This window comes from Dasypus novemcinctus, chromosome 24, assembly GCF_030445035.2.
Source record: "Dasypus novemcinctus isolate mDasNov1 chromosome 24, mDasNov1.1.hap2, whole genome shotgun sequence".
In the NCBI taxonomy this organism is placed as follows: Eukaryota; Metazoa; Chordata; class Mammalia; order Cingulata; family Dasypodidae; genus Dasypus; species Dasypus novemcinctus.
In genome coordinates this window covers 62,790,174-62,924,879 of record NC_080696.1, presented here as the reverse complement: position 1 = coordinate 62,924,879, position 134,706 = coordinate 62,790,174, and the positions used below count along the sequence as shown (strand labels likewise).

General features: G+C 47.0%; 1 protein-coding gene across 1 annotated transcript; it reads right to left on the bottom strand.

Moving 5' to 3' along the window:
- Positions 1-42,009: 42,009 nt before the first annotated feature.
- ZNF831 (zinc finger protein 831) lies at positions 42,010-116,337 on the bottom strand. Its single transcript, XM_004460165.4, has 5 exons — positions 112,852-116,337; positions 111,536-111,675; positions 92,601-92,746; positions 47,813-47,973; positions 42,010-47,116 (listed from the first exon to the last, which is right to left on the bottom strand). The coding sequence occupies exons 1-5, from the start codon at positions 116,335-116,337 to the stop codon at positions 46,295-46,297; spliced, it is 4,755 nt and encodes a 1,584-aa protein (XP_004460222.1). The 3' UTR covers positions 42,010-46,294.
- Positions 116,338-134,706: the final 18,369 nt, after the last annotated feature.

Genomic DNA, 134,706 nt, shown 5'->3' with positions numbered 1-134,706 from the left:
CAGAGTGACGGGCGTTTTTCACAATTGATTTTGGGTGATTTGTTACAGAGCCACAGGAACCAGGATTAGCACCCAAGGCCCCAGAAGTGAGGTGGATGGTCCAGTTTCCCTCTCAGCCTCACCCCCTTCCATCCTGCACAGCCCTTGACCTTGAGTCGAAATCAAGGAGCAGGAAGGAACAGGGGAGTGAAGGATGTTGTCTCTTAGGGTCATTTGCTGCCAGGCAGGCCAAATGCCCTATAGGGGGCTTCTCCTTCACTTTTTGGGGCCCATGATTTGAAAATTAGAAAAACCCTAGGCTAGGAATATCTTCTGTCCCTGCCAGGCAAGAATTTAGATCCTTTCACTGTGATTGCTTTCCTTGTAATTAAAATATCCATCGTCTACATAATAAAAAATTTCCTGTATTTGGGGATGAGTGGGGAAACAAAACATAATAAGCTGCTCAAAAGAGCAAAGAGGTAGGGCAGTTTCCTGATTTCCTGGTTTGCTCAGAACTGGAGATGTCAGAGCTTCTCAGAGCAGCTCACTGACTCTACAGCCTTCGGTACCTGGAGCTGAGAGTGGGTATCTTCACCTGGACTAAAATCAGCAACCCCTGGCTGAGCCTGTCAGGAGGTACAGACAGAGCTAGCCCTACCCTGAGGGTCGTCTTATCTGGTTGAGATAGGAAGGTCCAGGGATAAAGAACCAGGAGTACAGAGTTAGAGAAGAGGAGAGGGTGCCCCCTGCCCGAGTGATTGGAGCAGGCAAGATTTCAGTTTGATCCTTCCAGGAATCTGTGCCCCAGGATTTGAGGGGTTCCAAGCCACATCAGTCGCCCACATCGGCTCACATGGGAGAAAGTGCTCCCCTTTTCTCCTCTCCTTCAACCTTCTGACTGTGGCCTGAGAAGGTCCCAGCTGGGCAGGCCCTCACCCTAACATTCTCTAATGTCCCCTTTTGCAGAGAGGAACAGCTGCCGTGGGCTCAGAGCTGTGGGCAGGCAGAACCCAGACAGAATTTTCTAACATGGTTTTGTTTTCATTGCATTTAATTTTATATTTATCTTATTTGCAGCAAGTGAACATTGATTTTCCATGTGTGGTAGTGACATACAGTTCCATTCTAAATTAAATTACTAAAGTCAAAAAAGGAAACTGAGTTAAGCAGGAATCTGAAAGCATTAAGTGTAAAGGTATTTGGAGATCTGGCACAACCACAAAGCTGGTTTGCCAGTGACTTGAGTTTGGAAAGCACTAGCTGAAAGGGTGGCTGGGAAGATTGAGGGAGAGGTGAGAGTGTGAAGAAGGAGCTGGAGGAGACAAAGGAGGAAGAGAAGCGCGTTTCCATTGCCAGGTCCCTAAGGCAGGAGGCCGTGGGCACCAGCAGACAGCTCTCCCTTGCATTGCAAAGGGTAGCCCCATCATTCTTGAAAACAGCTTTTTGAAACAATCTGTGGAAATTAGTAAAATACGTACCATGTATTTTGGCAAACTGACGGTACAGAAGGAACTTTAAAAATCCAAGTCAGTGATCCATTTCTTTTTTTTTAAGATTTATTTTATTTCTTTCTTCCCACCCTGTTGTGGTTTTTCATTTGCTGAGTCTATTTGTCTTATATGTTTCTTTAGGAGGCACCGGAAGCCAAATCTGGGACGCTGATGCAGGAGGGAGGTGCTTAATGGCTTGAGTCACCTCCACTCCCTGCTTTGCTGTGTCTCATTCTGTTTTTCCTCCCCACGGCTCTTGCTGCATAAGGTCCCTGCATCTGCGCATTGTGTCAGGCCGCTGTCTTCTTTAAGAGGCACCGGGAATCAAACCTGTGACCGCTCATGTGGTAGTCGGGAGCCCAGGCCCCTGAGCCACATCCACTTCCCTCAGTGATCCACTTCTGATGAGACTTTTACTGTTCCGGGGGGGAAGGTCAGAAGGAAACGAGGTTGTTCCTCTCTGCATTAGAATCCTTGGGGATTTGGCGACCCTGACCCTCCTGCAGCTTGAGCCATCTTGGCCTGCTTGGAAGGGGCAGGAAGGAGGACCTGGGAAAAACCAGGAGTGAGCTGAAAACCAGGGGCTCGTCAGCTCCCTCCGGCTTCTGTGGGAGTACTGTGGTCTCCTCTTACTGCTGCCTTCATTGAACTGTTGCTATGACTTTGAAGGCCGCTGTGGTGAGCACAGGTCGTTTTGCCCAGCTGGCATCCATTCCCAGCCTCATGACTGCAGCACGAGGTTCTTCTTTGGGGCCCACTTACCGTCCACGTGGTCCAAGTAGGACCAGGTAGCCCAAGGTAGGCAGAGACCAACATCTGGCCAATCAAGAGCTTCCATCCTCCTGGCCACATGATTGGTTCAGGGCTGGGCATGTAACCAGGCTGGACAAATCAGTCAGTCTCTGGCCTTGGGTTCGAATGCTTGAGAAAGAGAAGCTCTCTGTTCACTGGGATTGCTGAGAAGAGAGGGTAGATGCCTGGAGACACTGGTAGCCACCTTGCCACCCCGAGGATGGTCTTAGCACAGTGGAAAGTGGAGTCAGCGATGGGGAGGCTGGGCAGCAGCCTGGAGGCATCTGTACCACTCCTGGACTTTTTTCCTACCAGCTCATGACTCCTTTGTCATTCACGCTGCTTTGAGATGAGATGCTGTCTCTAGCAACTGAAAGCGTTTTTGCTGAAACACCACCAGTCCTCTCGGACTCCAGGCTCAGCAGTGTCTAGGGGAGACATGCAATTCACAGGATTCGGGGGCAAGCCAGTGCTGAGGCCCTTAACCATCGTTTTACCCCCATGGCAACTTGACAAAATTGATCCTACCATTATCCCCATTTTTAAAGATGAAAAACTGGAAACTCAGAAAGTTTAAAGTGACCTGTCCAAGGCCACACAGCTATTAAGTGGCAGAGTCAAAATTCAAATTCCATTCTATCCTATTCCAAGGCCAGAATTCTTTTTTTTTTTTTACTTTTTTTTATTTTTTATTTTTGAAGAAGCTTTAGATTACCTGTTAAATAAAGAATATATACAACCCCGGGTATTGGTTCTTCTGAGGGCTACAGAGACCCACATGTTCTAAGGTCATGGCAGATGGAGTTCAGTGCCATGTCAGTTGGCCCTTCTTTGGAGTTGGTGTTTCTGTGTGATGGAGCTGGACTCAGATGTGATCTTTGTTCACAAGCCTCTCCTGTTCCTTTTACCGAACCTGTAGTTGGTGCTGGGGTTTAATATATACCCAGGTGACATGAATCTCTGGACTGACCATGTGATAGCCAGGCCCTGAGCCTCAACAGACTCCTACACTCTGGCTTATTGGACTTACCCCACTCAGCTAACATGGAGTTTAAGAAGGTCAGCCACCACACCAGGGAGCCAAGAGTGCCTACAACTGAAAGCAGGAGAATTGCATCCAGCATCCAGGTGGAATCTAAGCTCCCTCTTGATATAGATGTGGAGTGGACACAGCCATTCCAAGGTCCACAGGATGGAGGAATAGAGTATGGATTAGAGTGGACTTACTGATATTCTATTCATGAACTATTGTGATTAATAATCGAAGAAAATGTGGCATTGGTATAGAGAAAGTGGCCATGGTGGCTGCTGGGGGTGGGGAGTGGGAGGAAGAGATGAGATGTGGCGGTGTTTTCGGGACTTGGAGTTGTCCTGGGTGGTGCTGCAGGGACAGTTACTGGACATTGTATGTCCTCCCATGGCCCACGGGGTGGACTGTGGGAGAGCATGGGCTATGGTGTGGACCATTGACCATGAGGTGCAGCGGTGCTCAGAGATGTATTCACCAAATGCAATGAATGTCTCATGATGATGGAGGAGAATGTTGCTATGGGGGGAGGAGTGAGGTGAGAGGAGTGGAAGGTATATGGGGACCTCATATTTTTTGAATGTAATATTAAAAAAATAAATAAAGACAAATAAATAAATGAATAAATAAGAAGAATATAGGGGATTCCCATACGCCCCCACACCCTCTGCCTCCCACACTTTTCCACATTAATACCCTTCATTAGTGTGCTGCATTTGCTGCAATTGATGAACACATTTTGAAGCATTGCTACTAACCATGGACTACGGTTTACATTATAGTTTACACTCTTTCCAGCAACATTTTATGAGTTATGACAAAATATATTGGCCTGTATCTGTCACTGCATTGTCATGCAAGACAATTCCAATGTCCTCAGAATTCTTGATCATTAGGCAACGCTGCCTCTCGAAATCACACCCGGGTTTGTAATTGTTCTCGTTTTCTTCGGGGCAGCATGGGGCCGAGTCATCTTCTCTCCGGCTGCGGCTCCCACGGCATCTGCTGGGAAGACCCATGGCCAAGGTCTCTGAAGTCCACCAGCATTCCTTGACCTTCCCTCGCTGTCTTCGTCTTGCAGTGTGCCCCCAGAGAAGCACGTATCTGGAGACTTCTGGGCTCGGCCGAGCGCACAGCTTTGCTCTTCTGTTTATTTTTCGCCGACCTCCTCCGCGGCGCAGCTGTGCGGCTGCCGCTTTGAGGCTGCACCTCGCGCTCACATCCTCCTTCAAAACTCAGCCGCTCAGAATCTGGCAATTTATCTCAGATAAGCATCCCCTCAAGCTGCCTCTTTAAGTTCCTTATGACTCTTTTGAAGATTGTTTTCCCTTGAATTTAGGGGGTTTAAGTGAGAGTAACATAATACAGTATGTATTTTTCCATTATCCCCATGTTTCTACGTCCCACCCACCGCAACTGGCGGACACTTGGAACTTGCTCAGATGCCGCGTACCTGAGTGCTTCCCCGAGCTGTTCAAGTATTAGCTACACATATCCTCCCCGCCATGGGGCTCCTTCCAAGAGATACTGGAAGAAGGGCTGGTCTCCCACTTCCTTGGTTTAAAAATGACATTAATTGTATATACAGTTCCCAGTGAAAGAAAATTATCACAATGCATCCTTAATGTCAGCCCTGCCAGTTATATGTGCTCAAAGGCTAAAAGAACTAGGGCCAATCTCCGGAAGAATCTAGAAGTGAGCCTAACAAAAACCATTCAAGGGCCCCATTCTCTGTTGCTGTCCACTTGGCATCCCATAGTTCCAGCTCTGGTGATGGACCGCACCTCCCCTGGGGAATGCCACTGCCCACCCTGGGCCACATGGTTTGGGTGGGCCCTCAGGGTTACCCCATCAGGCATCAGCTCACCTTTGTGGGTGGCAGAGCACCGGTCTTCTCGAAGATGCCCACATCCTCGGAACCCGTGACTATGTCAGGTTTCGTGGCCAAAGGGCTTTGCAGATGGGATTCCATGAAGGGTCTTGGGATGGGAGAGGATTATCTGGGTGGACCTGAAGCCATCACAAGGGTCCTGATAAGAGGGAAGCAGGAGGGTCGGGTTCAGAAGCAGAGACTGGAGTGATGAAAAGATGGGGCCGTGAGCCAAGGAAGGTGAGCAGCCTCTCAAAGCTGGAAAAGGCAAGGAACAGACTCTTCTCTAGAGCCTCCGGAAGGAACGCAGCTTTGCCGACCCATTTTAGACTCCTGACCTCCAGAACTGATGCTATTAAATGTGTGGTGGTTTTAGGTCACTAAGTTTGTGGGAATTTGTTACAGCAGGAGTAGAACCTAATTCAACCTTGAGCACAGTGATTGGTTCACAATAGGCCATCAGAGCCGATGAGATTTCTCCCTCGTTGAATGTAAGACTTCTGTTTTGGGAAGTGGACATCGCTCAACTGATAGAGCGTCTGCCTATCATATGGAGGGCTCAGGGGCCTCCTGATCCGTGGGGTGAGCTGGCCCATGCACGGTGCTGCCGCATGCGCAGAGTACTGTGCCACTCAGGGGCGTCCCCATCTAGGGGTGCCCCACACTCAAGGAGTGCACCCTGCAAGGAGAGCTGTCCCATGTGAAAAAAGCGCAGCCTGCCCAGGAGTGGCACCGCACACTGGGAAAGCTGACGCAGCAAGATGACGTGGCAAAAAAGAGACGCAGTTTCCCAGTGCTGCCGGATAATGCAAGCAGATGCAGAACACACAGCAAATGGACACAGAGAGCAGACAACAGCGGGGAAGGGGAGCGAAGTTAAAAAAAAAAAAAAAGACTTCTGTTTTTCCATAGTGGTGCTGAGAGGACAAGATGCAAACCTGAAGGGGCTGGCAGCCCTCTTGGTACCATGAGGGGAAAAGTCTCTCCAAGCGTGGAGGCTTCACAGAGAAAGCAGAGTCTATAAGTTAGAGAAATGAAACTATTAGTCTTGAGCCCCCGTATCCTACCTGCCACCTGTGCCGGGCTGAAGCGGGGCCTTTCGATTAGGTTATTTCAGTTAAGGTGTGGCCCAGCGTGGGCCTTAGTCCTCTTCCTGGGGTCCTTGTAGGAGAAAGAAATTCAGACAGAGAGAGAGAGAGGCACGGAAGAAGCTGAAAGCAACAAAACCCAGAAGATGAAGGAGAACCCAGCAGATGCCACCATGTGCCGTGCCATGCGACAGAGGAGGCCAGGATCGCTGGCGTTCGACCTTTAGGAAGAAGGTATCGTCTTGATAATGCCTGGCTTTGGACATTTTCATGGTCTTGGAACTGTAAGCGAATAAATTCCCTTTATAAAAGCCAACGCATTTCTGGGCTATTGCCCTTGGCAGCCTGGCAGTCTAGAACAGCACCTCTTCCCTTTTCACCTACAGAAGCCAAGAAATTCCCATCATCGCTTAAGCCAGTTCAAATCAGGTTTCTATCACTTGCAGTCAAAATATCCTGATATGTTTTGTACCAATTTATTGTGCTTTGGGGTAGACTGCCAGGAAGACCAGTATTGGGGTGAGCGGTCAAAGTGAACGGGCAGGCAGTCGAGGCCGCAGAGGGCAGCTGTCTCAGGAAACACTCACAAGTGGGCTGTGCTGGTTAACCTGGTCAGGAGGTGAACCTTGCTGCAAAAATTAATAATTTAAACTTTTCTATAAAATCTGAGGTTCAACTCTTATATCAGGCAAGACATGCATTCTCAAGCAAAACCCATCCCTTGTGGCAGTGGAAGCCACGCCGAGCTCGCTGAATCTGAAGCAGCGTCCTGTACGATCACTCAAGCGCAGGGTGACCAGCAGCCTCGGGGTTGCTTGGCACAAGTACATATCCGTAGATGGACAATTTCCTGATGGAAGGGCACAGAGCTTCCGTTTTTCAAGTGGCAGCCCTTAGGGAGAAGTTTGAGAGGAAGCAGACTTGTTTTCCAAGTGGACATTCTACCTCTCTGTACCTTCTGCCCTTCAGCAATGCCTCCAGCTTCAGCTCTTACCTTCCATCACCTCCGAGGACGTGCTCCCACCACCACACTCACACTCACGCCCCTCTCAACTTATCTCAAACAACGCACGTGCATTTTAACTCGCACCTTCAATGCCCCAGCAAAAGGCGGGAATTTCAGGCATCCTGGCGGGCTAGCAGGAGACTTTTGAGCAAGTTGAGTCAACATGCCGTGAACACACCTGCCTGTTTTACTCACCCTGAAGTAGCTTTGCCTTTTATCAGAAGAATTTTTCATCAACGGTGTCCTTCTAAAGCTAGTAGTCAGATCAGATGTCCACCAAACACAACCAATCGCTGTGTTTGGGAAACTTGATTCCAGCAGCTGTCTAATGCAGAATAAAAGTATTAAAATAGCATTCTTCTATTCTCTTCACCTCATTGCATGAACTCCTACTCAAGGCCACTTCAAAACCCAGCTCAAATGCTGTCTTCCAGAAAGGTCTACCTGATTACATTAAAAAAATACTTTGTCATTCTCTTTTAGCTGCTAAAACATTTAGACTTGCAGTAAAGCATAATGGGCCTTGAACTCAAACAAAACTGGATTAAAATCCTGCTGATCCTAACTTCCCGCCTCTTGCCTAGCTGTGAGACCTTAGGCAAGTCACTTCACCTCTCTGACTCTCAGTTGCCTCAGGTATGAAATGGAGATAATGGTAATTCCTAACTAGGAGCATTGCTGTGAGGATCGAATGAGCAAATGTAGGTAAAGCACTGAATATGGGCCTGGCCAAGAATAAATAAGCATGTGTTACCCAGCTGCAGTCACAGTTGGAGCAATTGTAATTGTGTGAACTTTTCTCTCCCACTAGATTGAAAGTCCCTTGAGGGTGGTGTATCAGTTATCTATTGCCACAATAATGTGCATAACAAACATCCCCCAAACCCTAAGGAGGGCCAACAAGGCATCTGTTGACTAGGCAGCTCTGTGGTCTTGGCTGGGCTCACTCACATTACCAGGGATCTGCTGGCTGCCAGAGGAACCAAGCTGGACAACAAGAATGATTCAGCTCTGCTCCACGTGGCAGCGGAAGGGGCTCCAGAGAGAAAAACCCAGAACGCAAATACTTTTCAAGCCTCTGTTGGTGCTGCATCTGTGAACATCTTTTTGGCCAGAACAAGTCCTGTGGCCAAGCCCTTGTGACTGAGGAGGGCCAAGCTTTCATGGCCAAGAGTGGGTAAGGGAGGGGTGAAGACTCGGGACCGTTTGAACAGATAATAATCAACCACAGGCAGGCGCGTCAGTCCTGCGACACGCCTGAAATGTGTCTTGATCCCTAAGATCCCGTTTGCAAACGTGGGCTGAGTTGAACGTGAATTGCCAATATTAAACATCAGTGGTAAACATCAGAATCAGTGATTAGAGGTAGAGGAGTTTCTAGAGTACAGGTGATTCGTGGTTGTTAGGGTTTGCTTGTCTTTTCCCAACAACTGGCTTTATTTCCTTACCTGGAACTTCTTCAACTTTTGTTTCCAGGGCCAGAGAAAAAAGATACTATGTTTGCCTAAATTTCCTAATATACCACCACTTTTTCTCCTCATCTAGGTCTCTCTGACACCTGGAAAACTATTCAAACTTGAAAGAGAAATAAGAAAATGAAGGGACGAGAGGGCAATGGAAGCAAAGGGGATGAGGAAGAAGAGATTGCGAGGGCTGGGGAGGTAGGGCAGAGTTCCGAGCTGGCGGCCCCATTCTGGAAGCCCTGGGGGTCACAGTTAGGACTGGGCACCGCAGAGCTTCTCCAGTAATGGCCAAGGCGCATTTTCTTCTGAAAGAAGGATTTCACAATTGAGTTTTTAATGGTCTGCACATTTTCTCGTGTAAAAACAATTTCCTTCTAAAAGACAAGAGAAACCTTCTCAGCAGGACACAAGTTAAACAAAACAGCCCTGCAAGCAAGTCTGGAAGTCATAACTTGAGTTCAGAAACCAGGGAGGGTGATGGATTTTGACCCACCACCTCCTCAGAGACGCAGAGCTCCGAGAGAGCAAAATCTCCTGCCTGGACGCAATGATGGATTGGGGGAGGAAATGGAAATAGTGTGGCCTTTAAAAAAAAAAAAACTTTTAGTATTAAAACCCTTAGTTTACAGAAATGTCAACTGGCATCACAGTGAAAACACAGTTAAAAGAGGTCTAAGTTTTTTCCTTTATTCATTCAACAACCATTTATTAAACACACCTACTGGAGCCAGATGCTTTCTAGGTCCAGAGATTATGGCTGGACAAGATGGACGTACGGGGACCCTATGTCAGGATGCCTCCATGCCTTTGGCGAGAAAGACAATAAACAGTAGAACAGATTACTAACATGATTTGGGGGCAGCATAAATGCTGCGAAGAAAAATACACCAACGGAATGGGCAGGCAGAGGTGCGTAGAACGGGGAAAGGGGTCCCGTTTTGAACAGAGGAGGGCCTCTCAGGGAACCTGCTGTTTGAGCTGAAACCCAACATAGGGAAGGAGAGAGCCGAGCCACGGAAACAGGGCGGGCTTTCCAGAAGCGGGGAGCTGCTCGACGGGCGTGTTCCGGTCAGACCCCACACCAAGGTCAGCTCCTTGGGGAAAGCGCCCCTGACTTCTCGGGCTAGTTGGGTCCTGGAAGAGCCAGGACATTTCCTGTCCCGAGTTGGGGTGAGGTGCTACTTCTGTGATGATGCAGTGAGTGACCGTCACCCTCCCTGTTCACTGCCGGGTCCCCAGCACCGAGACCAGGGCCTGGCGCGCAGTAGGTGCTCCCCCAACTCACTCGTGCCTCCCCCCCACGTCTCCTTTAATCCTCAGTGACGACTCCGAGAGGGGAGGGGGCTCACCCGAGGTCACCGCGCTGGGCAGGGGGGCATCAAGGTTTTAATCTGGGTCCATTTGATGTGGGACTGGCTCGGGGATGGCCACCTCCCCTGTCCGAGCTGGCGCCGCAGCAGGCACACGTGCTGGCTTCTGGGAAGGGGAAGCCAGCTATACCTTGGGGAATGGAGGGCGGAGAGCGACTCCATGGGGGACGGAGAGACTGGGAGACCCCGGAGGCTGGGACCGCGTTTGAAGCATGGATTGAGCCTCTCCTGAGCCGGGCGTGATCCGCACCCCAGCGTCGTCACCTGCAAGGCCAGTTTGCATCTGGTCCTTCACCCGTAACGTAGTTACTTTCTGGCAGATGCAATGTGTTGGCGATGGTCTTCACCAGCTCTGCCGGGGTTAGTGCTTTTGCAGACAGAACTTAAGACCTACGGCAGGCCAAACAGTTCACGCGTTTGCTTTACCGTCGAGTTTTCTAGAAGGGTTATTGGTGGCTCCATCCACCTCCCCTCCATGCTGCGACCACCAGCCCAAACCAGCCCAGAATGAAGGAGGTGCCTGGAGATGCTTGTGAGAAGAAAATTCTGAGCCTTGTCTGCCTGTTCTTCAATACCGTGAATAAATGATTAATTTATGCCAAATACTAAAGTAGAGGCGCCGTCACGTGACAGCCTTGCGCTTGCAAGAGATGAAGCTGTCAGTCCGCAGCCGCTCGGGAGCGCGATGCTGGGGGCTCAGGGGTTCTTGCTTTAAAAGCCTGGGATTTGCCGGGGAGACCCAAGGAAAAGGCTGGGAATTGTTAGGGAATGTGGCGAGGCGGCCGCAGTCAGAGGCTGCATGCTGCTCTGGGGTCGGCGGGGTGAAGGGCAATCAGAAGAAGCAAAGTCACTTTTCCCAGCCTCCGGGGACCTGCTGCAGAGAGGAGGCCTTCCAGCCACCACGGCTCCTGTCCCACTGCCGTGGGCTTTTCCATAGCTGGGTACTCCCTGTTCCGTGACTCCCACAATATTTTTCTTTAACTCGATTTTACCTTAAATTTTTTGCTTTAGCAAGAAACAGTTAGACCAATGGAAACCAGTTGCATGTGCCATAAATAATAGAAAGTCAATATAAGATAAAATAATGAAAGCACAAACACCATCATCAACCATCTAACATCCAAAATTGCTTGCGAAGGGCTCTGGGCTCCAGGCCGGCTCTCTCTTTATGGAGAAGAGTTAGGGAGGTGTTAAAGATAGACCGCCCCTGGGGCCATCAGAAGGGAAACAGAAGTGAAGGGAGTAGCCTCTTCAGTGGTTCAATGCCCATGTCCTGTCCACTCCCCAGATAGCATGAGCTCCTCCACCACGCTTTGGACAGGACCACAGGCAGCCGTGGGCAAGGGCTCCAGGACCCACGAGCTTGGCTTCCGGTGCCATTAGACTGGCGCGAGCACATTGTCGAGTGCTCCAAGTCTCAAGTGTCCTCCTAGGGAAAAGGGTGACAAATAACAGTACCTGGCTAGCTCACAGCGTAGCGGGGAGAGTTTCAAGTGCGATGACATGCGCGCAATGGTGCATATACATACAAGCTGTTATTCTTTTTACTACAGCAACGACGGTGATGGTGATGCTCTCTGGAGACCCACAGCCTCGCCTGCCTGGGTGAGCGCCCCCAAATTCACTCAACATACGCTCATCCAGCAAATGTGTGCGAGTGCCTTCCTGGTTCCAGACACTGTCCCTCCCGTCCAGGAGTTTACACGTTAGTGGGGAAGACCACAGTCATCTGACAAAAGTAAGATGATGGGGGTGACAGTGGCTGCAAGGGTAAGTCCAAGGTTTGGGAACAAGGTAAACCAGCCTTGCACGGCGGAGTCAGAGAAGGACTCCAGGAACAAGTGACCCTGGCACCAAGATCCAAAAGGACAGAGAGGACAGAGAAGACCTGCTCAGCTGGGGGGGGACAGCCCACCATGCAAATGAGCAGGTCTGGGCAGCCAATGGAAGAGCAGCTCCAAGCCCCTGGCCCTTCAAGCCCCGAGGCCGATCCCAATTTTGGTTCTGAGGATTGTCACCCTCCCAGGTGTCCCTCCTCTGCTCTAGACCAAGGCCAAAGCAGGCTCTGGCTGATGTGGGCTTGACCAGACAGACCCCCATCCACATGACTGCCTGGGTGTGCCTGGCCTTTGCCCAGGTGCAGTGCTGCCTCCCCTCCGTTCCATTGCCTCCTGAGCTTCGCTGAGCAAGAGCTCCTCGCATATGGCACAGGAGAACCTCAAGCGAGGGCACCCAGGAGCCAATTCAGAAGCAACCCTTTTCCAAAGGGTAGGAATTGCTTATAAGTTTAAAACATTGGTGTATTGTATCTGCTTCAAGGAGACCTTATAACACTCAATTCCAGAAGATGGACCATCTCAAAACCACCCCCAAAATGCATCTTAGGAGCAGCTTTCCCCACAGAGATGCTGGCTCTGAGGCAAGCACAGGAGAAGGCCGGGTGGGCAACCCAAAAGGTGGATTTCTGCAAAGCCATGGACAAATCTGAACTTGATTATTCTGATCAAACACTGTCCTTGATTGAGTTTCCACAAAGTGCCAGGTGCCATGTGCAGCTTGTTCCATCTATTGTCTCGTGTAACTCTCAGGTCAGTTATGAGAAGGTGCTCTTAGGATCCCTTTTACAAAGTCTGGGAAGCAGGCACAGTACAGTCAACTTGCCTTAGCTCATAAAGCTAAATTAATGGAAGTGCTGGTGTCTGAAATGTGACCTGTCTGAGGCCAAATCCAGGCTCTCCATCCCAGTCCTCATGCTCTGCCTTCATGGTTCTGTGTCCTTGCCCTGGCACCTCTTAACCTATATGTCTGCCCTGATGGAAGGCAAGCTTCCTGGGGGCCAGGCCAGTGTCCTTGTCACCACGTGTTCCCACCATCTTGCAAGGCACCCAATCGCAACTTTTCAGAGGAACATGCCAAACTGAGCTGATGCCTGCAAATCTGTAAACGATGGGTGGTTGGTGCCTGCTTGAGCTCTCACATCTGGGGTTGGACTTAGAGAGAGATGAATCCAGCTCCCCTCCAGAGGAGGAAGGGAGCACCCTGACCTTGGGGCCCCAAGAGCCTATTCCCACCTGCAGCTGACTCACCATGGCCTTCCTCTGGGGGCAGGGCAGGAGGATGCACAGTGGAACGCTATGGCAATGCCACCAGACAGCCAGTCGCCACTCGACCTCCACTGTCCCCAAGTCCATCTGCTCAGAAGGAGGGTGGCAACAAGCCCTGGCCGCCAGTGGGAACGGCTGAAACACCACTGGTCTCCAGCAGCTAGAAGGTGGGGGAAATGGGCTGAATTACGTTCCCCAAATGGCACATTCAAATCCTAACCCTTGACCTGTGAACGTGACCATGTTTGGGGAGGTCCAGGTGTAAAGATGTTATTAGTGAAGATCAGGAGGGACCCTAATCCATGTGACTGACTCCTTAGAAAGGAAAATCCGGACACAGACCCAGAGCGACGGTAAGGGGAGGGCCACGTGAGGATGGAGGAGGCAGCGTGGATAGCTGCGTGGCTGAGCCAAGGAACCCCCCCGAAGGCCAGCGACCCCAGCAGCCAGGAGGAGGAAGGAAAGGCTCTTCCCTACAGCGCCAGCGGGCGCACGGCCCTGCCGCACCTGGGCTCAGCCCCCAGCGGGTAAGACGAGACCTTCCTGCTGTGTTAAGCCATCCCGTGAATGGCACTTTGTTCCGCAGCCCTAGCAAACTAAGGCAGCGGGTGACTCGAGACCTTGGGCGATGACCTCTGCAAACAGCCGTGGTCTCTGGTGAGCCTGTGATGCCTTCACTCACTCCCGGGCCGCCTGGCACGGGTTCTTCCCAACAGAGCCTGGGAAGAAAGCCTCCCGGGTCTCCATGGATTTCCCAGACTGTCCCGGCTGCTCCGCCCGAGGGAGTCTTGACCTGCAGTGGAGGAGAGGAAGATCAAAGGGCAGAGGCCAGGAGGGGCAACGTGCAAGAGCTCACCAGACCCCCAGCAGAGCCCTGGGCTGCCGCAGGTGATGAAGGTACAGGGGAACCAGAGACCCTGCTGGGGGACCCCTGAAAAACAGTCTTCCACCATAGACGAAGAGCAGGACCAAGTGGGGGGTCAAGGCCCTGCAGCAGCCAGAGACCCCCGGGCAGTAAGCTGTGAGCTGTCACAAACTTGCTGATGGCCCTGTCCCTGGTTTCTTAGCTGTACACAACACTAAGAAGAGGCAAGTGCTCTTAGAGGGTATGAGCTCTGCAAAGGCAAGGACCTTCCCTGACTTACATTCATTCATTTGTTCATTCATTCATTCATTCAACAAACTGACTGAAGAACTACCAGCATCAATTCTAAATCCAAACCTCATCTGACTCTCATCAGCTCAAAAGTTCCAAATCGCATCATCTAAATCATCTAAATCAGTTATGGGTGAGATCTGGATATGATCCATCCTGGTGCAAAACTAGAAAACAAGTTATCTACTTCCAAAACAAGGGTAGGACAGGCACAGAATAGACATTCCCCCTTCAAAAGGGAGAAGTTAGAAGAAATAAAGGGATCATTGGTCCCAAGCAAGTGTTGGTCCTTCAGGCCAAACTCTTAGATTTCAAGACCTGGAAATGATCTTCCAGGGTTCTCAGCTCTGCCTTTTGATCCCTCTTGCTGAATATATGGTCTGCAGGTGTGATAGTGAATTCCATGGGTCAATTTGGCAAGGTTCTGTTGTCCAGTTGTTTGGCCAAGCACTGGCCTGCTTGTTCATGCCAGGGTATTTCGAGATGGGATTTGTATCTATCATCAGTTGATTGAATCTACCATCAACAAAGGAGATTGCCCTCATTGATGTGAGGAATCTCCTTATCCAATGAGTTGGAGGTCTTAAGGCCAGAACTGAGGATTTCAGAGGTCAGAAGAGGAATTGGGACTCAGCTTCAGCCTTGGCTCTTGCCAGTCTCTCTAGCCAGCCAGCGTGCCCTGCAAAGTACTCCGGACATCAGCATCCCCTTTCCTGGAGAGTCCCACTTGCAGCCTGCTCTACAGAGCCTGGACTTGCCAGTCCCCACGGCCGCATGAGGCAATTCCTTACCCTAAATCCCTTTCTATATATATGCAGACACACATATGTAGATCCTGCTAGTCCTAGTTCCCCAGGGAACCCAGCCTGACACTGTAGAGATCAGGACAGAAGCAAGGAAACCAATGCAGATGCTGGTGTAGACCAAACAGGAGATGCAGATTCTTGATTTGGGGTCATGGTGGTGGGAATAAAGAATCATGATCAGATTAATTCAGGGACTATTTTTGGAGTAGCGCCAACTAGATTTGGAGATGGAGTGGGGGGTAGAACAATGGCAAGGAATCAAATGCCTTCCAGGATTTTGGTCTCAGGAATGTGGTAGGAGGGAGTGGGTGTAGAGGTGTGTTGAAACATGTGATGACGGTCAGTCTGGATGAAGGGAAGTCATCATAACCTTCCTTTTACTGAAACTGGGGGTGGGGGAGTCCTTACACCCCAAGATTTGAAGTTAGGATCCCAAAGGCCTTATCTTGAGCACTCAACTAGTTTCCCTCTCTTATTCATGACCTACTTGAAACTCAAAGCACATTTTACATTGAAGAGTTCTGGAGGGTAAAAAGAGTTGTTCCTAGAAGCTGGGCTCACAGCCCAGCATGCAGAAAGGAGCCCTCCAGCTCTTGGGACCCTCTGCTTCCACTCCCTGGAGACATGACTCTTTGCTGCGCCACCCCAGCCCGCCTCCTTCAGCCCAGGTAGCTCCTAGGCATTTGGCGACACGACCCCCTCATTGCCACTAGTCGTCGTATCTCAGCACCAAAGTTACCTGGAGCTTGGAGTGATCTTGGCAGCTGTGAATATCATGGCTCTGAACTGGTTGAAGACCAATTGTATAGTCTAAAGTATGAACCATAATGTAAACCATATAAACCATAATATAAACCAATGGTACAGTCTAAAATATAAAATATAAACCATAATAAAATATAAACCAAATGGAACTATGTTTGAAAGCTATTGTTTCAATATCTGTATATCAGCTGCAGCAAATATAACATAAACATGTAAAAAGATCATTGCTGGAGAAGGGACAAAGGGTTTGATGTTGGATATGTGGGAGTATCATATATTGTATATGTGAATTACTGTGAACTAAAACTTTTATGAAGACAAACTTAATAATTAGGAAAATAAAATAAAATAAAATAAGAAAGGATGTAGACACTGAGGAAGAAAGGGAAGAAATTGCTTTGTCACTGTACATACAGGGCAACACCTATAACAGTGATGAAAGGCAAAACGTCAAAAACAAAGCTTTTTCATTTTTGCATTTTTTGATACCCCAATTTATTTTAACTTTATTTAATTTTTCTAAATTAGCATATATTCTATATCCAACCTTTAAACCCATCACTATATTCCATTTTACTATTAATGGAATGTGGCAATGTATTAGGCTTCATTTTTGAAGAAGTTTTGGACCACAGAGAGGTTCAACTATGGCAGGGGAGGAACACTGGTATGGGGTGTTATTGAAGGGGGACACATGGTTGGGGGGAAGTTCTCCAGGGCATGTATACAGGGTACATAAAAATGTTTGGGGGAAGCGCACATGACCCAAGGGATAGGGTGTCAGCCTACCAATGGGAGGTCCACAGTTCAAACCCCAGGCCTCCTTGACCCATGTGGAGCTGGCCCATGTGCAGTATTGATGCATGCAAGGAGTGCCCTGCCACACAGGGGTGTCCCCCACATAGGGGAGCCCCACGTGCAAGGAGTGCATCCTGTAAGGAGAGCCGCCCAGCGTGAAAGAAAGTGCAGCCTGCCCAAGAATGGTGCCGCACACACGGCGACTGGCACAACAAGATGACACAACAAAAAGAAACATAGATTCCCGGTGCCATTGATAAGGATAGACGCAGTGACAGAAGAACACACAGCGAATAGATACAGAAAGCAGACAACTGGGGTGGTGGAAGGGAAGGGAAGAGAAATAAATAAATAAATGTTTTTTTAAAAGTTTGGATATTTTCATAGTGGTTACAGTTAAAAACAACAACTGAGGGAGTCCTGAGTTCCTTTCCAGGGGAGTTCTATCACATTCCCCAATGGAACAGCAACATTCCCCCAAGTGCAATGGCAAAGACCAATAAAGAAGGATGGTCCAATGATGAGCCTTTGATACTGATGACTATGCTTATGAGCCTGTGTGCCTGAAATATGAACTAGGCCTAGAGCTGCAGGATGCCTAAGAGTTACCTCTTGAGAGTTTCCATGTTGCTCAAATGTGGCCACTCACTAAGCCAAACTCAGCATGTAAATGCATTACCTTCCCCCCGGTGTGGGACATGACTCCTGGGGACGAACCTCCCTGGCACCAAGGGATTACTATTAAGCACCAGCTGATGATGTAACTAGAAAAAGACCTTGAATAAAAGGGTCAACTCAGACCAGCAGAATATCTCACCCTACATGTAATCAGGTGTTAAAAACTGCTTTTGACCTTGGACAAAGGGGGAAATGGAAAGGACAAATGAATTTATATGGTTATGAGTCTCCAAAAAAGAGTCAGGAGGTCATCAGAGGGGTCACACTTACACACAACTCAGCAGGGTCCCAGAGACAGCCAAAGTAGAACAACCCCAGGTACTAGTTCTCCTGAGGGTTACAGAGACCCACGGGTTCTATGGTCATGGCAGATGGCTCTAAAGTTCAGTTCCATGTCAGTTGACCCTACTTTGGGGTTTGTGTTCCTCAGTGTGATGGGTTGGACTTAGATGTGACCTTTCTACACGTGCCTCTTCTGTTAGTTTTACCAGACCTGTGGTTGGTGCTGGGGTTGGTGTATACTCAGGAGACCTGAATCTCTGGACTTTCTATGTGACAAACAGGCCCTGAGCCTCAGTAGACTTGCAACTACTACCCTCTGGTTTATTGGACTTACCCTGGTCAGCTAACAGGGAGGTGAAGAAGGTCAACCACCACACCAAGGAGCCAAGAGTGTCTACAACAGCAAGCCGGAGAATTACATGCATCATCCATGTGGAATCTAAGGCCCCTCTTGATATAGAAGTGGAGTGAACATAACCATCCCAGGGTCCACAGGATGGACGAATAGAGTATGGATTAGAGTGGACTTACTGATATTCTCCTATGAAACTATTGTGACTAGTAATGGAAGAAATTGTAACATTGAATTGGAGAAAGTGGCTATGGTAGCTGCTGAGGGTAGGGAGAGGAAAGAAGAGATATGATGTAGGGGCATTTTCAGGACTTGGAGTTGTCCTGGGTGGTACTGCAGGGACAGATGTTGGACATTGTATGTCCTGCCATGGTTCACTGTGTGGACTGGGGAAGAGTGTATACTACAATGTAAACCACTGTCCATGTGGTGCAGCAGTGCTCTGAAATGTATTCACCAAATGCAATGAATGTCCTACAATGATGAAAGAGGTTGTTGATGTGGGAGGAGTGGGGTTAGGGGAGTGGGGGGTATATGGGGACCTCATTTTTTTTAATGTAACATTTAAAAATAAAATAAAGAGGGGGAAAAGAAAAGGAAGAGGCAAACAAAAACCCTTTGGAAATCTTCATCAATTGGAATGAATGTACTTCACTAATGATGGATGCTGTTAATTCAGGAAAATGTGGGAGGTGTGGGGAGCATATGGGAATCCCCTACATTTTTGTGTGACATTTGTATGATCTAAGTATCTTTAAAAAAATAAAAAATAAAAATTTTTTAAAAACCTTTGAAAAAACAGATAAACATGCAAAAGTCAAAATGGCAATAGTGCCCCACTTCACCTCTCTGCCCTGCATGCACATTTCAAGGACAACCAAGAGATGCAGAATCTACCATATTTTAAATCTTGCTTAATTCCCCACCCCCACATGTCCTTTAACTGGGTAACAATTGTTAAAATAAGTGGCCTTGAGGGGCTTCCTACTGCTGAACCTTAATAAGATCAGCTGAAAATACTCAGGACCAGGGCTTGGCACGCTGTATCTATAATCCACAGTGGCCAGGAAGGTAATTTTATTCCTGTGTTACAGAAAGGAAACTGAGGCTCAGAAAGGCTCAGAGACTTAACCACACCCTTAAGAGGGAGAGGTTGCGTCTGTAGATGTGACTGTGGGAGTTGCCAGCAGATGGATGGTATTACAAGCTTTGGGGATGAGCTGACCTTGGAAATAAACATGGGTCCGGAAGACATCTGAAGGCTGGGTTTGAAGAGGGAGACGATCTAGAAAAGGGGATGAAAAGGAGAACACAATTGTCATCAAACCTCAACAGGCTACATTGCCCCCAAATGAGAGAGGGGTGCAAATCCCAAACCAGTGGTTCCTCCGTATTTCCTACAGCCGTTTGTCTGCTGGCTCACCTCTTTGCTCAACAATTCTTACTGAAAAGTGATCAATGGACCGGGACACGCCACAGAGTTTACTGGCTAATGGAGAAAATGTCCTACAACATGCCGGCAGGGGTGGCTTTCAAGAGTGATGGATGTGGACACATCGGCCCCAACACTGAGATCAGTACTCAGCTGTCTGACAATATTGCTGGACTGATGCCAGAAAATAAGGAAAGAGAAAAGTCCCCAGGGAGGACCAGTGTGCAAAGGAATGAGAAAATCTGGACACTGTTCTCAAAAAGTTTATCATCTTGTGGAAGGTGGGAATGGAAGTCTCTGAGCCAAAGTGAAAACATGGCAAATTCTAATAATGCGCAAATGCAAAGTGGCCGACTTGTGAGCCTTTCAGAGCACTTGAGTCCAAAGCCAGAAGCACAGGGAGGGAAATCCTGTGCCTCTGAAAATGCAATTAAGGTAAACCATTCCTTTCCCCTCTCAGCTCTCCTGCAGAGCAGAAGTGGTCTGCAGTGACCCCCTCAAACTCGTTCTCTCCCAGCTCTTGGGAGGGGAGGGCAAGCCAAGCGTGTGACCCCGCAGAGGGTCCTGAAACAGGATCCTCGTCCCGCAGCCCCTTTAAGTTTGCCACGTGAGGCCAGCTCAGAGGGCAGCACTTGGAATGTGACCAGTGAGTGCCATGTGAGTGACCGGCAGGGGTCAGCCGCAGTTTTTCCCAAGATGATTTTAGGGAAGGTGGGGAGGGGCATGTGTAGAGATCAGAAAAGTTTCAAGTCACAGAAATGTTCTCAATCTCCTTATAAAGTGCAATCAGGAAAGGGAATAAAAGGCCACATGGTAAGGGGCTAGGACCCCAAGTCCAGGACAGGGTTGCTAGCAATCGGAGCTCACCAAGCGAGAAGCAGACCCCATCCCAGGTGGCTGGGGTCCAGGAAACCAAACGTACAACTGCTTTGTTAAAGAATAAACTTTCTCTCTCGGGGCAGAAGTTTGAAAATGTAGGTCACGTTGCTTCAACAGACGGGTGAGGTTGATTTCCTGGGGGAATGGTCTCTTTGCAGCGAAGCAAGAGGATGTATCGCTGTTCCATACCCTCAGAAGCGGAAAAAAGCTTCTATGCCGATTTGTTCACTGAGATTCCTGTAGCGCAGGGGGTCTTAAGCAGGGGTCCACAGACGCGAGGGGGGAAGATTTCAGGAGGTCCACGAGCTTGAATTGAAAATTCAAAAATACATAATTCTTGTGGGCACGTGTTGGTGTGGGTGTGTTGCATTTATTAAATAATACACAGTATAGTGTGGACTCAGTAAGGGGTCCGTGGTTTACATTTGACTGGCGAAGGGGTCCATGGAACAAAAAGGTTAAGAACCCCTGCTATAGCTGATTTGTCTTCCTTGCTGGGGACCCACTCAAATGACAAGTTTTAAACTTGCCTGGCCTTTGAACAGAATCAAGCTCTCTTTGACCAGTCTCTCTCTCTTGAGGGGAAATTTAATTTTAAATGCATATCAGTATACAAACAAAGGCCTCTGTACCAGTTTGGGTTTTGTCTGGAAGAAATGTGTTACTTAATGACTTTTTGTTAAATATTTCAGATTAAGCGGTCCTTTCGAAGTTTAGAAAAGTTAAATGGTGAATTGCTCCATGGAGTTATCAGTGACAGGAGAAAGGATTATTTTTTGCTTGCCTTAAATATTTATTTTCTACTGGTCCCTTACATTTCTTTGAAAACTCAGTTTTAAAATCCTGTTGACTTGGGTTCATTCATCCGATCAGGACCTGTGGATCAATCAATGATTATATCAAGTCAGTTTAAAACCTGGCAAATGGAGCAAATAAGTGGTCTTTTCTTGTTTTTGTTTTCCTACATTGGCCATATCTAAAGTCAATCTTTCATGTGCCATTGCATAGTGTATGATTCTTTCCTGTCACTACCTGACATTGTCCCTTGATCTTGACCGCTTCCTCATCAAAAGCTGGGGTGTCTGGGGTAGGGTGGAGGAGTGGGAGACCATGCAAATTTATCACGGGGGATAAGAAAAATTCTGGCAAAGCTGGGGCAATGAAGCCAGAGGCTCAACCGGGAACGAGCTCCCGGCCAGCTGGAAGGCTTTTAGATTTGACTCTGGCTATGGGGCTATTTCCACGACAGAGTCAAGAACTCTGGGAAGAGAAAAGCATTGTGGGGAGGCAGGTGAGGGCAGCACTGCTTTGGCACCTCCGACCAGGTTATGTCCACTCGGTGCTTTTTCTGCATCTCCGTAGAGTTATGAATAAAAGCTCATGGTCAGCAGTAGCCTTACACGCTCAGGAAGGCAAGGCACGGGTCTCATGAGAAAACACTTACAGAAACCAAAACGGAGGCCAGAGGTTGTCTAAATAAGCTCTGAGAAACAGTAACTCTGAAATAAGCTGAAGCCAGTCCGAGGGCATAATGAAAGCTCAAAGCTTTCCAGATTTCCAGATTCAGCAGTGCAATGACAGTAAAGTAGGGGAAAGTCCCCAAAAGGCAGGTCTCAGCCCCTTGGGCCAAAGTGACTGCAAGTTACAGCTCTGCAAGACCCTGTCTCTGATTTCTCACACCTGCAAGCCCAAGGAAAGGAATTGTCCTTCCAGGGACAGAATCCAATTAATTACCGCATCTGTTGTAAACCTTCAGCTCCATACCTTGGGCAGCAAGCAAATTTGTCAACTCTAGAGGAATTCGATGTTCTAAATAAACAAGGGCGATGAGGACGATAAGCAAACCTGTACCTACTCGAGAGCTCTTCATTATGAAGAGAGAGGAAGACAGAGACGGGGTACAAACTCGAGCAAGACCAGAAGTGTCAGCAAGAAATGAGTCCACACAGGCCAGCAGGTAAACGGGACTGGAGGCCTCAGGTGAATGAAACCAGTTTATCTCCCAGAAGCTCCTGGAATGCACATGGCTTGGATCAAGATTGGCCTCTGCGTTTGAAGATGGCAACCCGCTTCTAAACCCTAAGTTCCTTGGGGAGCAGATCTTGACTCTTGTTTTTATTTTCTTTTGTTATATGATTTTATTTCATTTCATTCTTTTGGCCTTCTCATCCAATTCATGTGGTACTTTTTATAGGAGACCTGCAATAAAGTCTTCAGAATGAGGTATTGCAAGTTTGTTTGCATCGGTGGTTCTCAGCCAGGGGTGATCTCGCCCCCTGCCCCCCCAGGGGGCATTTGTCAATACCTGGAGACATTTTTATTGTCACGACTGAGGCGGGTGCTCCTGGCATCTCATGGGTACTGGCCAGGGATGCTGCTCTCCATCCTACAATGTCCAGGACGACCCTCCCCGCCCCTTCAGCACGGCTGAGAAGCAGAGAGGCGGAGGCTTGCGTGCCAGGCTCTCTGTAATAATCCGAGAAGAGTCTTTAGAGTTCAAGGGACAGAAACTCAGAGAGGCCAAGTCAGATCAGGAAATTCATTGGCGCTCGGAACTAAAATTCAGGATGGCTACAATTATAACAACCGTTTTACATCAACTGCAACACAGGACCGCACGAATGCAGGGCGGTATGAGGGACTTTTATGAGTTAGGTTTACCTGGTACCCTGGTTTGGACTCCGCTCAGGAGGTCCAGCCTGACTGAAAACGAAAACGCAGGTGCTCCTCCGGTTCCTTGTTGCCTCCTCCTGAGGCTCTCTGCCTCACACGGGCAGAGGAACTTCTGTTTCTCATCAACAGAAGGGGGACAAAAGCAGCCTGGAGTTCTTTGATTTTTCCATTGTCTTGTAGATTTACTTTAGAACTGGTTACTATTCCTCTGGGGTTTGAACTTTTTCCCTGGAAAATCGTGGTGATAATAAATGCAATTTATACACAGCGTAAATTTAAAACGTCTGAGCTCCAGAATATACACTGGGCAGGTTCATGCTGTTTTGAGAGGTTTCCTGCTGAGTGGGTCACTGGTCAGCTTTGGAGCATTTTTTCCTAAGGAGTAGGGCCGAGCACAGTGCTAACGTATCATTCTCGTTCTCCCAAATAAAAAAAATAATTGGTTTTTCCTAGTATACATCTTTACCCAGGATCCTAAATGTGCTGTGAGCTTGCTAACAATTGGGGGAATGGAACTAACAATGTTCCAGTAATTGCAAAGAGCAAAATGCAGGTCACACATGTACTTATTGCCAGAAAATTAAAAAAAATTATTTTGAGTCTAATTGGACATTGAAGGAACTAAAGAACCCAAGACAAAAGTATCAGGAACTTCTGTGATATGCTTTTTAAAAAACCGTAAAGTTTACAGAATGGAAAGGAAGTTGCTGAGCTGTTTCTGAAAGAGATTTTCATCAAGGAAGAAATAAGGAAAGGGTGGATTTGAGTTGCAGGGGGAAATTAACCAAGAAGGTCTTAGTTGAAAGCTTGTCATTTAAAAAACCATGTATTTCTTGTAAAAGAAGGAGATTTTTCCTTAGTTCTGCATGGCAGACTTCCAAGAGACTGCAAATTTCCCCAGAAATGTTCCTCATGTCCAACGATGATGTTGACAAGGGTGTCATCGTCCTAGGGAGGAAAAAGCCAGTGTATTACCTTTGCATTGCATTTCCCATTTTAAAGGACTTTTTTAAGAGATGTATTTTGTACCTTTTAAGTCTCACAATAGTCTAAGACCATGAGCTCCCTGAAAGCTGGACTTTGACTTGTCCACCTATGTGGACCCAGTGGCTGTGGACCTCAACTGAGGTTGAAGAGAACCTACTGAGGAACTGGGGACAGACAAATATTGCTGTCCCCGTTTACCTTCAAGGAAGCCCAGAACTTACCATTTTGGAGGGATTTTTCGCTGGTGACATGGAAAGTTAATAAAAGAGCCACAGCGACCACTCCTCTTGGCTATGCTGCTCTTCTGAGAACTGTTACAAAGAGAATTATCTCGCTTCTTGTGTTTCACTCTCTCCACCACACGCTGACCCTGCCACACTGTAGGACTCTGTCCCTTTGTCTCCTGGACTAGTCATCTCTGGCCAGGTTTGCTCCATTGGCTCACATTCCAGTATCCCACCCGCTGCAGCTGTAGTCACAACTCCAGGCAGGGAGATGGTTGCTTGGAAGCAGCTGAACAAGGCAAAGGTAACCAAGTGTTACTGAATTGGCAGTGGAGTGCTATCTACACCCCAAAGGGCAGGTGCCTTGAGGGCAGGACTCATCTTCATCTTCCCAGCAACCCACAGGCTACTTAACAAACAAAAATACTCACTTGCTCATTCGATGAGTCCAAGCTTCGTGGACTCATGACATGCTCCTCTGAGCACCTTGCTCATGCCACATCACTGAATTCTTAAAATCATCCTGTAACCAAGGTTAGCGGTGGCACTGACACTGTGTCCCCTCGACAGGAGGTCTGTGGTCTTCTTCCCCAAATCCCGGAACCCCCGTCAAACCGTGGGAAAACCCACCCGAGGACAGGCTCCCACCTTCCTGCCCAGCATCCTAGAGACGGTCAAGGTCATGTACAAGGAAGGCCTGAGACACTGTCATGAGCCCGCGGCGCCTGGAGAGACGTGACGGCTAAGTGGACTGTGCTGACCTGGATGGGATCTTGGGGGCAGGAAAGGGACATTAGGGAAAAACTAGTGAAATCTGAAAAAAAAACTGTGGTTGTGACAATTGTACCTGGAAATATAACAGGATAACAGCAAGAGAAACTGCCGAAAGTGAATGGGGGCTCTGTACTCTCTCTGCAACTTTTCTGTACATTTAAAACCATTTTTTAAATTTAAAAATCACTACTACTAATATATATAACTCTCTAAGGGAGGAACTCTTATTTACCCCAAATGATGGGTGAAGGGACTTTTCAGAGGAGTTAAAAATCTTTACCTCCCAACCTGAAGATCATTCTACAACCTTTTTTTTTAAGATTTATTTTTATTTATTTCTCTCCCCTCCCTCCCCCAGCCCCAGTTGTCTGTTCTCTGTGTCCATTCACTGTATATTCTTCTGTGTCCGCTTCTATTCTTGTCAGCAGCACCGGGAATCTGTGTCTCTTTTTGTTGCATCATTGTGCTGCATCAGCTCTCTGTGTGTGCAGCGCCACTCCTGGGCAGGCTGCACTTTCTTTTGCACTGGGCAGCTCTCCTTACAGGGCGCACTCCTTGCACATGGGGCTCCCCTATGCGGGGGACACCTCTGCATGGCGCAGCACTCCTTGCGCGCAGCAGCCCTGCCTGTGGGCCAGCTCACCACACGGGTCAGGAGGCCGTGGGTTTGAACCCTGGACCTCCCATACAGTAGGCATGTGCTCCATCCGTTGAGCCAAGTCTGCTTCCCTCTAGCAGCTTATCCCCTGCCCTCAGGCTTTGTTTGCCCCGCAGAGATCCTCCCAGGGCCTCCTACCTTCAAATAGGGAAGGCAAATCTGGGAGGGCGCTTCTACCTGGAAGTCTGGGTGACCCAAAAGGCTCTGCGGGAAGATGGAGCATGAGCCCGCAGCCTCGCCCAGTCCCTGGCTCGCGCACACCCAGGCAGACACGTCGCAAGATTGATTTAGAGGAACGTGGAGAGACGGTCCCGGCACCCCTGGAAGACCGCAGTGTCTGAGTGGGTTGAAAAATGGCTCCAATCGAGCGGAGCCTGTGTGGCAGGAAATAGTCCAGAGTCACCTCTGACCCCAGAAAGCCACCAAGCCTTCTCCTCCACAAGCCAGAGGCCCACAGCTGCTTCCAGTCCCGGCAGCCGACGTCCAGGGCGCCGCGTTCTCACCCGCCGTCGCAGGCTCGTCAAAGCACCGCTCCCTCACTCCGGTGTGAGGAAAAAGGACATGCCCTTGCCATATCCTGGACTCGGGGTCCCCCTTCAGCCCTCTCCTCCCTGCCGCTGTTGCTTTCCTAATCGCGGAGCTGGAAGGCGCTGGGGAGGGTTTCTCAGGCCTCCAGAGGAAAAGGCCCCACCGAGAAAAACCTACCCCCCTCCCGGCTCTTGTGCCTGCCCGCAAAACTCCCCCAATCGTATCCAGCGCTGTGAGCGTCCTGTCAGCTGCACGAGCGCAGGGAGCTCCGTGCGCGCCCCCAGCACCCCTGCTCCCTTCCCTGGGTCCCAGCCCGGTCCCTTCCCCAGGGGGCTTGCTCTCGGACCCTGGAGTTCTGATGGGAGAGGGGCTGCACCCCGGGCCGGGCTTGGCTTCGTCCAGTCCCTGAGAGGCTCAGGGGAAGGGAAGGTGGGGCCGAGGGGGCCTGAGTTGGAGTTTGTCACCAGCGGACTAGCATCTGGGCTCCTCTGCAACAACGGGGAAAGCGGATGCGCACAGGTCCCGCTGTCCAGGGCCCTGTTTGCTTCAGCAACACGTCCCGCCCCCATCGCCCAGAGAAATGCCCACTCTGGCCAAATGCTCTAGGCTGCCGAGCTGCTGAAAGCGGGTACCATGAAATGGGCTGGCTTTTAACTGTGGGGACTTATGAGCTCACAAATTTAGCTTCAAGACTGAGAAAAATGTGCAAATTCAAGGCATCATGGTGAGACTTTCTCCCTGAAGGCCAGCTGCTGGTGATCCTGGCCTCTGGCACATAGCGGCATCCAGTGGCCTCTGCCTTCTCTTCTGGGTTTTGGTGCTTTCAGCTTCTTGCTTCCATGGCCTTCTCTCTTTCTCAGAATTTAGTTCTTTTCCAAAGGACTCCAGTAAGAGGATTAAGACCCACCCTGAATGAGTTGGGTCACAGCTTGAGTAAAGATCCTACTTACAATGCGTTCACGCCTACAAGAATGGATGAGCCTTAAGAACACACTCTTCTGGGGCCCACATAGCTTCAGGCCATCACAGCTGGTAATTAAGTGGCCACGTTACTCATGATGTTTCCCAAGAAAATCACCATCAACTGGATGGATGGATACATAGTCCTCTTGGCTCTTTTCTTTCACACTTGAATGTGGGAAAAATAGTTTAGATTGTATTTAAACTTTGTATGAACTGCTCCTTATTGTAGATGTTGCAGTTGTTCCCTATTATTGTAGATGATGTTGCAGTTCTGATAGCAAACAGCTACTTTGTAGTTTCCAAAAAATACCAGGTGGCAACTAGGGTTGAGGCTCTCAGTTCCAGAAGCTGTGACTCCCCTGGTCCCAGCTTTATCTCCTCTCTTGAGTGTCTCTCTCTGTCCCTTTGTTTCATAAAGTTCTGCATTGCCTTCCCTTTGAGCCAACCTATCGCTGAGCTGATCTCAGCACTCAAACTAAAAGCAGTATTGCTTGTTGCTTATTTTCAAAACATGTAAGCATCCTCTACATACTATTATACAACACCTCGCCATACTGATCTACTCATTTTTTCAACACTGCAGAATGTCCCACTGAATGGATGGACTATAACTTATTTAACATTGACCCGTTGATGGACACAGAGGTTGTTCCACTGTGTCACTGTCCTAAAAATGCCTTGATGTGCCTGTCATGTGGTTTTGGAGACAAACATCCAGAAGTGGACAAGTTGCTTGAAAGGGAAAATGAGCCCGGAGCCTGGATGGACCTCATGGCTCCAGCTGCTTGCCTTGACCCGGGCTGTGTGGCCACCATCCCACAGGGCCTTCCAGCCTGCTCTGTGGGGACAGAGTGGAGCTTGCCCTTAGCACCTGCCATGAGCTGGCTCAGTGTCTCCCAGCACTTCGAACTTCAGGTGCATTATTGAGTTTAAGCCTGTGAAGTCAGTACATTTTACAGATGAGAAAACTGAAGCCGGGGGAAAAGTATAAGTAATTTGCCCAAAGTCATATAACTGGTAGGTGGGAAAATACAGATTTGACCCAGTAGCACCTAGCTCCCTTCTGTCTCCCTCACAAAGGCTGCGTGTCTTAGGGCCCGGCACACTTGAACAGTTCTCCTTGCCTCGATGCTTTACTCCTTCGTGAACTCCGTTAAGTTCAGAATAATTGATTAGAAATCAGAGCAACTGGCATGGGGTTGGATAGGAGTTCTCTTCATCTGGTTTGAGTTATTATGAAATCAGGATTATGTGTATAATTTTCATGTGTGTCCCAGAGGATAGTGATTATTTTCTTTTATTCATTTATTTTCTTTTTCTGTCAACTTTGCCTACAAAATCCTCCTCAGCATAACCTTCCTGATCTTCCCAAAATTGCCCAGGACGAGGGGGATTTGCTGCTTCCTGAGTGAGCCAGCTGCTTGGGGGTGGGTCACAGGCAGGCACTTCCAAAGGCTCTGCCTTTCAGTCTTTTTTGGCCACAAACTTTTGGTTTCCGCAGGGAAACATTTCTACAGCACCCGTTTCTACAAAGGTGCATGAACTTTTCACCAACAGAATGTGTCTGAAGCCACGTAAAACCAGGTGGTGTCCTCCGTGCTGCAGCCTCTGTGCTCCCCAGGGGCTGGGATGGACAACAAGGGAAGGCTGTGACAAAACGCAGCATTCCTACTCTTGCTCTCATTTCCCTCCCATGGCTGTCTTAGAAAGAACTCTCTTAGAACTTCTGGGCTGCTGAGAAGCAGGTGAGAGTGGCTTCCAGGGCCTCTGACCCTGCCTTGGCAGCAGGTAAAGGCAACCCTGACAACTCTCTGCTTTCAAATTGACGGCCAGGACTCACTGCCAATGTCAGTGTCATCCTAGTGTGGCTCTAAGAGGAGCAGGGAGACTTTTGTGAATCAAAGTGGGGGTGGGGTGGTTCTACACCCAGCATGTTTGCCCACTGACTAACAAATCTCTCGTTGAAAGGGAGATGCTGACAAATTTAACGGAAGTATTGAGGACATACATATTGAAGGCTTACCTGGTAACCCCCAGATGAAAACCTGGCATTCCAAAGCATCAGCAAATGCAGAATCCAGCAGATGTCCATGAACAAGACACTGGAGACATTTGCAGTGCCATCTTCTGGGGTGTATAGGCAGGTAGAATCTGGTGTGATCAGGTAGCAGGTAGCGGTACCCCACTAAGTCTTAAATATAAGGTACAGGTAATGGCTAAGATGGACACCAAGACCAGGGATGGATCTTACCAACACACAACTATGCAAAAATTCAGAAATAGGACAAGATGTCTCACAAAACCATGTATGTAAGCTGAAAACACATGAACAGAATTTACCTAAAATGACAGAAGTCAGAATAGTTAGGGGGTGGGGGGAGGCAGAAATTGACTGAGAGAGCTTCTGGGTTCTGGAAGTCTTCCCTATCCCCACCTGGGAGGTGGCTGTGAGTATATACGTTTGTAAAGTCCATTGAGGGATACACTGAAGGTTTTATGTATATAAATATACAATAGCACACATTTTCAAAAATTTGACCAAAATGATTAATACATTTCTATGCTTGTCAGCGGGGCAGAGGAGAAAGGGAGTGGAGTAGAGCGGTAAAAGAGGAGGGATGGGTGGGTGGATGGATAGGGAACTAGAGAGAAAAATAGATGATTCAATGGATGGATGAATGGATGGATGAGTAGGAAAATAGAGAGAGAAGTAGATGATTGGAGGGAGGGAGGGAGGGATGGATGGATGGGTGGATAGATGGAAGGTTGGATGGATAGGGAACTAGAGAGAAAAATAGATGACTCAATGGATGGATGAATGGATGGATGAGTAGGAAACTAGAGAGAGAAATAGATGTTTATGGGGATGGATGGATACATGGATGGATGGATTGATGGTGCTAGTGGGTGAGGGTGAGATAATGTTGCCATTCTTGACCCACCATAGGAGGCAGGTGCCTAAGCTGCAGGCATCAGAAACTGATTCCAGCTAACTTAAGGAATTTATCAGAAGGACATCAATGAGAGCTAAAAACAATACTGGTGAATTGCTCAGAAAACAGCCAGCACCAAAGGAGTCTGAAGAGCTGAAACCTTGGATGAGGATGCTGCCTCTGGCCCTAGCCCTGCCTGTCATGTTGTGAACATGCTCTGATGGTCCCTATGTCTTACCATGTCTCCCTTAAGATGCAAAGTTGGAAGGGGGACATATGATTGGCCCAGCGAGGACACATGCCTGAGCCACCACCGGGAGGGTGGAGAGGAGCGGGGCTCTCCAGTGTCCCTTGGCCCCTGCAGTGACAGAGGAAGGACCCTGTGCGGGGAATGTCTCTCCAAAGAGAAAGGGTGTTCTGATGCCAGGCACCCACTGCTGCCTTCCTGTGCTGACGGAGCTGGGAAGGAAGTGGCTGAGAGCAGGGGATCCCGGGTCCAGCCCTAGTCAGCAAAATCAAACACACTTGTGGATCGTTAAGCTCCAAAGCAAGGAGCAGCCAGGAGCAACACTGAGAGATGAAGAAAAGAGGGTCAGTGGTGGGCTTTGAGGACACAGTGCCAAACATAGGGTGACCAGCAGGCCGGTTTGTCCAGGACCGCCGGAAAGTCCCAGGAGAGCCGGTACACCTTGGCCACCCACGCAAAACGGCTCCATCTGCTGTGGGAAGGAAGCACGGGCTCACCGAGGCCTCAGCCTGGCTCACTCCCAGCTTGGGCCTCTGGATTCTAAGGACGATTTCTGGAAAAGTTTGATTGAGTTTGAGAAGGAAAAAAAAAAGTCAAATATTAATGACTTTTTCCCAGATGCTTCTGATTTAGTCTGAAGTGTTGAGTTTCATGATTTGGGGCACGATGGTAATAGAGTAAAATCCCTGCACTGTCCTGCTAGTTCCACCCAGGACAAAAACTCCATTCCGTGCAGTTATCAAAGTTAAGTCCACGGAGAATAAGCCAGAGCCTTGTAAATTGTCAACCTTATGCAAATGTAAGTGAAATACTATTACCATCCTGGCTGGGGAAGGTCTCCTTGGTACTGATGATGTTACATGGCATCTATGCTTTATCTGGGCTGGCTTAAGAATTCACTTATGCTAATAAAAAAGACATCCAGTTGCCAATGTCTCAAAAACAAGCTCAATTCTTCCTATGAATTCTAATGCATTTTTGTTTTTCCTCTTCTTTTTTTTTTTTAGTTTTCATTTTAACTGGCAAATGGGAACAGGTGAGTTGCAAAGTCTGTGGCATATTTAGAGCCCCAAAGAGTAAATGATCTGTGGTTTGGGGAAAAAAATAAAAGTGATAAATATTCTTCTGCCTTTGCTTGACCTCTGCGTGTGCCCCACCTGCAAGTCGTTTGACTCACCTGCCCACTTTTGGGGCCAAACGAGAGCGACCTGTGCCGCAGCAGCCTTTCCCCTGCTCGCCCTTAAGTTTGCCTGCGTTATTTGTTGGCACGCACGTGCACCGCAGCTCAGGCCCCACACGAGGAAGCCAAGAGGGAGAGAGCTGCCCGCGTGGCTAGAGGACTTCTAGAACTTTCCAGGCCATCTGGCTGCTATATTTTTCCCCTGTGAGTGACTTTTAGTCCCTGGGCATTGTGATTAAAGAAATGTTAGGACTCCTGTGACCATTTTCCGAAGCCTTGTACCTCCATTCCCAAGGCCACGTCAGCGCCTCTGGTGGGAAATGGCCTGGGCCTTGGGGCTGGGGCAGGGCCGTCTTCACAGCAAGAGGAGGTGGCCTTCCCTCATCGCATTTATCAGGCGCGTCCTGGGTCCGGGACTGCTCTGGGGTCTCTGTGTGATGCGGGAGGGCAGCCCTGGAGCCAGGCAGCCTGGGTCTAAGGGCTGGCCCTGCCGTTTCTAACGGTGTAGCCACGGGCGATTTCCTGAACCTCTCCATGCCTCAGTTTCCCTGTCTGTAAAATGGCAATGAGAATAGCACTTATCCTGGAGGGTTAAATGACAATACGGTGATTCCCAAAGAGTAGTCCAAGGTCCTGAGATTCTTTCAGGGGGTTTGCAACACTATTTTCACAATACTATTAAAATGTTACTGGCCTTTTCTACTCTTATTCCCTTACAAATAGGGAATGGATTTTTCCAAAGGCTACAGGAAATGTGGCATTGCAGCATCTATTAAAATAATAGATGTGCAAAGTGGAAAACAATAACCCTCTTGTCACTAAATTTTTTTCATCTTGGAAAATATGATTTTCCACAAAAATGTTACTTATGTGAACGTGTAATGGGTTTATTTTTGTTATTTTTAAATGAATTAAGAAATAATTCTAAATTTTCTCAGTTTTAATCTTTAATACAATCAACATCAGTCGCTGTTTTGTAATAGCAATTTTGTAACAAAAGTTCTATGGGTTCTCAATAGTGTTTAAGATTAAGCAGTCCTGGGAAGCGGACGTGGCCCAGTGGTTAGGGCGTCCACCTACCACATGGGAGGTCCATGGTTCAAACCCCGGGCCTCCTTGACCCATGTGGAGCTGGCCATGCGCAGTGCTGATGAGCGCAAGGAGTGCCCTGCCATGTGTAGGGGAACCCCACGCGCAAGGAGTGCGCCCTGTAAGGAGAGCCGCCCAGTGTGAAAGAAAGTTCAGCCTGCCCAGGAATGGCGCCACACACATGGAGAGCTGATGCAGCAAGATGATGCAACAAAAAGAAACACAGATTCCCATGCCACTGACAACAACAGAAGCAGACAAAAAAGAACAAGCAGCAAATGGACACAGAGAGCAGACAACTGGGGGGGAGAGGGGAGAGAAATAAATAAATCTTAAAAAAAAAAAGAAGAAGAAGACAGGGAACAAATTTGGCTGCCAGCTCAATGGATTAAACTGCAGAGAGAGGAGGAAAAAGAAAATTAAAAAAAAAAAAAAAAGTCCTGAGACCAGAAAGTAAAACATCCTAGAACAGGCCTAAAGACTAGCCACTAGTATTTCAGTTAATGCAGCATGTCTGGGAGAGGGTTCTTACAGTCTCCAATTTACAGAAGGGGAAATGAGGCATGAGGACGCCTCAAAGCCCATCAGAGATTGAAGAACAGAGCCAGGCACAAACCCAGACCTGTGTGCTTGAAACTTTGGCCCTGTTCTCCTTCCATTCCTTGTATCCAGCAGCTGGTGTGCCATGGTTCTGCACATGCTCAGTGCTCTGAAAAGGGCTGTTGAACAAATGAGTGAATGAATGAATGACTGTTCCAGTAACCAAGCTTATTTTGCATCTCCCATGGGGACAGGCCCATGTTGGGCCTGGAAACGTGCTTCCTGAGAGCAGGAACGCCTCTATGTTGGTTTCTGAGCCAATCCCCAATATGTAAATAAGCACAGGTGAGTTTGGGAGGGCAGACCTCTTCTCCATGAAGGTAGAAGTTTGTCTTTAACAAGAAAACCACAGCGCTCATCAACAACCCCATCATAAAAATCTTGGCTGTTGAACACAGGAGGGAAAATCTGGAAGTTCAATGGAGGAGTATCTTCCAACACTGGATCCTAAAGAATTTTTATTAATTAGGAAAACCCTTCCTGGGCTACCCCTGACCTCAGGTGTACATCCAGTGAACTCCTGGGATAGTACCTAGAGCCAGACACAACCTACCTTTTGCCCTTTCTCACTTACAGAGTGGAAAATGGCTGGATGCAGCCAGTGCTATTTCATATTCAATGCAGCGCTGGAATCTATTCAAGCCAGAGCTACAGAAAGGGCTTTGCAGGAAGGAAAATAGCAGATGCTCCACCAGAGGGCTGACATGGCAGGCCCTTCCAGACTGGAACTTTACTCCCCCATTGCCCACCTCAGCTTTCTCTAAATGCATCTTCTCATGGATGGAACGATTCTGCTCCAGCACAAAACAGCCCTGGACTGCGGCTCCCGAGGCCGCCGTTTTCTCCCCGCTGGTTCACCGGGCAGCCATCTGAGGTTCCTGTGTATGTCACTGAAAGCTGCATTTCCTCCGGCCACTCATGAAGCCAGCCAGTGGCCAAGGGGGTGATGGCAATAGAGCTTCCTCCAGCCCCAGCTTCCAGCTCAAAGGGAGAAGTCAATTAAATTCCCACCTTTATGTTCCCTGCTGCTCCAAAGTATATTATTTTAGTCAATCCGTAATTCCCAACAATCTGGTAATAAAATCCAAGTTCAATCCATGGGTTTTTTTGTAAACTCCATCCTCCCATAGGTTGTCTCCCCAGATAAGATAGTGATGGCCCCTGCACAGCGAGGCCCTGGCCTTCAGCGGACCCTGTATGGCCCCTGTCTAGAGCTTCCTCCCACCCCAGGCCGTTTCTTCTCCAGCTCTGTTCATGTAGCATGCAGACCTGGCCCCAGGGAAGGAGCTGCCCTGCAGCTTTACTTTCTCTGTCACTTGTAAAAATTGAGTCATCACAGCCCAGGGAGCTGGTGATTATTTAAAATGTCCCCTGCTGGGGTGCAGTTAGCCTTGGGGCCAGCCACACAGGCCGCGGCAGGTAGCGGGCAGCTGGGACAAGCTCGTCTCTGTTGGCCGAGGGCATCATGCCACATTTACGCCACCGCTGGTTTATGATGGTAAATGTTCTTCACTCCCAACGGTTCCCTTAATTAAAGACCAACAGGCACCTTCTGCCCCGGGGCTCAAGTCCTGCAGTGCTATCTTCTGACCGTTGAAAACAGCAAATTTTGAAGGACCTCCTCCCCTGTGCACCCCTTGTTGGATATGGACCATTTTTAGGAATCCTAAAGAAAGGGCAATTCACGTCCCCGGTCCTAGGAATTGGGGTTTGTTGTTGTTGTTGTTGTTGTTTCATGTCACTAAGTTTTTTTTCTTTTTTTATCTTTTTTAAAAAAGATACATAGATCACACAAAATGTTACATTAAAAAAAAAAAGATGTTCCCATATACCCCATACCCACCCCCCCACTCCTCCCACATCAACAATTTCTTTCATTAGCATGGAACATTCATTGCATTTGGTGAATACATTTTGGAGCACTGCTGCTCCACATGGATTAGAGTTTACATTATAGTTTACTCTCTCCCCCAGTCTATTCATTGGATTATGGCAGGATATGTAATGTCCTGCATCTGTCCCTGCAATATCATTCAGGACAACTCCAAGTCCCAAAAATGCCCCCATATCATATCTCTTCTTCCCTCTCCCTGCCCTCAGCAACTCCTGTGACCACTGTCTCCAAATCAATGATATAATTTCTCCCACTGCTAGAGTCACAATAGTGCTCTCGTAGAACACCAGTAAGTCCACTCTAATCCATATTTTATTCCTCCATCCTGAGGATCCTGGGATGGCGATGCCCACTCCACCTCTCAACTAAGAGGGTGGCTTAGGTCCCACGGGACTGACCTGACAGATGGGGTTCTCATGCTTGCAGTTGTAGACTCTCAGTTCCTTGGTGTGGTGGTTGGGTTTTGAATCAGATGATCTCCATAGGGGAAAGCTCAGCTCCTGATTGAAAAGGTTAAGCTTTTCAGATTTAAATTTATGTTAAATAAGAACTGAGATGACTATACAAAAGGGATCAGCCCCAGTGGGTCAGAGGTTCTAGGTAAAACCTGAGTAAGACCACACACAGGTAGTCTGTTCTTCCTGAAGCCAAAAATAGGGCTCTAGGTAGGGTGTGTTTCTGAAAAGCTTCTTTACCAGTCTATCTGAATGGAGAGAAAAGGAAAGCTCTTGTGGATGAATCTCAAGCTTATGGAAATTTCTCAGATCTCAATTCATTTAAGTTCTGTTCCTAAATAAATCAGAAGAACAACTTCTTACTCTGTGAGTCCCATAAGGCCCAACACTACACAGCAGACATGTGGCATCAACTAGAGGTTATTATGACTTTTTTCTTTCATCTTTTCATCCAGATGAAAGCAAAAATCACAAGGCGATTCAAGCCATCTACTCCTTTATTAGAGGGTTTATGGACTGCAGTTCTCAAATCTTGTGGTTGACTGACCCTTTAAGTGTTTCATTTTATAGCTCAGATGATTCCATTTAGATGAGCCATTGTGAAAATTACGGTGGCCAGGTTAAATGGGATGCTGAGACCGAAATGGGCCTGGGTGGAATTTTGAGCAGCTCTAAATCGCTGCCCCTTGAGCCACATCTAATGAACTATTTCAATCTTAGATACCTCCCATCTTTAAGAATAATTCAAACCTGGTAAGCAGGAGGACACACTTAAATGTGAAGCTCCCAGAAGAGCCTCAGTCCCAGGACACCAAACACTGTGTCACTTTCTGGGTCATACTATTGAGGATGAAAGTGTAATCCTGAGCTCCGCCCACAAAGCCATGACGCTCTGGTCTTCGCCCCACTGCCAGCTCATGCTCTGCTTCTCTCCCACCCACCTTGCACTCTGGCCACCACTGTCCTTTGAGTTCCTCTCCCTCAAAGTCCCTATTCCTAGAAAACCCATTCCTCACTTATGAATTCCTGTTCATCCCGCAAAGCATAGCCTAAAAGTGCCCTGACTAGACGGGGTCGCCCAATTATTTTTCTCTCCTCTCATCTGGTATGATCCCTTTTTGGCATTTATCAAATTACAAAAACATTTTGTTTAATGGCATCTTCTCTACTAGGTTGTGCCTGGACCATGGCAGATGCTCAATAAATATTTTTGTGTGGATGAAAGGACAGATGATGAATGGATGGTGGATGGGTGGATGGGTAAATGGATGGATGGATGGGTGGATGGATGGATGGATGGATGGATGGATGGATGGATGGAGAAAAAAATGGAAGTACCCTCAAAAGAGTCTCATTGAAGTGGATACTGTGATGTGCTACCCATTTGCCCCTCAGTGGGGATGGGTGCCCCAGCCTTCAGTCATCGATTCCTCTAGGTATTGCCTCGACTGCAGAGAGCTGCCTTGCTCCTTCTCAGGCAGCTCACATCCAATGCCTGACAGAAGAAGGGGTAGAAAGTCCCGTCCTGGTCAACTTTAAAGAGACATTCTAGGTCCAGAGCTTCCTGTGGGGTGGGCAGCGCTGTGGTTGACCCACATCATAACTCAGCATCTCCTCTGTCCTCCTGTCTCCTGACTTCCTTTTTAGTCCCTAATAAACCCCCTGCCCACTGAACCCCATCTTAGAGAGTCTGTGTCCCAGGGAACCAGATGTGCAGCATGCATAAACCCTGGTAATCTAAGACCCCCTCCTTGCAGATGGATGCCTCCCAGCCTAGGGTACCCCAAATCCTCGAAATTCAGGTTCCCAGTAGAGAAAAACACCAAGCAATTCTTCTAGCTGCACCCCTAAATTGAGCCATAACAATTTTGACAAAGACCCTAGAAGAAATGGTCTTTCTGGAACCACTAACAGAATCAGCAATGAGGCATCTACAAGTTTCTTTCACATGATTGAAAGTAATTTAAAAAGTAGAAAAAGTCACAGAAAGTGTAGCCTGATGCCTGGCAACATACTAAATACCCAATAAATGTTTGCTGAAACAATGCAAGCTTCTTTTTTCTTTTTCTCTTTTTCTCCCCGAAGAATTTAGAACCAGAGAAAGATAATAAGACTAGCACATTCAGCCCCATGCAGTTATTTTCTCCAAATCACTTGTTTTTAGCACAAAAGGGATAACTACTTATGATGTATTTTTCCATTATTTTCTTTGTGCAGGAGGCTTTTAAATTAATTTATTCTCTTTCTGCATCAGGTTGTCTTATAATTGAAGATTTGAAGTGTTTATCTTCCAACGGCGTTCTGGCGATGTCTTTTTTGCGGTGAACATCTTCTTTGTCTATGCGTGTGATCCCTGACAAATTGCCCCTGGAACAGCAGCTCAAGTGCATAAATTACGAGACCACAAAGGCGCCGCTCACATCTATTTCAGTCTAAATGTCGTAGAAGAGAAGTTTTCTTTTTTGCAAAACAAACACAATGAAACCTTGATTAACTAGGATATTTAGGGAATGAGATGGTCTAGATAATTTTGTTTTCTGGGAAGTTTCCAGTTAACCAGGAATCCACTGATATTTTCAAGTCCTGAGGCAGAAAACCTTTATAAAATGTGTTATTCTGCTTTCCATTCTTCTCAAGGATAGTAGAACCTAATGGAAACCTCCCGAGGCATGATGTAATTGGGGTGAGAATGTGGGACTTTAGGGCTGATGCCATGGTTTCGGCCACAGCTTTGCCTCTGACGTCAAGTTAGGACCAAACCCTCAGGTTCTCAGTTTTCCGTAAGGAGAAGTTGCAAATCAAAGCGCTAATGTGTCCAGCCAAATCTGAAAGTTTCCTGGTCCCCAGCATCGGTGTCCCTTCTTTTCCAAGTCATTTAGCTACAGAGGTAAATGGAGGCCATGTGGGAGTCTGGGTTGAGTTTGACCCCACAGTCTAACTCAATCCTGTGATTTGTAACTATTTCCCAAATGCCTACTAGATGTTCAGACTCCCTGCTTGATGCTGGTAAAGCAACAAGCAGCATCTGGTAACGTGAACTTGCTTTCCTGTTTCCTGGCTCTTTCTCTTCGATGTAGGATGGAAAATGAAAAAAAAAAAAAAAAAGATTTGGGCTTAACTGCACCCTAACCAGTCTATATTCCACATGTGGTCTCCAGAAGGCATGCTCTAATGCATCTGTGACCGTTCCATGGGGTGTGATGGAAAGACCGCTGGACTTCCAGTCCTCAAGGTGAGGCTTTAGTCCCATCCAGGCTCTCCATCCAGGTAATGCAGGCTGGGCTGTTTCTGGGGTCCCTAATACACTGTCACCCGATCTACGTAGAGTGGGACTTCTTAATCTCAGCAGTATTGACACAGTGGACCAGATAACCATTTGTGGTGGGTGGCCGTCCTGTGCATCGGGAGATGTTGAGCAGTATCTCTGGCCTCTACCCACTAGATGCCAGGAGCTCTCTGCACTGGCACACCCCCATTGTGAAATTTAAAATGTCCCCAGAAATTACCAAATGTCCCCTGGGGGACAAAGCTATTCCCAATTGAGAACCACTGCCTTCAATGGTGATTTCATACCCTTTCCCAAGATAAAGAATCCAAGTTTGAGCAGATTGAAATACCACATGTTTGATGGCTTCCCTAGAAAAAATCCAATCTAAGATAGTGCCCACCTGGATTTCCTGGCTACTGAGGCATCCAAGAAGCATTCATTGCCTACATTCTGAGGTCCCTGGAACCAGCACATCAGCACAGGTAGATCTGAGTTACCATGCGCAGGTAGAGGGAATGCCTACTGATGCTAGCTAAGGCTAGTAGGAAGGCAAGACAATGAGCACAAGACTAGTGAGGCATCACTCTGCCACCTTCTCTGCTTCACATGCGAAGAGCTCGGGTTGTTGATGTGAAACCAAAAAGGAGATGGGTCCTGCGGCATGAGATCCTTTCTCCTTCTCTGCTGAGGACTATCACAGAAAAATGTTTATTTGCTCGAAGCATTTTAAATAGCATAAAGACACACTTTCTAGCAGCCCCTTCACTTTCCTAGCCCTTAGCGCCATCTGATAGAATGACGTTTATGTATTTACTTGCTGGTTCATGAAATGACACTCAATGCTCCCTAATAAAAGTTCCATGGATTTTGTGTCTTTTTCACCCCCCAAGCCTCACATGCCTACTACAGAGTAAGCAGTCAATAAATAGCAGTTGAATGAAAGGGGTGCTGAATTCTGAAATTGGTAAAGAGGAACTTCTTTAGGTGTCTTTGTTAATCTCTTATGATGAGGGTGATCTTCATGAAGAGAGGGGATGGGCTCCATTATCCATCTGAGAATCTTCCTTTTCTTCCCCTGACCCCCAGTGAGCCATCTTCATTTTACTTAGCCAATGTGCGTTAATGCCTGCTGTGAGCCAGGCCCTCTGCCAGCTGGTGAGAGCACCGAGCTAAAGACCCCACAGGCCCTGGCTTCCAGGGACCCCTTCCAGACTGTATCTATAGCCGCCTCTTCCTAGCTCATTGACCCCACTCAGCCCAGTTCTTTAACAAGAGAAGGACTTTCTGAGTAGGTCTCCTGTGTGTGTGTGTGTGTGTGCATGTGCGTGTGTGAGTACATAGGAGGGAGGGCAGATATGTCTAATTGGAAATTAGCATTTGTGGTTTACACCTGAATATAGAAAAAAACAAAGCCGGATATCTGGACTTCCATTTATGATGAAGACAAGAGGCCTAACTTCTGAATTATACCCCTTTACCCACAGCACACTCACAAAAGGCAACCAGATTCCCACCGTGGCCAGCACCAGGGCTGGCCACCAGGTCCCAGATGCTGCACATACAGGAACCACGGCTTCCCTAGGAATCTGTTCATTCATGCATTTATGCAGAAAAATGATTCACCTACTTGTGGACTGAAATCTCAGTGGACGAACCCAGGGCGGATCAATTGTAAAGGGTGTCAAATTGGCTTCTGGCAGTAACTGAGGAAAACAGAAAACAGACATCTGTCATAACAGGAGACGAAGGCTCCTGAAGTCCTTCTGTGTTCACGGCCCAGAGATCAACAAGCTGCCACTGAGCTGGAGACTTGAAACTTACTTTCCATAATTGTTGGTGTAGAAAAATCCATTTGCTTCAAATTTAGAAGTATGGAAGCAAGTCTTCCAGCAGAATTGAGGGAAATATTTGTGGTTCAGCATGAGCCTATCCTTGTATATATCATTTTTCACTCACCCACCAACCAACCAACCACCACAGACAAACAAACAAAAAAAAACATATTTTTCAGCAAAACAAGACAGTATGGTTACTCCTCTGAGACTGAAAGATTGTATGGCCATAACCCTTTAGGTGGGAATGTTGATTACTCAGCTGTAATATTTGAATGAAGAAACTTATATGACAAACTTACAACTCTACTTGTGGCCACCAGTTCTACTGGCTTGGAGAAAAGAAGGAGCAAGAACTGTGGTTAACAGGAATTAGGATAACTAGAAAAACTAAAGATGCACGTACCTTTTAGAGTAGTTCAGTGTTTTCCTGAGGGTTTTGGGTGTTCCACTGGTGATATGATGATGATATATAAGCGGTACATGGGTAAAAAAATTTTAATAGCTTTATATAGATTTTAGTGAATATTAGAAAAATACACATAGCTAGCAAATCAAACCTGTGATTTCACAGATATTGCTCAGGGCAATAATCTCTTTTTAAAAATAGAGATGATTTTTGAAAGTATTAAATAAATTATGTACCTGCATATGGCATATGGCAAAATGCATTTAGATTGTTCTCACACTGACGTTCGGAAATAATGGATTATAATATTACTGTTAGAGTAATTCTTACTATTAGAGTTTGATGAATTAGAAAACAGACTATGAAGACCCATCAATCAGTACATCTGCTCCTTCCATATTCCCATTCTCACTTCTCCCAATGCATTGTGTACCCACTGATTTCAAGGGGGTTTCAAGAGATATACACATAGAAGAATAATACTATGTTGGCCTGTAAAATAAGTCTACTTATTCTTGCAAAGAGTACATGAATTATCTTTATAAGGAGGTATAGTTTTGAATTAAGAATGTTTTTCCATTAATGAATAATATTAAATATCCAAGAACTATTAATTCCAAAGGGAAAAGTTTTGGATTATTGCACTGTGGATAGTGCCCTCATGTGGCTTCAAAGTTTAGCTACATTTAAGAATTTTAAAACACATTTCTAAATTATGAACCATAAAATATGGCAGACAATGACAAACAGGTATACAGACAACAGACAGAAGGAAAAAGCACAAAAGAATGTGATCATTTGCCATTACCTAATCTTTTTTGTTGAGTGGAATGGTATACCAATATGGTAGACAGGACATCTGGTCAAGCAGTTGAGAATAGTCCAATGTCCATTTACCCAGGATATTGTTTATGGTAGTTTTGATTAAAATGTTAACAACAAATCACACAAGACATTTTCATTGTCAGTTTTATTTTTATCAAAACAAAATAATTTAACCATAGAAAGAAGGAAATAAGCTTCAACAAACTACCAAGAAACCAACTGCTTCCCTGATTATGAACGATTGGTAGAGTAGTGAGTCCTGAACAGTAAACTGCCTGTGTAATATATCGCGCTATCCTCTAGGACCAAGGGTGACAGAGGCTGACTTCTTTCCCTGGCTTCTTTTCTTCCAATGGTGAAGTAATGTGCTCAAATGTTCCTCTACTTCTCCAGATCAAATTAGGTATATTTCCATGTAAGTACCAAGCATGAGTGAAAAGAATTGTACAAGGTAGAAATCTAGCACACAAGATTTACTAGGTCCTGACACCTGTATTTAATGAGTTTCGAAAGATACAGACAACGAATTGTGCTTAAACATAGGAAAATGTAGTGCTTCAAAAGCCAAGGAGTCTCACTCACAGGAACTAGTGGAATAACAACTGAAGTGAAGAAAAAGACACAAACCGTGTTTGCTGCAGTAGTAAAAATATGATTATCCATAGAGCCAGGCAGGCCATTTTCTCCTCACCATATTAAATTATGTCTGGGGAGTTGAGCAGCAGCACATTCTAATAATGATGACAGTTTCCATAACTATAAAAATCTGCTGCACCAGGCAAGTTTTGTGCAAAATGCAAATTTCTATGCTGGGGAAAAAATGAATAATGTGATCATTCTAAGTAATGAATGTAAATGCAAGGAAATACTTTTTGGCATGAGGCTGCAATTTGGGCATCTTTCGTGCCAGGGTCTGTTGGTCACAGGATGCTTTCGTGAGCCTCTTCATCCCATCTCAGCTGTAGAAGGGGGTTTTAGGAAGGGAACGTTTTTAACTTGATCTCAGCCACCCAGTATGCAGAGTTTTGATTAGCATTCAGAGACATCCCTTCCCCATCTTTTTTCATCACTTGGCAAACAAACCATCGGTCACCGGGTTGTGAACCAAAGGGAAAGAAGCTTCATCCAGAATCTTAAAGGCTGTGGACAAAGCAATGGACAAGCTGATCCTCATCTCTACCAATGTCCCAATGAACCCGGATGGGGAGCCTACATCAGAACAGGCAGTATTCAGTTCTCCACCAGGAGCAAGGTGGCTGATGAGTCACTTAACAGCACAAGTTGCCAAGAGAGAGGCTGCCGAAAGCTCTCTCCCCGACACATCTTCAAAAAAGCAAGGCCTGGGCTGGACAGGCGCGGTCAGAGGTGAACCTGGGGTGAGTCTTGGGGCTTGGGTCTCTTGCCCTGAGAGAAGGCAAATTACTCAAAGTGCTCACCCCGGGCCATGCCTGCACCCCTGGAGCGACCCCCAGGGGAAGGCGCTGAGGCAGCAGCTGGTTAAGAGCCACATCTGAAGGTAATGAGGAAAGGTGACCGCCCTGCGCAGAGAGAAGACTCCCTGACCTTTACACTCTGGTTTGCCTTGTTCTAAAATAAGTTTGTTTTCCCTCAGCCACAGGAGAATGGGAAACTGCAGCAATTACCAATTGAAAATACAGAAATTTTATTCTCAGGAACCCAAAGTGGGTTACAGGCCACGGGTGGCGTCTTTAACATGTGTCTCCATAATTACATTCCACTTTAAGAAAACAGATAGGAAAGTTAGGCTTTATAAAATCAGAGATTGTTCACTGCATTATAAAAGGATTGATTCTTCATTTAAGAAAAAAAATCTTTACCTTAGGATGCCTTTCAATAGACCACTCCTTTAGAGTCATTCAAAATACATTTTGATTTATTAAAAAAACCAAAACATTGAAACATAGCTTTTCAGAAATTCACGCTCATATAAAGTAAAATACACTTGTAAACATTGTCACTCACTAGCTAAATGACGGGCTGAGACAGGATGGCTTGGCAACCTGCCACCTTTGTACGAGAGGCACAGGAAGCCAAAGAGATTGGATGGGCGGTCTGCCATATTTGCTCTGGGGTGGGAGAGGGCGGCCACGGGGCACAGAGAAGGACCGCCCTTCCACCACTATCCTGAGGCCAGTGCTGCTTGGAGCTGTGGATTACTGGTTTAGGGTCAGTGACCCACTTGGCAGCTCAGCTGTCACTCAAGACAGAAGGACCTAGAAGATGGTTTTCTCCCTGGACCAGTCGCCATTTGAGGCCTGGCAGTCTTTGGGCCAATTCAGGCCAAGGAATGTTGTCTTAATTCTTAATTAATAGTCATGCTTTGTTTTTTACGTTAATTTTTGAATTGTCAGTCAATATTTATAAACTCGGTGCTTGTACCCCCAAATCTAGAATTCTCTTAAAAAGATCAGGGTGAGCTTCCCTGAGCTGAAGGTGTCTTTGTTTCATAACATACACACACACCCTCCAGTCTCCAAACTTTTTGCATGCAGGACCCCTGCTGTGATGATTTTAGAGGAGGGACACCTCTAAAACAGAGTCCACGTGTGCAAAGGAGAGGGCGGCTCCTGTCATCTGTGCTCAAGCACTGAAGCCTGGAGGGCATTTTAGCTCAGCTCAGCCAAGTCTCGCGAGCACGGGGTGCCAAGATTGCCCAGCTAAGGACAAAGCCAGGGTGCCGCTCGCCCATTCCGCACAGTGCTGTCCTCCTTCCTCAACCACTGCTCTGGTTACCCAGGCATGGATAATCCCCAAGGGCAGACAGACAGCCACCATGCCATTTTTGTTTGGCTTTACGAGAGCATTAAGTAAATGGCTAGCATCCTTCTTGCCTTGGCTGGACTTGAAATCACCTGGATATTTAAGAGCCCGTATGAAATGACCACAGACAGAGGCTAAGCAACCAGGTGAAGCTGGTCTCATACTGAAGTTTTCTATGAATAACCCTAAAATTGGAAAATTCAAATGAAGACACTTGCAATTTGCCCCCACTTAGTCACAGGCGAGGACTTATTAAAGTATATTCATATGTGTGAGATGTTTTGCATTGCTACCTCGCCTTTGCAGAACTAGATGCCGTATGAACATCATTACATCAAAGTCAAGCCAAAAGAGCTCAGCTATAAATTTCAAATTGTGCAAAATCATACCAAATGCTGGTACAAAATTTTATTGAAATGCAGCAGTGTTGATCCTTTAAGATTTTCTTCTCCCATCTAAGGAGAGGGAGAGCAAGGCAGTACAGCTGAGGCTTTGCTCCCCTGGCTCGCTGACGTAGATTTGCTATTTTCTTCTGCACAGGGGCGCACAGGCTTGGAATGCTGGGAAGTTTTATCTCTGCTGTTCTGACTTGCACAATACAGAGGCTGATTTAATTTGACAGCAAAGTAACATCAAGCCCCCAAAATAAAATTACTGAGATGGAAAACAGCGTCAAAACTCCAATTAGTTTTGTATCCTTGAAGCTTCGGGAGGAAATCTAAAAGGCCCCCGTCACAATGAGCAGGCATCAATTTAAGCTGCGGAGATGACTAAAGTGTAAGCCTCTAATTGAAATTGCTCAGAGCACAATATGACAAAAAGAATCAAAGGAAAATAAGTGAATCTTTCCCCTCAAAAAATGACTCATTACCAAGAGACTGTTCTATTAACTTTTAAAGCAGCCTTCCTTTGTAAGCTCTAGAAAAACCAAGGGTGGCGGACGTCTCCAGAGGCAGAGAGCCAGGAACAAGCGTGGGGCTTGCTTGTGCGGTTGAGCCTTAGAGAAACACTGCCCATTTGTGCAGCTGTTAAAAACCATCAGCACCTCACCAGATCAGAAGCCTTTGGAAGTATATTTACAACTTCCACTGAGGAAGCAAATTAGAACAACCAAACCAGTTTCTTTTACCAAATCAGGATTCTGTCTCCAGAATGAACAGAAGTATCTTGATGCCCAACTCACCTCCCATCTCTTTTTCAAGCTACCTTGACCATCCCAAGCCTGCTTTACCACCTTTGTAGCAACCCCTCAACCCATTAGCGGAGGGGTCCGTTGCCTTGACTCGCTGGTTCAGAAATGTGTCCCCTGTGGCTCTCTTGGTTGGTGTCATTTTACTCAAGTCAGGGATTGGGGACTGATGTGCAGGAGAGGGCTGTTGAGACGCAGTCTCTGGGCCTTGAGAGTTGTGAGACAGCTTCATTTTCACGGTAGCTCTGCCCTGCGCCTAGTGAACAAGCCTCGAGCCTCGGGGACATGCCCGAGGGAGCTGCAAAGGGGTGTGGCTGAGTGGGGGTGGAGTTGGCTCTCCTCAGAGGTGCTTCTTAAATAGAGTTCCACTCTCTCGCCAGCTCAACAACACTTACTTGCGAAGCACCCACAGTCTCTGAGTGTAGACGCCATCTTTCTGGAAGGTTCATATTTCTATAACTAACCGGTCTTCATCGTCGCTGCTGGTGTCACTGAATTCCACTCGTGTTTGTTTTCTCATTCCTTCCAGACTCCTCTTCTTGATGGTTTTAGAAGGGGCTTCAGGGATTTCTGTGGGCTGCCCTGGGTTCGAAGGAATGACACTATCAGAGATTAATCCAGGTACTTGACATTGCCCACTCTTGTTTCCTGAAGTGGGGCAGGGAGTGACTTTTTCCCCATACCCGAATTGCCCCCTGGAAGGAAAAGATGGCATGTCTCTCCCTTCCTCTTGGTGTGAACTCTTTGAACTTGGCCCCAAGGCTGATATTTCAAGGTGAGTTTTCCCAGTTGACCCCAATGATACCGAACATGAAAGTCTCTGTCCAGCTAAAGGTTTCTCTGGCAGAGGCGAAGGAGTAGCTTTTCTGCCTGGGGGGCTTTGTGCCAGGCTCTCTCCCACAGCCCAGTTGTGGCCTTGTGGCTCTGCAGTGGGAATTCCCAGGGTGGCGTGGCCTGCTCTGGTCCCTGGAGAAGTACAAATGGCAGCTGCAGAGGTAGCAACGTCAAGGTTGGGAGAACTTCCTTGGGAGTCAGAGGAAAAGGGCTCTTGAGCATCTGAGAAAATGCACGGTTTGGCATCTACTGGGACTTGCTCCTGGGAGAGAAGCAGCTGGGTCTCCAGCAACCCTACACCAAGACCTTTGCCATGTGGTGCAAGGTTGTCCTTAGCCTCTGCCAAGCAGGAGTCGGACTGAAGGGATAATTCTGGTAGGGGAGTGGTGCTCTGAGAATTGTCTCCATGCTCCCCAGCAGATGGAGAAATATTCTGTAACAAAGTACAAAGAAAAGAAATGGGAAGGATAAAGATTAACTGACATATACACACACAGCACACACGCACACACACAAAACTGTGGTCAGAAACACAATCTTTCATGAAAACAATGTCTTGAGGTCTTAATATTGTTCACTGTGTGTGAACTTCAATATGATGTCCTCAATAAATTCCCATTAATAATTAATTGATGCATTATCTTGAGCAAAGCTCCTTATTGAGACAAAGTCGGTTGCTGAGATCGCACTATGCTTTTTTCTGGCTTTGTTAAAAAACAAAACCACTCAATTATCCAACCGGTTCTGAGCTTCCGATTTTAAGTCACCGTTGTTCATCAGGCGAATGTGTTTCTCTAGTATTTTAGATTAAGCTTATGTTTTTCCTGGAGCAATATTTTTCAAAGGATGGTCTTTTTAGTATCCCAAAATCTGCTGGGGATTCCTGCATGAGGACAAGTTCTCTGCTCCAGGCAGGAATTAATTATACACAATCAGCCATCAGTAAATCATCCTAACAGCTTCTTTCCACGCAGAGTGCTTGAAGGTGATCGGTGCCTTGCTAGGCTTATACACCTGGAAGCTTTGGTAGCTGACCAGAGCTGAGCTTTGTCACATGGACAACAAAAACGGAGAGAGGCATAAATCCAGCCCCTGGACAGGCAGCCAGACTCAAAATCACAAGACCCACCTTCACAGATAGTTTTTCTCTTTCCATGACATTTCTTGAACCTGTGCTAGGAGAGAAGGTTCCTGAGTTTGGTCTGCAGTAATTTTCATTCTTCTCTTCATTTCCACCATAAAGAGATGATTCTGAGGTGGCACAAGATGGCTCACCTTGTAGATTTAGACCTAAAAGGAGGGCAGCATATTTACATACATTTGAAATGATAAAAACACATAGCAATTTCCCAAGAGAGTGTCTGTGTAATCATGAGAGCACTGATCTCGTCAACCCTCATCTCACATGATTTGTCTGGAAACTCGGTTCACCTCAACAGGCTTGGTCAAATAAAATATCTCTACTTCCATAAAGGGAAGAAATGGCAAAATCAACACCCAAAGTAATACAAATTCCTAAATTATTTATATTTTAAAAGATATTTCATACAGGTTTTTTTTTTCCAGCAGAGTCATCTTCCCGATGTTTGTTTAGATTGATTTTATTTTTTTATTTTATTTTTTTAATTATTTATTTATTATTTTTTTTAAATTACATTAAAAAAAAATGAGGTCCCATTCAACCCCACCGCCCCCGCCCCCCACTCCCCCCACAGCAACACTCTCTCCCATCATCATGACACATCCATTGCACCTGGTAAGTTCATCTCTGAGCATCACTGCACCCCATAGTCAATGGTCCACATCATAGCCCAGACTCTCTCACGTTCCATCCAGTGGGCCCTGGGGGGATCTACAATGTCCCGTAATTGTCCGTGAAGCACTATCCAGGACAACTCCACGTCCCGAAAATGCCTCCACATCTCATCTCTTCCTCCCATTCCCCACACCCAGCAGCCACCATGGCTACCCTTCCCACACCCATTCCACATTTTCTCTGTGGACATTGGATTGGTTGTGTCCATTGCACACCTATGTCAAGTGAGGGCTTAGATTCCACATGGGTACTGGATGCACTCCTGCCTATACAGACATTTCACTCTCCATCACTTATTATCAGTGTCATAGAGACAACCATGTCTTAGTCTCAGTTAGAGCACAGAGAGCAGAAGCTAAGGTCTGGCTTTTGTGCTGCTGTTGTTTTGTTGTGGTGGTGGTTACTGTTGTGATTTGGGTGGAGAGCAGAGGGGGAGGCAGGGAATTGACCTTGACAATGTCCACAAAATAGGAGGATCTCTCACAACTGTCCTTTCCTCACCCTTCACCATGACTCACTCCTCCATGTTATAATATTGGCCTGGGATACAGGTTAAAAGGACTACAGAATTTCAGAAGGTAGATGACATCATGAGCTAGGGTTATAAAAGACTCTCAAGTGACCGTGTCAGCAGAGAAGCAGCACCTGAATCTTCTCTTTTATTGAAAGTAAAGTCACACATGCACAGAGTTTTAAAAAGCCAAACCTATCTACTTATTAGGAAAATAACAACCCCTGCCCACCCAACCTACTTTGTTTCACCTCAGAGTCTTTTGACATTTACCTCTTTCACTCCTAATAACATACTTACAGTGTTACTTGCCAAGTTTTTTGAATTTGAATATAGTAGTCATCAGTAGCACACATGCACACACTTCCTCTCAACAGTCATTTAACTATGGTGCCATAATTTTAATATTTAGATGAATATTCGATGTCAGCATTATGATCAGTAATGCAGCTTTCAGTGCTGAGCCATGTAGTGTACTATGATTACTTGGATTTTCTTGCACAACCTTGTTTTCCCTGGAGTTAATAATTATTTTATTTTTCTATTTTGCTTAGTTTTCCATTGACTTATTACCAAAAACATTCCCCAACTCCAAATTATCTAAAGTTTCTATCAGTTTCATTTCCTTAGAAATATCTATCTCTCTTGGAACTTTCTGACATGTACCAAATTGACTGCAGCTCACTAAGCCCAATACACAGCTGCTCCTGGGACTCCCCTTCACCACCACTGCAGTAATTCTCTTCCCCTCTTTCTGGAATCCACAACCCCTGAGACTTCCTTTTTCTTGCTTTCTTAATGTAAAATCTCCAGGAACTTCATGAGAAAGAGTACATGAAATAAAATTGCTTAGACTTTAATTGACAGCTTGTCTGGGTATAATATTTTAAATTGGAAATCATTTTCCTTTGGAATTGAAGATGTTCCTCTTTTGAGTTCCAGTTGTTGAGAAGCCTGGAGCAAATATGGTCCATGATTCATGACCCTTTGGATGAAACCTTTTTGTTTTTCCCTCTCTGGAAGCTCCTAGGCACTCAATGGGCCTTTTAAATCTGGAAATCCATGCCCTTTGGTTTTATAAAAACGTGTTAAATGATTTCCTTGGTATTGTCTTTCCGTTTTGCCTTTTTTCTCTTTCTAGATCTGTTCTTATTAAATTATCAGAGCTCCTGAACTAACTTCAATTTCTCTTTTCTCTCTTATTTTCTATTTCTTTGTCTTTTTGTTTTACTTTTGGGGACTTCCCTCAACTTTAAATTCCAACTCATGAATTTCGGTATCTGCTATTATGTTTTTGGAATTTCTAAGAGCCCTTTCTTATTACCTGCTCCTTTTTTATAACATCCTGTTCTTATTTCATGGATCAGATGTGTTCTATCTCTGGCAATATTAAGAACTGCTGTTGTTGTCTGTGTTGAAGTTTCCCTCTTCTTACATAGCCACTATTTCTTCCAAGTTGCTTTGTTTCAGTTTGTTTTGATCCCTCTCTTTCCTGAGGTACCTCCCAATCTTAAATATCTGCTCATATTTAAGAAGTGGACACTATGAAAGCTGATTGGGAGTTCTTTACAGGTACAAACTGCCAACCATGTGCCTCTCTGTCTGGTGATCTGGTTGCCCTGTATAAGTTGTAAGTCCTGATGCCATTCCACACAGGATGGCCAGTGTCTACAAAGAAGTCTTGCAGTCTTCTGCCAGGAAAGTATAAGCTGGGCTGCCAGCATTCCTGAGTCAAAATTGGGGAAGGAGATTTGGGGGCTTAATATGCAGTATTAACCATGTGTTTTCACCTCCCTCCTGAACTAGCTGTACCTAGTGTTTCCTAGCACTTTGTATCCTCTTCAGAGGTTAAGCCCCTCATCTTCTGCTGAGATGTGGGGGAGGGGACATTGTCCACCTCTGAGAAGCAGGGGTGGGGTGGGCATTTGTGAGTCTGATGGCTTCTTAGTTTTTCAACCAATCTTCCTATTTTCAGCCCCACCTGATGCCATGAGTTTCTGAGTTTTTAGGGATTTCCCCACTGTTAAATCAGGATTAAGTTGTCTTGAGTCGGCTGAGTCACCTACCACTCACCCTCTGCATTCCAGCTTCCATCATTTCCTCTCTAAGTCTTTTTGTCCCGATGGGCCTGCGCTTTACAAACACAGTTCTTTACTAACGTCTCCTGGGTTTTTAGAGGAAAATGGAGGCAGTCGCATGTGTTCTGCCCTCTATCTTAAACCAAAAGAATAGATACACATCTTTTATCTCCAGGGCTAGGCTCACAGGTCACCAAGGAACTAGTGCTGAGCAAATCTACTCTGAAAAGCCAGAGAGAGGTGTAAAGTTCTGGGAACAGTTTGTAGCAATGGTTTTACTACAATACCATCTTTATTTAAGCCACCTTGTGCATTGGGATCATTCAATGGCAGAGAACCAGGTTCTGATATTCGTTTGTATAACAAGTATGCCCTGAGCACCTTCCGTGGACCAGGCACCACCATCAACCTGGGCGGGGGGTGGGGGGGGTCACGAAGAGCAAAATAAGCCTGACCCTGGCCGTCAAGGAGCTTTTTCTATATCAGGGAAAGAAAAACAAATACAAGTAAATAGAGAAAGAAGATAATTTCCGATTGCAATGAGGGTCTTGAAGGAAATGAGCAGAGGGTGGAGCTGTGACAGTCACAACAAATTGGGAGTAATTGCAACAAATCTGGTATCATCAGATATCGACTGATGTCGCTGAGGAAGGCCTCTGAAAGGTGCCACATGAAATGAGACCTGCAGGATGAAAAAGCTTAAGCCCCACGGAGGACACACCACACAAAGGACAAACCTAGAGCTCCCGAGGTGGATGGAGACTGGGGGCCAGTAGCAAGGGGGCAGGGGGCAAAACGAAGGTGGGGAAGTTGACAGAGAGCTGGATCTTATGGGAAGCAGGCAGCCGAGGTAAGAAGTTTAGGTTTTATTCTGCTTTCATTGTGAAGAAACCAAGGAAAATTCTTCAGCAGGGGTCTATATTTTATAGACACATCTTGCTACCAACTGAAGACTACATTGAGGGAAGAGGTGGGAAAACAAGTTTACTAGGGTAGGCTAGAGGCCAGCTGAGATGACTAAGATGTGGAAGTAGGAATGGGGAAAATGGATGGATTCAAGACATGAATAGATTTGGTTTCTTTCTCACCTGTGAAAAATCACCAAACAATAATAATAATGATAAACATTTCTGTAACCCCAAACACAAGCACCTGCTCTAAGTAGATTAAGCTATGTCCCCCACCTCTGCCCCGGTGGCAAAACACCCAGGCAATTCATTCAATTCAATGAAGAGTAAAACCAATCAGTATAGAGAAAATAATCAGATTGGCCAAATGTCTTCCCAACAGGTTGTTTGTGTTTTTAAGTTTAAGCAGAAAGGTCACGCACCCATTTGACCAATAACTTCTGACTCATCTGAGAAAGTGAGGAAAGAAAACCCGCTGATTTAATTTGCTTTTGACCCTACAGTCTACAGAGAAAAGTGAGTTATCTTTGATAATTGTGAAAAATGCCCAAATAACGTCATTGAAGTGTGTTAAACTAATTTGGGTTATTGAGGAAGGATGCTAACTTGCTTTTAAATGAATGGCCCTTTTCAAAAAGTAAGTAGCGTCCTGGTCAAATTTTAAAGCACAGAATGTGATCCTGTTTAGTGTTTGCATCTCACTGTATGAATCACTTCCTACTTCTTCAGAAATTGCAGATTCCTCGGTCTTAATGCAATCTGGGGAAATTCAGCTGCTCTTACACAATTACGTGAATCTTATTAGAGAGGCCAGCTCTCATCACAGCCCTCTGTGCCATTCTGTTGCCCCTGATTGAAGGCTAATAATTTTCCTCAGAAAGAATTGCCAAACCACATTTAGAGTAAGAGACAGCTTAAAGTGTTGTGGCAATTTTAGATTTAGCCATATTGAGAAGACTATGGGAAACTGTAAAATAATTAGAAAGAAAATGAAGTGGAGAAACAAAAGGATGAAACTTACAGAATCATCTTAGACATCTTTAATGCCAAAACATCCTTTGCTATATTATTTCTAGGCCTTTTAAAAATCCTAATAAATGCATGATTCTAATATCATGATCTGAAAATACACATAATCTGATGCATTTCTTTAGGTTGCTCCAATTCACCAAAAACTCCATTGATTTGGATTCCACAAACTCTGAGTTATAAGGAAGAGAGAAAGTGAGTCCACAATGTTGACCTACTGAGCAAGCTACAAGAATAAACAGGAAGGAAGGCGTTATCTCCTCGACTATTAATTGATTTGAGATTAAATTATTCAGAAGCATCATCGTCATTAAAGGATACATACTACACTGGCAATTTAACTTTGCAATTATTTAAAGAAAGCTAGGCAGGGCTCTACAAGCAATCTTTTTTGTGGGCAGTTATTTGCTCATGTGTTTCAATATCTGTTGAGCACATACTCTGTGCCAGGCATTATGCTAAACACAGGGAATTTGTTCAGGGGCAAACCAAGCAGACATGTCCTCATGGAAATTACAGTCTAATAGGGGAGAAATTCAGAAAGCAAATAATAATGCAAAAAATTCACCAAGCAAATGTGCTAACAACTACTACCAAGGAAAGAGTACCGGATATTGGGGGAAGGTGGAACAGTGCCCTGACCCAATCTATATGTATAGACTAAAATCATTCTGATGCTGCAGCCCTTCTGGCTGCTTTCCACTCTAAAAAGTCTGAACCATTCATTTGTTTAACTACTCAACTAATATTTTTGAAGTCCCTATTACACACCAGACATTATTCAAAAAATTTGGAACAGTAAATTCCCTTGTTTCTGCAATTCTATTACTGTCATGAAGTCTCTTTAGGAAAAAAAATGATGGCTGAACATGGTGGAAGAGTGATTGTTCCTTGCAGGCAAATAGGTTGAGAGATGCGGGAAGTCGATCCCAATCAGGAAATGTTTAGAAGGCAGTGAGTGGTGAGGCACAGCCTCAGATTGAGTTTGACAGGCAGGGAGCCAGGAATGGACTAGAAGAATACATTCATCAAATTATAAGGACAGCCTCGGGTATTTCTGTACTGTCCTGATGCAAGGCTTTGAAAGTTTGCCTCTCAGTAATCATAAATGATGCTTTTGTTTTAGAAACCACTTTTCGTCATGGTTTTCTGTTGCTCTGATGAGAGGCAATCGGGACAACTGCTGTCCCCCAAAGAAAGTTTCTACCTGATCGATGTTTCATGCAACGTGGTGTTTAAAATCTTGCTTTAAGTTTAAAGTTTAATCATGACCAGATCACAAGAGCATGTCTTTAAAATAAGGTAAAAATGGGATTGTGAAATCATATAAGGAAAAAATTTGATTAAATAAATGCCATTAGAAACATCAAATGCCCAGATGGAGCCCAGCAAATCTACTTAATGTATCGTTGTTTTTTAAAAAAGTTTCTTGTTGCTAAATGAAAACTACAGGCCAGGCCTATTCCTTGGGACATAACTGATATACCTGAAACAGCTTCCCATCTTTCCTCAAGATTCACATTCTAGAATGAAGGAGAAATTATTCTGTTTCAGCAATTTCGGAGCACTATGACTTAAATAATAGCTTTGGGGAAATAATCCTTCTCTATTAATTTTAATGAGAAATGATATAGAAAGGTCATTAGCTCCTGTCAGAGAAAGAGAAGGCAAATAGTGGGGAAAAAGAGCCCTGGAGAGGTCCCTCTCCAACCTGTTTCCTTCAGATACCTCAGAAACACATTCCAAGGAGAATTTGTGTGTGAGAGCCCAGAGAGACAGGTTAGCTCACCTGAGGCATCAGGATGAACTAACAAAAGAAATTACCCAAGAAAACTGGAGTCAACAAAGGCACCACCCACCTTTATTCCAGGGATTTATTCAACCACCTTCACAGAGTATTTAGGAATTTTCTTTTATGCATGTGTAATTAGGTAAAGCTTTTACTTCAGAAACCACCTGTAGTCGCAAACTTCTCTACATTTCTGTTGCTGAGATGAAAGGAAAGTGATTATGGTCACTTTCTCCTCTCAGGTATTTCCTCCAAACTAAGTGAATGGGGCTGGATTGAAGCATTTCAGTAACTTTAAAGCATGTACAGAATGCAACCGTGTTCCCTCGTAAAGTAAAAATGAAGGCCTACAAAATAAAGAGAAATAATGAAAACTACCCAGGAATCGTGCTTTAATTTCCTGGCTGCTAAAACAAATGCTGTAAGATGGGTTGGCTTAAACAGTGGTAACTTATTGGCTAACGGTTTTGAGGGGAGGAGAAGTCCAAAGGCATCAGCAAGGCAAAGCTTTCTCCTTGAAGACAGAGGCATTCTGGGGCAGGCGGCCTGTGGTGCTCGGCCCTTGACTTTTCTGTCACATGGCAATGCACATGGGTCTTCTTTTTCTCCTCTAGACACCACTAACTTCCATTTTTTTGGTTCTTCTTCCGTGTCCGATTTCCTTTGCACCAAAGGGCTTCAGCCATGTTGGGTTGAGACGCAGCTCCTTCAGTTTGGGCTCATCTTGGCTAACAACTCCTTCATGGGTCCTATTTGCAAATGGGTTCACACCTGAAGGGCCAGGGGTTAGGACCTGAACTTTTGTGGGGGACATGACTCAATCCCTGACAAATGGAGTTTGAAGTTTTTCTCAAAATTCACTGAGGAAAACATGTTTTGTGTGGATTTGTTTAAACCATTTGTTTAAACCAGGAGTTGTCATGACATGGGGGTGTTACCAAAAGGTAGTAGGTGGAGGCCAGGGACGCAGCTGGCCACCCTGCAATGCTCAGGAAAGGCCCCAGCAGAGTTTTCCGGCCTTAAATGTCAGGAGTGTCAAGGCTGAGAGAAACCCTGGTTTTAACCAAGGACCACAGATGCTACAGGGCCAAGGTAGCTGACACAAATGAGGGGAGCCGAAGCGGGTGGGGGGGGACATAGAAAAGTGGGGAGTAGGCCCAACCCCAAGGGGTAGCTGACCCTTGGCTCCAGCCGACTGTGGCCGTGGAGAACAGAGGGTTCAGTTGGCCAGATCATCGATTTCTCAAGAGAACCTGGGAATTCAGACTTTATGTTTTCAAACATGGAATTAACTAATTTCTTTTTTAAAAAGTGCTATGCTAACCAACAGATCTCTGGCCTGAGATGGCCCAATGAGGGGCTAGTTTGTGAGTCATTATTTAAGAAGCTCAGGTACACGGGAGCTAGTGACAAAGCTTTAGGATGACCCCGTCTCTGCTCTTTGGTGGAAGAAAAGTTGAAAAGAAAAATACAGGTAAAAAAGGTTTATAGGGGGAAAAAATCTGCTTCTGATAAGTAAACAGGTAGTAGCTACTATCCAGGAGTCACTGGATATTAGGAAACTAGAAATGGGAAACTGAGCCAGAATGCTTTCAGCAATGATTGCAGCGGGGAAACCACAGGAATTGACATGCATGTCCTCCACCAGGGAAAGAGCTGATGAAATAAATCATGGTACATCCATACTATGGGATTTTATACCACTATTAAAACAATCTACTGGTACTGGCCTAGAGTTAGGTATGTACAAGACATACTGAGAAGAAAAGAGCTGTGGATTACCGCATGTGCTCTGAGCCTGTCCACATCTGTTTGCACCTGGGAAAGGTCTGCGACGCTGTGCCACAGCCTAACTCTGGGGCCTTCTGGGGGGCTGGGGTTGGGAATTGCCAGGCTGTCCTTGAACATGCCTGTGTTACTTTCTTTGTTGCAACAAGCTTGGTAATCGCTCTACTAGCTTGCAAGAAAAATAAGGTAAATAATATTGGTTCTAAAATTCAGGTGGAAAATAAGGAGGAATACCCCTGACTGCACATGCAGGGTGTGCTGGGAGTCACCCAAGAAGAGACCCCTACAAGGGGAGGCAAGTCCTCACATACCTGGAACTGAAGTTTAGTTTCTCGGGCAGAGAAAAGTTGACTCATGAAAGGAAGAGACAAGTATGTTTATCCCTCTCAAACCATATCAAGAGTATTTCTGTACTGTCCTCATTTTTTTAAAGTTTTGCCCTCTTCTGGGTAATCATTCTCGAATCTCTTTTTTCAGAAACCACTTTTCTCCGTGGTTCTCATTTCTCCTCTTTCTTAGATGAATGGCAATCAGTTTAAGAACTCTTTGCTCACCATTTTCTTAAAAAAAAAAAAAGTTACTGGGAAAGTATGCTTAAAGTCTTTTGATAAATTAAATGTTTAATCACACCCAAACAATAAGAGAATATCCTAAAATAAAGAGAGGATAAAAATTGTGAGGAAGAAGGCAGACTAAATGAAGAAAGAAAATTGTCAATATTATTTGAATTCTTTAGTGCCAAAATTGAATCAAGAACGTCTATTTTATGGATCATTACTCTCAAACTTTTCTAACTCTAAATGAAAATTGCAGAGAAAAAGTTCAGGCTTTGGAATCTAATTGCTTTATTTAAGCAATTGCCTCATCATTTCTTAAGATTTACACCCTGGAGAAGGAGGTGTTATCCTGTTTCAGCAATTCTGTAAGCAATATTACTTAACTAATGGCTTTAGGAAAAGAATATTTCCCTATTAATTCTGACAGGAAAAATAATGGTACAGAACCATTAGCTCTAGTCAGAGAAGCAGGGAGGGCATTAGTGGATGAGAGAACCCTGGAATTCAGGCTGCCATTTTGTTTTTCCTTGGGAAAACATTGTGAGGTGATTTGTGACAGAGAGAGCAAGGCACAAGAAATGCCAAGGGAGATTCTGCTCCCCACCTTGACCTCTCCAAGTTCCCCTAATGGCAACTAATGAAACCTGAAAGGCTAAAAAGAAAAAAAAAATCTAATCTACTTAATTTCAGAGAATTACATCACCATTCTCACATAATATTTAGCTATTCTACCACTTAAGCACAATTAGGGAAATCTTTTACCTCAGAAAGTACCTGTCAGAGCAGTTCTTTTTACTTATTTTTTTTTTAATGAAAGACAGCTGCTTTGATAGCTTTAATCTCAGAGGAATTTTCCCTAAACTATGTTAGTGGAGAAAAAATTCAATTAAAAATTTTCAGTCACTTAAAAACTTAGTCATGTACAGAATTCAAAACAAGAGATTACAGTGATAAGGAAAATAAATGAGACAAAGAGAAAGAATCAAAGTGCCCTCTCCCCCTTGTGCTGGAATTAAATACAAGTTTGTTATTAATAATTTAAGAAGCTCAAGTATAATAGCTAAGGTGGTATACAATGTAGCTAAGGAAGAAAATTAGAAAATCATTATATAATGATTGGTATTGTGGTGAATATCACAAAGGAGATGGGTTAAGAATCATACTTCAGGGATAGATACCTCATAAGATGAATGTCAGAAGTGACCCACCTGAGGAATCACTGACATGCCACCTCACACAACCACCCAAGGAGGGTCAAGTTGGAGGTGATGCCTCAACTCGGTTCCTCAGAGAGAAGTGGTTGGAAGACCCATCAGAGGAACGTAAAAACGCATTTTTTAAAAAATGTATTTATCAAAATCTAGCTACATCCCAGGGTATTTCTCTATCTTAATGTAATTTTCTGAAAAGTTTGTCTCTTCTAAGGAATCATGTGCTTTATTTTAGAACTACTTTTCTCAGTTATTCTCATTTCTTTTCTATTTCCTTTGATTAGAGGCAATCCATTTGAGAAGCTTTCCCTCTCAGAGAGATGTTGAGTCGAAAGTCATGTATGAAATCATTCTTAAAGTTAGAAGTTTGTATCCAAACCACAAGCACTTATTTAAATTTTAGAAAGCAAATGGGGACATGTGATGAAGAGAAAAAATAAACGATTGAAAATACCATTTGAAATCTATAGTGCCAAAATTGAATCAAGAGTATTTACTCTTTGAATTACTTTCAATGTTTCTCATTATTAAATGAGTATGTGAAAGACAGTCTATTTCTTGAAATATAATTGAGGTATTGAGCAAGCTCATTTTTCCTCAAGATTTGCATCCTTAAAAAGAAGAAATTGAGAGTTTCTGGGAAGATGGTGAATTAGAAAGACATGGAACTCACTTCTCTCCCAGAAAAATAGCAAAAATGGCCTGGAAAAAATGTTCTAGGGTTTAGGACACCAGGGAAAGGCTGGACAACACCCAGAAGAAAGAGTGACACAGGAATAAATCTTGACAGAACAACCATGAGTAGAAACTACAACTGCAGCCATCAGCACCCTTCTCCCACCCTAAAGCAGACAATTTTGAATTCTCCAGCCTTGGGCTATCAACTATGGACAGGGGACTGCAGGGATCCACCTCCCCAGGAATCAGGAGAGAGAAGGATGCAGCCTAAGGCTGATTCAGCTTTTGGCCAACAAATTTGGTCTGCTGTGTTCCACAAGCTCTTACAGGCTGGATGGGGCCACACCATTGTTTACCTTGGGAGACAATATGAGACTAAAGAGATCCGACCCTCCAAAGAAAGAAAGGGGCTGCCAGCAAAGGTTGGAGAACAACTTCTCAGAAAGTTTGATCTGCAAGGCTCTGATTAGCCTTGAAACAGGATCCTCTGTCACACTGTTCTAGTCAGTGTTGCAGTGAACACACTCTGACCAGGATTTGAACTCAGACATCTGCTGAAGACATCTGCGTGCGTGCAGGAAGTGTATGCAAGGAAATTAAAATAAATAAGTAAGAGAGGATTTTTCTGGCCTTTATAGCATTACTCCCCAAGGCCCTTGGAAATGGGTTTATAAACCATTACTGGGCCCATGGCCCAGATTTGAGCAACTAACAGGGACAATCCTAAAGACATAGAATAGGTTAAACCAAAAGCCACTAAATCTCTATGAAAGAGAGAAATTGAGCATCCAAGTAAACTCACCATCATAATCAGATGCCTAAACTTTAGCAAAAAATTACAAGCCATACCAAGAAAATGGAAGAAATGGCTCAAGCAAAGGAATATATCAAAGCCCGAGATGTGACACTGGATTTGAGATAACTAATCCACAATGTTCAAACAAATCTCCAAAACCAAATTAATGAATGGAAAAACAATATGGCTAAAGAGATAAAGGACATCAAGAAGACACTGAGCAAGCATAAAGAAGAATTTGAGAACCTGAATAGAAAAATAACAGAGCTTATGGGAATGAAAAACACAACAGGTGAGATTTTAAAAAAACATATAAATATATAACAGCAGACTTGAAATGATAGAAGAAAGAATAAGTGATATAGAAGACAAAACAGCTGAAATTGAAGACAGTAAAACAGAGAGAGAAAAGAATGGAAAAAATTGACAGGGGCTCAGGCTGTTGAATGACAACACAAAGTACAGCAACGTATATATTCTGGGACTTCCAGAAAGTAAAGAGAAGGGGAAAGGGGCAGAAAGAGTATTTGAGGAAATAATGGCTGAAAATTTCCCAACTCTCATGAAAGAAATGAGTTTATATATCCAAGAAGCACAGCATGTCCCAATCAGAATAAATCTGAATAGACCTACTCCAAGACCCATACTACTCAGAATAGTAAACACTAAAGGTAAAGAAAAAATTCTGAGAGCAGCAAGGGAGAAACAAATGATCACATACCAGGGACACCCAGCAAAACTTTGTGGATTTCACATGAGACAACATGGAGGCAAGAAGATAGTGCTATGATATAATTAGGATACTAAAAGAGAAAAATTGTCACCTAAGAATTCTTTATCCAGCAAAATTGTCCTTCAAATATGAAGGTGAGTTTTAAATGTTCACAAATAAACAGAAAGTAAGAGAGTTCATAAAAATGAGTCCACCTATGCAGGAGAGAGAGGCTTGGAGGAGAATGTAGAAGGCAAGTCTAGCAGAAAGGCTAACCAAAAGAGCAAAAAGACAGACAAAAATAAAATGTGATATATGAAAGTCAAAGAATAAAATGGTAGAAGTAAATAATGAATTTATAGTAATATCACTGAATGTGAATAGATTACATGCTCCCATAAAAAGACTTAGGCTGACAGAGTAGATTAAAACAGCATGAGCTATCCATATGCTGCCTACAAGAGACTCATCTTAGACCCAGGGATGCAAACTGGCTGCAAGTAAAAGGTTAGAAAAAGTTACTCCATGCAAACAGTAACCAAAAAAGAGCAGGGGTAGCTACTCTCACACTGGACAAAACAGACTTTAAATGAAAAAAAAAAGTTATAAGAGATACAGAAGGCCATTATATATTAACAAAAGGGACAATCCACCCGGAAGAAATAACAGTCATAAATATCTATGCATCTAACTGGTGTGCCCCAAAATACATGAGGCAAACTCTGGCAAAACTGAAGGGAGAAATAGACATCTCTACAATAATAGTTGGAGACTTCAACACAACACTCAAATCATAAGATAGAACAAATAGACAGAACATCAACAAGGAAACAGAGAACTTGAACAATATGATAACTGAGCTAGACCTAACAGACATATACAGAATGTTGCATCTGAAATCACTGAATTATACATTCTTCACAAGTGCTCATGGATCTTTCTCCAGGAAAGACCACATGTTGGGTCACAAGGCAGGTCTCAATAAATATAAAAATATTGAATTTATACAAAGTAATTTCTCAGATCATAATGAAATGAAACTGGAAATTAATAATAGATGGGAAAGGGCAAAATTTGCAAATGTGTGGAAACTATACAACAGACTCCTAAACAATCAGTGGGACAAAGAAGAAATTGTAAGAGAAATTAGTAAATACAGTGAGACAAATGAAAATGAGAGCACAACATATCAAAACTTATGGGATACAGTGAAGACAGTGCTGAGGGAGAAATTTATGTTTAAAAAGAATAAAGAGCTAAAATCAAAGATCTAACTGAACAACTGGAGAAACTAGAACAAGAACAGCAAACCAATCCAAAAGGAAGCAGAAAGAAAGAACAAAGATTAGAGAAGAAAAAAAATGAAATTGAAAACCAAAAAAATAGAAAAAATCAACAAAGCCAAAAGCTGATTCTATGAGAGGATCAATAAAATTGACAAACCCTTAGCTATACCAACAAAGAAAAAAGAGAAAAGATGCAAATAAATAAAATCAGAAATATAAGAGGGGAAGTTACAACTGACCCCACAGAAAGAAAAGGGATCATAATACACCATATTAACAAACTGAAAGGATAAAAACCATGACCATCTCAATCAATGCAGAAAAGGCATTTGACAAACTCCAGCATCCTGTCTTGATTAAAAAAAAAAAAAAAAAAAAAACACTTCTAAAGATAGGAATAGAAGGAAATTCCTCAATATGATAAAGGGCATATATGAAAAACCCACAGCCAACATAGTACTTAATCAGTAAAGGTTGAAAACTTTCCCTCTAAGATCAGGAACAAGACAAGGATGTCCACTGTCACCACGGTTATTCAATATTGTGCTAGAAGTTCCAGGTAGAGCAATTAGAAAAGAAAAAAAGGACATCCAAATAGGAAAAGGGGAAGTAAAACTCTCAATATTTGCAGATGACATGATTCTATATTTAGAAAATTCTGAAATGTCTAAACAAAGCTACTTGAGCTAATAAAAATGTTCAACAAAGTGTTAGGATACAAGATCAATATGCAAAAATCAGTAATGTTTCTGTACACTAGTATTGAACAATCTGAGGAGGAAATGGGGGGGGGGGGGATCCATTACAATAACAACAAAAACACTCAAATACCTATGAATAAATTTAACCAAACATGTACAGGACCTATATTCAGAAAACTACAAATCAATGCTAAAAGAAATCAAAGAAGACCTGAACAAATGAAAAGACATTCCATGTTCATGAAAATTGAAGATTAAATGTCATAAAGATGTCAATCCTACTCAAACTGATTTATAGATCAATGTAATACCAATAAAAATTCCAACAGTTTACTTTACAGAAATAGAAAAGGCAATTACCAAATTTATTTAGAAGTGAAAGTATGCCTGAATAGTCAAAAGCATCCTATAAAAGAAGAGCAATATGGGAGGAAATGCACTGCCTGACCTTGAAACATATTACAAAGCTACAGTGGTCAAAACAACATTGTACTGGCATAAAGATAAACACATTGATCAGTGGAATAGGATTGAGAGTCCAGAAATAAACCCTCACCTATACAGTCAACTGGTTTTTTACAAACCTACCAAGTCCACATTACTGGGACAAAACAGTCTTGTAACAAATGGTGCTGGGTGAACAGATATCCATAACCGAAAGAATGAAAGAGGATGCCTGACTCACTCCCTATGCAAGAATCAACTGAAAACAAATGAAAGACCTAAATACAAAAGCCAGGACCATGAAACTCCTAGGAGAAAATGTAGGAAAACATCTTAAAGATCTTGTAGTAGGTGGTGGTTTTTGGGACCTTACATCAAAAGCACACACAATAAAAGAAAAAATAGAAAATGGGACCTCCTCAAAATTAAACTTTTTTTGCAACTCGAAAGACTTTGTCAAAAGAGTGAAAAGGGAGTCTACTCAATGGGAGAAAATATTTGGAAATCACATATCCGATAAGGGTTTAATATTCGTGATATATAAAGAGATGTTACAACTCAACAATAAAAAGACTGTTCAAAAAATGGAAAAAGACTTGAGTAGACATTTTTCCAAAGAAGAAATACAAATGGTGAAAAAACACATGAAAAATGTTCAACATCACTAGTGAGTAGGGAAATGTAAATCAAAGCTATAATGAGATATCATTTCACACCTATTAGAAGGGCCACTATTAAAAAGTCAGAAAACTACAAGTGTTGGAGAGGATGTAGAGAGATAGGAACATTTATTCACTTGTAGTAGGAATGTAGAATGGTATAGCAACTGTGGAGGACTGTTTGGCAGTTCCTAAGAAAGTTGGATATAGATCTGCCACATGACCCAGCAATACCACTACTAGGTATATACCCAGAAGAACTGAGAGCAGTGATGCGAACAGTCATCTGCACATCAATGCTCGTAGTGACATTATTCATGAAGAAAAAACCCAGGAGTCCATAACCAATGAATGGATAAACCATGGTGTATACACATGATGGAATATTACACAGCTATAAGAAGAAATGAAGTCATGAAGCATATGACAACATGGATGTTATGTTGAGTGAAGCAAGCCAGACACAAAAGGACAAATACTGTATGATCATGCTATTATGAACTAAATACGTTATATAGACTCATGGAGTTGATTACTAGAATATAGGTCACCAGAACATAGAATGAAGTTAGAGAATGGAAAGCTGAGGATTATTCTTGCAGAAATGGTAAAAAAGTTTGTAAATCTTTGGAAATGAATAGAAATGGTGAAAGCACATGATAGTGTTTGTTACCAGCAGTGCTATTATATGGGTATGACAGTGGTTGAAAGGGAAAGTCTAAGATCTACATTACTAGAAGGAAAACTAAAAACTGTAAAACTAAAAACTGAAAAACTAAAAACTAAAAACTGTAGAGCATAGCAAAACCCCATGTGAAATATGAATATGGGTAATATTGCATATGTAAGGCTTTTTCTTTGAAACTGAAGAAATGTATATTAATGTTACAAGATTTTAATATCAGGCAAAAAACCCCACAACCCATTATGCTAAGTGAAAGAAAACAGACACAAAGTACTATATATTTATGATTCCATTTATATAAAATGTAAACATAAATCAATTTATAAAGATGGAATTAGATTAGTGGTTCTGTAGGGCTGGGGGGAGGATGGAGGGATTGAGAGGTGACAGCTAAGTGATGTGGAGTTTTTCTTTTTCTTTTTTCAGGTACTAGTGGCCAGGGATGAATACAGGAGCTTGGATGTGGGAAGCTGGCACTCAACCACTGAGCCCCATCCACTTCCCTGAGTTATTTTTTTCTATTGTTTTGCTTGTTGTTTGTTTTTGCTTTATCAGGAGGCACTGGGAACCGAACCAGGGCCTCCCATGTGGGAAGCAGGTGCTCAACCACTTAAGCCACATCCACTCCCTGTTCTAAAATTTTTTGTGGTGATAAAGGCACAACACTGTGATTATACTAAAAACCACTGATTGCACATTTTAGATAGATTGTATGGTTTATATGTGTCAATAAAATCGCTTTTTTAAAAAAGAAGAAATTGACCCATTTCATCGATAATATCTGGAAAGAAAAGCTTCCCTTCTCTCCCTCATTAATCCTGATAGAAGAAAAAATGGGATCATGTCAAACTAGAAACAGAAAAGAGAAAGAAAATATTGAAGGTGTTCTCACCAATTTTGGTTTTCCAATCACCTTAGGAAAGCAAGAATACTTTCTCTGCCATCTCTGTGAAAAGATAAATGTGAGAGAGAATCTAGCTGTTGTCTTAAACCTAAGTTACAGACTAGTAAAAGCTAATTGAACACAAAAACCAGAAAAAAGGAGAGAGACGCTCTTCTGATTTCATACCTGGTTAGATATTCTATCTTACATGATACCGGAATAATATTGTTTTTCTCACTACAGAACTTCCATTGGAGTTCTCTTTCCTTTTTTGTGACATAGATGAAAGTCAAGTGTTTGGAAAACTGAAAACCTTCTTCTACTCAGGTTTTCCTCTAAACGATAGGAGAGTGGAAGAGCCAATTTAAAATATTTCAGTAGCATAAAATCTTGCTCAGGCACAGAATTCAAAATTATTTCTTAAATTCTCTTCTAAGAGCATCGGGACTGACATAAAGGTAAAAGGATAAAGGCTTCCCAAAATACTCTTTTAAAACTTTCTTACCAAAATTTCCTCAAGAACTTGAGTAGATTATTATACTGTGGTTTTCTCAATAATGAAAGAAACTCAGCTGAGTGGACTATGCTGTCATTGAAATCCTTTTACTTGGCTTCCTCTTTTCTCAAGATTTCCACCTCAAAAGAAAGAGTACTTCCCTAACTGCAATTCTGTAGCAATGAACTCAAGTGGTGTTTTTAGCAAAAGGCTCTACATGGTTTCTATGGATTCTCATAAAAAAATAATGGGGGCAGCCATGAATTCTTTCAGACCAGAGTAGGGAATAAAATCTCAAGATCTAGCTCTTCTCTGCTATGAAGAGAGCAAGGAGACTTTAACTCCAAGGTCACTTGTAACTTGGAAGCTGAGACACATGGTAAACAAGGGGGAAAAGAGTGACCATGGGAGGAGATGGACCAAATTCTTACAAAATTCCATGAAGTTATTCTTTTGTCCTATCAGCTTTAGAAATTCTATCATTATGATGTGACACTTGAATTATGAGATTTTTTTTTTTAATTTCTGAAACTCTTAGACTCAGCAGCACCCTTTATCTTCCTTTAAACTTAATCAGCCTGTTTAAAATGCATTGGAAATTTAACAGCTCAGTTACCCACAAAACTAAATATTTAACTGAAAATACAGGTAGGGTTGTAGACCCAAAATTAAGGAAAGAGAATTTTAAAAAGAAAGAATACTGTCCTAGAAATATCTTTTAAACCTACCAAACTAATTGGGAAATATGATTTCTAGATCTTAAAAAAAAAACAACAACAGCAATTTACCTATTAGAACTTTCTAGAAAGCCTACTCCTTCAGACATCTGAAAAATCTTTACACCTCTCCTGAAGATTTTTACTACACCACCCACAAAGGAAGTCTGTTTTGCTATTCTAAAGCAATTGAGGAAAGGAAATCCATGATCTGACAGAGTGGGGGGGGGCTTTAACCCTCGTGTGGAGAAGCAGAAGAAAAACGTGAAGGGGCTTAAACCCCCAGGGATGCTGCACGCCGGGAAAGAAAACCAACAGCTGGTCAGAGAATGAACTCCTACGAATTACAAAAGCCCCCAGCCTTTCTGTGACTTCAAGGAGTTTTCAACTTCTCTGTGCAAAAGCAACCTTCAGAACTTCTATTTTGAGAAATTATTAGGTTATACTACGTCAAATATTTCTCTCAGACAGAGGAAAACAAGGCTATCCATTTTCCTCACAGAATATCCTCCAATCCTGCGCTCACTGTGAGCGACTGTCAAATATCCTTCATTATTATGAAAGTTCTCTCAGGGAAAGAAATCCATACCCAGCTTCTAATAAATACAAGGGGAGAAGACGAGCGGAGGTGCAATAGCATGAGGAAGATAATAAAATCTAAAATAGGTTTTAGTGTAGAAATGCACCCTGTACAGAAGATGGTATATCTCCACTGATTACGGCTTCTGAGTGTATTTTCTAAGCCAGAGTGGCACAGCTTTGATGCTTTTCCCCTCACAAATTTCAAAGAGAAAAGAAAATTAGCCCTCTGACTTTTTTTTTTTTCCCCCTAGCTTTGAAAATGAAAAGAAAGAAAGTGAATGTGACCTTTAGTTACTGGTGAAGGAATGGGTGAAGACCTGGACGCTGCCCCTGTCTCCACCCCATCTCCCCTCCGTGGGGATCCAAGCTGAGGGGCCTCAGGCTGCAAAGGAAACGCCTCGCAGTGTGGAGACACCAAGAGAAGCTGAGAGAGATCCCAATGGACTGATGCCAGGGGAAACCGGGGGTCAGGGCGCCCAGCTTGGGGGACCTGCACAAAAGCCATCAATGCAGTGCCCGAATGACAAACAGTCCAGTAATCAGCTGTATTGGAAGAAGGGCCCAGAATAGCAGGGATAGTCAGGCACCCCCCAACCTGACCGGCCAAGGGTAAGCGTGCAAGCACATGCAGCCCCCAGTGAGGTTTCCACGGCTGTGCCACAGGGAAAGGTCAGCAGTGAAAATACTAGACACTCAGTTAAATTCGAATTTCAGGTAAACAACAAATATTTTGTAGTGTAAGTATGTCCTGTATAATATTGGGGACACAAAATACTAAAAAAAAAAAAAATTCTTTTTTTATCTGAAATTTAAGTGGGCACCCCGGACTTCTCTTTGTTAAATCTGACCTTAAGATAGCACACAGGGAGGCTGCCTGGGGCTGACTGAGCTTGGAAGTCTTCATGAATTTCAGGAGAGCAGCCCCTCTTCCTTTCGTGGCTCCAGGTACCACCTGCTGTTACCGGAGGGTCAAGGTAGGGCCTCGATGGCTTTGTGATGAGACATCACTATCAACAAACTCCCATTGGGGGGCTGGGGCAGCCCTGCCTTCGAGGGTCACTCAGGCCCTGTGGCAGCCCTCATGGGGGATTCCACAAAAATTCAGGAGAGAAGGCCCACGGGCCACGGACCGGGCAGTAATGGGAGCCAGCATCCCACAGCCCTTCCATGGTTTTTTAAAGAAATTTTAAATACTACACAAAAACAACCTTCAGAAAGTCTATTTTGAAAAAAATATTCATCTATTTGATCTCAGAAATAGTTCTCCCACACCCATATACATGAAACGTGGGGCCGTCCATTTTCTTCCCCGAAAGGTCGCCTAACCTCTAGCCACTAGAAAGACTGGTAAGGATTGTCCATTAGGACGAACTTCTTTTGGGGTGAAAACCTCAGTTAGCCTCTAATACAAGCAAGAGTGAGAGAGAGGCTGAGAAGGGCAGAAATGGGCTGGAAATGGGTATTTCATAGAAGCACACCCCATAGTTCTGAAACCACTGCAGGGATTGCAGATTTGGGTACGTTTTCTAAATCAGATTTTTGTTACATCCATAAGTTCTCCCTCAAGAATTTTTTTAAGGGGGAGGGGATAAAGTAGGATATGCCCCTTTTCTTCTCCTTTGGAGCTGGAAGGAACGAAAGAATTCAAATCTTTGCTCTTTTGCTTAAGTTTGTAATTGGCATGTGCTTCACAAAAGGACAAGAGTTGACTCTTTTCCACCAGAAACACCTTTTTCCTGTTGATCTGATGGCAAAATGTTCACAAGAAAATGGCTGCCCATCCTGAGGAGAGGAATCAACCCCCAAGAAAAGAGCTCCTTGAAGGGAGAAAGCAAGCAATGCAGGAAGATCCTTTTATGTTCATTTCTCCTCCTGTACCTGGCTGAGGTGAGAGAAGAACTAGAGGGAATGTTTGGTCCAAATGTCAGGCTGGCTGGGTAAGGGGCAGACCTTGGCTTCCATGCTCACTGTGAGGAAAAAAATTCAGCCTCCTCAGAAAAGCCTTCTGCCTGTGGAGGGACGGCTGACAGGCCCAGAGGAGGAATGAACTTATAAGGAACCTCAGAAGGATTCAGGAGGCCTCAAGCCAGAGAGAGAAAGTAGGGGAATTGACAAGTGGTCAGGATAAAAAAATTAGTATCCTATATCCTTCCTGTCAATTCGAGACATTTTCAACCTCATTATGCAAAAACAACCTTCGAAAATTCTATCTTAAAAAAATTATCAGTCTATTTGCCTCAGAAATATTTCTCCCTATACATGAAGAACCAAGGCTATCCATTTTCCATAATGAACATCCCCCGCCTTATACTTGCTGGAAGAGAATCTGGGTGCGCTCCATTATTATCAAGGCTCTCCAAGGGGGAGAAAGCTGTGCCCACTAGTTAATAAATACAGGGAGAGGAGATGGGCGTCAACGAAATAGTACGGGGAAAATAATAAAATTTAAAATTGGTTTCAGTATGGAAATGTACCCTTTGGTTCTTTATTTTTTATAGGTAACATCTCTCCTCTGATTACAGATTCAGGGTATATTTTCTCAATGAGGATTCTAATGCAATACATATAATTTATTTTCAAGAAAAATAAAAAATACATATATTGCTTTTCCAGTCATGTTTTGGTTTAGGGGAAGACTGTAGTAAGCTGAGTCAACATAGAAGCTATGACAGAGCCCTGGGTTAACTTCATTCCAGAAATATTAACCACATTGTGCATCAGAGGAGATCTGGACAGGTGAGTGAGGAGACGCCTCAGAACAAGGAGCGGCCGAGGATGCCTGTGGGAGAACAGGGCACCTCAGCAGAGGAAGCAGAATTCCTGTCAGAGCAGGGTAGTTTCTCAGAAGGTGAGGTGAGAAGAAGTTGGACACACACACTCCTCAAAGGTGGGCACACAATGTGCACAAGTGTCCATTTCGATCCTCGGGAAAATTGGAAGGGGCTTGAGAGAATTCTTCAAGGTCCTCTGCCTGATTCCTACCATGTCTTTGGGATGAAACTGAGGAGGAACTTATGTCTGATAAGCAAACCTTGTACAAGGCCACAGTCTCCAGAGGGGGGCATGGTGTCTCAGCATTGATGGAATTTGATGTTCTCTGACAGAGAGAGGGTATGGCAGGCTATCTGCCTTGCTCTTCTCCCACTGGACATTACCATTTCTGACAGCCTTGGCTTTGGTACAATTTAAATATTTGGCTCTTTCCTGACGTGCTTGGGGGTCTTTGTTTGGGTTTGCTTCTTGGTTTGGGGGCTCTCCTCTTGCCCATTGGGGAAAGAGATAGGGCTGAATTTCCCTTCATTCTGGCAAAGCCACTGGGTGCTTGATTCTTGAATCTTTCTCACATTGCCAGGAGGGTACAAGAGGCCAGTGCTGGGGAACACTCATGGTGAGATGGTGACTTTGAGGTGCAAAGCCACTCGCTTGGGTGAGCCCAGCTGTGCAGCCATGGTCCTAGGTTCTGTCTGGACCAGGAAACTGAGAGCCAGCAAGCCCAGGACATTGTAGAGAACATTAGCTGAATGTTCCATGACAATTTCCTGAGCATCTCCTCTGCACCCGGCATTGTCCAAGGCACAAGGGACACATCACACAGGGAGGGTAACCTCTGGTGCAGGAGACAGGATAAACGAGAAAACATATGCATGAAAGAGATCATTTGAGCTAACAGTAAGAGCTACAGAAAAATAAAGCAAGGTACCATGAGCACAGCGACAGGGGGGTGGGATGAGTACATGGGCAGCTGGTCACAGGAGACCCCCTCCCCTCTCTTGGCCGAGCTCCTGCAGCATCTCCCACCTGGCCGTGCCTGGCCCTGCTGCCATCTGCCAACCAGAGTCTCTTCCTAGTTATTTGAACTGAATTGGGTTGTCTTCCTTCCTTGCTTAACATTCTTCAGAGCTCTGGAATCCGACCCCTTGTTCTGGCCAGCAAAGCCCATGAGACCTGGCCCCACTCACCCTCCCTGGCCAGGTTCTCATCACTCTGGCCTCATGCCACTCCAACCCCAGGACCTTTGCCCTGCTGTCTCCACCATCCCTCAGCCCTGGCTCCTCTTCTCGCGGATGAGGATGTGGTTCCATCTTCACCGGGAACCAGCACTCTCCATCACATAATCCTCTTCCTCAGGGTTGCAAAGAAAACGGTCTCATCCCACCTCTGCGCAGAGGTGGCATCACACAACCACCAAGGACTTGGACTCTGGAGGCAGGCCGCAGGGGTTACAAGCATATTTTGTGACTTGGGGCAGATCTCTCCTCTATGCCTCAATTTCCTCATCTACCATTTGGGAGAAATTCTCGTGCTTCCTCCAAGGGTGGCTAGGAGGATTAAATGAGCTGACAGCACAAGCATTCGGCACAAATCTGGGACACAGAGCTCCAGGACACGTGGGCTCAGTTCCCGGGAGGCTTTCTCACCCTCACGGACATTGCTCGGTTCTCATCTGCTTGTTCACGGCTTGGAGCCCATCTTCCTGCAGCCAGACTGTCAGCTCCAGGTGTCAGGGACCTTGTCTGTCCTGTTTACCACAGGATTTTCCTGTACGTAGCACACAGTAGGTGCTCAATAAATTTCTGTTGGAAAATAAATGAAAACTAGCCTGACTCCTGCTTTTCCACCTCACACCTCAAAATCTCAAACAGAATCCCCCAGCCCCCCCCCCCCCAGAGACTTCTCCCCCTTTTTTAATGTGCTTATAGAGACTGGGGGACTCATTAAAGGGGGAACTCAGTGCCCGCCACCTCGGGGGTCCCAGAACGAGCGAGGACACCACAGGGAATTCACAGTTGGACGGGCTTCACCAAAAATCTCCCTTTCTGATTAATTCCCAGCAGCTCTTCCCTCCCATCCCCGTGAACGAGATTCATGATGATTTAACTCTACTCCACTATTCCCACTGATTATAATCATATTTAAAAACCCTGACTGGTTTTTTAAAAACTCCACTTAATGTCAATTTGCATTCATCAAGGTTTTGTGTGGGGGTTTTTTCCTGTTAAAGGGGCAGTTATTCTTAAAGGCTAACTGAGTTTGGAAGGCGGTGCACCCTACATCTGAAGGTAATTTGAAGAAGAAAAGAATTAGAAGCGCCCATAATCCCCAGCCCGGTTCCCACAAACCGGAGCGAGAGCCTCCCCGGTTGTCAGTCAGTCCAGGCTCGGGGGCTTCTCTGTCACATACACCATAAATTTTCTCTAGGGGTGTGTGGATACGTCCCTGAGCTCTCCCTGGGAGACGAGGAAGGTATACTTGGAAAGATCCGTAAAGCAGACCCACAGAACGGGGCCTTCTCGTGGAGTTATGCCGGAGTCTCCCGCCTCGTCGGGCGTAAATAACAGCAAGGTGTTTTTATGACTGTCATCACTGCAGCTCACCACATGATTTGAGTTTTCTTCAGCGGGTGCCAGTGGAAACCAGCACCGCCAGCTGCATCCCTGGGGTTGCTTAGAGACCTTGTTTTACTACGGTGGGGATTGGGGAGCTTTGAACCCCAAAGCGTTTGAACACAGAAGAACTTAGAGAGAGACACGCTTCCCCAGACCCGGACACGCGGACATGGGTGTTTAGTAGAAGGCTCTTGAAGTGGTATCGCTTACTTTTTTCCTCTAACTAGGATTTCAAAGTCTTGCATGTAATTTTTTTTTACTGTGCTGGGGAGTGAAAAATGGCAAATCAGTTTTATTACTGCTAGGAGAGGCCCATGGCCTAGGCATAGAGGGAGACCTCTTCAAGGAAAAGGACCTAGAAAATAGCATTACTAGCATGAATATTAACTGAACATTTTCTTTAAAGGGAAAAATTTTGGACTGCTTTCACCCTGTCAATGTCCCCAGTCCCCTGTGGCAGAGCATTTGAGTTCCTCCCTATTTCTTGTCCTTTTTCTCCATAATAAGAACCTCATTTTGTGCCATGGCACATGGCTGCTTTGCTAAAAACTACATTTCCCAGATTTCCTTGCAGCTACATATGCCTGGATAACTAAGTTCTGTCCCAAGAGACATAAGAGGAAGTGGAAGATGCAACTTCTGGGTGGTGCCCTTGCAGGGAAGGTGGGCTCCTGCTCCTTCCCCTTTTCTCCTTTCTGCCAGCTGGAATGCAGGTCTCTGGAGAAGCAACTAGGCGCCTATGTTGAGGAGAGCACAGCAACAAGAGGGAACACACTAGAGCAGATGTGAGAAATACACTTTACATGTCTTTAATAATCCACTGTTATTTTCCATCTGTATGAGAACCTGAAATTTTGTCATATTTAGTGCTATGAGTAAGAGAGACATTTTAGCATAAGCGTCTAAACTTTTAGCTATTTCCTAAACTTTGGATGTCCTCATACAACCACCATGAATTTTCTACATCTGCCAACCACCAAGTATTAAGCCTTCGCAATTTTGTCACATCTGCAAATTAACTGGACCAGGGATGAGCAGACTAGCCCACAGGCCAAACCCAGGCCTCTGCCAATTCGGGTAAATCAAGCTTTATTGGGAAACAGCCAGGCCCAGACATGTACAAGTTGCCTGTGGCTGATGTCACTCCCCGACTAAGGCTTGAGCACCACAACGCAGATGGGACCGCCAGCAAAAGGTGGAAAAATTTACTTTCTGGTCTTTTACAGAAAAAGTTTGTGGACTCCTCATTTTGGACTACTTAATTACATAAATATGTTTAATTAACTCCCTTTTCATGTAAGAAAGGTTATTTTTTTAAAAAATAATCTGTAATCAATCCATAAATAAAAATAAATTATGACCTCTGGGGGTAAAATGGTACACTCACTGGGCCAGGACTATGAATGTAGGAATTAACTCTCCATGGCCATTCTTCCTTCTCTCTTGTCAACAGAACCCCAGGGATGCTTCATACCCTTCTAAAATACTCTTCTTCCATTCCCTACAACCGGCTCTAGCTAGACAGTGAGAGCTACCAAAGGAGGCTAGAAAACCTCAGGGAAGCTTTCCAAAGCTTTCCCCTAGGACCTTGGGCCCTTCTGCTTTGCTCTGCATGAAACACAGGCCCATACCTGGAAGTAAGCAGTGACCTCCTATCACAAGGAAACATCAGAGTTTGCTATAGTTAGCCCCTGCTGTGAAACAAACACACAAATAAGCAAACAAACAGATATATGGTTACCTTTGAAATAGTGTTTGTAAATATGGATATGTAATTATGGTGATTAAAATGTATATACATGTTTTTATCATTAAAATTCTTTCAAAATATTTGTTTACAAATCACAGCAGTTAGCACATTATACTTTGAGGCTTCCACCTCCTGCCTCTGGGGTCTGAACTGGGAAGCCTGCCGTTTAATACCCTGGGCTCCGCTAGCTTGAAGTGTGACTTCCATCCTTCTGTAAATGGGCCTCGTAATAGCATTTACATCTCTGCTGGAGAATTTAAAGGAGAGAGTAGAAAGGCTCTAATAGCACATGGCAGGCACCCCACTGATGTTACAAAGATTCTTCCCATTATGGTTCTCACTAGATAATACAAGGCATCACAAGTAGAGTATAATATGGCGGAGCAATTAAGATAGCTGGAGTTTGAAAGTAAGGATGTTCCTAATAAAGAAGGCTCAAATGAACGACTATTTAAAGTAGTGGGTGGGAAAATATAGTTGTCCCGAAAACCCCTGTTGATGAGCTCTTCATTTAGATATTGGGTCTTCTTCTACCTCTATTTGTATTAAAATAAGGAAAGCATTTCTTCTCCATGCCCTGCCAAATTTCATGTTATTTTCAAAATGTCACACCTGAGCCCAGCAGGACCAGGCGGTCCCCTCTGTGGCCCTTTGCTGACCTCGTGGAGCATCCTCATTCTGAGCACTGGAGGGCCTAAGGATCAGAGCCCCTCACCCCCCCCCCAAAAAAAGTACCCCTCAGGAAAAATCAATAATTCCACTCAAGTCCTGATTTTTTAGGGAACTCCCTCAATTATCACATTTTGAATAACTAAATACTGTGTAGGAAGACGCATTAGTCTGAAATGAGGCCAATTCATGTTGGTTTGGGACAATCATTGATATCAACTGACAAAATTGGTTTAAAACAGATGATGGGGAGACCTTTAGCACAAATTTAGTCATTATTCCGGGGCATATGGCATACAATTATAAGCACTGGATGTTGTTGTAAACAAGTCTCTTAAAGATTGCTTTAAAAAGCAAAATAGGACATGTTTATCTTGTGGAAATCGCTAATAGGCACATATAATAGAAATGAAAACGGTGCTGCTAATGTCATGTGAATGAGTGCTTATGGCTGTGGATAAATTTCCATGATGGTGTGTATTATACTCAGCTTCTAGCAGTACTGAATCTCAAAGAGCTGGGATGAAAGGGAAAATGCTGTGTTCTGGAAAAGTCTATTAGATGACTCAAAAAAAAATGGTTCTAGGGATGACGAAGACACAGCTATCAAAGATGCATGCTGAGAAATCAGATAAAATTGCTTCATGAAATGTGAACAGAACACTTAAATACCACCAAGCTAATGCTTTATGTAATGCAGGATTTAAATGGGAATACACTAGAAAAGTAAATTAAATATCACTCTATCTACATCTTTAAGTGTTATATTTCAGATTAGTCCCAAACTCTGCTCGACCTTTGTGGTGAGAAAGTAGGGCTCGTCTTACATTGGAGCATAAGTGAGAAACAGCTAACTAGTGTCTTGGGTTCTTGACTAGTGTTAACTAGTGTTAAGTGGAGAGAAACCTAGAGAGGGTGAAACAGGCAGAAATCAGACAAAGCAGGGTTCTAAAAAGCATAAACCTCAGGCTGAGCCCACAGGGAGGCTGGAGAGTGAACAAGCATCACACAGCATCCCCACCCAGAGACAGAAAGGCTGGGACATCTTAGGGCCACATCAATTAGTCCGTGGCTGGGGCCACCACTGGGCCCATTGCGAGTGTAAGTGCCAGGTGGGGGATAGCCTCAGGCCCCTCTGGGCCTCTCATCAGGCCAGGCCACCCTCACCCTGTGCCTGGCCTATCACCAACAGCATCTGCTCCCACTGCCAAGGTGGAGTACTCCACGGAGCCTGGAGAGGTCACTTGCTGAGTCTGAGCGACTCTGACTTTACCTACCTAGGAAGCGAGGGCAGGTTGCTTTACATGGCCAGCAGCTGTCCCTCCAGGCTCAGCTCCCCTCCAGGGAGCAGCCCATCCCCATAGAAACTGGCTGACTTACCACCATTCTCCCCAACCTGATCAAGCAGAAGGCTCAGGGCTACACCTGTGACACCTTGTTAAACTGCAGTTGATCCAGGTGCTTTGATTGGAAAGTTCCCTGTCTGGTGCCGCTGCTAAGTGGATAGGATGCAAGCCAGCAGCCACTGGAGACTGCTCCATGCCCAGGTATGAAGGCCACACAGGGGAAAGCAGGCTCAGCTCCGAAGAGGGACAGTCGTCGCCTGGGTCTTTGTGTCCGGCCAGGCCCTCCCGGGGCTTTCTCATCCCACCAGCAAACACGCGCTCTTTTGCACGTAAGCCCTTTTGCCTCGGGTTTCAGTCCCCAGCAGTGAGACTTCTCTGTGCCAAAGCGCTCGCCTGACTCTTACAGAGAATGAAATGGGGAGGTGGGCTGGATACCTGCTGACCCCGACCACCTACCCAGCCATATTAAAGGTGGGATTAAGGATTTACCTAATTTCACTTAATGACAGACTTAAAATTCAAGCCATGATTGTCTGCTTCCAGCCCTGGAAAACTGTCTGGTATGTTTGCATATGAGACACAAATCATGACTTTGATGAAAGAAGCCAGTCTTTTCTGTAAAGGGGCATTTCTAACAGACGTTGATTAATCTAGTTTCTCATTCTTCTAAGCAAAATAATAGAGAAATCGTCATTTTCTTCCTTATCTAACTACACAGACGACTGCCTGGTGACTTTTCAAATTTATTGAGTGGCAAAACTAGAAGCAAAGAAGAAATATGCCCTGTGTCCTCTGCAGCATTCAAAGTAGCTGTCGGGCCTGCAGCAAGGCTTGCTAAACCGGCTGGGGGGAAGCCAAGGAGAGGTGAGACCAAAAACAAGCAAGCAGAAATGAAAAGAAACACCCCTCCTGCGAGGGCACTTTCAGAGTGAACCAGGTGAAGTGGATTTTCTTGGATTTAATGCAGAATTACTTAAAACACAAATTCAAAATGCCCCATCTCTTAATTGAAGGGAAAAAAAACCCCGCATTTACACCTTGACTCTGTAATGGAATGTTAGTTAAAAAAGAAATTAATTGAAATTAAATACGACAAAACATAGCATAGTTTAGTTGATAAAGCAGATGAAATTAATAAGTGAAAATGAAGAGCTGTTCCCCCTTCACTTAGCAGCTTTCAGTATTCTGCAGAGTGGAAGAGGGGGAAAAAATCTACAGACCCAGGAAGCAGTTTAAAAAGGAAAATAATTGCTTTCATATTAACACATATAAAGCCAATTACTTTTGAACCATTAATGTGTGGATTTTTCAAAATCAATAACATTGTATTTAATCCATTTGAACAAAAATAAATGGGAATGCACGGCTTTGGTTGCCCGACGGCCTCACCATAGTGATTTCTGCAATCACTGCAGCATGTAATTTCTGTTGTTGTTTTCCTCAGCTGAACCTGGAGAACCTTGAAAGGCCCCAGGTTTGAGGAGGTAATGGGAACTCAGTGCAATGGGCTTGATCTGCCCTTCAAGGAGCACCATCTACTGCAGTCAGACGCTCGGGGAGTAGCGGGGCAGCCGGCAGTCCAGGCCTCGGGACTGACATGTCAGAGCACGGCCTGGGGGCAGCTGCCTGCTCGTCTTCTCTCCTGGTGCAGTAGTGTCAGACTCTAGGTACATACGAGAAACGGGCTTGGAAGGCGATGCCCCAAGAGCACAGGCGAGAAGCCCCGATGCGCCTCGAAGCGCCAGGGCTGGCAGGGGTCTGGGCTGACGGGGCGCTGGGGCAGGTGGGAGGCTGGGGCAGGCGGGGCGCAGAGCAGAGGGAGCCCCCACGGAGCCCCACAGCACCACCCTCCAAGGCTCTGGGCCTCTAATAAAAGTGGGTGCCCTCCTGTCATCTCCTGGGGGGAGGTCGAAGAAGGGCGTGCCTCCGCAAAGTCCACCCACCCCAAAAGCGCTGCAGACACAAAGATTTCAGCACTGGGCTCCAAAGGCCCAGTGAGAGGGTGATGGGAAGTGGGGCAACCAGCCAGCACCCTCCTTCCCCCCACATCCTCCTGGCAGTCAGCAAAAGTTGGGATCCAGAGTGTTTGTGAGTGTGAGGGTTAGTGCGTGAGAGTGTGTGTGAGTGTACGTGTGTGTCCGCATGGTGGGCATGTATGAGTGACTGGCTGTGGCTATGGACACGTGTGAGTCTGTGAGTAAATGGGTGTCTGCACGTGAGCGTGGGTGAGAGTGGCTGTGTATGTTAGTGTGTCGGTGTGTGTGAGTGGATGTGTGCCTCTGAGTGTATTCACTCTGTCGTGTAGAAACAGACACGTTGCGTCACTCCCAGCTGTGAGGAGAGCAGATGCGCTCGAGCAGCCAGCAGCCCCCACCAAGTGAGGACGTCAGTGGTACGAAGCTCGGCCTTGAACTACGCAGACATCATATAACCGACAGCACAACAGACCTACAAAATGGGGGTGGCACTTATTGTTCCCTTTTACAGGTAGGGAAACCGAGTCCAAACGAGCCGAGACACATGCGCCAGGCCCCAGGACTCAGGCTGGAGCTGGTGGGCTCAGCCGGCAGTGGCCACGGGGCCTGCCCTCTGCGCCCCCCTATTTTATGACATTTGCTTGTGGATATCGTCACGTGCTTTTCAGAAGCAGGACCAGCCCTGCAGGAGCCCGGGCACTCCACGTGGAGAGGACAGGAGCCTCTCACCCACTTGTCTCAGAAGGCTCGGGGGCCCTGCCTAGCACAAGAGCCTGGGAGCCCGCGTTCTGCAGCAGAACCCTCCATTCCGCTTCCCTCCCTCCTGCCCCGGAGCCCTGGGCAGGTCCTCCAGGGCCCTGTTTTGGGCCTCACTTTCCTGTATCCCACTCTCTGCTCCCCCTCGCCTTGCTCCCCTCGCCTCCCTGCTGCTCCTGTCTCCTCCCTTGCAGGAACTGTTTTTCCTCTTGCACATCTGGGTGGCATTTGCGTGCAAGCAACAAAGCTTCCTGTAAAGCCCGGGTGGTCTGCGGGCTGAGACAATGACAAGACTCTCTTCTTCACCAGGGATCCAGCCTATTGCACCAGGATCCTTGTTGCAAAAACCTCCCCTCCCTTCCTTGGGCTTCAGTCCGCACATCAGTTCATCCACCTGAACTCCTAAGCACGTAAAATAGATTCACACCCAGGGGTCCCCTGGTATTCGGAGCACGGGGCAAGGGAGGCGTACGCCACCCCCAGACACACACCAGGCGAGATCAGAGACCAGAGGGAGGGAGGCAAAGCCCCGAACCGCGGCCAGGGCGCCCGCCTGGGAAGGGTGCTGTGCCGGCTGGTTCCTCGCAGGTTGCCACTAGGGGGCGCCCTTGAAGCTTGGAAGACGCCTTCACAGCAAATAAAAAGCTTCGTGTCTTCTGGGTAATAAATTCACCAGGCTTGTTTTTTAACCCTCACCGGAGGTTAAAATAGTTTCAGAAAGAGTTTTGGTAAATTCATGGGTAACTTTTGAGGTTATATGAGGTAGTTGTCAAAAAGAAGAAAAGGAAAAAACAGCCTTTTTCTCTGCTCTGGAAAACGCACAATCAGAGGCCGTTCCGGTACACAGGAGGGGGCTGTGGGCATTCAGGTTCTTTCTAGAAGGGTCCAGGTAGAGATGCAGTTTCGAGACCCTCTAATGCCAGTCAGATGGAGGGGCCCCCGGGGGGTTCCTGGGCCCTGACTGTGCCCGAGGGTGCAGGTGCCGCCCCAGCCACCCGGGCCCCAGCCTCTCCCCTCACAAAGGCTGCCTCTTTGCCACCTTCTCGATTTTTCCATCCTGCCCTCCCCTCTGGCCAGGGCAAGGGCTGGTCAGGGTTTTTGCACTCCTTTCTCCCTGGCACGCAGTCAGGAATTAGGCAAAAGTCAAAATCCATGAGTAGAGGTTAGAAAGAAGAACTTTTTACCAGATTGATAAGGAAGGAGATGAGAGGAGACAGAAAGAAAACAGCAGCAGTTAAGCGAGGGGGCGTCGCGCGGTAACTTATGATTCAGAGCCTCAAATGTGTTGAGTTCCTCTTTTCAATCTGCCTTTAACTAGGGGGAAAAAAATAAGGAAATTGTGGAAAATTGAGAAACAAACATCTCCGAGAGTGCTTTGCGCCCGGGGGTGCTTAATGAACACTTAATAATTTCTAATGTGAGTACTTATAAAAATGGCTTTTGTCCATTCGCGGCATGACAGGTGCCTCACAGCCAAGAGGGAGAGCTGTAAATGACTGCAAATGACTGCAAATGATCGCTAATGTCGATGCGGAGGGGGGTACAAAAAACACTTTTTCACAGCTCTGGAAGTTAAGGAAATAAGCAAGCCAACATTTTAAGAGTTTGTTCCAGCAAAGCAAAAACCTTGGCACTGAACTTGGATTTAGTTCCTCAGTGTAGTGAATGTGGGCAGGACTCCGGCTGAGGAGCCAGGACGCCCACCACGTCCACTCCTGACCCCACGGGGCCATGTTGAAAATTCAAGGAGGAAAAACCTGCCAAGGAAAACTCTCTAACTACTAAAGCAAGAAGCAGTTCTTACAGGTGGAGCAGGTTCTCCAGGCTCCAGGCCAGGGGTAAAGGCAGATGTGACCCCACTGTCTCTCCCACATCAAGTCCAGCCCCTCGCCGGGCAGGGGGCACACACCTGTGTCCCCTCCCCAATGCCAATGAGCTCTTCCCTTCCATTCAGCAACTCTTTCCTCTCTCCTGGGGGTGGTGAAATTCAGGCCTCTCCCCCGCCGCCCATCAGCCACCATCGCGTGTGGAGCACTTGCTCATTTGCACGGCGTGTGCACATTCATCACCAGGGTAGCTCAAGCCTCTCATCAATCCCTACGCAAGGAGGCAGGCTCGAGGATCCTGGCACATGCAGACTCTAAACCTGCACCCCCACTTCCCAGAAGCGGGTCTGAAGCAAAGAGAAGGGACCTGCTGGAGGAACTAGTCAGAGAAAAAGCCAGAAAAGTCTTCTGCATCCAAGAACAAAACTCCTTCCCCTCTACCACTCTTGGCCTGAAGGATGGCAACGAGAGAGATTTGGCTTTCCAGGTGGGTGTTGTTGGGGACACCTGGGTAAGCTGGTGACATGGGCTTTGGAGGTGCCTGTGAACATAAAGATGCTAGAAAACCGAACTCTGCTCCTACGTGCTAGTTAGACATTGAGACTGAACCTCTGTTGCAAACAGAGATTAGGAAAAGGTTAGGCAGGTGTTAAAGACGTGTTAGTATCAAAATGCTACTTTCTCCATGACGCAATCAGGAGGCTTCAAAGGGTATTGAGAATTACCTTCTCGTCATGATTCTATGTCATTTAATGTCAGTCTGCGTGTCACCTGATACCTCTCCTCTCAGCCCACCTAGAGAGTCCCCACCTTGCTACGAATACCTTAGTTAGAACGAACCCTAAAGCCTTATCAGCCTCCAAACCCCAGAGGGCCTGGGTCCTCGTGGAGACCAGGTACCAGGTGGAGGTGGGAAGGGAAAGGGTGGCCAGGTGGCCCCTGTCCTCTGCATAACTTGGTGACGCTCACGCACCCCCTTAGCACCCTAGATGCAGGCCTGCCGAGCACCAGCCTGAGAGCCTCTGATTCCACTGTACTGGAATCTACTGGAGCTACTGGAGCTCCTGGCTCCAGCACTTCACATGTGAACATCCCGGAACAAAACTAAAGCTTGCTTTGTTGGACTCTGCTACGGAAAGGCGAGAACCGCTTGCAGAAAGAAGTCCTTAAAAAGCAGAACAGTTTCCATTTCAGGGCTGGGGCTCCAGGGGTACGCGTGCATGTGCTTGGCTTTTAACGTAAACACACACTCGTCTTTTAAAAGGCTCTATTTAAGCCTCTCTTGAAGGCAAGGTGCTGCCCCCACCACCACCACCAAATTCCTGTACCAGCCATTTGCCTTCCCACGTTCTGTCGGGGCAGAAATCAGAGTTCAGAACATGCTCCCATCTCCCCAGGGCTGCCAAGAGAAATGCTTAGCATTTTAGATAAATAAGTAAAGTCGTTCAGTGCCGCGTGTCTCCGTTTCCAGCAGTTTAGTGCGGCGGCAGAGCTTCTTTATGATCCGAAAAGGGAAGACGAGAAGATGGAGCGATGACAGCCTCTGGGTCTCCCTCATGGCGCCGGCTCCCTGGCGGATGGGCCGGGTGGGGACAGGGGCCGCCCCTCCCCTCATGGTCCCTGCCTTTGGACCCCTTCTCCCTTCTCAGCTCCGGGAGCCCTCATTTGGAAGCTTGATCCCCTGGGCCTGCTCCCTGCCTTGCATTGTAAGGAATGTTGACACGAGTGGGCCGGCTCCCCGCGCCTGGGATCCTGTGTCCCTCGCGTGCTCTTCCTGTCCCCGACTGCGTGGCTGCAGCACACGCCTGGGAACAGCTCAGGCTTGTGTAACCGCTGACCTGCTCCTCAAGGGGGGCTCCCTAAACGCCAGGAGGACAAGGCCCTGCTGCTCTCTGCGCTGCCCCCCTCGTGTGTCCCCAGGGGCTCACCCGCCCCCCATGCACGCCTAGTCCCCTTAATCAAGACCAAGGACTGGTTTCCCGTGGTGTGGCGGAGAAGAGGCCTTCTCCTTTTACCTCCCTGGTGTCCCCCACGTTGGTCCTGGTACCACAGCTACCTTTGGGGGACCACCTCTCCACACCCTGAATCGCCATGGCAGAGGTGGCCCCAGCCTGTCCCTGAGGGCTGGCAGGCCACACACCAAGTGCCTGGCTCAAGAGACACACACGACCCCCAACAGGCCACTGAAATCCCATCTGGGGCTCGAGTTATGAAAGGCAATGCGACCTCAGAAAGACTGGGCAGCAACCTGGGGGGTGGGGACCAAAACCCCAAAGAAAGCAGCACCAGTCCTGATGACGTCATCAGAGCCTCCAGATGCAGCCGAGCCTGAAGCCATTCTCTCCGTTCTTTCCATTACATGGGATAATGAATCTCTCTTTTTTGCCTACACTGGTTTAAACTGAGTTCTTTTCCTTGCAACCAGGAGAGTCCTTCCTAATACTGGCACGTCGAGTTCACATTTCCACCTCCACTGACACTTCAAAACACGAGAAGCTTGGTGTCTGCATGGGTATAACAAAGGTGTGCAGAGGGCAGCATGGCTATCCATCGGCAGGAGCATCTCTGGGAGCCCCCTCACTTTACCCTGGGAGTCTGAACTATGTCCCCAAATCCCACACTGAGCCAGAGAGGGCTGAGGAGCCCAGCTCCTGGCTTCTGTTTCCAACGAGGAAGGGAGAAGCTGCTCAGCCCTTCGCTAACCCTGGCGAACCGCCGTCTGCGCTGGGCAGGCGGGAGGCCGCCGCCCCTCAGGCTTTCCCGGAGGTGGCCGAGCAATGCTCAGAGCTCAGCAGGCTGCACATCAAGTCACCCCTTTTTGCAAACTGCAACCCAGATCTAAGGAACTGGCTGGGCGAGGAGGAGGTCCGGCAGTGGTTCTGTGTGGTTTGCTGTGCTCCGAGCAGAGCCACCATGCCTCTGCTAAGGAACAAGCCTATTAACATTTAGAGAGAACAGCCAGTTGTGTCCAGTGGACTTAGAGAAACTCACTTGTCTATGATTTGGGAAAACAAAAATAACAAGTCTTAGCCCTCCGTGCTCTTTTTCCACTAGATAACTCCAACACTCCACTGGACAGAAAGGGTAGATGGGCTACAAATTTTGGGGTGAGAAAGGGCTCCTGTTCACCATTGGGAAAGGTAGCATTTTTTACACTCTTATGGGTAAAAAAAAATTTTTTTAATTAATAAGATCAAGGAAAGGGGTGGTACTCTAATATGCTACTGGTGGGAGTGCAGGTTAGGAAGCGATTTGGAATATCTGTTAAAACTTGGCACTGCAGCTCTCAGAGCCAGCCGTTTCTTTTCTCAGGGTCTGGCCTGGAGAAACTCTCCTCAGCCAAGGAGATGTGAAGAGCGAGCCCGAGGGACGTGTCACAGGGGTGACATATTTGAGATGAGCCAGCCACCCACTAGCAGGAGAACGGCTGGGAAAACCGAGGGCTCCCACCCAGGGGTCCGTGCCCACTTCTGCAAGAGCACAAGGGCAGAGCTGCTCCAAACGCTGCTGAGGGAGACGAGCCAGCCTCCCGGAGAGTGGGCAGTGGAGGATTTACATTAGACGCAGACACATTCAACACACACAGCCTTCCCACACTTACCTCTCCATCAGATAAAGGTCTGCAGGAGTCACCCCTAACTGGGCACGGGCATGAGGGTCAGAGTGCACATTGCTAAAAGAAGCACCACTCATGTGACATGTGTAATTAAAAACTCCTTTATGTTTAGAATGATAAACACATTAATTAAATTTTATTTTTCAAAAAAAAAAGATAACTCCTAATTCATCTTTTATTCCTCTCTGTGGAGCAACAGTTTCTCCAGGTTCTCTTGAACCTGAACCCGCCTAGCCTGGGGTGGCAGCTGCCTCCTGCCTGGCCACCCGCCCCTCAGTGCTGGAATGATCTTTCCAACCCTGACCTGGGTGGTCTCACCACGTCATTCTGGAGGCCGTGCAGGTGTGTCCAGGCCCCATGCCCCGCACCCCCGCCTTGGGGCAGCGCTGAACGTAGGGTGCTCCCCAGAAGCAGAGGGGGGCAGAGCCCAATGTGACCTCCCTGTCAAGGGGGCTCAAGGAGAGCCTTTCCCAAAGGTCATCCCACAGCCTCTGCAGCCAGCTCAGCTGGGTGTGGAGTTCAAAACTAAACAGGGAGGACCTTCCAGAAGTCAAGGCAATACTAGGTTAGGAAAAACCAGCCAACAGGGATCCTGCTGGCAGAAAAGACAAAGAACAGTATATGGGCAGGACAGAGGCCCCAGGGAGAGCGAGAGCTTGCTCTTCTCCATCACCGTGCAAGCCTCCTGATTAAGGAAAGGAGAAAGGCTCAATGTGCTCGTGTCCCTTCCATGTCCCCTAACCCCTTCAGGTCTCATTTTAGCAGAGGGAATATACCCAAAGCTCACAGCCTTCTGCCTGACAACAGTTTCTGGCTAGAATTTACTTACTCAAAAGCATTATTTACAGGGCACTTATTTTCTAATTGTTCTGTTAATGGCATGTGATACTGGTTTTCCGTTTTCAGTAGCAATAAACAATTTCTCTTTAAAATTAATGCATTTGACATTTTTGGAAAAGTTTAAAGGAAAGCATAAGTATAGAATCGCACAGGAGACGTGCTGGGACCACAAAATTTCCAAAGGTGGGGGCATGAATGGCTTGGGTTTAGGGGGCCCTGCTGAGAGGATAAAAATCACTTGTCAGTCAAGGGATCAAACACAGAGCAGCCTCCAAAACAGAAAGTGCCTTCCAGGTTTAGTATTGAGGGAGTTTTCTAGACTCCCATTTTGGAAATGCAGCCCCGAACTTCACCATGTTTACTGTTATAAGCCACGCTAGCTTCAGGAAACTGCAAAACCATAAACTCCGTGTAGTTCTTATCGTTCGATAAAAACATCTCTCTCAATCAATATGACTCAGGCGGGTCAGCGGGGCGCAGGGCCACGCTCGTCTCCTCTCCTGGGCTCCATTTAGTCCGTGTACCGACAGAAGCAGCATAGCTTCCAAAGTGGCAGCAAAAGGCCAAATAATTAACCTCAACCACATCAGTGTTCTCCATTCAGTCCCCCAAAATGCGTTTCTAAGGAAATATATAAGAGCACTCTTTAAACCATGGGATGATTTAATGTATTCCAGCATTGGAGTAAATGGAACAGGTCTCAGTTAATGGAATGGGTCCTTCAAACACAAGAGATTTCAATATTAAAAGAAAAAAGAAGCTGATATGTCATTGGCTAGAGAGGAAGAGATGTGCACATAAACAAAAAAACAGGACAAGCCTAATTACGAGATTCTTTTTTGCAGCCCAGGGTCAATGACAGTGATATCAGGACACCGGTAATAAGGCCATGTGCGGACGGGCTTCAAGCTCCCAGAGAATAGAGTCCCACTTGAAATACAAACAAAACTCAAGGATGTTGCATTCACCCCCCGCATCCCCACGCTCTGGAAAGAAAAGTATTCATTTCAGAGCAGTGACCTCGTCAGGAAAAACGCACCAGGAGTTGTATAACCACAACAAAAGAGAATCACTAGTGGCTTTCGCTCAGGAGCTGTCACTCACTTTGCACGGACGAGTGGGTTTTCCAATTGCTTTTTCTAACAGAAAATTAACACACGCACGTGTACACATATCCACATCCGTAAAGTTTTGCTTCCTCAATGAGACTAAAACTTGGGAAATGAGGAGTGGAAAGAGCATTCTTTACAAGACTTGGTGATCACCCCATGGCTGGAAGGGCTAGTTTTTGGTGACCCGAGGCCAGCTGGCTCAAACTGCAATTGCCAAACTGAGAACAGACCCCCAATTCCTTAGCTGATGTCCAGAAAGACCAAGGTGGTCCAGGTGAGACAGGAAGCACCACATTTGACCAACACCCTGACGTTTGAAGCTCACCCCATCCAAGACACAATTCCATTGTCTTGCTTAATTCCCACCACAAGAAACCAATCCCTGAAGATGTCCTGACAGGTTTCGAGGCTTAACACTAAAACCAAATAGCAGTAAACTTTGCAGGGAGCAGGGACATTTGAGAATTCCTCACTCACTCTCTCCATGGGAAGGAGTTGCTGTTTCTTCTAAGAGCAGCTCCGATGGATTTTTTTTTTCCTTTCCTTTACCTCAGTGGTTATCAGATAGGTTGTGCATAAGAATTTCTGTTCAGTTCAAAGTTGGACACACAAATCATCCCTTTATGATTGATCTGCAGGATTTTCAAAGATAATTTTGACAGCTAGCCTTGGAAATGTAAAATTCCCACTGTAACCTAAGAGAGGGCCCTGGGACAAGATATTGCAGTGAACATTCCAAGGTTCCAAGTCACCGTGTTTCCTTCTCCAGAAGCTTCATCTGTAAAACTGAGGTGACATTATATGAAGATGATGCTTAAGTGAAGATGAGTCCATAAAACTGAATCAGTGAGCTTACTGCCGTCCAAACTACACACCCACTGGGCTCTTCTGCTACTGATACATCTCAAAAATACAACCAGAAACAAAACCTCCAACTTGGACATTCTTTCCTGCTCATTCTCAAAGAAGATATGCAGGCCAGTTTTGATGGTCCTTTCAACTGAGGCTGAGCCTCAAAGACGCTCAAGGTAAAGAAGCCTACTTAGGCTTGTCCAGTTTTTCCTTCAACACTTTCTGTGCCCCTGACACTGTGCTAGGACCCAGATGCAAAGCAAGGTGGCCCTCCAGCCTTGTAAACAGGGCCCTGATTAATGGAGACCATTGCTACTGGGGAAGGACAACTTCAGGTGAATCCATTCCCATTGGGGAGAAAATTGCTCAGTATACAGAGGAAAACAGTGAAGATAAATTGAAAATTTATCTAGAAAAACAATGAAACTAAAAGTTGTGGCAGTATGCCAGTAAACCTACAAAAATAAGTTAAAAATAAACTTTCAGTTCATAGTTTATAGTTGCAACTATGAGCTAACTGTTAAAATGAACAAAGGTTGACCTAAGGGTAATGGGAGCAAGATGTTTGCTTTTACCAAAAAAAAAAAAAAAAGGTATGGTAGACCAATGGGTTTTTCTTCACTTTTCATTGACTTTCCTAGCAAGATCAGGAGAGACATCCCCTCCCCCACCAAAATATTATAGGGTGTGGTGATCTGAGTCTTTTGCAGACCCCAAAAAATTATGTTCTTAAATTGGTCCATTCCTGTGGGTCTGGATCTGTTGTAGGTGGGTCCCTTTGATTAGACTAGATTCAGATGAGGGCCATTTGATTAGATCTCTTCAGTAAGGCACAGCCCAGCGTGGGTCTTACTCCTCTAACTGGAGTCCTTTATAAACAGGATGAATATACAGAGTAAGAGGGTTGCAGAGACAGAGAGACAGTCACAGGAGCAAAGAGAACACCATAAGAACAAGAAGATGAAGTCCACAGAGCCCAGGAGAGAGGCGCCAGAAGCTGAAGGGAGACATCATTATGTGCCAGTCAACAGAAGGCATCTCTTGATGAGGCCTTGATTTGGACACTTTCACGTCTTCAGAACTGTAAGCTGGCAACCAAATAGATCCCCATTGTGAAAGCTGACCCATTGCTGGTATATTGTTTTGGAAGCCTTTAGCAAAATAAAACATAGGGCCCTCATCAATTTTTCCAAAGGCTTCTCTCAAGCCTCTCTCACATCATTCTCTTGGAGTTACTGTCCTCGTTAATTTTCTCCTTTTCCTTTGTCACCTCTGGTCTAATTCCGCCCCGGGGCATGAATCAAGTGGTCACTTACTTCCAGCAACTTCATGAAATTCTACATCTTGCACATGATTCGTGATTTCACTTGGCAATTTATGTTATATTGTGAAAATTAACCTGAAGAGCAGGGAGGGATGTTACTGGTAAACAGAAGGGGAGAGAAACAGAGAGGATGTTCGAATGGAGCCTGAATTTATTAATGAGCAGTTGACAAGGGAAGGTTCTCATGCTGTGACAGGCATTGCTTCCCTTTATGGGGCTGGGGTCTCCCACAAGGGAGGTCTGAACAATAAGGTCTTCCTTCAAATAGGGCCTTGCTCCTGGGGATATTCAGTGACCTGGTATCGAAGAAACTTCTCTTGACCAATCTATTCAATGGGGTCAGCTCAAGTTGGAGAGATCAAACCCACAATCCACAACCCCATACCCCTGCCCTGGTCCTGAAACGAACGTGGAAAAGGAGCCGTGTTCTTTGAAACAGCAACAATCTTACGTATTCACAGTAATGTTTAGCCTGGGGTATCTGGTAAGCGGACCTTACCTGGTATCTAAAAAAACCTTCCAGCTTCCCACACACCCCTGCTGGAAATGTGAATGGGGTGGAGTCCGGGATTTAGGATTAAGAAAAGGTGACTCATTTTCTGGAGAGTCCCGAAGCCTTGAATCAATGTAAAATCCTATAAATTAGGTCTTTATCCTTCATAACCCCTCTGGCCTTCTGCTTCCAGATGACGCCACTGCTGAGCCAGCTGTGGATTCAAATGATCAGTACCAAGCTATTAGAAAGTTGAAAGGAGAGGGAAGTTGAGCATCCCTTAAAAAGGATCAAAAACAAAACAAAACACCCCTTCTCTCCTATCCTCATAAATTATTGACAGGAAGATTCTCCAAAAATAAAGAGGACAAGGAGTCTACCATAATATTTTATTTTGGCCCCTGCACAAGAGAATTCTTGACTCCTTGTATTTAACATTTTACTAATTCTAGCTGGCCGACAAACACCCCAGTGCCAAAGGTTTTCCCTACCTCTGAATTGGGGAATTCCCCAGAGGTCATTCTCAAATTTTCCTGATTTCATTAAGTTCCCTGAGTATCACCCTTCAGGTCACCCCATCTTTACCGCGCCGTGGAGAACAGTTCCCCACCACGCAGACACACTGGCACGTGCATACGTGCACACACATATAACACGAAGTCAGCTCCCTCACTGCGAGTCCAGCTCTGATCTCCCCGTGCAGGTCCTGCCAAGCCAAAGGAGACTTGAGAAAGTTGTTTGTACATGACAGAGGGCCAAGGCCCAGCAGTGAGTTCCTTTGAAGTTGCGGCACTTTGTCTGCAAACACCCAATACCCTACGAATGCCTGTCACTCCACTGTAAAATATTTATACTGACCAGTGGTGGCAATACACCCCCATTCCCCGTTGCTTCCGCAGCGGCATTTATGCAAAGTACCCAGCCCCGCTCCAAGGAGAAGTCCGTGCTGGCCTGCTGACCCCGTGCCTGGAGTTCACCCCACCAGCCTTCCCTGCTCTCGCTCCGACACATCAGTAAAGAATGGTGGGGGACGGTCACTTCCACTGCACCCTGCAGCCTCACACCTGCTCGCCAGGGGACATCCTCCCTGGGGACGGAGGCCTTTGAGAAGGGGCATCAGTGACCCACGCCTCTGCCTCAACTCGCTGCTCAGATGACAAGCATGAAAGAATAGACTATCACCATCTGGGCAGCCACGGGGCGTCATTGCCCAGGTGGGAACTTGAACTGTGAGTGGCCTCTTGGTCTTAATTCAGCATTCAGGGGTTGTTTCTGAATTTTATGTATTTTTTTCCTGTTTGGCTCTGAGTTTTGTTCACCATTCACCGGAGTCCCCAGTTTGCTCTTGGGATTTGGGTATGGGAAGAGCAACGAAATGGTTATGCTGAAACAAGGAGCATTTAGAAGTGGGATTTCCAAAAAACAGAGGGAGCTTCAGGATCTCTGTGTGGGTGGGCGCCAGGGTGAAAAGGACAACGAAAGGCCCAAGGATTTCTGATGGGTCGCTCTGGGAGCACATGCAAATGAGAAGAGGCACCTGCTTGAGTTGAAGGAGATATAGGAAGGCACCCAGAGCCCAGGGCCAGAGTGAGAGGCTTGGCGGGTTAGGCGGAGGCCAGATATCAGCCCCTTAGCACAACCCAGTGTCCGCAGAGGCCCTGCCCACCCACCCAGCCCGCCACTCGGGCTTCTCCCTGAAGAGAGGCTAATGGGTCCCACCGCCCAATACACCCATCTCCCAAGTGTGGAACATGCCCCTGATGCAGGGCAGGGCAATTCTGTTTTACCAGTTGCCTATGACTTAATTTATGATAGCATCCTCACCAAAACTGTCGGCAAACAATGAGAGCACAAATGATATGCATTCTTGTATACTGCATTGCCAGGTGTGCTGCTGCCTTTTTAATTTAAGAACACATTACAAGGTCTCCTCCAAGGGTTAGGAGATGTGGGAAGAAATATTGCAAAAGTGAGACACAAATGCACATTCGTCCGTCCATAGCTTCCATAACCTGCTCACCAGCCTACCTAGGGTCCACCTGCCCTCCCAGGGGTCCTGGCCCTTGACCTCTGCCCACCTAGCCCCCATTCCAGAAAGCCTCTTTCCTTCTCTCTGTGTGCCAATTTCCTCTGCAGAAGAAGCCCGGTCTCACCAATGGACTCTCCCCCTCGGGCCCCTTCCCCCCCAGCCAAAGACCAAAACCACTCATTGCCACGCGTCCCCACTCATCAGGTATCTGCATTCGCGAGTAGATGATGGCAATCAACATCTGTCATCAGCTTTAGAGTTTGCAAAGCACTTGCCACACACAGGACCTCCCTTGCTCCTCACGCTGAGCCATGGGGCAGGTGATGGCACGTCCTACCATGGCCCACTGGGTGGACTGGGGGAGAGTGTCAACTACAATGTAAACCACTATCCTTCTGGTGCAGCAGTGCTCCAAAATGTATGCACCAAATGCAATGAATGTGCCACGATGATGAAAGAGGTTGTTGATGTGGGAGGAGTGGGGTGAGGGGGGTGGGGGTATATGGGGAGGACCTCATATTTTTTTAATGTAACATTTAAAAAATAAATAAATAAAACCATAATGACCAAAAAAAAGCAACAAAGGCCTTGCTTTTCATTCCACATCCGCCCGGCAGGCTTGAAGAGACAAGGCCTGCCTCAATGCCATTTCTCACCGAGGAACAAAAGATGAATCCTCCTCCCGCCCACCCAGAGGCTTTAGGGGCTGGGATGGGGTAAGTGGGGGGAGCGCAGAGGCACCACTGCCTGCAGGGGGCACTGGGGCAGCTCAGAGGTGCAGGAGGATGTCTCGCCCCCACCCCGGCCCCCCACCCCTACCGTAACTGTCCCCAAGGGCCAAAACCTCAGGCATTTGCCTGCCCCCGGGGCCAGCCCCGGGGCCACCCAGTCAGTCAGTCAGCCACAGAAGGACAGTAATTCAGCCCCACTGGCTAGACGGGGTCCTGCAGCTTCTCAGGGATGTCCTCACTTCCCTACTCGACCCTGCAAGCAAGGCTAAGACTGGGGCGTGGGGGAAGTGAGGGGGAAACTGAGGTCCAGAGAAGTTAAGCCATTTGCCCAGTTACCCGGTGATGGCAGCTTGAAGTAGCCCTTTTCCAGGAAAAGAGTCTCCATCACTTCCTCCTTTATTGGCCTCCAGGCCTGGCAGAAAGTGCACCACACGTGAGCAATAGACTCGGGGCGTCCGTGGCCTTGCCAGCTGCCCACCTGCCACTGACCCAGTTAGCCCCACAGCGGCAGGATAAACCAAGCCTCCTTCCCTTTCAGAGGCTGGAGACGACGGAGGCACCGAGGTTCTTCTCCGGAGTGAGCCTGTGTCCCGTGCCGCTGTGGAGGCTGGCCCGTGAGGCTGCCTGCTGGCTGGGAGGCAGCCATGGCTTCCCGGGATGCCACCCGGGTCCTGGCCGCTAGCTTCAAGGCACTTTGGTGGGCTCACAGGTGCCACACCTGTGTCACTGTCTGGCACACACCAGTCCCCTGCTGGGCCTGGAGCCCCTGAGAGCATGGGATGGCTGGCTCCTGCTCGCCCTGCATCCCAGCCCGTGGCGGGGAGACTGGTACCTGCCAGGCCCAGTGTGGGCCAACAAAGGAGGCGCCTCCAAGGACAGCGTTACCTGCCACTTCAGAAGACACCTGCGGGCCGATCCTGCTTGGGTCCAGCCTCTCGAGCCTGGGAGGGTGGCAGCTCTTGGTCGGCACCACCCTGTGCAGTCTGCCAGCTCGCGTCTGGCCACGCCTCTGCAAGAAACTCCCTCTGTACCTGTGGGCAGAGAAGAGCAGGGCAGTACCCAGCTGGGAGAACACCTGCCGGGAGCCAACGCACGGCAAAATCGTAAGGCGCAGCCCTCCCCAGTCTGAGTCATGGTGGGGCTCCTGGGGGAGGATGCAGCTCTACCTCTACCTGGCTGGACAGCTCTGGACAAGGGCTGTCCACCCAAACTTCAGTCTCCCCCGTTGTGAAGATGCTAACAGGCCCTAAGTCATGAGCCTGTTACAGAGATGAAACAGCGCTTATAAATGCTTCCCAAGCTGCTAAGCACACAGTAGGTGCTTAATGAATGTTGGCTGCTGTCGTTAAATCCTGCATCAGATGGTCTGGCCTACTTAGTATGCAGGCCATGATGAGGGAGAAGGCCTATCATCTGTGCTGCCCAGTACAGAAGCCAGCAGCCCCATGTGGCTGCACAGCACTTGAAATGCGGTGGATGTATCTGAGTTGTCTTAAATTTTAGTGAATTTAAATAACTGCGCGGGGCTAGTGGAGACCATACTGGACAGCACAGCACTGCAGGACATTCTTCAAGGGCAGGGGCATCTGTCTGCCCCTTTCCATCTTGATCCCCCAGGCCTTTGTGGGATATTTGCACTCTAGGGGGAGGACAAGACAAAGGGGGAAGAAGAAAACACTGGAACTTCCATGTATGTTTATTTTCATCTGGACTTTCTGATTTCTGTTGTTAAGTACACTTTGTCATGCGTGGTGTACATCAGCAGTGGGGCACGTGGATAATTTGTAAATGAACGAATATGTGTTTATTAGGGTGCAAACTCAGATTTTGTTACTGGTAGGACTGTGCACCCCAAAGCAGAGCAGCCATCTAGTCTAGCACCCCCATTTTGCAGGCGAGAGGACTGAGGCTCAGAGCAGCTGGGACTCTCCTCAAAACCCACAGAATGTGTGATCCTGGGCTCTGCCCCCATTTGCTAGGGGCTCCCATCCGAGGCCAAAACATCTCTGCACGGCTTTGATTTGCATGGTCAGCCACAAGGATTCCCTTCATTTACAAGCCTCAGTTTAGAAGAATTCTGCTCTTACGAAGCACTTCAGAACCAGCCGGCTGGGGAGGAAGGAGAGGCTACCTGCGTGGACACTCTCCTTTCTCATTTGTCTCAGCCACCGCCAAGAGCCAGCCTCGGGCTCCTAATCACCAGGGCAGCTCGTGGAATTTTAAATGAGGCCCGCATTACTCAGCAGCCTCCTGGGCAGCCGCTATTTCCTGCCAGCAGCAGCGAGCTCCGGAGTCCAAGCTCTTGAGGAGAGGCTCCTCTCTCACCTGTGCAGGTGCCTCCCCAACTTGGGCAGGGGCTGTCCCACCCCAGGGGGCCCTGCTTGTGAAGGCCACAGGTACCCCAAAGAGCTTTCAGGACAGGGTGGAGAAGGCTGGGCAGTGCTTCCGCTGATAAGAGCCCTCAAGCGGGCTGGGGCCCCTGCTGGGCCCGGGCAGTGTGTGATTTCCAAGTGCTGGGACAAAGGGAGAAAGGGGGGGCCACACAAGGGGGACTCTGTGCCATGAGTCACTTTGTCCCCAAGTCAGCAAGGAGCTGCCACCACTTTCAAGTGCTGAAAACGGCACAGTGTGAACTGCAGGGAGGCTTTGCTTTGGGAAAAAGAACAAGTGACAGAATCCACTCAATCGAAATAACGAGGGGCGCGCTTGGGAGCAACCTGGGCCCGGCTCCCGCTAGGCTGGCATTTGGGCCCTGTGGGCAGAGCCCACATGGTCCCTGACACCGGCTTCAAAACGGCATTTTGCTTCGACACAGGCAGGGTCTGCTCCTTTCTCTCCGGGCTTCGCCCAGAACATTTTGCAGGCAGTCCCTCCTGAAGCAGCATTACACTCAGAACGTGATTCCCGGGGCGGGTGGAGGCCGCGGGCGCGTCGCCGTCACCAGCCCACGTGACGAGCTGAGGGTGCCCCATCCCCACGACTTCACCGCTGCACCCCGTGGCCAGTGCCGGGGCGCTGGCTTCTAATGGCAGCCCTTTCTCAAGACGTCTGCCCTTGGCTGCCGGGAGAACCTTGCCTGGAGATGCCGGTGGGGGTACACCCCTAGAGGGTCCCTTAGCCACTGACTGACAGTTTTAGGGTGTCACGGCCCAGCCCTTTCACCCCTGAGCAGCTCCCTGCCATCACTTTTGCTCAGCATCTCCCCAAACCTGGTCTGCACCCCAATCCCTCTCCCCCACAGATCACCTGCAAGTGAACCCCCTTCTCAGGCTCTGCCTCTGGGAACCCCACCTCAGACACGCAGTTGGAGGGTTGCCCCTTCTTCTCGCCCCACTCCAACCCCGTGCTTCCCCCCAGACCCTCACTTGAGCCTGTCTAAGAAACATCCTTAAAGGTGCCCCTTCTCTTCTAAATGCGCATGGCGCCCTGCCGCCCGTCACGGGGCCACGGCGCTCATTCTTTTCCCCGCTGGATTTTCACTCAAGGCTTCGTGTTTAAGATCTGCCCAGGCACATCCATGGAAGAGGCTGCTCTCAGCTGGCCTGGGTCATGACTGACTTTTTTTTCCAACTAGCTGCCCGCTCTGTCCTCTCCGGCTTCCTCCCCGTAGGTCTTCCTTAAATTACTCCATTACATCATCACACTGACGTGAGGTCAGCGCAGCTTTATGGGTAGGCCTCGTGGAAGTTCAACCAGGAAAAGAAAAACCTTCCCGCTGGAGTAGCTCCGGCAAAGAAGACGCGCTGGGAAGGCGTCTCTGCTCCGAGACCTCCGAGAGGGGCGTGTGGCCCAGGTCCCGGCATCAGGGCCTTGGCGGTGGACCCGAGTCCGGCGGCGGCTCGTGAGGGCGGCGGGGCGAGGCCTGGCCACCCGCCCTGACGCTGGCCGGACCCCGCGGGCCGCCTGGCCCCGCCGACCGCGCCCTCCCCGCGCAGCCACGGCCGCCGCTACCCGCCAAGATGGCGGGCGGGGAGAGAGGGCCGCCGGGAGGCCCCTGCGCGCGCCTTCCGGGGGAAGACACACGAGGGCGGGCAGATAAGGTCTCTCTGTTTCCTCATCCCGCACACACTAACAAAGCAAAGAGAAATAGGAAGTGGGGTGCTGAGGCGTGGTGGGCCCTGCATCGAAGCTACTGGAACAAAGCGCGTCAGCTACGCGGGGCGGCGGCCGCGGGAACCCAGGCCCGCTGCCGTCAACGCGCGTCCTCGCTTCGCTTCACTGAGGAAGTAAATTGCGTTGTAACTTAGGTGCGCAGCACATACATCAGACAGATAAACAAGCACTTTGTGAGGTAAAATCGCTACCCGTTAATAGAATTACGGCCTGTTTTCCGGTTCCTCCCTCTCTGCTCTCCCCTTCAGTGACTAAAGCGTGTCTGGGCTTCACGGAGCGCCCTCCCGCCCCATAACCTCCGCTCTCCTCCTCGCTCATTTTGATTCACCTGGAACTTCACGATCCACTGCTCCGTTTATCCGTCTCTTCCTAGAACATGTCTCTGGCTGTCTCATGCTTCCTACAGCAGTGTACACAGTTACAAATTAATCAATAAAATCCAATTCCACGGCCCAGTGCTTGCTTTGGGCACGGCGGAGACTATTTTGCAAGCCCTCTCGATCACTCTGCTTCTAGTTAATGTCAGGGCAATTAGGCCTCCAAGTATGAATTTTCTCTGTTTTTCCATTTCCACTCTGAAAATGGATCCTGCATTTTCTAGTCCCTCTCTTTAACACATGTAGTTTCATTAATGACAGCAGCCATTTCCATTACAGGCTGGTATTTGGAGTGGCCAAAAACAGACAAATGGAACAGGATGGAGAGCCCTAGAATAAATCCCAAGTATAAATAGGAAGTCAAAATACAACAAATAAATGGGGAAAATGCATTAATCCAGGGGCCTGCAAACTTTTATGGAAAGGCCCAGTTAATAAATACTTTAGACTCAGCGGGCCAAATACAAATCCTGTCATATATTCTTTGCCATTCTTTTTTGCTACAACATTTTAAGAATGTAAAAACCATGCCTACCTTGTGGGGCCATATAAAAACAGGTCAAAAGGCACAGCTAGGCAGTGGGCCATAGTTTTCTATATGGATGAAATAAAAATAAATCCTTATTTACACACACATACATAAGTATGTGTATATATATTCATATAAGAATATATATATAACCCACTGGATGGACAGGGGGAGTGTGAACAACAATGTAAACTATGGTTGGTGCCGTGTGGCAGTGCCCCAGGGTGTGTATTCACCAAATGGAAAGAATGTGACTTAATGATGAAAGGGGATGTTGATGTGGGAGGAGCGGGGGTGGGGGGGGTGGGGAGTAGGGTATGTGGGAACCTCTTGTGCTTTGTTTTGTTTTGTTTTGTTTTTTTAATTTGTTATGTTATTTATTTTTAAAATATATTTTCATTCTTTTAAAATATATTTGGGGTTTACAATCCAATCTTTGTGGTCATTTAAAATTACTAGATACAATAGATTAGATTCTTGGCCAGGGACATTTTAGCAATAGTTACCTGAGCTATAAACCTTGCTTATGCAATTCACAAACATCTAGAGATGGTGATGTTTTAATACTGACAGAAAGGGAATTACTTTTGCTCATAATTAAATTAACATTTTCTGGTAAGATATTAGGTATTACTTCTCTGCTCAGGCACTGAGGATTTTGTTCTATGCCATAGACCATTTCATGCAAGTGAAATGTGAAAATATCAGGTTATTTAACACTATTCACTGAGCTTTATCATCAATAGAAGTGTTTTTTTTTTTATTTTGTAAAAATATTACATTAAAAAAACATATGAGGTCCCATTCAACCCCACCACCCCCACCCCACCACTCCCTCCCCCCCAGCAACATTCACTCCCATCATCATGACACATCCATTGCATTTGGTAAGTACATCTCTGGGCATCTCTGCACCTCATGGTCAATGGTCCACATCATGGCCCATACTCTCCCCCATTCCATCCAGTGGGCCCTGGGTGGATTTACAATGTCCGGTGATTGCCCCTGAAGCACCATCCAGGGCAACTCCAAGTCCCAAAGGCACCTCCACATCTCATCTCTTCCTGCCATTCCCCATACCCATCAGCCACCATGTCCTCTTTTCCCACTCCAATGCCACCTTTTCTCTGTGGACCTTGGATTGGTTGTGTCTGTTGCACCTCTATGTCAAGAGGAGGCTCAGATTCCACATGGATACTGGGTGCAATCCTCCTGCTTTCAGTTGTAGGCTCTCTAGGCTCCATGGTGTGGTGGTTGTCCTTCTTCAACTCCATCTTAGCTGAGTGAGGTGAGTCCAATAAATCCGATTGTAGGAGCTGGAGTCTGTTGAGGCTCAGGGCCTGGCTATCATATTGTCAGTCCAGAGATTCAAATCCCCTAATTATATCTTAAACCCCAACACCAACTACAATTCCAGTAAAGTAGCATGAAAGTCTTATGAAAAGAGATCCCATCTGGGTCCAGTTTCATCACACAGAAACACCAGCTCCAAGAAGGGCCATCTGACATGGCAGTGAACCCCTTCTGCCATGACCATAGAACCCGTGGGTCTCTTTAGCCCTCCAAGGAACCAATACCTGGGGATTGTATCTACTTTATCTGTCTCTTAGACTCTGCTCAGTTGTGCATAAGCGCAGTCCTTCTGACAGCCTCCAGACTCTTTTTTAGAGACTCGTAGCCATATAAACTCATTTCTCCTTTCCTTTTCCCCCTTACATTAGGTCAAACAGCATTTTAAAGTCATGTTATTATATGTAGACAGGGATATTCTGCTGATCCGCATCGAACCTTCAATTCAAGGTCATTTTCCAGTTGCATCATCAGTTGGTAGTTGATAGTGATCCCTCGGTGCCAGGGAGGCTCATCCCCGGGTGTCATGTCCCACGCTAGGGGGAAGGCATTGCATTTACATGCTGAGTTTGGCTTCAAGACTGGCCACATTTGAGTAACATGAAGGCTGTCAGGAGGAAATTCCCAGGCCAGTGCTGCTCTAGGCCTTGTTCTTATTTCAGGCATATAGGCTCACAAGCGTAGTCATTAGTATCAGGGGCTCACTGTTGGACCCTCATTCCTTCTCGGTCCTTGCCGCTGCACCTGGGGGACTGCCGCTGCTCCCCTAGGAACCATGACAGTGCACCCCCGGCCAGGAACCCAGTACCCCCCCAGCTGTAGTTTTAATTGTTCTCTTGTGTTTTTTAACGTAACATTTTGTGTGATCTATTTATCCTTAAAAAAAAAAAAAGACAATAAAAAATAATTTTTAAAAAAAGAACATATATACATTATTTTTTTGGAGGTACCAGTCCTGGGGACTGAGCCTGGGACCTCATATGTGGGAAGCTGGTGCTCAACCACTGAGCTACACCGAGTCCCAAGAATATATATCTTATGTTCACAGAAGAAGAAAACATAGCAGAACATATTTGTGACCTTGGGAGATTGAGAGTAAGGACAAATTTCTTAGATAAGACTAAAAGTAATAATCCTGAAGGAAAAGACACTACATTTGACTACATCAAAATATACAAGCTCTTTGACTGCTAAAGGGTATGGAATTTTTCTTTTTGGAATAATGAAATTGTTCTAAAAACTTTTGTGGTGGAGAATGCACAACACTGTAATAATAGTAAAAGCCATTGATTATACACTTTGGATAGATCATATGGTATGTGAATATATCTCCATAAAATTGCTAAAAAAATAAATGTGCAAGAATAGCCAGAAACAGGAGCTATGTACAGTAGGGGAAGCATAGAGAGATTGAGAAGTGAAGAATTTTCTTGTTTGTCAATTTCTGCTTATTACTGTTGAAATAATGAAATGCTCTAATAATGATTGAAGTGATGAATGCACAACTATGTGTTCATACCAAATACCATTGTTTGTACACTTTGGATGAAGTGTATGCTTTATTAATATGTATCAATAAAATTGATTTGTTTAGGAAAAAAGGGCCAAAAAAAATACACCCTCTTAATGACAAAAGAATCATAAACAAGACTAAAAACCTGAGAATTCCATTTCCCACACAACAGTGGACAAGATACCCTAATTGACAACCACCATACTCTTACAAGAAAAAAAATGTGGGTTAAAATGTAAATTTTTAAACCTTATGTTTAAATGTATTTATGTCTTGATTAGATTTTAAGAAATATTTAAAAGTCAAGAACAAGTGAAATCAGAAATCTTGAAGTATAAAGCCGAACACTGAAGTGAAAAGAGGAAAAGAAGGACAGAGAGGAGAAATGAAAATACAAAAAGCAAGATGGTAGATTTAAACCTAATCATATTCATAGCCACATTAAATGTAAATGGTCTAAACATGCCAATTAAATTGCAGAGATTGTCATATTGCATTAAAAAAAATGAGACCCAACGATCAATTGCCTAGAGGGGAACCACTGCAATTTAAATATAAAGACACAAATAGATTCAAAGAACAAGAATGGAAGATATACCATGATAACCATAATAATAATATAAAAAGTCTACCATGGGAAGCAGATGTGGTTCGACTGATAGAGCATCTGCCTACCATATAGGAGGTCCAGGGTTTGAACCCAGGGCCTCCTGGCCCATATGGTGAGCTGGCCCATGCACAGTGCTGCCGTGCGCAAGGAGTGCCATGCCATGCAGGGGTGTCCCCTGTGTAGTGGAGCCCCATGTGCAAGGAGTGCACCCTGCAAGGAGAGTCACCCCACATGAAAAAAGCACAGCCCACCCAGGAGTGGCACCACACACACAGAGAGCTGATGCAGCAAGATGATACAACAAAAAGAGACACAGATTCCTGGTGCCACCAAGAACACAAGCAGACACAGAAGAACACACAGCAAATGGACACAAAAGAGCAGAAGGGAGGGGGTGGGGAGGGGAGAAAAATAAAATAAATCTTCAAAAAAAAAGAAGTCTACCAGAGTGTCTATGTTAATATCAGACAAAGTAGATTTCAGAGCAAAGACTATTACCAGGGATAACACGGATCATTTCAAAGGGGTCAATTCATCAAGACACATAAGAATTCTAAACATCCACGCACCTAATAGCAGAACTTCAACATACATAAAGCAAAAACTGATAGAACTCAAGGAAATATAGAACATAATTATAGAGGGGGATTTCAGTACTTTCAATAATTAAGGGAATCAGAGTTGGCCCAGTGGATAGGGTGTCAGTCTACCACATAGGAGGTTCAAGGTTCAAGCCCACGGCCTCCTGACCCGTGTGATGAGCTGGCCCACGCGCAGTGCTGATGCGTGCGAGGAGTGCTGTGCCAAGCAGGGGTGTCTCCCGCATAGGAGAACCCCACGCTCAAGGAATGTGCCCCAGAAGGAGACCCACCCAACACACAAAAAAAGTGCAGCCTGCCCAGGAGTGGCGCCACACACACGAGAGCTGATGCAGCAAGATGATGCAACAAAACGAGACACAGATTCCAGGTGCCACTGACAAGAATACAAGCAGACACAGAAGAACACACAGAGAATGGACACAAAGAGCAGATAACTGGGGTGGGGAAGGCAGGAGAGAAATAAATTTAAAAAAATAAATCTTTAAAAAATAAAAAAATAATAAAATAAGTGAACAGAAAGTCAATAAGGACATAGAAAACTTGAACAATTCTAGCAGTCACTTAGATCTACTTCACATTTATAGAATACTTTAACCAATAACAGCAGAATGCACATTTTTTTCAAATGAAATATTTACCAGGATAAACTATATGTGGAACAATAAAAGAAGTCGCAATGAAAGTTAAAATATCCAAGAATGATTAAGAAAAATTGAATTAAATTAGAAATCAATAACAGAAAGATATCTAGAAAAGCCACAAATATTTGGAAACCAATAGCACAATTCTAAATAAACCATAATCACAGAAGAAATAATAAAAATTGGAAAGCAATATCTTGAACTGAATGAATATGAATATACAACTATTAAAATTTGTGAGATGCAGTTGAAGCAGTACTTAGAGGTGAAATTAAACCACTATATGTCTGTATTAAAAAAGAAGAAAGTCTCAAATCAATTACTTCAGCTTCTACCTTTAGGAAAGTAGAAAAAGAAGAGCTGATAATACCCAAAGTGAACAGAAGAAAAGAAACACTAAAGATCAAGGCAGAAATCAACGATATAGAAAACTAAAAACCAGTTGAAAAGAATCAATTATCAATTAAACAAAAAGCTGATTCTTTGAGAAGATCAAAACAATGGATATACTTCTAGCTAGCCAGACCAATATCAGATATGAGAGAGGTGACATCACTACAAAGTCTAAACATATTAAAAGGATAATAAGGAAATATTATGAACAACTCAAGCAATATATTCTGTGACTTAGATGGAATTGACAAATTTCTTGAAAAACACAAACTACCAATGCTCATTTGAGAAGAAATAGATAAACTGAATAGCTTTGTACTTTCCAAAGAAATTGAATTTGTAGTTTAAAACACTCCCACAAAGAAAATCTTGGGCCCAGGTAGCTTCACTGGTGATTACTACCAAATATTCAAGGCAGAAATAATACTAATACAACACCAGTTTTTCCAGATAATTGAAGGGATGGGAGTATTTCCCAATTCCTTCTATGGGGCCAAAATTACTCTGACACTAAAACCAGAAACAGACATCACAAGGAAAGAAAACTATAGACCAATATCTCTCATTAGCATGTATTTATATAAATGATTAACAATTTTGGCAAATTGAATATAACTATATTAAAAGATATATTTTATTCTAAGAGTATACATTTTGTCTAATAATATTTATTACATCATGATTAAGTAGAGCTTAACCAGGAATGCAAGGTTTGCGTTACATTAAAAAAATCAATCCATGTAATTTATTGTTTTAACAAACAAAAAACGAAAACCCATATGATCATGCTGAAAAAAAATTTATTAAAATCCAACCTCCATTCCTGATTACGGCTTCTCAGCACACTGGGAATAGAAGAGATCTGATAAAAGGTATCTTCCAACAACTTACAGTGAACCTGAAGCCTAATAGTGAAGGACAGCTGCCTCCCACCCAACCTCAGGAACAAGGCAAGGATTCCTGCTCTTGCCACGACTATTCAACACAGTACTGGCAACTCTAGCCAGTACGATAAGGCAAGAAAGAGAAATAAAAGGCATCTAGGATGGAAAGGAAGAAATAAAACCATTTGCATTTGCAGACAGTATGATCATCTGTGCCGAAAATCCTATGGCATCAACAAAAAAAGCTACTAGAAGTTATAAGTGCATTTAGCAAGATCTCAGTATACAAGTTAATATACAGAATCAATTTTATTTCTATATACTAGCACCAATCAAAAATTGAAGTTTTAGAAATAGTACCATACCATCCAAAATACATGGTATAGATAAACCTGTTGAGGGACATGCAAGACCTGTACACTGACAACTACAAAAACATTGCTGAGAAAACTTAAAGAAGTCCTAAATAGAGGGATAAGCCATGTTCCTGGGTCAGAAGACTCAATCTTATTGAGATGTCTACTCTCCCCAAATTGATCTGTACATTCAATGCAATGGCAGTAAAAATTCCAAAAGAGTTTTCTGTAGAAATTGAGACCTTGTCTCTAAAATTCATAAGGAAATTCAAAGGGTGCAGAATGGCCAGGACAGCTTGGAAAAGAGAATGAAGTTTGAGGGCTTAACCTCAAGAAGACTTGAAGACTTACTATGAAACTAAAGCAATCAAGACAGTGTGGAATTGGCATCAAATAGAGGAATACATCAGTGGAATAAAATAAAGAACCCAGAAATAGACCAAACATATATAGTCAATTGATCTTTGACAAAAGTTCCAAGGAAATTCAGGGGAGAAAGGATAGTCTTTCCAACAAATGGTGCTGGAACAATGAAATATTCCAATGCAAAAAATAAGAATTTAAATCCATACATCATACCATATATAAAAATTAAGTGAAAGTGGATCATAGGCCTAAATGTAAAACCTAAAAGTATAAAACTTTGGAAGAAAACTTAGGAGAAAAATCTTCTGGTCATGGGGTAGACAAGGACATTTTAGTTATGACACTGAAAGCACAATCCACAAAAGAAAAGAAATTGATAAATTAGACCTCATCAAAGTTAAAAGCTTCTACACTCAAAGATGCTGGTAAGAGAATAAAGAGACAAACTACAGACAGGAAAAAAATATTTGCAAATCACATATCTGATAAAGGACTTGTAGCCAGAATATATAAAGAACTCTCAACATTCAATAATAAGAAAACAAACTATCAATTTTTTAAAATGGGCAAAAGATTTGAAAAGACACTTCATTAAAGAAGACATGTGAGTGGCAAATATAGAAATGAAAAGATGCTCAATATCATAGGGAAATGAAAATGAAAATTACAAGTTACCACTATGCATCTATTAAGATGACCAAAATTTAAAATGACTGGACCAAGTACTGGCAAGGATACAGAGCAAGTAGAACTCTTATACACTGCTAGTGGAAATATAAAATGATACCACCACTTGGAAAACAGTTTGGCAGCTTCTTAAAATGTTAATCCTGTATCTACCACGTGAGCCAGCCAGCCACTTCTGGGTATTCACCCAAGAGAAATCAAAGCATTTGCTTATACAAACATTTGTACCTGAATGTTCACAGTAATTTTATTTGTAACAGTCCAAAACCAGAAATTAACCAAATGTCCACCAACAAGTGAATGTATCGATAAATTGATATATCCATCCAATGGCATACTATTCAGAAATAAAATGGAATGAACTATTGTTACACACAACAACACAGCTGAATCTCAAAATATTCGTGCTGATTGAAAGAAGCCTGGTAAAAAAAGAGCAGATGTCATAGGATTCAATTTCTATAAAATTTGAGAAAATGGAAAACAATCTATAGTGGCAGAAAGTGTATGAGTGGTTATATGGGCATGGAGGATGGCAGAGGCCGGTAGAGATGGATCATAAGAGACACATGGAAACACTGGGGGTGACAGGAGATGTTCATTACCTTAATTGTGCAGTTGGGTTCACAGATGTATATACATGTCAAAATGTAGCAAATCATACACTTTAAATATGTGAACTTCATTCAAAGTCAATTATATGTCAATCAAGCTGTTTATAAAAAAAAACATTATATATCCTGCCAGAACCCACTGAATGTACTGGGTAAGAGTGTACAATGTAAACTCTAATCCATGCAGTGCAACAGTGCTCCAGAATGTATTCACCAAATGTAATGAATGGGCCACACTGATGAAAGAAGTTGTTCTTGTGGGAGGAGTGGGGGGTGGGAAGTGGGGTATGTGAGAACCTCTTATATTTTTTAATGTAACATTTTTTGCGATTTATGTATCTTTTAAAAAAATTTATTATTAAAAAATAAATAAAAACTCAGTACATCAATAGAATTAGTAAAATATTAGAGATATATCTGAACAAAGTATCCACATTATAGCACAAAGTTACTGAAAATAAAGGGAGGTTAAGAGACACAAAATATGGAATAAGAAGGTTTAACATACATTATTTCAGGGTTTCAGAAAGACAGGAGAGAGGATGGGGCAGCAATAACATTCGAAGAAGGACAGCTGAGAGTTTTCCAGATAGATATCAATCCATAGATCATGGAAGTTCAGAGAATTCTTAGTGGAATAAATAAAAGGAAGCACATGCCCTTATACATCCAAGTAAAACCAGGGAACACCAAAGATTAAAAGAAGATCTTAAAAGTAGCTCGAGACAATAAGCCTTCAGAGGACAGATAAGTGCGCTAAGAGCTGTTTTCTCCATCCCAGAATGGAAGTCAAAGGATAGTGGAATAACAGCTTTGGTGTGCTGTGAGGAAAATAACTGTCAACCCAAAATTCTATCCCCAGAATTATAGTCCCAGCAAAAACACTGCATGATGTAAATACATTTTTCAGACTCATAAAAACTGAGAGGGCCGTCCTCTGTAAAGAAATTCTAAAGAATCTACTTGAGATTTAGGTACAAGTAAAGAAACCTAGAAGGAAGTTCTGACATTCAAAAAATAAATAAATGGCTTGAAAAGAAATAATAGACAGCAAAAATATATTTCCAATATATATAACAGGCACTGACTATATAAATCTAGGATAGAAAATGCTACAAATTATAGTCATTGAGTGGGCAAATCCTTAAAACTCTGACAATAGTACATATTAATGAGGATCTGGAAGAAATGTTCCCTGATGCAGCCTCCCAGAGAGCACCTGGTAATAACCAGCAGAGGTGAAAATGCGATTACCTTATAACCCAGCAATTCCATTTTAGGTAGATTTCTTAGAAAACCTCTTGCACTATGCTTAAGGAGGCAAATATAAAGAATGCCCACTGCCATGGTAGCAAAAAATTTGAAACAACTTAAAATTTCCATAATCAGAGGAACAGAAAATAAAATGTGGCCTACTGAAAGGAGGGAACAGTCTACAGTTACGAGATGGAAGAATTTGGCTTACAAGTACCAACATTGCCAGATCATCTAAAACATAACGCTGGGTTTAAAAAAACAAATTTAAGGATGATAGTCAGTATGGTATTTACATACATTTTTAAAGATGCAAAACAATAGTATGCATCTTTTTTAAAAAGGTTTCTTTATTCCCACCCGCCCCCCCACTGTCTGCTCTCTGTGTGCATTTGCTGTAGTGTTTTTCTGTATCTGCTTTTATTCTCATTAGGTAGCTCTGGCAACCGATCCTGGGACCTTCCAGAATAGAAAAGAGGTGATCATTCTCTTGCGCCACCTCAGCTCCCTGGTCTGCTGCATATCTTATTGTCTCTCCTCTGTATCTCTTTTTGTTGTGTCATTTTACCATGTCAGCTCTCCGCATAGGCCAGCACTCCCATGCAGGGCAGCACTCCCGGGCGGGGCAGCACTCCTGTATGGGGCAGCACTCCTGCATGTGACAGCACTCCTGGGCAGGGCAGCACTCTCGCACGGCAGCGCTCCTACATGGGGCAGCTCTCCGTGTGGGCCAGCTCACCACACGAGCCAGCTTGCCTTCACCAGGAGGCCTGGGTATCAAACCCTGGACCTGCTATATGGTAGACGGGAACCCAACTGCTTGAGCCACATCCCCTTCCCAGTATGTATCATTGGAAGTGTGGAAGCGTGGATCGACATAATTCACACCAAACACACAATCGAGGTCACTCCTGAAGAGGACGGGGGGAGGGGCAAAGGAAACGACATCATTATCTGTACTACTTTATCTTTCATTTTTCGAAGGCTCAGAAGCAAATAGGACAAAACGTTCCTATTTGTTGAAACTTTTTAGAGAAAAAGATGAGAGAGAAAAGGTGCTCCAAGCCCGGCCTCCTGCAGGAGTCACCTTTCGGCATTTTCCTGACTGCGGGCCTCAGGCCGCGGCGAGGACGCCTGCTAAGCCCACCTCTCCTCAACCCTAGCCACGGCACTCCACTCCCAGGAGGCTGATTAAGTCGGGGGCCTGTGGGCAAAACAAATTGACAGTCTCCCTTACCAAATCTTTGCCATCAAAGCTATAGAACTAGTGGCTTAATAAGACATTTGCCTTTTCAGAGAATCCTTCCTTTACAGACCTAGTCCCCCACATCCACTTCTCCAGGAGAAGTTGTGTCCCAGCCACTGAAACTCAAGTCCCAGCAACTGCTCACCAGGAGGGTGAGGACGGAAACCACGGAGCCCAAAAAGCCTGAGTCAAGCCCCCCTTCAGCCGGGAGAGCGTGCCAAGGCCTTTGTGACACACCCTATTGTGGCAACACCCAAACCTCCTCGTGTCATCCCTTCCCCTTGAGTGTGGGTGGAACGGGGGACAGATAATGTGCTTCTAACCGAAAGAATACGGCAAAGGTAAAGGCATTTTGCTGATGTTGTCTAAAGTCACGAATCAAAAGGGAGATTGTCCTGGTGGGCCTGACCTCGTCAGGGGAGCCCTTTAAATCAGGGCTGGAGAGCCCACTGGAGAGCGCGGACGCGGCAGAGAACGGACTCCTTGGCTGGCTTTGAAGAAGCATGCTGCCACACCGAGCTCTGCCAGCAGCGCGGGGGAGCTGGAAGCAGCCGCTTCCCCGGCTGAGCCCTGAAGGTCGGCGCAGCCAGGCCCCCCGCCTGGACTACGGCCTGAGGCCCTGAGCAGCAGAGAGCCCAGCTAGGCCCTGCCTGGACTTCTGACCCCCAGAAAGCAGGAGATCATCAATGGGTATTGTTTTAAGCCACCGTGAGGTCACTCGTTACGCAGCACGGAAAACAGGGCACCATTTAAGCGAGCTCTGGGAAGGACAGTTTCCTTATCTAGATGACCGCTAATAAAAATCTCCACCTCAGAAAACGTTCCTGAGGATCTGATGGTCTCGTAAACAAGAAATCACTTCCTGAAATAGGGTCCAAAGGTTAGAAGTTGTTGAAAGAAAGAAATTGGAGTTGCGCCCGGTTCAGGACGAGGAACAGGCCTCTGGGGAAGCCCGCCCTCCCTCCCGGCAACCCGGTGCCTGGCCTGGGTGGGGCAGCGGGTCCTGTAAACTCAGCCTCCTGCTGGCAGGCCCACTGCGGAGGTTTGGACCCTCCCGGGAGCCACCCACGCAGCCTGGGTCTGAGCAGCAATCACTAGAAAGCGGTTCCTAGGGCCACCAAAGCCCCTCCTTCTTGCAGACATGAAAGCTGCAAAAAAAAACAATCTGCTTCAGAAACAGCAGTTTTGTGGCCGGGGACAAATGCCCAGATTTGGGTTTGCTATGTGACCTCACTGGAGCCCGTCCCCCTCTCTGAACCTCACTTTCCCATTCCAGACAATGGACTAGCGGCACAGCTTTTAGACACACAAATAAGAAACGACAATGACAGAGACTTCACCAGCAGGTGAAGGGCTTCACAGCCTGACCTCGTGGAATCCTCAGAGAACCTCCAGGGCCAGCCCTGGGGCCCAGAGCCTGGTATGAAGCTCAGCTCTGGAGAGCTGAGTGGCCTCCCTTCTCCAGGCTGTAAAATGGGTATCCTGGGGTTACCTGCCTGTACTCGTTCTCTACGCTGCATGACAAACCATCACTCACTGAGCGGCTCACAGCAGCACCCGCAGGTTATCCCCGGTTTCTATGGGGCTCAGGCTCAGCTCCACTGGGCCCTCTGCTCAGGGTCTCCCAAGGCTCGAATCACAGTGTTGCCAGGTGGCATTCCTTTCTGAAGGTCAAGGTCCTCCTTCCTGGCTGTTGGCAGAATTCATTTCTTTGCTGTGATAGGGCTGCAGTCCCCACCTCCCGGCCGGCCATCAGCCAAGGCTGCTCGGCCCCGGAGCTGCCCGCCACGGCCTGCCCGGTGGCTCAGGCCACAGCAGGGGAGGAGCTTGCTTCTCCCTGGACGGCAGGGTGGCATCTGATGCACCTTCGAGTGGCTCAGATTTCTTCCGCCTCTGATCCAAGCACCTCCTGGGGCCGGGGGGAGCCCCCCCTGCCTGGGGGAAGGGGCTTGTGTTCCGTTCCTGGGGCTGCCAGAACAAAGTTTCCAGGCGGAGGCGTCACCAAGCAGAAATGTCTTCACTCCTGGCTCTGGAGGCCGGAGGTCCGACTCGGGTGTGGGCAGGGCCGCACTCACGGAAGTCTCCCGGGAGGCTCCTGCCTCTAAAAGCTCCTGGCGGCCCCTGGGCCCGTGGCTGCCCACTCCCAGCTCTGCCTCCAGCACCCACTGCACCTCCCTGCATGTTTGTCCCCGAGGACACCAGTTCCTGGGTTCAGGGCCCACCTAGTGCAGGATGACCTCATCTTAACGAATTACGTCTATAAAGGACCTATATCCAAATAAGGTCCTTGTCCAAGGTTCTGGTGAGCGTGAATTGCTGGGGACGCTTCTCCACCCGGTAGTACGAAGCGCAAAGCCTCTTACACACCGCGCAGGCCCGAGGAGGCACTTCTCTGCGCTCCGTTCGGCCCAAGAGCGGCTGGCTGGTTTGCAGGCCTCCTGGAGGGATGTCCCCGGCCTTGCCGCGCACCACCGGGTTTGGAAAGCAACCCTGACTCCTTCCACAGGTGGGCACCCGGCACAGAGCAGGTGCACAAGGAACGCTTGTTGAATTCATCGAGGTGAAGCCCCGGGAAGGTGAGAGCTGTTAAGAAGGTGGCCCACCCCCCTCGCTCTTCTGGCATCTTCCGCGACCCTGACCGATGCCTGAAGCCTGCAGGCTCATCGGCTGTTGAGCGCTTTCTCCGTGTCCATCGATGCATGAGCTGCTCAAGGGAGCAGAAGACACATCCCAATGTCCCCAAGCCCCCAGAGCCCCATGGACAGCTCTTCTTTGGCAGGTGCCCATTTCCCCTTCATCTGAGAACAGCACCCAAGTTCTCCCGGGCCCGGCGGTTTGGGTTGGGACTGACAGGTGAGGTGCGGACACCCCAGCCTGCTTCCTTTTTTGGTTCAGGCTCCACTGAGTCGGGCTTCTGCCTCCAGAGCCCTGAGGGACCCTATAAACCAAGCACGTGCCCCCAAAAGCAAGACAAGGGGAAGGGCAGGATGGGGCCTGGGCGCCAGGATCCTCCTCCTCCAGGCAGGCTCCCTGGACCAGCATCACCGGGGAGTGTGCTCGAAATGCTGGCCCTAAGCCCCTACTTGCTCCTGCCACGTCTGCTGAATCCAGCTCAGCAACAAGAGAATTCCAGGTGACTCCCGTGCCCATCCCAGACTGGGAGGCCCTGGGGTAAACCGGCGGCTGGCACACAGCCTCTGGGGTCAGATTGGCTGGCTCAAATCTGTCCTTGGGGAAGTCACCTGACCACTCTCTCCATTTCCTTGGGAGGAAAATGGGGCTCACGATGACATCTACCTCAGAGTCAATTGTGGGGTCTCAGGTGGCCACGGACATGTCACCACACCTGGTACAGCGCCCAGCACAAGGCAAGAAGCTAGGAGGTCTGTCCCGGATGCACACCCAGTGGGGGCTTCAGAGGCACAGGTGCCACCTCCAGCGCCCCCCGCTGTGAGCAGCCTCAGGGAAGAGCTAGGGATTTGCTGGTTCTGGAAGAAACGGAGGGCTTTGGGCAAAATATTCAGAGTAGGGGGAGACGGGGAAAGGTGTCCCACAAGGGGTAAGGGGATGTTGGGAGCCGAGATGGGGGGTGGGAATGTAAGAAAGCACTGAGGGTCTGGGGGCACAAAGAAAATAAGACTGGAAAGCTTCAAGTGGGAGCAGAAAACGAGGGTTAAAGAATCTGCTTTTTAACTTTGTATGGCTTTGAGCAAAGGAGCAAGACAAAGAGCTACACGATGCAACAGTATTAAAATCCTCACGTCCTGCTTTCTGTGGGTGGATTTGTGCCTGCCCGTCTCCCAGAAGCCTGGAAAGGCTTGCCTCTCACTGCGCACGGTGATTATCTCCAAGTGCTACGATTACCGGGAGGTTTTATTGTCTTCTCTTTGCTCATCTGTAATTTCTAATTTTTCTGCAAAGGACAGACATTGCTTGCATAATTAAAAAAGCAATAAAAGCTGTAAATAATTAACGCCCTCTCTCTTCAGAGCTTAAATTGGATGGATGGATTTTCAATCCAGTTATTTCAAATATTTGCTGGATGCGGGGCCTTGACGGAGGCACCGCTGAAGGACTCCCAGCGGGCGGGGCCTTCCCCGGAGAACCGAGGGGGAAACAAACGCCGTCCTTCAGCCACGAGCCCCCTGCTCTTACAGCGGGGAGCCCATTCTCTGGAGCACGGTGCAGCCCCGGTGACGCTCGTGGGCGTTTAGGGAAGTCGCAGTTGGCGGCTCCTGAACCCGTGGACACGTGTGGCAACGACGGAGGTGGCTGCGCGCCTTACCTTTTGGGGCCGATCCTGCGCTTTTTCTGCTTGCTGCTCCCCCGGGACGTCCTCGGCCTCCGGCGGTGCGCCCCCTTCTTCCACTCTGGTTCGGACACCCGGTCCTGGGGCGTCATCCCTGGAGCGATTGGGCAGGAGAGCTGAAAACAGCAGGCACGTTGGCATCACACTGCTCAAAGCCCTCAGGGTGGGACAGCCCAGGGGTGCCCTCTCTTCCCAGACAGGCGCCCGTCTGGAGAAACCGAGGCACGGAAAGGCTGCATCGCCAGATGGCCTGACCCTGCGAGAGCCCCTGACCAGGCAGCTGCAGGGTGTTCCCAGACAGAGCATTCTGGCACCTTCCTGGACTGGCCCCAGGGAGGGAAGCCCAGACCTCTGGTGTTAACTGGAGAGCTGGGGAAGACCCGGCCCTTGGCCCACTCCCCCTACCCAGAAGCCCCCGTGTCTGATTGCCCGTTGGAGGAAGGGGAGCTTCGCTGGCCTCTGCAGCCCCCCCTCTAGGACCAATGCATTTATTACTCTGCCGCTCTCAGGGTGCAGAAGTGCTGCCACCACCCCAGGCCCTACCCGGGAAAAGAGGTGGTAGCCTGCTCGGTTCCTGACTCCAGACCCTAGAGGGGTAAACTAGAACTGAGATTCTGGGACCCCTACCCCCAAGCACGGCCATGCCCTCAACTCTAAAACCCAGATGCTTGCACTCACTCTCAAAACGGAACTAGAAGCTTCTCCTCTAATCACCAAGTGTGAACTCCCTTGCACATCCACCATATCCCTTTTCACCTATTCCCAAGAACTTACAAAGTAGATCTGGTCAAATTGTATTAATTATTTCTCCGTAGTCCCTGGACAAGGACTCTCTCCTTTCAAAAGATGAATTTTTTTGTTGTTTTTGGCCTGGGAATCTCTCTTTCAACATCAGTCTCTACTTTATGATCTTAGATTACCCAGACTGCTCTCACGGGTGCTGTTACATTTCACTTTTTGCCTTTGTTACTAGGAAGCTCAGAGTAAAATTTTGAGTCTAATTATGACAAATACCTTACCCAGAATCTCCGATATAATCATTCTCTGCTCTGAAATTTATTTTTCCATGATGTCTTTGTTTTGTTTTCCTTTCTTGTCTTTATTCTATCCTGTTCCACACTTGGCAGCCCAAATCCGCCTTGGGTGCAGGGTGGGAAAGCGTTATTAATGGGCTGCAGATGCCACCAGGGACTCCCACGTTTTCTCTCCCTCATTACAAATCCCTCCAAGCTCAGCTCTCAGCACCCCACCCCTACCCGCCCCCCAGGGCCCGGGGCAAAGCTGGGCATTACCTTCCACAGCTGGGCTGGCCCTCCGTCCCCCAGGCTTGTCCTGATCCGCCCTCCTGGCACTGCTTTGCTCAGGGGCCTGGCGTCCGGTGCCCGGCCCGGGCAGCTGCCAGCAGCGGGGTGCAGGCGCGAGGCCCCCTCCCGCTCCGCGGGAACAGGGCTGCTGCAGCCCAAGCAGCACCACGTCAGCCGGGGCTCGGCCTTCAGCGAGGGGAAGGGGCCCTCGGCCCCACAGTTCTGAGGGGTCCCCAAGCGCAGAGGCGAAGCCAGCTGGGGTTGGACCCGGGGGGGACCCTGGGGCTGGGCCACGGCCCAGAGGAAGGAGCCCGGCTGGAGGGGGTACCCTGCGGCCAGCCCGACCAGGGGCCCCGGTGTTGGGTCCCTCCTGGCTTTCTCGGGCGGCCCCTGCAGCTCCCACTTGGGGGGCCAGGGCTTCACGACCTCCCCAGGCGACACGTCCCCCTCCGAGTCCGGGGCCTTGACAGAGTCACGCGCGGGGGGGTGCGTGAAGGCGGCCGTCCCCGTGAGGGCCCCCACGGCCGTGCCTCGTGACCCCCCGGCTGCTGGGGTGCTGGCCCCACTCCCTCGCGCTGCCTGGGTCCCTTGGATCCCATCCCACGGCCTGGACCAGCCAGAAGCCTCCACGACACTGTCCGCCTCACTTGGGGTCCGGCCCGCGGCCGCGCTGGGAGAGAGGGGCGCCCCCAGCCCCGGCCCCGCGAAGGGGGCCAGTTCCTCGGGCCACGCTTGCTTGCAGAGAGGCTCCTGGCCCGGCCGGGGCCCTGGCAGCGGTGGGTGGGCCTCTCTCTGGGGTAACCTGAGCAGGTACTTCGGGGAGAAGGCATCTGCCTGAGCCGGGGGGCCGGGAGCCCGCGGCTGGGTGCTGCTTCCATCCGGGGCCTCGGGGTGAGGTCTCTGGAGGCTGCATCCCCCGACACAGTGCTCCACGTCCGCACCCTGGGGCTCTAGCGGGGGGACCCTGTCCCGGCGCCGGGGCGGAGGGGCGGCGGGCTGCGCAGGGCCCCCTGGGGTCTCTCCCCTCCCGCCTCCTGCCCCGGGAGGCTCCGCGTTCTCCTGGCTGCTCAGCCCCTCCACCTTCAGCTTCTTCCTCTCCGAGGGGAGCTTGTCCTCCATGGGCTGGGGTGTCCCAGAGCCGCGGCCGGGCCGTGTCAGGGTGCTCTGCGCCCACTGAGAGGCCTCCTCCTCGCCGCCCTCGCCGGGGGTGCCTCCTCCTGCGGGGTCGGGCAGCACCACTCCCCTGGCCAGCTGGCCTCCCGGCTCCGGCCTCCCACCTGGAGGGTGCGAAGGGCTCTTGCTGCCCAAGCAGGGGGCATCCCTGCAGCTGCTGGGGGGCAACGAGGCAGCCCTGCTCAGCCTGGGCGGGTCGCTGCCCCCTACCCTGGCCACTGGCTCCTTCTGCTGGGGAGGCTCAGTGGCCGAGGGGATCTCGTGGGCCACCTCTCTTCCCCAAGGGCCCGGCTGGGCCCCGACTGAGGCGGCTGCAGGAGGGCAGGTGGCGCCTCCGCGGACAGGGGCGCCGGCGTCCCCGGGCTCGGCTGCGCCCTGTGCCGCCTCTGCCCGTGGCCACGGGCCCGGCTCCGTCGCTCCGCTCGCTCTGGCCTCCCTCCCCTTCTTGCCCCCGTGGTGGCTGGCTTTCATTTTCTGGTAGATTCTCTTGAACGTCTCGTCCCCGTACACCTGCCACTTCTCCTGGGAGAACCTCTTCGGCTTCCTCCGGCCGCCCTTCTTGCCCGCCGTGCCGCCCTTGCCGGCCTCCGCATCGCCGGCAGCGCCCCCCGTTCCGCCCGGGGCCTTGGCCGGAGCCGGGGTGTCACCGGCAGGGGCGCCAGGGAGGTCCTCCACGGCGGCCTGCCTGACCAGGGCCCGGGCGTGAGTGCTGGGGCCCCCGGCCCAGGTGAGCCCCGAGCCGCAGCCCAGGCGGGCAGGGGCGGGCCGGGGGCTCGGAGGCCCCTGCTTCTTGGGACCCGGCGCCTCCCGCCACGTCCGGGTGCCTTCGACCAGGGGCAGCGAGTTGCTCCTGGTGACGGGCCCGCAGTCCACGGTGGTGGAGAACTGCGTGGGCACGGAGTGGAAGAAGAGGGGCCGCGCCCGGTCCCCCAGCAGGCCGGCGGCGCGGGCCGAGCCCAGGGTGGCCTGCCTCCCGCGGCCCGGGTCCAGCGCCCGCAGGTCGAAGTGGAAGGAGTCCTTGTAGGTGTAGGGCGTGGGCAGGTCGAGGCTGCCCTGCTGGGACAGGATGGTCTTGCGGGGGCGCACGGTGGCCAGCTGGGGGTCCTCCACCACGGCCTGGTTGTGCGAGATGAGCCGGGCGATGCGCTCCTCCAGCTGCTTCTTCTCCAGCGCCAGCGTGGCTGCGCGCTGGCCCGGCTCGGCCGCAGACCCCGGGCCGCCCTCGGGCCCGGCTCGGTGCTCAGACGGGCTGTGCAGGGGGCTGGCGGGGGCCGGCGGCTGCTCCGCGCTGTCTGAGCGCGACAGGTAGCCCGAGTCGGTGCTCTCGCACTTCCTCAGCCGGCCCTCGTCCCCCTTGGGCTCCCAGGGCTTCTCCCAGGAGGTGGCCTGCTGCCGCTGCAGCGGGCACGGCTTGCTGGCCGTCGGGGACTTCTGTCCCGGCAGCTTCCACCGCGGCTGTGCGCCGGGGCAAGCCCCGTGGGGAGAGCCCAGAGGTGTCTCCCTGTCGGCGGATGTGGGCCTCGGGCAGGGAGGAGCGTCCGTCTTCGCGTCCGGGCTCCTGGCAACCAGGGGCAGGTGGGTGGTGGGTGGCGGGCGGGGCCCGGCACCCGGGGCACCTGGCAAGCGGGGTCTCTCCGGGGCGCCGTCCCCCACCCCCTGGTCCCGGGCCTCCTGGTCGGCCCCAGCCGCCACTTCGGCCTTGTCGCCTTCCTCCAGGGGGCCAGCCCCGGAGGACAAACGCACGTTGTTGAGGTGCGTCTGGGTGCGCCGGTGCTTGTACAGGTTGCTCTGCGTCTTAAAGGCGATGCCGCAGGTGGCGCACGGGAAGGGCCTCTCCCCGGTGTGGGAGCGGACGTGCTTCTCCAGGACGCTGGGCTTCAGGCAGTCGCGGCCGCAGTGCGGGCACAGGTGCTTCCCCGCGTTCCGCGCCTTCCCGGGGCTGCCCAGCGGGGGCCCCAGGCCCGGCGACAGGACGGGCAGGGCGCCCACGATGCTCACGGTCAGCGTGGGGGCCGGCGGCTTCCCCGGCCCCTCGGGCTGCAGCAGGGGGCCGAGGAGGAAGGGCAGGCCGGCCCCGTCTGCGCTGCCAGTCACCAGGGGTGCCCGCGGCTGGAGGCCCCCGGGGGGCACCGTGTGGTACAGCGGGATCGGCAGGGCCTTCAGGAAGACGGCGGGCGCCAGGCCCTGCTCCGGCGGCAGGATGACCCGGCCCAGAGTCAGGCGCGGCGAGGCCTGCCCGCCTGGGGCCCCCGGCGGGCCGGGCGTGGGGGCTGGCTGGTCCCTGGCAGGTGGCGCCTCCATCCCTCATCGTCCGGGCGGCCAGGATGCGGTACACCTGCGGGCAAGAGCCGGAGGTCACCAGGCGCGCCGCTCAAGTGCCGCCCGCGGTAAGCACCTCCCTCCTCCCGCCCCCAGCCCGCCTGGCGTGAATCCCGGCAGCCACCCCCCAAGCCAAGTACCATTATCCCCAAGGAGGAAACCGAGGCTTGAGAGCCCACGTGATTTCCCACACATGTCAGTGGCAGGCGGGGCGCCGGGCTCGGGCTGTGCAAACCCTTTATTTCACATGTCTGAAGGAGACTCCAATTCTCGTCTCCACGGCAGGCTTGTCAATGACGAGCCCCAGTGCCTGGCGGAGGGGACACTTAAAAAATGTGCTCATTCATGATAAAGAAAACTCATGCAGCTCGTCCAGGACCTCAAGGTCCACAGTGACGCCATGAGCTAACAGCAAGCTGCTCTGGTTTTCTGGGACTCGGTTTCCAGATTTGCAAAACGGGCAGGAAAGCAGCTTCTCCCTCGGGCCCTTCCCACCCTTGGGCTCCGGGGTTTTGCCACCAAATGAGGATAAGGAAGAAAACGTACTCCAGAGGAGTGCCAGAATTAGCAAATAAAAATTCAGGACTCCCAGTTGCATTTGAATTTCAGATAACCAATGAACATTTTTAGTGTAAGCATTTCCTACATGTTACATGAGAATCATCTTTGTATAAGTATGTCCCAACTCTCACATGGGTGAGACTTACGTCTACCAGGGACAGAAACACTTCCTCAGCCTCAAGATTCGGCTGGTGTCTCTGCTCAAAAGTGGGGCTTCCGAAGCCCCTCCAGATCCAGTGGGAGCACAAGGGGCTCCTTTCTGGCCAGGGGAGCACCTGGGCTGATGCTAGGACAGGAGGAAGAGACACATGGCCACGCCCTTCGAGCCAGGGTGGAATGGGCCAAAGCGGGGCAGGCTGGCGGCTGGGGTGTCAGGTTCCCAGCGCCTTCCTCCTCAGGCACCCATCCTCACGAGCTTCCATAAAGGGATAAAAAATAAAATCCCAGCCTTTGGCCACGAGGGTGTGGGAGCAAGCCAGGGCCAGCGCAAACCAACGCACGCCAGCTGGCGAGAGCCAGCTGTTGAGTTGAAAGGGATTTTGCAAACCAGGTGTGGAACACAGGCACAATTAAAAGTTAAATGAGGGAAGCAGATTTGGCTCAATGGATAGAGCATCCACCTACCACATGGGAGGTCCAGGGTTCAAACCCAGGGCCTCCTGACCCATGTGGTGAGCTGGTCCACGCGCAGTGCTGATTGCACAAGGAGTGCCGTGCCACGCAGGGGTGTCCCCCGCATAGGGGAGCCCCATGTGCAAGAAGTGCGCCCCATAAGGAGAGCCGCCCAGTGCAAAGAAAGTGCAGCCTGCCCAGGAGTGGCACTGCACACACAGAGAGCAGACGCAGCAAGATGACGCAACAAAAAGAGACACAGATTCCCGGTGCCGCTGACAAGAATGCAAGTGAACACAGAAGAACACACAGCGAATGAACACAGAGTGCAGACAGCTGGTAGGCAGTGGGGGGAGAAAAATAAATAAAAAATAAATCTTAAAAAAAATTAGTTAAATGAAAGAAACAGATGGTTCAATAAAGAATATTAAAAATGAAGAACGCGGTGCTCTAAGCTCACCCTGCCGAGCCTGCTGGCTGCTGGAGGTCCCTGTCACTCGGTGCCGTTAGGGCAGAGCAACCAGAAAACTCAATACAGCCATTTATGGGGTGCACCCAGCGCCGCGCCCAGCGCGTAGTAAGCGCTCCATTTCTTTGCTCCTTCGCCCTTGGCTCTTCCCCTGCTGGCCAGCCCGACCAACCCAGCCTCCAAGGGCAGGATTCCGGGACAGCATTTGACGGGGGAGGGGACCCCCGGGGAGGAGGGGGGAGCCGAGAGCGAGGGAGCTCCCACGGGTGCCTCATCCCGCGAGTGCCCCGTGGGCAGCTGGAGCTCAGCCCTGCGGGGAGCCCCGAGAGATGGGGCGGAGCCTGCTCCCGGTTCCCCGGTGTCCCCCGGGGAGGGGGTGCATCCAGGGCCGCTCTGCGGAGCAGGAACATCCCAGCGCTTGCGGCCTCAGCAATGCCGGCCCGGGGCGACGTGTGGGCAGGGCCTCACTGGGTCCTTCAGAGTGAGGGCTTAAAATTCCAGAAGCCTAAACCCCGAGGGGCGACAGCTGCTGCTTCTTCCAAATCCTAAGACTGGAAAGTCGGGGTTGGGAGAAGGGGAAAGGGAGGAGAGTGAGAATCCAACCTCAACCTCCGTGGGGAGCTGGGTGGGGAGGAAGCTGTCCCCCCCACCACCACCTAGGTGCAACCTGGGGAGGGCCAGGCCTAGGAGCAGGGGAGAAGTGACCACAGGGGCTCTGCCCTGGGCAGGCAGCGGCGGCGGGAGTCTACACACACCCAGAAAATTTACGGGTCACTAGGTATATCCCAGGAGAACTAGAGCAGGGGCACGAACAGACCTCTGCACGTGCTGTTCATACCGTTATTCACATTTGCCAAAAGTTGGAAACAGCCCAGGTGTCCATCACCTGATGCATGGATAAATAAACCGTGGTATACACACACGATGGAATATTATGCAGCTGTAAGAAGAAAAGAAGTCGTGAAGCATATGACAACATGGATGACCCTGGAGGACATTACGTTAAGTGAAGCAAGCCAGACACGAGAGGGCAAATACTGTGTGATTGTGCTACCCTGATCGAAATACATCGTGTAAACTCATGGAGTTAATAATTAAAATGTATTAGGTTGGTGCAAAAGGATTTGCAGTTTCAAACCACGAATTTTAAACCATTGTAACTAGCCTCAAACACATCTTTATTAATCAAAATAGGAACCAATACAATCAACACATTTTTGCCAATGAGAAACAAGTTTGTTAATTCCTGTAGCATAAAAATCGGTGCTACAGGATGCGATGAACTCTTGGAAAGAATTTCCTGCATCGTGCTGGTTGTGGAAGTGTTTTCCCTGCAAAAAGTTGTCGAGATGTTTGAAGGGTGGTAGTCAGTTGCGAAAGGTCAGGTAAATAAGGCGGATGAGGCAAAACGTCATGGCCCTGCTCGTTCAGCTTTGGGTGTGTGACCTGCGGTCGGGCGTTGTCATGGAGAAGCATTGGGCCCTTTCTGTTAGCCAACGCTGGCTGTAGGCATAGCAGTTTTTGGTGCATCTCATTGATTTGCTGAGCATACGTCTCAAATGTAATGGTTTCACGTCTCAAATGTAAAGGATTCAGAAAGCTGTAGTGGAGCAGACCCGCAGCAGACCACCAGACAGTGAGTGACCAAGCCCTTTTTTTGGAGCAAGTTTGGCTTTGGGAAGTGCTTTGGCGCTTCTTCTCAGTTCAACCACTCAGTCACCAATTGTCACATAAAATCCAATTTTCATCACAAATCACAATCCGATCAAGAAATGGTTCGTTGTTACTGTGTAGAATAAGAGACGATGACACTTTAAAATGACAATTTTTTTTATTTTCGGTCAGCTCATGAGGCCCTCGCTTATTGAGCTTTTTCGCCTTTCCAATTTGCTTCAAATGCCAAATGAGCATAGAATAGTCACCGTTGAGTTCTTCGGTAACTTGTCGTGTAGTTAAAGAGGACCAGCTTCGATGGTTGCTCTCAACTGGTTGTTGTCAACTTCTGATGGCCGGCCACTACCCTCCTCATCGTCAAGGCTCTTGTCTGCTTTGGAAAACTTCTGGAACCCCCACTGCACTGTACGTTCGTTAGCAGTTCCTGGGCCGAATGCATTGTTGATGTTGCGAGTTGTCTCCATGGCTTTATGACCTATTTTAAGCTCAAATAAGAAAATCACTCAAATTTATTTTTTATCTAACATCATTTCCACAGTCCAATCTTAAGCAGCAAGTAATAAGTCATTAGCAAAAAAAAAAAACATAAAGCAAGAAATGCACATTAAAATGATGTATAACATAACTACATTTATTTAAGAATGTATGCCAATATCAAATGGCAAATTTCAATAATACAAAACCACAATTACTTTTGCACCAACCTAATGAAAAATAGAATGAGGGTAGAGAATGGAAAGCTGAGGGTTAATCTATGCAGAATTGGCTAAAAGTTTGTTTGTAAATCTTTGGAAATGAACAGAAATGATGACAGTTCATCATGCGGCTTGTGACTAGCAGAACTATTATATGGGTATGACTGTGATTGAAAGGGAAAGTCTGAGGACATTTATATTACTAGAAGGAAAGCTAAAATATGTGACATGAGACTATAACATAGTGAAACCTCATGTAAAACATGATTATGGGTGATACTCATATGTTAAGACTGATTTTACAAAATATCAATACAAATAGACTAGAGAGAGAAACAGAAGAGCAGCTAGTGCAGCAGGGGAAACAGAGATGAGAAGTGATGAGTTTTGTTTGGGTGGCTGGTTGGTTTTTGTTTATTATTATTATTATATTGGAATAATGAAAATGCTCTGAAAATGATTGAAGTGATGAATGCTCAACTACGTGATTATACCAAATACCACTGATTATACACTGTGGGTGGATTTATGCTTATTAATGTGTATCAATAAAACTGATTTGTTAAAAAAAAAAAAGTTTATGGGTCAGAGCAGAGGGGTGGCCCGGGAGGGGTGCCCCGGCAGGATTCTGCTTGGGGAGCTGGGCTGAGCACCACACGCCCCCCACCCAACCTCAGAGGTAAGAGATTGGGAGCCCAGGACTGAGCCACAGGGTGGGAGGAACGGGGCTTCCAAAGAGAAAATCTAGAACAAGAGTGCTATGTTGTGGACACATGCCCCTCTCCACCTGTTCTGTGATCACAGCTCACGTGGTGGCGCCTTTAGGTGTCGGATGCTCCCCCAGCGAGATCACCGGCAGCCTAATGCCTTCTAACGCTTTTCCCAGGGAAACCTTTCGGGGCCATGGGCAGCTCTTTTCCATGGTGAATCCAGGGGGTGGCCAGTCCAAGTGGTTCCACTGGACTGAGGGCTAGGAGGGCAACTTGCTAGAAGGCCCTGCCCTGGGGGTCAGGGAAGACTCTGGAAGCCCTCCCAGCCCACCCAGGGGCCGCCATGCAGAGGGCTCAGCGGATCCCTCCCCTTTGGTTCTGCAGCACAGCTACCCCCTTCCCCCAACCCCACCCCTGCAGAGCCCAGGAATGTTCTTGAGCGCTAGTATACGGCTTTATGGAAGAAAGGGGGACAAAGGGGTGAAGACACGTGAGGGGAAAAGGAGGCTATTTCCAAAGCCCACCTTTTCTAAAACAACCGGTGGATGGGGAAAGAAAACACGGAAATGCCACCAATAGGTTTAAAAATTCAGGTCTGGGTCCCCGAAAGAGAAGTCCACACAGCAACCTACTAAACACATTGAACACGTGAACTTTCAGAAAGAACCTGGATGCTGAGGCTGTGGTTTTAGTTAGGAATTTCCCAAACTTCAGCCAGTCCTCTGCCACCCACCGCCTGTCACGCGTGGACACGGCCAGACCGTGGCTTCCTCCCATCACTGTGTCAGTGGGTCTGTTTTGCTTGAACACATCAATTCCAAGGGAACTCTGAACGGTACTTCAAAAAGATAGGTACTTTTTCTGAAATATATGGCTTCAGGATTCTCATTTGTGAAATAAGGACAAATGAGGTTTAGACAGATACTATCTAATAAGCTGTATCTAATAAGCTGTAATAAGCTGTATCTAATAAGCATAAGTGCAAAATGGGAGTGAGCTGTTGAAAAGTGGTTAGTATTCTTTTCTCTTTTTCTTTTTCCAATTAACTCGCTTTTACCTTGGCCTGCATAAAGAGAGACGGACTCTCTACAGAGTCTACAGGCAGAGGCAGCTAATCCTCACGTGGGCTCCCCATGTGCCGGTGACCCTGTCCCAGGCTCTTCCTGTAAGAACCACCCATCCTCACAGCAATCCATCGGGAAGGCACTATTATATTCCCGCTAGGTAAGCGAGGCGCTGAGAGATGGAGTGTTTGCCCAAGGTCAAGCCGCTGACAAGTGTATGCTGAACTTCAGAGGAAAGCAGAGAGAAAGACCGAGGCGAGATTCAACTTCTGGCATGCAAAATAGGATTTCCGGTATGGCAATAACCTCGCTGAGAGAGAAGGGCTTTTCAAAATCGCTTTTGTTTGCTTCTGTCGCAGGCTTCAAGGTACCCAGAGTCCTTGTCCTGCAGTGTGGGGAAGAGGCCCTTCTAACAGAGACACAGCCAAGATCCGAGGCTTGCTGCTGGGTGGCTGAGGGACGCAAGCGATGGAGGGAAGTAAAACAAGCGTCCTGCCCTGTTTCCAGTCCTAGATGATGGTGAGAAGGGAATGGGCTCAGATGAGGAAGGTAAGTAAAGAAGTCAGGTTTCAATGGAGAGAGAAGAGGGTGTGAGAGAAAGAGCAGAGCTGTCTCCAGCTCCCCACTGACGGGCTCTATAAGGAAATGCCCTCATCAAGTCACCTGGCTGCAGAAGCAAAATCACATCATCCTATCAACCGCTGCAGAAAAATGATTTGACAAAATCCAACACCTATGCATGGTAACTAGGAATAGAGAGGGACTTGAACTTGATAAAAGACATCTACCAAAAACCCTACAACTGTGACATGATCTTACATATAGAAAATCCAAAGGAATCCGCAAGAAAACAACTAGAGCTAATAAACGAGATCAGCTAAGTGGCAGGTACAAGCACAAAAGCAATTCTGTTCCTATAGCCCAGCAACGAACAATCCTAAGAGGAAATTAAGAAAACGATTCCCTTTACAATAGCATTTAAAACAATAAAATATCTAGAAATAAATTTAACCAAGTATATACAAGACTTATATACTAAAAACCACAAAGCATTGCAGAAACTGAAGAAGACTTAGCCAAAAGGTAAGATATCTTTTCTCACAGAGTGGAAGAATTAATATTGTTTAGATGTCAATATGGCCCACAGTGATCAACAGATTCAATGTAATCCCTATCAAAATTCCAGCAGAACTTTTTTTTTCAGAAATGGAAAACCTCATAATCAAATTCATATGGAACGTCAAGGGGCCCTGAGTACCCCAAACAATTTTGAAAAGGAACAAAGTTGGAGAATTCACAATTCCCATTTCAAATTGCACTACAAAGCTACAGTAATGGTAGGGTGGTACTGGCATAACATAGAAAAACACACCTATGGAATAGAACTGAAAGTCCAGAAACAGACCCATACATCTATGGGCAACTGATTTTCAACAAGGGTACAAAGAACATGCAATGGGGAAAGGATATTTTCTTCAACAAAAGGTGGAGGAAAAACTGGATGTCCCTATGGAAAGGAATAACATTAGGCCCCTACCTCACACCACATACAAAAATCAACTCAAATGGATCAAGAACCTTAGAGCTACAGCTTTAAAATTGTTAGAAGGTAACAGAGGGGCAAATCTTTATAACCTGGGATTTGGCAATGGATTCTTAGATATGACACCAAAATCATGAGCAGCAAGAGAAATAATAGGTTTGACTTCATCAAAATTAAAAACTTTTGTGCATGAAAGGAAATTATCCAGAAAGTAAAAAGACAACTTATAGAATGGGAGAAAATAGCCTCAAACCATTTATCAGATAAGAACTTAATGTTCAGAACAGGAAAAGAACTTTTACAAAGCAACAACAAAAAGACAATCTGATTTTTAAAAAATTGGCCAGGGACTTAAATAGACATTTCTCCAAAGAAGATATACAAATGAACAATAAGCATATGAAAAGATGGGGAAATGCAATGAGATACCACTTCACACCCACAAGGAAAGAAAAAATAAAAAAAACTAACAAAAACTGGAAAATAACAAGTGTTGGAAAGGATGCAGAGCAACTGGAATTCTACTGCATTGTTCATGAAAATGAAACATAATGCAGCCACTGTGGAAAGCAATATGGCAGTTTCTAAATGTTAAATATAGAATTACCATATGACCTGGTAATTCTGCTTCTAGGTATATACCCAAAAAAAGTGAAAACAGGGTCTATATACTTGTACACCAATGTTTATAGCAGCATAATTCACAACAGCCAAAAGGTGGAAGCAACCCATGTGTCCATCAACAGCTGAATGGATAAACACAAACATGCTGTCTTAGTCTGTAAAATGCAGCTGGGAGCAATATACCAGAAATGTGTTGGCTTTTAAAATGGGAATTTATTAGATTAAAAGCTTACAGTTCTGAAGCTGTGAAACTGTCCAAATCGAGGCATCTGGTGAAGCGCTCTCCTTGAAGGCCAGCTGCTGGCAATCCTGGGCTCCTGCCGCGTGGCAAGGCACAGGACCTCTGGGCCAGTCTCTGCCAGGTCCTCCAGGCTCACTTCTCCCTGAGCTCAGCACATGAGTGAGCATAATGGCAGTGTCCACTTCATCTCTCGCCTCTTCTCCAGGCCTTGTTGTTAGTTCTGCTTCAGGCTGCTCCGTCTGTGGCTTTTCTCTCTCCCGGGTTTGTTGCTTCAACTTCTGGAGGTTTCTGGGAGCTTCTCTGTGTGTCTGTGGCTTTTATTCCTCCGTTTATAAAGGACTAAGACCCATCCTGGTCTATGCCCTACTAGAGCAATCTATCAGATAGCCCTTACCTCAACTAATGTAAACGAAGGTTCACTATAGGTTCAATTTAAGAACATAATTTTCTGGGGCCCACAAAAGACTCAAACTGCCACACACAATGGAATATTATTCAACCTAAGGCAGAATGAAATTAGACAACATGCTGCAACATGGAAGAAACTTGAAAACATCAGTGAAATAAGAAAGGTACATAAGGGCAAACAATGTATATGATATCACTTCTATGACTAGAAATAGCACATTTCCAGATGTAGATAGATTAGAGATTAATGGAGGGGGGGGTGTTTGTTTGGAAAAATAAAATAAATTTTTAAAAATAAAAACATTTTCCAATATAGGCTTTCAATCCTGAACTTCTTCAGAGTATTTGATTATTTTGTTACTTAGCGGAGACTTTAAGCTTACCTTTGAGAACTTTAAAACTTAATGCTTAAGAGTTCTTTCCAGTTAAACATGAATCAGAAATTTCCATAAAACAGAGCTGAAATTATGGTGTGAGGATAAATTAAAATAAGAATTCATTTGCAAAAAGAAAAAAGTTAGCAATTTACAAACAATCTTTCTTTCAGGAAAATGTCTTTTGCAGAAAGTGAGGTCTGCTTGAAAAATAGAAAACAAAGGCATCTCAAATGCACTTTCACTATGTCTACCAAAAAAAACCATCTACAGCTAACATATTACTTAACGGTGAGAGACCGCAAGCTCTCCCCCTAAGGCCAGGCACACAGCAAGGACAGCCCCTCTCCTTCATCATCGCACTGGAAGTCCTAGCAAATACAGTAAGACGAAAAAGGAAATAAAAGAAATACAGACACAGTTTTATTTCTTCCTTCCCAGTCTGTGTTTGCAAACGATACACTGTGCTATCTAGAAAATCCCAAAGAACTATCCAAAAAAACCCTCCGGATACTACTAAGTGATTATAGCAAGGTTGTAGGGTTCAAGGTTAACATCCAGAAGGCGTGGCCTCGCAGGCTGTTGCCATGTTAACCGGGGGAAGGCAGGTGGGGCAGAGGGAAGCGTCGAGGCTGAGCTGTCCTGGGCCACTGCTGGTTCTGCCTCGGCATGGCCGGGGCCTGGCCGTGGCTGGAGTCTGACCTGGGGGTTGCCAGAGTGCTGGGGTGGGGGGGGGGCACCAGGTAGGAGGAAGAAGCCTGTAACGAGGCCCTCAGAGGAGAAGGCCGGGCGCCGCCTTGACGAGAGGCCGGGGGTCAGGGAGCGGTCAAGAGCCAGCCTGGGACGAAGCCATTCACCTGGCCACGACAGGGGCTGAGCCTTCTTTAGTGTTCTCAGCAGAGTGGTGAAGAGGGAGGGCTCTGGGACCAGGCTCCAAATCCCACCCTGCCACGTGCAGGTCGCATGGCCTCGGACAAGCTGCCCCACCTCCCTGTGCCTCAGTTTCCTCATCTATAAGATGCAGAAATGTTAACACCTCCCCTCAGGGTTGTGTGAGATTTGAATGGATTACAAACGTGCCCGGCCCAAAGTATGTGCTAGAAGAAGAGCAAACAAACACGTTACTTTTTTCCCCTCCCTCTAACCAGGGAGAAGGATTTCCAGGGATCTGATGGGCATGGGCGGAGTAGAGGAGTATGTATCTTTTTTTGGTACATCCGGGTTGTGGAGTAAGGTAAGCCTTCTCTGAATCGTTACATCAAATGGCTGCATGGTGTCGGCCGTTGACCACTGTCTTGAACCGTGTTGGGGACCTCGTAGGTCCTCAAGAAACACCAGTCGAGTCATGAAAGAGCGTCAAGAAGAGCAGAGCGAGTGGGGGTCACTGAGAAGAGCCGTCTGGGCCCCAAACCAAGGATTACCCCGAAGCCCTCCTCCTTCAAAAGGAGAAACTGGCGGCAGCTGGCAGCCCACCCAGGGAGGGCAGAGGAGCAAGTGCCCAGCTCCTGTCCCCCCCACCCCGCCCCATGTCCTCATGGAGGAGCAGGGACGCTGGGTTTCTGAGAAACGACAGTCCAAGGAGGTCCCACGCTTAACTTGTCGCAAACCGCGCTGCTCTGAGCTCCCCAAGGCGGCTGGGGCTGACAGGGTGGAGGCCCAGAGCACGCGGGTTTAATTCACTCAGATTCAAACTCTCAGGCTGGATGCAAAGAAAAACAGCCACTTAAATCCCCAAGGCCATGCCCGTGGCATCACCTCGACAAGCGACGCTGCGTGACAGCGGGAAGCCTGGTCCACCTGCCTTCTCCCACCTGAGCCTGAGCCCAGTGTCTAAAGTGACATTTTAGTGCAACATGCCCTGAAAATACAAGACCCCTTGGCGTCTGCCGGCAAAACGAAGAAATGAGGCGGGCCTCAAGACCGCGGGCCAGATGGGCGGAGCTGGGGGCGCTCAGGACCACCGCCAGCGAGGCCGGGGGGCTCGGCCTCCGGGCCTCCTGCTCCCACCCCTTCCAGGAGCGCTGCGGCTCCTCTCTTGGAGGTGGCACCTCCTCCCCTCGCACCTGGGAACAAATGGGGGCACTGGTGGCAGTGCGCCCCTCCTAAGCCTGAGGCTCCAGAGCCCTGCACCTCGGCTCTGCCACAGCGCGGACCCTGAGCGGCCGGCCTGGGGGGCAGGGACGGGCGTCCCACGGAGGCCGCCTCCCCCGCCAGCCCCCACACCCCTGGCAGCCGACCGCAGGCACACAGGACACCAGCCAAGGTCGAGAGGGTTTAGAAGGGGCCGCCCACAGAGCCCCATCTAAAACGGAGTTCCGCCAACCCACAGAACCACGACCTGTAATACATGAACGCATGGGACAAGGGGCCTGTGGGTTGTCCTCGGGGAGGGTATGTCGGTTAAGACCTGCGAAGATGACCCTGTGGCTGCAGACCTGAGAGTGGTAAGAAATCGCCCTTCTCAAACCCTCTCCATCTCTCAATGGTGCCATCCTGCTCTGAGTTGTTCTTTCTTTTCATTTCTTTCAAGTTCAGCTACAGTTTGCCTACAGTTGAATTCACCTTCTTTAGTGTAGAGGTCTATGAATTTTTGACAAACAGATACAGTTGTGTGACCACCACAATCAAGACACAGAAGACTTCCTTCATCACACCCCAAAGCTGCCCCCTGCCCCAACCCCAGGCCCTGGCAACCACTACTCTGTTTTCTGTCTATAAAGGTCTCCATTTTCCAGAAAACCATATGCATGGAACCATATACTAAGTAGCTCTTCCATTCTGCCTTCTTCTTTAGCATAATGCCTTCGAGACCCACCCAAGTTGCTGTGTGTCAACAGTTCACTCCTCACTGTTGTGAGGTTTTCCCACCGTGCAGCTGTTCCACGGTGTGACGGTCACTTCTCCTCCCCACCCAGGGCAGCTGGTAACAAGGGGGGCACTCTCCCCTGTGGTGTCTGTGGAGGCTGTGTGGGGAGGTGGAACTCCCGCCAGTAATGGGGCCCTCCTCTGCCCCTGCACCCCCTTGGGTGTCAAGGGAGGCCGGGTGGGGAGTCAGACCTTCCTCCCCTACTGGAGCAGCAGCAGAGAAATTAAGCTATAACCCAGGGGTTAACGGGATCCAGGCTCTCAAGACGTAATTCTTCAAATGTCACAGTTTCCATTAAAACCACTTGTACCAAGAACTAGGAGATCTCAAACTAAATGCAAAATGACAATCAGTAGAGTCCAACACCGAGACAACAGAGATGTTAGAATTATCTGACAAATACTGTAAAATGTTTCAATAAGAAATTGGAAATATGCTTGAAAAAAATGAAAAACATAGAAAGTTCAACAAAGTAATAGAAGATAAAAGAAGAACCAAATGTAAATTTTAGAACTAAAATATACTATAACCGAAAAAAAAGATGGGCTCAACAGCAGAATGGATAGAACAGAAGAATCAGTGAACCTGAAGACAGGAAACAGGAATGACTGAACCTGAATAATCAGGAGAAAATAGGCTAGAAACAAAACAAAAACAAAAACAAAACAAAACAAAAAAACAGCACTTCAGTGACCTAACAAAAGATATGACACTCGTGTAATTGGAATCCTAGAAGGAAAGGGTTAGAGGACAAGGCTGAAAAAGCACTTTAAGAAATAATGGCTGGCAACTTCACTTTGGCAAAAGACATCGACTCACATATAGGAAGCTGAACAAACCCCAAAGAGTAAAAACCCAAAGAAGTCCACACCAAGACAAATCATAGGAAAACTTCTAGGGAAGCGGATTTGGCCCAATGGATAGGGTGTCCGCCTACCACATGGGAGGTCCAAGGTTCAAACCCAGGGCCTCCTGACCTGTGTGATGAGCTGGCCCACATGCAGTGCTGATGCGCGCAAGGAGTGCTATGCCACGCAGGGGTGTCCTGCACACAAGGGAGCCCCACGTGCAAGGAGTGCGCCCCGTAAGGAGAGCCGCCCAGCATGAAAAAAGTGCACCCTGCCCAGGAGTGGTACCGCACACACAGAGAGTTCACGCAGCAAGATGACGCAACAAAAAAGAGACACAGATTCTGGGTGCCGCTAACAAGAATACAAGTGGACACAGAAGAACACACAGCGAATGGACACAGAGAGCAGACAGCTGGGGACAGGGGGGCAGGGAAGGGGAGAGAAATAAAAAAATAAATATTTTTAAAAAAAGAGAATGAAAATTAAAGACAAAGAAAAAATCTTGAAAGCAGTGAAAGAGAAATGACCCCTTATCTAAATGGTGGAAACAATTCTAAGGACAGCAGATTTCTTATCAGAAACTTGGAGGCCAGGGGGGGTTGGCAAAACATTTTTCAAGCACTGAAAGAAAAGAACTGTTAACTCAGAATTCTATATCCAGGGACAATATCTTCCAGAGTGAAGGGGAAATCAAGACATGCTTAGATAAAGAAAAACAAAGAGAATTTTTTTACCAATAGGCTCGTCCTAAAGGAAAGGCCAAAAGAAGTTCTTGTAACAGAAAGGAAATCATGAAATGAGGAATCTTGGAACATCAGGAAGGAAGAACAATAAAAAGAGTAAAAATATGGGTAAATATAGTATTTCCTATGTAGTTTTCTAAGTTGTGTTTGACAGTTAAAATAAAAAATTATAGCACTGTATGATATGTTTGTGGAGGAAAGACTTAAGACAATTACATTATAAATGGGGAAGGGCAGAGGGATGTAAGGTTCCTACACTTTCCTCCCACTAGTCAAATGATAAGATAACTATATATCACATCACACCCAAAGCAGTCACGTAATGGGTGTGAAGATGCCATATGGAGCCTACAGGAGGTGATCCCCCTGTGGCTTTGCAGCCTCAGCCTGATGAAAATCTGTCTGCAGCCTTCTTGGCATGGAATCTAAGCCCCTGTGTGGACTGCAAACAGTTCACCTGTGGCCAGGGGCTGGGTGGGGGATTCCACACAGAGCGGCCACTCCCTCTGCAAGCCTCACACAGCCCTGACTTTCAGTGCACCCCCACGCTGCCTGCTGGGGACCCCCTGCCCCTCACCTGTATACTCCAGGGGCCTAATGTTTGCCCAGCACTTCCGGTTGGGCTAAACCAGTCAGCGTCTCTGCTCTCTGGTGGCCAAACCAAACCTTCTCTAATGAGGCCAGAACCCCTTCCAAGTCTGTCTTTTCTTGGGGTTTCTCCCGCAGCCCCAGGGTACCATTCAAAGTTTCCTTACAGTATAGAGTCACTTGCCCTCATAGATAATAATTCCTATATTAAATTTCTACTGTGCAATCCACAGTGTGGTTGTGTGGTTTCTGTCTTCTGACTGGATACAGATTGCTACAGAATTGGTACTGGGAGTGGCCCCAGGAAATGGGATTTGGGGATTGATGTCCTTCTGCCCTTGGACTTGAGCACTATACTGTGCTCTTTGCAATAGCAATGAAATGGGATAGCACTACAGACCCTTCAGATATCAGAAGGATAATAAGGGAATACTATACAAACAACTTGACTCACATGAATGTGGCAAGTTTGATGAAATGAGCAAATTCCTTGAAAAGCCCCAACTATCACAATTCACCTAATATGAAACAGATAAATTTGAATCGTAATATGTAACTATTAAGAAGACAGAATTGTCATTTTGAAGCTCCCAAAAAAGAGAAATCTTCAGGCCCACATGGTTTCACTGGAAAATTCTTTCAAACACTTAAAGATTAACACCAATTCTATACAATCTCTTCCAGAAAAAAAGAAGAGGGAATACTTCTCAATTCATCTTATGAAGCTAGTTTTACTTTGACACCAAAAACCAGACTAAGATCCTACCAAAAAGGAACAACCAAAAAATTACAAATTAACATCTTCCATGACTATAAAAGTGAAAATCCGTAACAAAATAGAATTCTGTAATATACAAAAAGAATTATATGCTATGTGCAAGCAGATTTATAACCCCAAACTGATTTTAATATTCAAAAATCAGTCAGTGTAATCTACCCTATTCTCAAGGGAAGGAAGAAAAATAACATGATCATATCAACTAATGTAGCAAAGTCTGACAAAATTCAAAACCCATTCATAATAAAAATCTCTCCGGGAAATAGAAATAAAGGGAAAATTTCTCAACTCAATATAGAGCATCTACAAACACCTCCAGCTAACATCTTTAATGATAAATAACTAAATGCTTTCCCCTTAAGTCAGGAAGCAAGGCAAGGAGGTCTCCTATCACCACTTTTACTCAACATAGTACTGGAAGTTCTAGCCAGGGCAATAAAGTAAGAAAGGAAACACAAGACATACAAGTAGGAAAGGAAAAAATACCATCCCTTTTTGCAGATGACATGGCTATCATAGAAAATCCCAAGGAATCCACAAACATCTCTAAAACTAAGTGAGTTCAATTTCACTGCACAAAAAAATCAGCCCAACTTCTGTAGACTAGCAATGAACTGGCAACCAAAATTTAAAATGCAAAATACTGTTTACATTCACTCCAAAAAACTAAATACTTAGGTGTCGGAATCAAACAATATCTGTGCAGGACTTACATGCTAGAAACAACAAAATGCTTATGTACGAACTTAAAGATCCGAATAAATGAAGGCACACATTGTATTCACAGATTGAAATTCTCCCCAAATTGATATACAGGCTTAATGCAATTCTCATCAAAATCCCAGTAAGAGCTTTTGTGGGTACAGATTCTAAAATCTATATAGAAAGTGAAAGAACTAGAAAAACTCGAGCAATTTTGAAGAAGAACTAAGGGGGAGGAATCAGTCTACCTGATTTCAAGACTCATTACATAGCTGCGTCATCAAGGCTACGTGGTATCAGCAGAAGGATGAACACATAGATCAATAGAGAATGTAGAACCCAGAAATAGACCCACACAAATGTACCCAGCCGATGTGGATGGAGGTACAAAATCAATTCAAATGAAGAACGAGAGCCTTTTCAACAAAGAGTGCTGGAACAACTGGGCATCCATGAGCAAAAATAATGACCCTCAACCTAAACCTTGCCCCTTATCCAAAAACTAATTCAAGATGTAAAACAGGCTTAAATGTGAAATGTATAAAACTTTAGGGAAAAAAGGAGAACACCACCAAAGTCTAGGGCTAGGCAAATAACCCTTAGAGTTGACATGGAAAGCATGAGCCCTAAATGCAAAAATTTGATTAATTGGACCTCATAAAAATTAAAAATGTTTGTTTTTATGAAAGCTCCTGATAAGAGGATGAAAACACTAACTACAGGCTGGGGGGAAATATTTGGAAGTCATATATCCAACAAAGAACTCATATCTAGAATAAACTATTACAAAAATTTAACAGTAAAGAACAAGCAAAACATCCAATTAGAATATGAATAAAAGACAATAAAGAGACATTTCACCGAAGAAGTTAAACAGATGGCAAATAAGCACAGGAAAAGATTTTAAATAGCATTAGCCATTGGGGAAATGCAAATGAAAACCCTAATGCGGTCTCACTGCACACCTATCAAATGCCTAAAATAAAAGCTAATGGCAATACCAAATGCTGGTGAGGACGCAGAGAAGCTGGGCCTTTCTCTCATACACTGTTTGGGGTAATGTAAAGCAGTTTGGCCATTCTGGAAAACAGTTTGGCAGCTTCTTTTAAAAACATTTAAGTATGATTCTACTATTTAACCCAGCAGTTGCACCCATAGGCATTCATCCCAGAAAAACAAAAACTTATGTTTGCCCAAAAGCCTGTGCAAGACTGTTCATAGCTGCTCTATTTGTAATAACCCCAAACAGCCATCAGTCCAGATGTCCTTCAACAAATGAATGCTTGAACCATCCTCACCGTACAGATGAAAGGGCACTGGCTAGGGATGCTCGCAAGGACAAGGATGGAGCTCCAGAGAATTCTGCAGAGTGAAAAAAGTCCAATCCCCAAGGTTATGTACTGTCTGAGTCCATTTATCTAACAGACTTGAAATGACAAAACGAAAGAACTGGGGAACAGTTTAGCGGGGACAGGGGGTTCAGGAGGGGCAGGGCACTCAGGGGGAGGAACCAGCTGGAGAGCAGGAGGGAAGGAGTGCGGCCAGGCAGGTGCCACCTGGAGAAGGGCTGGCCAAGGTCAACAATCTGACGGCGATTTTCAAGATGCTGCCCTTGGGGGAAACTGAGGGCATGGTACCGGGGCCTCTCTGCATTGTTTCTTACCATAGCCTGTGAATCTATCATGACCTCCCAACAAAAAGATTAATCTACGAAAATAGAAAAAGAAGCAACAAAGTCAACAGAGAGCACTGAAAGAGGAGCACGCTTCTGGCCATGGGGTCCGTGGCTCCCTCCAGGCCAGGCCCCGGCCCCCGAGCGCCAAGCCCACCCTTGGGGACACGCTGACTCAGCAAGATCTTCTGGCCTTGACTTCGTTCTCGTTTCCTTCACGTCGACGCCCCACCGGGGGCAGCCCTGAGCGGAAGTGGTCGTAGGAACCAGGAGGCCGGCTCCGCCCTCGCTGCGGGGAGGCCAGCAGGGAAGGGCCTGGCGACTGCCGCCCGAGCCAGCCCTGAGGCCAACGCAGCGGGCCCCAGACCTCGGCCAGACCTGCCCTTGACCCCTGCCTCTGGCACCTGCAGGCCCCGGGGCCACCTGCTCCTTTTCTACCAAGCCCGGCTCACATCCATTCCCCACCGCGGGCCCGGGGACGGCAGAGGCACCTGGGCTGCTTTCCTTCCCTCCGTTGAACCCGGACCCCGATGGTCCCTTTCACCACCTCGGTTCTTGAGGTCCTTGCCGTCTGGGGGCTCCCCCACACCAGAAGTCTCTGGCAGGTGCGCCCCTGCCCTGCAAGGCGAGCCCTCTCCCCCAGGCAACCAGGCCGCGATCATTCAGGATCCGGGGTCCGATTGGGGTCGGGGAAGCGCTCCCCTCGTGACCCACCCCCTCCCCTGGCTGCCCCAGTTTAAGGCCACAGAGGAAGCAAATCTACATTCCTGGGCTTCTCGGAATCCTCAGGCAGACCCCAAGGGCAAGGCAGCAGCTCGGGGTCACTATTAAATAGCCTTGTTATCAGAGAGCCTGCTCTCGGCCAGGGCAACAACATTAGGGGGTTAAAAGGCACATTACTTTAAACTGGCCCTGACTGTTCGCTCTGTTTTTCCCAGCAAGCTGATGTTATCTCCGAAGTTGCATCCTGTCTCTCGCAGCACTTGGGGCAGATAACATCTCTCGTTTCATTCTGACTGAAAGATTTGCTATGGGAAAGGAGAGGCCTGTCACCTCTCAGAGCAGCCTCTGCTACTTATCTGAGCGAGACTTCAGCTCGCAGCTATTTTGGATACTGGGAAGTCAAATCTGGGTATAAATGCGTGGTCTACTGGCCTCTATAAATCTCATTGAAAA

Excerpts from the sequence above, each read along its gene's own strand:
- ZNF831 (XM_004460165.4), bottom strand. The coding sequence starts at position 116,337 with ATGGAGGCGCCACCTGCCAGGGACCAGCCAGCCCCCACGCCCGGCCCG. Across the intron at positions 92,747-111,535 it reads CGCAGGATCGGCCCCAAAAG|GTACAGAGGGAGTTTCTTGC; the intron begins GTAAGGCGCGCA and ends CTCTGCCCACAG. Across the intron at positions 47,974-92,600 it reads GGTGTCTTCTGAAGTGGCAG|GTCTAAATCTACAAGGTGAG; the intron begins GTAACGCTGTCC and ends CCCTCCTTTTAG.